We start from the raw sequence: 144179 nt of genomic DNA on the forward strand, positions 1-144179 counted from the left end.
TCCCTAGCTGTGAGATCAGGGGCAAATCAAGCTCTCTCTAAATCTTAGTTTCTTCATTTGTAAAATAGCAATAATGACTCTACCCCTTACAGGGTTATTGTGAGAATCAAATGAGATAATGAATGTAAAATATGTTTAACAAGTTTTGAACGGATCTGCAGATCCCTATCTCTGCAACATAACTGACTTCTCACCTTTTCAGAGTAAAAATCTTTTCAGAGTGCTTTCCTTTGAGATTTTTTAAAAAGAGAAGCCCATTTCCTTTTACAAAGGGCATGAACTGAAATCTATAAACTAAAAAGAAAAGGGGAAAAAAATTCTAGTAATAATAAATCAGAATGAATGAGATAGAGAATGGATCAAGATAGAGGGAGTATGGCAGTCTTCTAGGAACTGAAATCCCAGATGCTGGGTGGGATCCAATGGTGGAGGGAGTTATGAAATCTGACCTACTAGGCCAGCCAGGTTTTCAACAAATTTTATAAAGCCACATTAAAAATCTGATTTTATTATTTTTATGCTTAATTTTTATAGAGGTGCTAATATCTTACCTTGGAAAAGAGTTACCTTCTCAAAAACAACTGACTCTTTAAAAAGATTTTTATTGATTTTTTGTTGTTGTTTTTACGCTTATATTTCCCCTCTATTTCACTCTCCCACCCTCATTTCCCTTACAGAGATGTCTTACAATAATTGACCTTTAAAAGAAGCATCCTTCCTGTTGTATTGAGTTCCTGGAGGACATCCTTTGGCACTTCACATAGCCCTGCAAAATTTTCGAGTAAAGGGAGGCTTCACTAGATTAGATTCATTTGCAAACCACTACTGTGTTGCACGCATGAAATAAGAGGAACAATATACGAAGAATCAATGTAATCCAACAGCCAATTCGACACAAAACAGACAGGCAAAATTGAGCTGCAGCCTTGTCTAGCCCTCTTGCATTCATTACCCAGGCATAGGTAAGGAAGCTCTTCCTGCCTCCATCTCACATGCTGGGAGAAATGAAAACCGTCCATCATGATCCCTTTTTAAGAAGAATCCGTTGTCAATTGGCCGGAGGAAAAAATTGGCTTAAGAAGAATCCGTTGTCAAGCAGCCAGAGGTGAAAGAAACTGAATCATCTCGTATACTGCTGAATCCATCATCCCCCCCCCTCCTGATTTCCGTGACTCTTCCATTATGATCCAATGTGTAAGCTGATGCAAACGCCAAGACACCGAATCAAGCCCTCATTCTAGCACTAGCACATATGCAAACTGGGGGAACACCCTGGAATTAACCCGTCGCCCCTGCCACTGTCCTCTTTGGCAAATCCTGTTTTTTGCACCCTGACTCGCTAGTCCGATGCCCACAGGACTAGCAAGGACAAGCCCATGAAGGTAGGGGAAGGGAACAAAAGCCAATCAATTCTAGTCCCCGCAGGTGCATACAGGGATGTGTGGATTGTCTTTATCCACAATGGAAATGGGTTTTTTTTAATTGAGGAAAATGCATTTCATTCCTCACAAGGCGCCCCGTCCTTGCCTTGGGCTTTTTCTTTTCTTTGTTTCTTTTGACACCAACCACAAAACAAACAAACAAGAAGACATAATAAAACAAACCGGATCCACACTCTCTCACCTGAGGCTGCACCTGGACCAAGGCCGGGGAGAGGTTGCAGGGATTGCGGAAACCGCTCACCTTTCTCCCCAGAGTTTAAAGATCGCTCTGGTGGTGTCCGGGCTAAGCATAGGGTGAGGGTGGGGCGAATATCCTAACGAGGTTTGCGGGGCTAGGATCCCTCCTCCCCACAGACGATCACATGGTGTGAAAGTGGGTGGTCCTGCGTGGGCGGGGAATTGGCCGCGTCCTGGGGCTTTCTTCCCACCTCTAAGCTGTTGTGTCCCTGACCAAGTGCGAGTATAAAACTCTCCTGGGAAGGTAGGAAGACATCTGGGCTGGTGTGCCGGTCTCTCTGCTTGTCTTCCTGCAGGCCTGGGATCTTTCGCTCTGTGGGTCAGAGACAAAGCGGCTCATGGAGACGGTGGCGAAGACCAAGAGCTGCCTGGCTGCAGGGCTGTTACGGAACCAAGTGGCTATCGTCACCGGCGGCGGCACAGGCATTGGCAAGGCTATAGCTGCCGAGCTGCTGCACTTAGGTGTGTCAGTGTGCCAGGCCTCGGCAGCACAACTGGGGACACTGAGAGGAAGGGGCAGAGTTAGGACCGAGGACGCTGGGAGATGCTGGGGGCAGTTTGGGGGACCGTGGGGATAAAGCGAGGACACCGAGGGCGAAGGAGGCAATGCAGAAGATGTCGAGGACAGACGGGTAAAGGGAGGGCACTGAGGCGAAAGGGTAGAGGCCGAAGGGTAGGAGTTGGTGGGACCCTGGGAGGTGAGGGTCGAGAGAACATGGAGAAGGGTCTGGGGACGATGTGGGAGAAGAACTGAGGGACATTAGGAGGAGAGGGAAAGGGGCTGGTGAGGTCACTGTGGAAGAAGGTTTGGGGAAGACGTGGAGAGGGCGATGGCTAATGGGACACGAACTGAGGGGACGGGTGGGAGGAGTGGGATAGGGTTTGCTTAAGAGGGACTCTGGAGTCAGAAATTGGGCGAGGAACAGGTTGGAGGGTCACCGGGGAGGAGGATCAAGTCCTGGAGGGTTCCTGGGGAGAATGGCAGTGGTTGGCAGGGGTCAGGTAGTTTTCTCTACTGAGAGGAATGGAACCTCTTTGAGGGGCATACTGGCAGGTGGTCCATTGATTGTGGGTCAAAGGTTGGAGGCCAAACTGAAAGCAGAGATTGTATTGGCATGCTAAGGAAAAACTGCTGATGCAGCATCAACTTCCAAGATGATAAGATTTACTTTTTTTAAAATTTATTTAACATATTTAGTTTTCAGCATTGATTTTCACAAGAGTTTGGATTACAAATTTTCTCCCCATTTCTACCCTCCCCCCCACTCCAAGATGGCATATATTCTGGTTGCCCTGTTCCCCAGTCAGCGCTCCCCTCTGTCACTCCCCTCCCATCCCCTTTCCCCTTCCTTTCTTGTAGGGCAAGATAAATTTTTACGCCCCATTGCCTGTGTATCTTATTTTCTTGTTGCATGCAAAAACATTTTTGTTTGTTTTGGGAAGGGAAGAGCGGAGAGAATTTGGAACTCAAAGTTTTAAAAAAGATTTACTTTTTATAACAATTCAAGCCTATACTCATGCCAATTGGCATCATTCCACCCACAATTTAGGATAAAGCAGTAACAACTTTCACAGAAGGAAGGTCAGTAGAGAAAGAGTCATTCAAGCTAGGAAAGGAGAGGCTTCTGGGGGAGTATTTGCCAAATAGCTGGCTAGTTTGTTATTGGAATGAGAAGACATTACCTGTGGAAGGGCAGGAGAAATAAAAGGAGGTGACCAAATTCTCTTAACAACTGTGAAAGTGGTCCTTTTAGACAAAACTGCAGGGATGAGGTAACCTTTTAGACCAGACTTCAGCTGTCTCTTGTCTGAGAACTAGGACAACAGTTACTCCAACAGTGAATCAGACCATCAGAGTTTACTGTGTTCTAGCATAGTTTGTTATATTATGTTTCTTCTTTAATAGCAGTGGGGAACTTTCCATTATTTGGTCACCAGATGGTGGGGGGTGAGGGAGGTTTTTATATTATTTGTTCAGCAAAATGTTGCAAAATGATTGTGGTTCCTATCTGGGGCCAGAGTCAGGCTTGTCTTGGAGTCTGCTGTGACTTGGGTTTGAAGGATGCTTTGCTCTTAATTGCTATATTGTAACTGTAGGCAAGGCCCTTAACTTCACCTTCAGATTTTTCCTCTGGAACACAGAAAAGTCTTTGAGCTTCTACCTGTCTTAGTTGTTGTGAAGATCAAGGGACAGACTATTTCAAAAAATGCTTTGCAAACTTTAAGCACTATATCTTTATTTTCTTGTCACTTTAGAAGTCACAGAAGGGACTGAGAGGAAAATGGGAAGAGGGTCAGGACATAGGTGAGGCATATAGGACTGAGAAAACAGCATTCTAAGTGTAGCAAAATGGATGGCATGAGGGTGTTACACGTTCTTGGTACTATATCAGCCTCAGTATGCCTGACATTATATTCATTCTCTTATTTTTATTTTTCATCCCCAGATCTAGAGAAATCAGGGCAGTTAACTGGTATACTGGATAGAGCTCTGGGCCTTGAGTGAAGAAGACCTGAATTCAAATTTGACCTTAGACACTTAATAGCTGTGTAGCCCTGGGCAGGTCATTTAACCCTGTTTGCCTTGGTTTCCTCATCTGTAAAATGAGCTGGAGATGAAAATGGTAAACCACTCCAGTATCTCTGCCAAGAAAACCTCAAATGGGGACAGTAAGAGTCCAACACAACTAAACAACAATAACGAATTTGGATATTTTCTTTCTAATTAATTAGCTTAAGGTTGAGAGTCTCATAGAACTGGTGCTGGAAGGCACCTTAGAGAGCATTTTGTAAAAAGCCTTTCGTTTAACAAATGAAGAAACAAAGGCTTCATTAAACCTGGTTACCTGACCTTCGATCTTGATCAAGAAAACTGAGTAAGTTTACTTCAATGAGGAAAAATGTGAACACTTAGAAAAAGAGACCTCAAAGCATACTAGCCATGTGACCATGGATAGGTCAGTTACCCTAGCTGGATCTCAGTTTACATCTGTAAAATGGGGATAATGGTATCTATAATAGCTACTTTAATGTTATGAGCTTCGAGTGCAAAAACAGGTAAAGTGTAACCTTTTGGACAATTATATAAATGTCAGTTATTATCGTCTAATTTTTCCATTCAGTCATCTGAGTGGGGTATATACAAAGATAAACAAGCTGTCTAACCACTCCAATACTCTACTGGTTCATTTCCCTTCTCCCAGTCCCTTACTATGAGTGTGCTATAAGGTTCTGCCCTGGGCTTCTCTTCTACATCTACATTCTTTCCCTTGTGATCTGATCCACAGCCCTGGCCTGTGCTCAATTGTCACTTCTTTGTGGATGACTCCAAATTATATATGCTACTTTCTCCCCTGAGTCCCTGGTCCACATTTCTCCCCACCTACTGAGCATTTTTGCAGATAGGTCCCACTAGGCCCTCTAACTCAACACATCCAAATCTGAATTCATCCTCCTCAATTTCTCCATACCTGCCCTCTTCCCCCTTCCAGTGTCCCTAGGTCTGTTGGTCACACCAACATCCACTTGGTTATTCAGGTTTGAAGCCTGAGGCACTAATTCTTTCTTCCCTATCCTTTTGTCCTAACATCTGTTTAGTTGTGAAGCCCTACCTATTGCCCCTGTGAAATATTTCTCATGCCCATCCACTCTACTCTGCTAACTATCCTGTCACCCTTATTCAAGGCTTTATGACTTCTTCCCAGACTCTTGACAACTCCCTGCCTCCATTCTTTCCTCTGGTCACTTGATCCTTTTAAACAACTGCCAAAATAATCTTTCTTGTCCTTAGATCTGACCATGTCACTCCTTCGCTCAAAAACTTTAGTGCCTCCTCATTGCATTTATGATAAAATAAAATTATTTTAGCCCAGCATTCAAGGCCATCTGTATCCTATTCCCAAATGACCTCTGCAGTCCTATTTATCTCTGGTGCCCCTTAGGTATCTATGTGCCAAGCCAAGCTAGTCACCTGTTCCTTAGTCTTTTCCTGGTCTCTTCTGCCTTTTCTAATTCATGCATATCATTCCCAAGACAAGACATACATTTTCTATGTAGCCCCATCTGCTCAAATCCCTCTCTTCAAGGCTCAGTCTAGGCACCACCTCCTCCATAAGGCCTTCTTTTCAGCAGTCCAGCTGAAAGGGATCCCACCCTCAAGTTTCTTAAAACCTGTTGTCTGGATTTATTCTTAGTACTTGTCACAGACAACATTGATAGATAGATAGATAGATCTTATTCTGTCTTGTTAGTGTGTAAACTCCTTCAAATCAGAGATTGTAATTGTCCTTTTGTGTAACTACCCAGTGCCTGTGATTTCTCTGACCTCTGATTTCTTCAGTTCTGTAAATTCTGTTGTAGAAGTTCCTTCTACCCATGAAGACTTACAATTCCTCTGTAACTTAGAGCTGCAGAGAGTTGGCAATGACAGAGAAAGGTTAAGTGAAGTCCATGGTCACAAAGCCAGCAGGTGTCAGAGAAGGGACCTCAGTTCTAATATTCCTGATTGTAAAAGTTGGCCCTTTATCCACTGCAGCACACTGCTTCTTTTGCCTTGCAAGTAGCAACTGCAGATAAATGTTTGTTGAATAAAAAGAGAAGAGAGCATTCTTGGGCTAAAAACTACAGTGTGAGAGCAAGGGCTATTTTCTTATTTTACATCAACCAATCAATAAACATTTATTAAGCACTTACTATATGACAGACACTGTCAAAAAAACTACCCTGGATGTATCCACAAGGAATTCTTTTATGGCAGAGATCCTTATCCTGAAGCCAACAGATCCCAAAGACCCTTGGATAGATTTCAGGGGTCCATGAACTTGTATTTTAAATATTTTGAGAAATGAATATTAATAATGTAATCCTATGTGTTTATTTTGTGTGTTTAAAAATGGTATTCTGAGAAGGGGTCCCTAATCTTCACCAGCCTGCCAAAGAAGGATCTATGAGAAAAAGATTAAGAACTCCTGTGTTATAGCAAAGGTATATAAACATATCATCAAGCTGTATTGTGAATATAGCAATATGGTATGAAACATATTACATAGGTAAGTTTGTATTACCTGAAGAAATCTGGACTTCATGGCCAGGGATACCACAGCTTTAATAAATGAGCACAAAAGTTATTTACATCTTATATTCTGTATTGTGCAGGGACACATTAGATTTTTGGGAGGTCAATATCACTGCTGTTTTAGAGATAGCCAGGCCCTTCCTGTCTTTCTGAATTCATGCAAGCAGTCCTTCAGAGGAATACCAATAGCACATTGGGTAGATTCTTTGTGAAAAGCTTATGGAAAGACAAATAAGAATTGTATGGAATGAGAATGCAAACTTTATGTGGGCTTTGATCTGTTAATGGGGTACCCAAACTCATTAGGTTATGGATTCACTGAAATATGTGTGATTACTGCTAAAGTTGGCAACAAGTAATAAGATTTTTTAAAAATTCAATTTGTTTTTTATATTCAATTTTATTCCCTAATAAGATAGATTTATTTGTTTGGTTTTCTTGCCAGAATGTAATGTAGTTATTGCCTCCCGTCGATTTGATGTATTAAAGTCTACAGCAGAAGAGTTGAATGCTGCCCGCCTTCCCTCCAACCCAGCTATTGTTACTCCCATCCAGTGCAATATTCGAAAAGAAGAAGAGGTAAAGTTCATAACTCTAATTTTTGTTTCTCTAAAAGTTATGAAAATTATGTGGAGAGTATAGTATGGTCCTAAGTACTTCTTTGATATATTTTTCTCATCCTAATGTCCTATTGATTAGTAAAAATGCTTGGGAAATTGTTTACTTCTCTTCGCCAATTTTTTCTGGTTAATATCAGATTAACTACAATTACTTTTTTCTTTTAATCCTTGTTGATAATTTTTCTAAACATAGTTTCCTTCCTTTTTAAGTATACTGTATTCAAAAGACGTAAATCTAGCAAACTATGTAGGCTATCACTAGCACCAATCTTAAGTTTATTAAACAAAATCAGCATCCTCCTTTCTGTGAGTGTACCAAAAAGGCAGAAGATTTTGCTGTGATTATTGAGTGGCAAGACAGAGGGGAAGGAGGAGTGAAGTAGAGAGGATACATGTGAAAAGCAGATTGTCTGAGGTGGAGTCAGCCACTTAGCTATGAGTGGTGAAAGACCATAAGAAGAAGAGAACTAACTCACTCACATTCTCTCTCTCTCTCTCTCTCTCTCTCTCTCTCTCTCTCTCTCTCTCTCTCTCTCTCTCTCTCTCTCTCTCCCTCTCCCTCTCTTCCTCCCTCCCTCCCCTCCTCCCTCCATCCCTCCCTGCCTCCCTCCCTTTCCCTCCTCTCTGTGTATATGTATATAAATATGTGCATATTCACATACATAAAATGTGTGTACATATGTAAAATGTATGCACACATATGTAAAAATGCATGTGTACACGCATAGTAATATGCATGTGTACATATATGTAAATGCATATGCATATCTGTAAAATGTGTGTATATGTGTGCAAAAATATAAAATGTATACTTATGTAAAATATATGTGTACATATATAAAATGTATCAATATATGTATAATGTGTGTACACATATATGAAATGTGTGTATGCATGTATATAAAATGTGTGTGTTCATGTATATAAAATGTGTGGATACATATATATAAAATGTGTGTATGCATATTTAAAATGCATGTATATACATACATATGCATACATATAAATACATACATATACATCTATAAAATATGTGTGTATAGACATATATACAAAATGTGTGTATATACATATATACACATATGCCTATGCATACACATAAATATATATATACACATATACACACACACTTCTAAGGGGAAAGAAAGAAGACATCTGGCAATAGATAATCATCAGACTATTAATTTATATTTCTATGCCATTCTGGAGGCAGCTAGTGTAGTGGATGTGGAATTAGGAAGCTCTGAGTTCAAATGTGCCCTCAGACAATTAGCAGTGTGAATTTGGGCAAGTCACATAACCTCAGTTTCTTCAACTATAAGATGGGGATAATTATAGCATAAATATAGGGTTGTTGAGAGGATCCAATGAGATGATATTTGTAAAGGCAATTTGCCCAGTTGCTAACACAGAGTAGGCACTATCTCTGACACATGGTAGGTGCTATATAAATGTTTACTACCTCCCTTCTAAAGTTTGGAAAGGATAGCCCTCACAATAGCCCTGGAATAATGTAGGGAGTACAGGTATTATTATTTCTGTTTTACAAATGGGGAAACTCTTGAGACAAGTGAAATAACTTCCCCAAGGCCACATATCTAAATGATAGAGCTACATTTGAACAATGCTTTCTTACTCACTTAACCTCCTTTGGCTGTAATCCACCAGAGAAGGAAATGGCAAACCACTACAGTATCTTTGCCAAGGCAATCCTGTGGACCATGGAGTCATGAAGAGTGGAACATGACTAAATGACCTGACAACAACAACAACTTCTTACTCCACATCCAATACTCTTTTGCACATTGCCTCTAGGGCAAGTATCGTTAGCTGCAGTATGAAGATCATGAAACTGGAGATCAGCACTTTGCCCACTGGTTGCAGTCATTGCCATGAATAAACATTGGCTGAGGCTGTGATGTGTGGTGGGTGAGAATGGGGATTCAGGCCCAGCATTATGATCTCTGGATGTTTAGAACTGGTTAGTAAGAGGCAGAACAATTGATCTTCATAAATACATTTTTTTTTTACAGATTTGTGAACTGCTGCCTTTTAGTTCCTTCTGATGTGTGTCTCCTGAGTTAGGGCCTGTTGTGGAGGGATTGCAGCCATGCTACTCTTCATCATTAGGTTAGCAGTAACAGTTTGGGTTCTTTAGCCAACTTATTTTCTTGTGCTTGTTTTAGGTTAACAATTTGGTTAAATCCACATGCTGTGGTTGAAACCAACCTGACTAGCACGTTCTACCTTTGCAAAGCAGGTAGGGATGGAACATACTCAGAGACACTAAGCCTTTCTTCATTTTTAGATCATAACTTCCCCTACCCCTGAGAAGTATTACTTGCACTGAGGTGCCCAATTTTTTTTTAATTTAATTTAAATTTATTTATTTAACATATTTGGTTTTCAGCATTGATTTTCACAACAGTTTGAATTACAAATTTTCTCCCCATTTCTACCCTCCCCCCCCCACTCCAAGATGGCTTACATTCTGGTTGCCCTGTTCCCCAGTCAGCCCTCCCCTCTATCACCCCCCTCCCCTCTCATCCCCTTTTCCCTTCCTTTCTTGTAGGGCAAGATAAATTTCTACACCCCATTGCCTGTGTATCTTATTTTTTAGTTGCATGCAAAAACTTTTTTTGTTTTTGAACATCTGATTTTAAAACTTTGAGTTCCAAATTCTCTCCCCTCTTCCCTTCCCACCCACCCTCCCTAAGAAGTCGAGCAATTCAACCTAGGCCACACATGTATCATTATGTATAACCCTTCCACAATACTCATGTTGTAAAAGGCTAACTACATTTTGCTCCTTCCCAACCCATCCCGCTTTATTGAATTTTCTCCCTTGACCCTGTCCCCTTTCCAAAGTGTTTGTTTTGATTACCTCCACCCCCATCTGCCCTCCCCTCCATCATCCCCCTGCCTTTTATTTTTTTTTTATCTTCCTCCCTCTTCTTTCCTGTGGGGTAAGATACCCAACTGAGTATGTATGGTATTCCCCCTCAGGCCAAATCTGATGAGAGCAGGGTTCACTCATTCCCCCCTCACCTGCCCTCTCCCCTCCTCCCACAGAACTGCTTCCTCTTGCCACCTTTATGCGAGATAATCCACCCCATTCTATCTCTTCCTATCTCCCTCTCTCAGTATGTTGCTCTCTCATCCCTTAATTTCATTTTATTTCTTTTAGATATCTTCCCTTCATCTTCAACTCACCCTGTGTCTGCTCTCTCTTTTACATATATATATATATATATATATACACACACATAAACACATATATATATATACATATACACATACATACACATACATACATATACACATAGATATATACATACATACACATTCACTTATAGGTATACATAAACATATATATATATATATGCATATTCCCTTCAACTACCCTAGCATTATGATCTCTGGACGTTTAGAACTGGTTAGTGAGAGGCAGAACAATTGATCTTCATAAATACATTTTTTTACAGATTTGTGAACTGCTGCCTTTTAGTTCCTTCTGATGTGTGTCACCTGAGTTAGGGCCTGTTGTGGAGGGATTCCAGTCATGCTACTCTTCATCATTAGGTTAGCAGTAACAGTTTGTGTTCTTTAGCCAACTTATTTTCTTGTGCTTGTTTTAGGTTAACAATTTGGTTAAATCCACATTAGATATCCATGGTAAGATCAATTTCTTGGTGAACAATGGAGGAGGTCAGTTCTTATCTCCTGCTGAACTCATCACTGCAAAGGGATGGAATGCTGTGGTTGAAACCAACCTGACTGGCACGTTCTACCTTTGCAAAGCAGGTAGGGATGGAAAATACTCAGAGACACTAGGCCTTTCTTCATTTTTAGATCATAACTCCCTCTACCCCTAAGAAGTATTACTTGCACGGAGGTGCCCAATTCTTAAAGGACCTTCGACTTTACAAGTGTGAATGTTCCCTGTACTGATGTACGTTGCAACCTCTCTACAATTTAGCACGTTATCTTCATAAGTATCTAAAAGTAGTTGAAATCTGGCCTCAGACACTTACTAGCTGCATGACCCTGGGCAAGTCACTTAACGTGTTTGCTTCAGTTTCCTCATCTATAAAATGAGCTGGAGGAGGAATTGGAAAAAAAAACAACATGCCAGTATCTTTGTCAAGAAAACCCCAAATGGGGTCATAAACAGTTGGACACAATTGAAACTAAACAACAACAACAATATTATAATAGACCAATAGTCCCACATAGTAATAGTTATATTATTAATTGGTCTATTAGAGTATTATTCTATTAAGTGTAATAATATTATGTTAGCTACATTATGTATAGTTATTCAGGCATTTCAATGGTGCCCTAATGCCCTGACCTCTCAAGGGTCCACACCTCCAATTTGGAAAACACTCATAGTTCTATACTATTATGGCACTGAAAACTGTTCTGTCTCTTTAGTGATTAAATACTTTGCATGTTGGGGTAATGGTCTGAACTGTGACCTCTCAGACATCAGAGTAAAGGGGTGCTGATGTAGAAAAGAGGTTTATACCAAAGGAAAGATTTAAAAGACTAAACTGATATGCCATTATTTAATCTGGAGAAGACAAATTGGAGGATTAACTGATCATCAGTCTTTATGCCCAGCAACAGTTTGCTAAGAAACATGGGGAATAGCTCAAAGTCACATGGATAGCAAGTGGCAGAACAGAGATTTTTACCTAAATGCTCTGATTTCAGGGTCACCCCTTATTACCCTGTGTTGTATGAAAATGATTTAATTTTATTGTCTTTGGAATAGTATTCAACTCCTGGATGAAGGAACATGGAGGGTCTATTGTGAACATCATTGTCACGTTAAGTCAAGGATTTCCTGGAGCAATGTAAGAATTTTTACATCCTTCTTTTTGTCTTGGAACTCTGCTTCAATTCTTTTAAATGGAGTTTTGATGCCTTTTGTGATTTCAAACTGCCTTCTTGTTCGTTTGGGGCTTTAGAAAGATACTTTTAAAGCATTCCCATGCACGTGGCACCATGCTAGGACCATCTTGGATTTGTGATTGCTTTTGTGGTCAGGTGTTAGGTGATGCAACCAAAGGATATGCTGAGCATCAACACACTTACTCTTCATAATCAGGACAGCTGCATGCTTATGGATGTCATAGATGTTTCTGATGATTTCATTTGTACCCTTTCTGTGTGTCACACCATTGACACAGTGTATATATCCTCCATCATCACCCTGCTTTTCCTCATTATGCTTTAACTATCTACACAGGACTCTAGGATAAAACCAGCTTTTTAGACTTTTTCAGATTTTAGAACTTTTTTGACACTTTTGGTATTACCTGCTGGTTGAATTATCTGTGAAACACTTGGGTAATATTTGGAGAATATGTCATTCTTTCATCTTGAGATGTTTTTCTGCCTCTTTCTTTCCACATTTCAGATGGGAGTTGAAAATCCTGTTTCTGGAGGGGAAGAGGGAATTTTTTCTAAAAATCTATCTCCTGATTGTTCATTCACTCTTTAAGGAACACCTATTCATCTTTATATTTATGATATAATATATGTGCAATCATGTAAAACATTTACATATTGGTAATTTTGTGCAAAAAGATTTAAAAAAGAAAGGAACAAGGAAAAGAAGGAAGGAAGAAAGATAGCATGGTTCAGTCTATATTCAGACATCAGTTCTTTCTTTGGAGGGAGAAAGCATTTTTTATCTTGAATCCTTTAGGATTATCTTGGATCATTGTATTGCTGAGAATAGCTAAATAATTCCTAGATCTTTATTGTACAATGTTACTGTTGCCATGTACAATGTTCTCCTGTTTTTGCTCACTTTACTTTGCATCAGTTCATGTAAGTCTTTCCAGGTTTCCCAATACCTTTTAAAAGAAGGGTTGCACTACTTATTTCCATAAGTTTGGTTTGAGACATACAAAATTTTCTTTTAACATCATTTGGTTTCCCTGAATAAATTCCTTGAATTTGCTTGAAGTACTAAGCTGTTTTGGCAGAGCCAAGATGGCTGCTGGAAAGCAGGGACTTGCTTAAGCTCTCCCCCAGTCCCTCCAAACACCTATAAAAAATGGTCTGAAGAAGTTCTAGAGCTGCAAAACACATGAAATAGCAAAGGGAAGCAGGGCTCCAGCCTAGGAGAGCCTGGATGGTCTCTGGGAAGGGTTTATCACACAGAGCTGGGAGCGGAGCAGAGCACAGCCCGGCATGGGCCATGCCAGGGCCGATCAGACTGCGAGGCAGAACAGGCTGTAGAACTCTGAATCAGTGATCTGTGGCAGTCACCAAGCTTCTCAATCCACAAAGGCCAAAGACAACAGAGAAGGTTAGTGGGAAAAGCTGTTGGGACGGAGTGAAAGGAGTTCATGGTTGGCCACACCCTGGGGGCTGCAGAGGCTGCTTCCACAGCTACAGCTGCAGTTGCTTAGGTTCCCAGGTCCACCTGGTAGGAGGAATTAAGCAGAGAATTAGAACAGTAGTGCAAAGCCTGCTTTGTCCTGCCTGGATCTAGGCTGCAATCCAGGGTTGGCAGTTCTTGGGGGAGGAGGAGCACTGGTGTGGCAGAGCTTGCTGTGTAGAAGTAGCTCTGAGAATAGCAGTGCAGCCCCTCAAGCTTGGGACAAAGTACTGTCTACTCTACAAGCAGTTGTACCCCAACAAAAAGCTCAAGGGTTAAGTAGTTGGCTGGGAACATGAACAGGCAGCAAAAATGGTCTCAGATTCAGACTCAGACTTTGGAATCTTTTTTTGGTGACAAAGAAGACCAAAATATACCACCAGAAGAAGTCAACAAAGTCAAAGAGCCCACATCAAAAGCCTCCAAGAAAAATATGAATTGGTCTTAGGTCATGGAAGAGCTCAAAATGGATTTGGAAAAGCAAGTAAGAGAAGGAGAGGAAAAAGTGGGAAGAGAAATGAGAGTGATGTGAGAAAACCATTAAAAATAAGTCACTGACTTGCTAAAGGAGACCCCCCCCCAAAAACTGAAGAAAATAACACCTTAAAAAATAGACTAACTCAAATGGCAAAGGAGCTCCAAAAAGCCAATGAGGAGAAGAATGCCTTGAAAGGCAGAATTAGCCAAATGGAAAAGGAGGTCCAAAAGTCCACTGAAGAAAATACTACTTTAGAAATTATGTTGCAGCAAGTGGAAGCTAGTGACTTTATGAGAAATCAAGATATTATAAAACAGAACCAAAGGAATGAAAACATGGAAGATGACGTGAAATATCTCATTGGGAAATCCACTGACCTGGAAAATAGTTCCAGGTGACATAATTTAAAAATTATTGAACTACTGAAAGCCATAATCAAAAAAAGAGCCTAGATGTCATCTTTCAAGAAATTATCAAGGAGAACTGCCCTGATATTCTAGAGCCAGAGCATAAAATAGAAATTGAAAGAATCCACTGATCACCTCCTGAAAAATATCCAAAAAAGAAAAGTCCTAGGAATATTGTCACCAAATTCCAGAGCTCCCAGATCAAGGAGAAAATACTGCAAGCAGCCAGAAAGAAATTTGAGTATTGTGGAAACACAATCAGAATAACACAAGACCAACAGCTTCTACATTAAGGGATCGAAGAGCTTGGAATGTGATATTCTGAAAGCCAATAGAGCTAGGATTAAATAGAGCTAGCTCAGCAAAACTGAGTATCATACTCCAAGGCAAAATATGGATTTTCAATAAAATAGAGAACTTTCAAGCCTTCTCGATGAAATGACCAGAGCTGAATAGAAAATTTGACTTTCAAACACAAGAATCAAGAGAAGCATGAAAAGGTAAACAAGAAAGAGAAATCATAAGGGACTTACTAAAGTTGAACTGTTTTGTTTACATTCCTACATGGAAAGATGATGTGTGTTATTCATGAGACCTCAGTATACATACATATATATATACACACACACACACACATAGACAGAGGGCACAGGGTGAATGGAATATGAAGGGATGATATCTAAAAAAATAAAATCAAATTAAGTGATGAGAGAGGAATATATTGAGGGAGGGAGAAAGGGGGAGATAGAAAGGGGAAAATTATCTCATATAACAAAGGCAAGAAAAAGCAGTTCTGTTGGAAGGGAAGAGGGGGCAGGTGAGGGGGAATGAGTGAATCTTGCTCTCATTGGATTTGACCTGAGGAGAGAATAACATACACACTCAGTTGGGTATCTTACCCCACAGGAAAGGAGGAAGGCCATAAAAAAGGGGTGGACGATAGGACAGAGGGCTGATAGGGGTTGGAGGTAATCAAAAGCAAACATTTTTGAAAAGGGATGAGGTCAAGGGAGAAAATTGAATAAAGGGGGACAGGATAGGAGGGAGCAAAATAGAGTCTTTCACAACATGAGTTTTGTGGATGGGTTTCACATAATGAAACATGTGTGGCCTATGTTGAATTGCTTGCCCTCTTAGGGAGAGTGGATGGGGAGGGAAGAGGGGAGAGAATTTGGAACTCAAAGTTTTAAAAGCAGATGTTCAAAAAAAAGTACTTTTTGCATGCAACTGGGAAATAGAATATACAGGTAATGGGGCATAGAAATCCATCTTGCCCTACAAGAAAGTAAGGGAAAAGGGGACGTGGGGGAGTGGGGTGACAGAAGGGAGGGCTGATTGAGGATTGGGGCAATCAGAATATATCTCATCTTGGGAGAAATGGGGAGCAAATTTGTAATTCAAAATCTTGTGGAAATCAATGCTGAAAACTATGGAATAAGAATCAATTGTATCAGTCCTGTAGGTAACCAGTTAAGTGTATACAATTTGTCTTCTTGTTGTTACATTTTCCTTGTTAGTCATAGGTACATTCTAGGTTAATATTAACTACAAAATAGGGCAATAGGCAAGTTAGAGATTCTATTAACAAATAGTTAAGTATTCTTTTAGTCAAAGTATTCTTTTATATAAAGAATATCAAATCACAAAACAAAACAAAAAGAAATACTAAGCTGTTTTCTGTCATCTTCCAAAAGACAGTCAGGTGGTATGGGCCCAAATATTTCTAAACAGGAGTGTCTGTTTAGAACTGTTCTTCTGTGACTTAATGTACCAGTTAGTTTTCATGTAACTAAGAATGATTAGTGGAAGTTAAATGAAGCCTTTAATTTTTTTTCTTTGATAGGCACAGTGGAGCAGCAAGAGCTGGGGTTGAAAATATGAGCAAAACTTTGGCAATGGAATGGGCCCCCTATGGAATAAGAATCAATTGTATCAGTCCTGTAGGTAACCAGTTAAGTGTATACAGTTTGTCTTCTTGTTGTTACATTTTCCTTGTTAGTCATAGGTACATTCTAGGTTAATATTAACTACAAAATAGGGCAATAGGCAAGTTAGAGATTCTATTAACAAATAGTTAAGTATTCTTTTAGTCAAAGTATTCTTTTAAGTGCAACAAAATTCGTAAAGAATTTTTCTAGTGCGTTAATATGTTTGTTCTTGTGCTTTAACTCTTTGAGAAAGGCTGGAGTCAGTGAACTTCAAGTCAAAGTGGTAAGAAGGGAGGAAGAGTAATAAATCTACAGACATAAAGCACTTTCACAATGTGAAATGTCTTTGGACAATAGATCTTTTTATTGGGAGCACATATTCTAAAAGGTACTGAGAAATAAAATCTTTCTTTGTTGACTCTTACTCTTGGTAGCAGAGCCTCTGACTGGCAGTTAGTTCAGAGACCCAGGTGTTCTGTATGTCCATGCAAGTGGGTAATCCACTTAGAGAGATAATTGTACCTCTATGACATCACTGAGAAGCAAAATAGTAGCTCTGTGAATCTATATCTAATCTCTTCTTCTGCTATTTAAATCTATATGGTGATAGTTCTAGTTGGAATTCAACCATTCTTTCACTTATTTTTTTTAACTTTTCCTTTTGTGCCCAAACCTAGGGAATAATTTATTCCCCAACTGCCTTTGGCAACTATGAAAAGGTTGGACTGACTCGGATGAACCAGTACTATCAATATTGCCTAGCTAAGAGATTTGGTGTTCCTGAGGAGGTAATATCTCTCTCCCTGTCCCTATCACTTTCCTTTCTCCCTCTCTCTCCCTCTTTCCCTTCCTTTCTCCCTCTCCCTTTCCATCTTCTTCCTCATGTCTCTCATCCTCTTTCCTCTCCTTTTCTCATCTTCCTTCACTCCCTCTACCTGTATCTTCTCTCTTTTCATACAGCCATAGAATGTTAGAGCTTCAAAGAACATTGGCGAAGGGAGGAGGGACAGAGAGAACATTTGAGGGAACATTGTCCTTTTCAGGTTTTAAAAGAACTTTAAATAGTTAATGGATTCACTAAAGTTTTTGGTTGATAAGCTCTTCTGGGATGCAAAATGCTCAGTTGATAGAAAGCAGTTGCTGGAAGAATAGACAGAGGAGAGGTTCTTGGTCTTTAGTGCCTTCAGATGTAGTTAGAGAAAAATTATAAATACCATATGCATTTCACAACTCCTTCATTTTGGGAGAAATGTATGTCTGCTCTTTCTCAGTCAATATAGTCTTTCAGATTAGTAAGCTCTAAGGCAGAATCCAAGTGGCTTAATTATGAATACCAGCTATCATCCAGCTTCCCTGAGTTAATTATGTTGAGATAATTGATTCAGCAATTTGGAGGATGTATATTTAAATGAATAGAAGGAAGACGTTTCATATATACCAGGGGGGACAGTACCTAAGGTGAATTTAAAAACAATAATTTTTTTATTCTGAAATATGAACAAAAATGATGCCAGCTATATGTTGAGAAAACATGAGCCCTATGTACTCAGATCTGAAGTTATAGGATAATTATATGGGTGGGAGTGTGTGCATACACATACTCACATATGTATGACAAATGAAAGTTCATTTTGTTGATTTCTTCAAGTCTGTTGAATCCATACAGGTATCTGATTTGATTCACTCAGCTCCCAATCTGTACTACTTCATATTTCACTATTAATTCTTTTAATAAATGCAAAAAAATCATCTTTTACCTTTTGCAATTTTTACCCACTTGTCCAGTAATTTCCACAATTGTTCAGAGAAAATCAACAAAGTAATGCTTAGTGAGGATACGTAAAGCACATATGCAGTCAGAATTTTGCTTTATGTTATGGTATTCAGGAGTTCCTAAAGTAGGAACCACATACGAATGTCTGCTTACTAGAAGCTGTACCATATTTCTGTTCAATAAAAGGGAAACAAAAAGGAAAACTTCCCAACAATGAAGATTTTGTAAAAAAATAAAATTGGTCCAGAAAATTGTTAGGTAAAACAGTTCATATGATCACTCGCCCCCTGATATCACAGAAGGGATTCAGTTTTAGGTACACATTGTATCTAAGAAGCTGTCTAACATTGTGATTCTGTGACATATATGGATATGTATATGCCTAAATACATAGATATGGATAGAAAAGTATTAATATCTACACACTTGCGCACATGAATGTAACATAGGCAAATTTTATTTTTTAGATCTCTTCCGTTGCATGCTTCTTGTTATCTCCTGGAGCTTCATATATTACAGGACACACGGTTGTTGTGGATGGTGGTAGTACTTTGTATTCCCGAAGGCTGGACATACCAGGTGAGTCATAAAGAAAAATCACTGAGCAAAAAGTTGGGAACTTGCAATATAAGATTTTGAATTTTCTTAAATGATTCCTTGAGTGGTAAGATGGCTCTCTCTCCCTTTTAAAGGGTACTGCAGGAAGGGAAACTTGTAAATCTATGATAATTAATTTGGAAAAGAAATTACCTTTTTATGTAAACTCTGCAGAATTTCACAATATAGAAAAGCATCTCTATCTCTCTGTCTCCCTGTTTCTCTGTCTCTCTCTGTCTCTCTTGCATGCACGCATGTGTATGTGCATGCATATGTTTCTGGGTCAGTCAGTAAACTCTCTTTTCATATAGCCATAGAATGTTAGAGCTTCAAAGAACATTGGGGGAGGGAGGAGGGACAGAGAGAATATTTGAGGGAACATTGTCCCTTTCAAGTTTTAAAAGAACTTTAAATAGTTAATGGATTCACTATAGTTTTTGGTTGATAAGCTCTTCTGGGATGCAAAATGCTCAGTTGATAGAAATCAGTTGCTGGAAGAATAGACAGAGGAGAGGTACTTGGTCTTGTAACCAGAATGGACTTTGTTTTCTTTGAATGACTCAGCTTACCTCATTGAGCTTCCCTGGACACTGGGGCTTGCTCTTCCGGGGCAGGAAGCCCAGCGACCATGCCAGGAATCAGAGAACTTCCTGTGTGATGAGTCATGGGACTGGCTGAGGGGAGGTGTGTTACCTGGTCTACGTTAGGGGGAGGGGACAAGTGAAGAACCAATCGGCCCTGGTCGTTCAGGCGGCGCTTGATGATGTCAAAAACTCTATAAGAGGGGAGAGGACAGCTTGAAGATCCTCTCTTCCTCTTCCGGTTGGAGCCAGAGATGCCTACAGCCAAAGCTGAGCTGCTGGTAGCAGAGCTGACTGGAGTGCTGAGCAAGGACTGGAGGCCAGTGGGTATCTTCTTACGGTAGAGGGAAAGCATGTATACGATTTTGCCTTATACTATCTCACTTCTCTGTGGCCTCCTGGTTACCCTTGTGAGGTGGACTTATTGGGCCTGGAAGCTTTTGATCAAAATATCAAAATGGGGATGCTGGTTTGTGGGCTTGTTACTGTGGAGTGTAAATACATGCTTTAGTTCTCCTGCCTTCTGCCTAGAGAATTCCTTATATCCTGCGGTTCCGGACCTTTTAGGCACATATGAGATTCTTTTTGAAATCATAAATTCTGCCTTTCTAATATAGGCCTTTAGTGCCTTCATATGTAGTTAGAGAAAAACTATAAATACCATATGCATTTCACAACTCCTTCATTTTGGGAGAAATGTATTTCGGCTCTTTCTCAGTCAATATAGTCTTTCAGATTAGTAAGCTCTAAGGTAGAATCCAAGTGATTTAATTAGGTATACCAGCTATCATCCAGCTTGTCTGAGGTAATTATGTTGAGATAATTGATTCAGCAATTTGCAGGATGCATGCTTAAATGAATAGAAGGAAGACATTTCATACATACCAGGGGGATATATAATGTAATAAATGTTTGTTGACTGACTAACTGGGTAGACATATAGCCCCCCAAATAACTATATGCAGCCAAATGTTTGACTAGTTGGAATGATGCTCAAAGTCGGTACTAAGTAAAAATAAAGGATAAGGTTGAAAAGGCATTGCCTGCAATGTTAAATAATGTTGTGCTACTAAAAGAACCTGTTGATGCTGATAATTGGAATCTGTGTAAAAGAAAAGACATTGACACTGATTATCAATATGTTTCACAAAATGTTAACAAAAATGCTAAGCCAATGTAAAACAAATCACAGCTAGGAAGTCGAAACAGCTCAGAACCTTGTTAACAACCCTTGAAACCTTTGCCAAATAGAGAGATATAGCATCCAAGGGTAATACAATTTTAGGACAGAAATTACTTTGCAAAATGTTACAGGGGAGGGTGATGGAAAATTATGAGTGGGATTACCTGAAAAAATGGTATAGAGAAATAGAGGGGAAAACAAGACTCAAAAAAACTTTATGTGGGTCAGGGTTGGGGGCGGCCACAGCGGACAGTGAAGGGCAGCGGCTGCGGTGGGTCCTACGGTGGGGATTTCAATTATGGCAGGTCCAGAATCTGACAGTCAGTATCAGTTCACTGGTTTTAAGAAATACTTCAATTCATACACCCTTAATGGCAGAAAGAATTATGTACTGGCCACTTATGGAGGAATCGCTCTGCTCATACTTTACTTCAAGGCAAGGTCTAAAAAAACTCCAGCTGTGAAAGAAACATAAATGGAGCCCAGTATATGTGTGTGTGTGTGTGTGTGTGTGTGTATACTTTGTCCATCAAGTTCCCTGGCTAAAGGACCTGCTGTCAACTTAGCATGTAATCTATAGCTCTTGAAATAAAACATGAACTCAGAAAAAAAAACTTTATGTGAGAACTAAGTCAAACCATCTTGAGAGAATTCAAAGATAGGAGGACAACAAACCAGCAAACATGGAACAACTGTAAAAATAATTTGTATTTCTATAACAAATTACTTTCATCTTGAACTCTCTTCTCTTCATCTGATAACCCCTTGACATCATCTGTCTGCAGATGACCCCCAAATATATATTCGATCCCAGTGTCTCCCTGACACTTCAATCCCACATCATCAGCTGCTTATTGGATATTTCAAACTGTATGTCCTTAAAACATCTCAAAATTCAACTTGTCTTAAACTGAACTCATTCTCTTTCCCCCACAAACCCTCCTCTTTTCTTAATTTCTTGTTTCTGTTGAAGCTACCACCATCCTTCCAATCTCCTAGGTTCTTAACCTTGGTGTTATCAACTTCTCACTTTTCTTCACGCTAAATGTTAACTCAGTTTTCAAATCTAGCCATTTCTACCTTCACAAGACCTTTCCCATTTGACCCCTTCTCCCTACTCATACTGTTCAGTCCCTCATGACTTCTAGCTTAGGTCATTGTAGCAACCTCCTTTTCAGTCTTTACTTCAAGTCTCTCATCACTCTATTCCAACTATATATATTCTTGCCAAAGTAACTTTTCCTTAAGCACAGATCTGACTGTATGACTCTACCAGTCAAATCCAGTTTTATACCCTGTTGCTTCTAGAATAAAATATAAACAAACCCTTCTATTTATCTTTTAAAGGCTTTCACAACTTGGCCTCAACCTATCTTTCCAGTCTTATTGGACATTATTCTTCTCCCAACATTCTAACCCAGCAATTCCATTTGTATGCGCACGCGCGCACACACACACTCACACTCACACATACAAACAGACACTCAAATTTGAATATAATAGGAGGAAACAAGTGGACTGGCTTGAATTTAGGAAATTATCTATAGATTTCAGTGATCCTACAAATTTTTTTAACACTAATATTCTGATAATTATATGGCTACAAATCTTAGACTACCTTAGTCTCTTAAGAATCAAAATTTTGAGGGATTGAGAGGGTGGTGGAAAGATGTAGTTGGCCTTAAGTAGGCTGTCTGTCTCTCTGTCTGTGTATCTATCTATCTATCTATCTGTCAGTCTACTTAGCTATCTACCTACATCCCCTCAAATACACATACATACATGTATACATATACATACATACATAAAACCAATTGTGACTGTAATATACAAGATTATATAAAATATGCTATTCAACAAGTATATAATTAGAAATTTATGTGGTAAAGGCAGAAAGACTACCCCACTGTGACGCTGTAAGCATGGGAACATAAAAGAATTAGAGCAGGGTTTTTTTTAACTTTTTTTTGGTGTCATGACCCTTCATCAGTCTGGTGAGGCCAACCTTCTCAGAATCATGTTTTTAAATACATAAAATAAGATACATGGAATTACCAAGGAAAACACTTTTATAGAAATACAATTATAAAAAGAATTTTTTTTAGTTTCTGGTCCCTACGTTAAGAGCTCTTAAGCAAAAGAAAGTCCTGATATGTAGTGACTAGATCCTTTTTGAAGGATTTATGGTTTGGACAAGAATCCTGCTGGATAAAGTGTGGGTTAGGAAGGAAGGAAACGGGCATTTATTAAATACCTACTGTGTGCCAGGCACTGGGTAAGGGCTTTAGAAATATCTCATTTGAACCTTACAACCCTGGGAGGTAGGTGCTGTTATCTACATTTTTAAGAATGAGGAAACTGAGGCTGAGAGAAGTTAAATGACTTGCCCAGGGTCACACAGCTAGGAAGTATCTGAGGCTAAATTTGAACTCAGGTATTCCTGACACTAGGCTGAATGCTCTATCCACTGTGTCACTTAGGAAGTAGTACCCATGTTGTCAAGCTTCTGGATCTGTTGAAGCATGGAAGCATATTGGTCTTCGTATATAAGCTACTTCCCTAAAATGAGATCTTTTTAAAAAAATACTGTCACAAACAAAAATAAAATCCCCAAACACCAATTATATAAAGCGCATATTCTATTTTTTACAGGCCAGATTTTAATTAAACAGTATGACCTCTCTTCAGACCAATACCATGTAATATCTTAATGATATGTGTTAATTTAATCTTAATTAATGGATGTGCTCAATGTTCTGATGATGGTTGGGTTTCCCCCAGGAGTTGTAGAGGATTTGTTGGAGAGACACTTCCAGGCATGGGTTAGGTTTAGGAATATGTTTATTTCCTAAAAAGAAAAAAGTTCACACATTTGCCAATAATAACTTAAGAGTTATTTCACTCATTTAATCTTAACAGACCATGACAACTGGCCTGATGGACTATGGGACCTTTCCACAGTCAACAGATTGAAAGCTTCCTTTAAGGAGAAATCCCACCTTTAAACTGAGGAAAGTAAGAAAACGAAGTCTTTTCCACTTTTAATGAAGAATGGATTTTAACATTTTCTGAGAATTTATACTTTTTATGGAAAATTGCTTGCTGCATTAAAAAAATTACAAATCATATTTTTGCACAAAGAATGATTCCAATGATTTTAAAAACATGCCTTGACCTATATGTCTTTTTAATGTTTTCAGAATGTTGATGCAGATTAGAAAAATGTAAACCTCAAGTAATCACCTCTCGTGCCTTGATTCTTACCCCTTAAAATGAGGAATATAGGGAAATATAAACAACGTACTTGTTTGTGGTACATTACCCCTTTGAGCAATTGAGTGAAGCAAAAAATAAACTAAGAATGATTAACGGTAGTATTCTCTTTTCCTTCTTAGATTTATTTTATATCCCCAAATGAAAGAGCAAGTCTGTTGGGATTGTTGATTTTTCAAGCACTTTTACATAAGTCAGTCGTTTTGGCGTAGCAGTGTCTGCTTTCTTTTTATCAATAAACATATTATTTTAAAAATAGTATCTGTTTTTGTTTTGCTTCTAAAACCAACCCAAGTATAAGCCCCCTCTATCACACACATACTCACACATATGAAAATAGCCACTTTTGAGATGTGCATGAGGGAAGGTAAGGGTAACTAGGAATGCAGAATATTCAGAGGAGAGCCAGGTTTCTGTGACTGCAGAGAGATGGAAGACTATGAGAGGATCATAAATCAAATGAAAGGCCATTTTTGTGTTTTTTTAATTTAAAAATTTTATTAATTTCTTTGTAATTTTTACATTTTAGTCATTTTCCTCTATCCCTTTCCCCTAGTACCCAGAGCTTTCTCTTACAATAACAATGAAAAAAAGTTAAGCCAAATACAGCAACTCTACTGCCCACATCTGTCCCATTTGTCCTCTATTGTTATCTGACCTGGATTTATTGTTGGACATTATATTTATTATGAATTTAGTTGCTTTTTGCATTTCTTTTCTTTATATTATTTTAATAATTGTGTATTTTTTCTCTGGGTTTTGGTTATTTCACTCTCCATAAGTTCATACAAATTGAAGGGCCATTTGTTGGGGAGGACAAGGCCATACTTGTTCTGTGTGACTAGGACTTTAGGAAAGATTCTAAATGTTTGCTAACTCTTCCTTTAAGAATACATTTTCAGAGTTTGCAAGGAGTCAAATTGAAACTCTCTGACTTATAATTAATATTCTACTTCCCCCCCTTTTTTGAAAATTAAGACAATATTTCTTTTTCTCCAGGCCCATAACATTGCTCCCATTTTCCACAGTCTTCTCTCTTTTTTGTGGTGAATTTTTTTAATCCTGAACTTAACACCAAACAAAATGGAAATTACATGTTTGTAGTAGAATAGGAAGAATATACATGAAACTACAGATCTCTATTACATACACCTTGCTTTTCTCTTAAGGTACAATATCTAATAAATTCCACCTGTAGCTTTCAAAGCTGTCCTGATTGTGCTTCTAGATGACTCAGTGACCATTCCTTCCTTCCTTTCTTTCTTCCCTCCCTTCTTCCTTCCTTCCTCTATCTCTGGCTTCCTTTTTTCTCTCCCTTCTTTCCTTTCCTTCTTTCTCTCTTTCTTGCTTCCTTCCTTTCTTCTTTCCTTCCTGCGTTCTTTTCTCTCTCTCTCTCTCACTCTCTCTCTCTCTTTCTCCCACCCCATCCCCACTGGAGGAAAAAAACTGAGGCATCATTTCCTATATCTCAGGACTACAACTTGATTATATAAATAGCTAGTAAAAACAAAATTAAACAAAATTAAAATGAGTAAGCAAAGGAGAAAGTAAATCTACCATAGACAGGTACTATGGGGATAGAGAAGACCTGGTTTCATTTTCAGAAGAAGATAGCAGAGCTAAAAAAAGCCAATCCTTTTTCAATGAGAAATGTCAAATGGTCACAAGCCCAAAAAGAGTTCTAGGAAGAACTTAAAAAGGACTTTAAAATCAAATAAGAGAGATTAGGGGAAAAGTTGAATAAAATAAGAACAAATCCAAGAAAATTAGGAAAAGAAAGTGAACCAACTGGACATAGAGAATCAAAAACTTAAGGAAGAAAATAATTGCTTGAAAACTATAATTGGGCACGGGAAAGTTAATAGCATTAAAAGACACCAAGAAATAATGAAACAAAATGAGAAAAAATGAAAAAATAGAATAGAATATGAAACATCTCATCAGAAAAACAACTGATCTGGAGAACAGATTGGGGAGAAACAATATAAGAATAGTTGCACTACCTGAAAGTTACAATTTAAAAAAGAATCTTGGTACACTATTACAAGAAATTATCAAGGAAATTGCCCTGAAGTTCTAGAATGAGAAGGCAAAGCAGAAACAGAAAAAAATTCACCAATCACCACCTAAAAGAGATCCCAGGAGGAAAACTTCAGGAAAATCATAGTCAAGTTTCAAAGCTCCCAGGTTAAGAAGAAAATATTGCAAACAACAAGAAAAGAAACCTTAAATATCATGGAGCTACAATAAGGATTACATAAGACCTAGCAGACACTACATTGGAGGACCATAGGTCTTGAGATACTATATTTTGTAGAGCAAAAAAGCTGGGGTTACAACCAAGGGTCACTTACCCAGCATAGTTAAGTCTAATCCTGAATTTTTTTTGAAAAATGGACATTTAATGAACTGAAGGACTTTCAGGCATTTGTGACAAAAACAGCAGAACTTAAGGGAAAATTCGACATATTCAGAAAAAAACAAGGTAAACATTAAAGACCAATTATAAGGAACTTAAAGTCAAATTATTTACTTCTTACATGTGAAAATGTTAGTACTCTGGTGACTGTCATCACTATTTGGGTAGTTTGAAGAAAAGGCTTGAACTGAGCTGCATATGATGAGGTAATTCTAGAATAATAAAACTGTGGAGAAAGATAAAAAGTAGTAATTGTCTCATACAAAATGAGGCATGAAAGGAAGAATTGATATAGGAGAAGCAAGTGGAGGGAGAGTGGGTAGTGCTGGAACCTTATTCTCATTAGAAATGGGTTAAAGGGGAACAACATACATATTTAGAAAGGTATAAAAATCCTCTAAATTTAGAAGGAAATAAGATGGTGAGGGGAGAGGATAAGGGAGAGACTCTTAAGAGAGGTGGGTAGGTTATGGAATAGGATGACAAGGTAGCAGGTAGAAGTAAATTAGAGGAGTGAAGAGGAATAGGCAATAGGGTGAAGATAGTGAGAAAAAATAAGGAGGGAAATACACAAGTAATTATAGTTTAGTATGTGAATGGAATAAATTTACCCATAAAACAGAAATGATAGCAGATTAAAAATCTGAATTCAACAATATTTTGCTTTCAGGGAACAATAAAATTTATATATATATAAAGATTTTTAAAAGGGCTGGAGTAAAATTTATTATGTAAAAGAGTGGGAGTAGTAATCATATTTTCAGACAAAGTTAAAGATAAAATAGACTTAAGTAAAAGAGAAAAATAGGGACTACACTATGTGTCACCAATATTATTCAATGTTATTTTAGACCATTTAGGATAACTAGACAGTATAAAATGCCTGAGAGTATACCTGTCAAAACAGACACAGAACCTACATAAACATAAACACAAAACACCTTTTTTATACAAATAAAGTCATATTTAAATAATTGGAGTAATATTTATTGTTAATGGGAAGACAAGCCAATATAATAATATAATGACAATTTTACCTAATCTATTTATTCAATGACATCCCAATTCAATTTTTAAAAAAATTACTGAATGAGAAAAAATAACAAAATTCATTTGGAAGAACAAAAGTTCAGGAATTTCAAAATAAAAAGTAGGGAAAAAGATATAGAGAAAGGAGATTCAGCAGTATCAGACCTTAAACTATATTATAAGGCAAGAGCATTGTTGACATGTAAAATGGATAATTTAGATCATTTTAAATAAAAATAGTCTTATGTAAATAAAACCAATGTAGCCAAGAATAGAAGAAATGCAGAAGATTGGGAAAAAACTTTCATAACAGACAATCTCTCAGATAGGATGTGATTGTGTTGGAATTCTGCTGTGGTGCAGGAAATGATGAGCTGGTTCATTTAGAAAAACATGAAAACACTTGGACCTTTGAAGGATGATGCTACCCACCTCCAGAGAAAGAGATGACAACTGGAAATATGCAGAGTATAGTCTTATATATGTGTGTATGAGTATATGTGTGTATGTTCATAGATATCTAAGTATATGTCCATATATATGTATATACATGTGTGTGTATATGTGTATGTGTATGCATACATACATGCATGTATGTATGCATGTGTGTGTGTATATATATATGAATGAATGAAAACTGTATCCTTCTTTAGGGTGTGGGGAGTGTGGAGGGAGAAAAAATAGAGTAAAAGGTGCACATCAGAGAACAAAAGAAAACCTAGAAGGAAGCAAAGAAAAGCTGAATAGGTCTGAAAATAATGTGTAATACATATTATATAGGTTTTCTTGCAATGGAAATTTATTGTTTCATGTTGAATCCTTTCATATTCTGCTCTGTACATGGAAATATTCCCTTTTTATTTTTCTTTGGTTTGGTACTTAAGTTTGAAATGAACAAAAAAAATTTACAAAAAAAAAGTTAAATTAATTTCTGTCAGACTGCTTTCTAGTTTTCTAATTTTTTTTAATAGTGAATCCTTACTCCAGTAGTTAAGGACTTTGGGTTTATTGAAAATTCTGTTAATATATTTGTTTGCATCTGAATTTTGTGTACACAATCTATTCCACTGATTAACTTTTCAACATTTTTTACCAGTATCAAATTGTTTTGATGATTACTGCTTTGTACTATTATTTGAGATCTGATACTACTAGGTTCCCTTTTCTACCACTTTTTTTCATTATTTCCCTTGAGAATATTGACCTTTTGTTTTCTCACATGAATTTTAGTGATGTGGGTTTTTTTTCTTTGTTTTTTTTTGTAGATCTCTAAGGTAAGTAAATTAGTTTAGACAATGTTGTGATTTTTACATTGGCACAACCCAACTATGAGCAATTAATTCCTCTTAACTTATTTAGGCCTATCCTTATTTCTGAGAAGAAATCTTATGTAATTTTATTCATATAGGTTTTGTGTGTAGATTAGTAGGTAAACTGTTTCCTTTTATATACTTGATATTTATCTTGAATGTAATTTCTCTTTCTATCCCTTCTTGCTGGGTTTTTTTTTTGGACAATATATAGGAAGGCAGGATTACTTTGGTATCCTTTTATTTACTTAAGTTGTTAATTGCTTCAACTAACTTTTGTTGACTTTTTAGGGTTCTCTTAATAGATTATCATCTGAAAAACGCTATAACTGTTTTTTTCATCTACACTTATTCTCTCAATTTCTTTTTCTTGTCTTACTGTTATAGCTAGCATTTCTAATATCATGTAAAATCATGATGTGAAATAATAGACATCTTTATTTTACCCCTGTTTTATTGGAAAGACCTCTAGTTAATGTCAGTTACATGTAATGCTAACTCTTGCTTTTAAATAGGTTTTGTTAGCTATATTAAAGAAAGGTCAACTTATTCTTATGATATTTAGTATTTCTTTTTTTTTTCATTTGACTATTTCATTAACTTCTTTTTTTTTATTTATTTAGATTTCAGCATTGACTTTCACAAGAGTTTGAATTACAAATTTTCTCCCCATTTCTACCCTCCCCCCCACTCCAAGATGGCATATATTCTGGTTGCTCCCTTCTGTCACCCCACTCCCCTCCCATTCCCTTTTCCCTTCCTTTCTTGTAGGGCAAGATAAATTTCTATGCCCCATTGCCTGTGTATCTTATTTTCTAGTTGCATGCAAAAAAATTTTTTTGCTTTTGAACATCTGTTTTTAAAACTTTGAGTTCCAAATTCTCTCCCCTCTTCCCTTCACACCCACCCTCCCTAAGAAGTCAAGCAATTCAGCATAGGCCACATGTGTATCATTATGTACAACCCTTCCACAATACTCATGTTGTGATAGACTAACTATATTTTGCTCCTTCCTAACCTATCACCCTTTGTTGAATTTTCTCTCTTGGCTCTGTCCCCTTTCGAAAGTGTTTGTTTTTGATTACCTCCACTCCCATCTGCCCTCCCTTCTATCATCCCCCCTTTTTTATCTTCTTCCTCCTTTATTCCTGTGGGGTAAGATACCCAAATGAGTATGTATGGTATTCCCTCCTCAGGTCAAATTTGACGAGAGCAATATTCACTCATTCCCCCTCACCTGCCTTCCCTTTTCTTCCTACAGAACTGCTTTTTCTTGCCACTTTTATGCGAGATAATTTACGCCATTCTATCTCTTTCCTATCTGCCTCTCTCAATATATTCCTCTCTCATCCCTTAATTTGATTTTATTTCTTTTAGATATCTTCCCTTTATCTTCAACTCACCCTATGCCTGCTCTCTCTCTCTCTCTCTCTGTATATATATATATATATATATATACACATACATATATACATACATACACACTCACATATACATATATATACATAAAGATATATACATACATATGCATATTCCCTTCAGCTACCCTAATACTGAGGTCTCATGAATCATACACATCATCTTTCCATGTAGGAATGTAAACAAAACAGTTCAACTTTAGTAAGTCCCTTGCAATTTCTTTTTCTTGTTCTTTTTCTTGATTACCTTTTCATGCTTCTCTTGATTCTTGTGTTTGAAAGTCAAATTTTCTATTTAGCTCTGGTCTTTTCACTGAGAAAGCTTGAAAGTCCTCTATTTTATTAAAAATCCATATTTTGCCTTGGAGCATGATACTCATTTTTGCTGGGTAGGTGATTCTTGGTTTTAATCCTAGCTCCGTTGACCTCCGGAATATTGTATTCCAAGCCCTTCAATCTCTTAATGTAGAAGCTGCTAGACCTCGGATTATTCTGATTATGTTTCCACAATACTCAAATTGTTTCTTTCTGGCTCCTTGCAGTACTTTCTCCTTGATCTGGGAGATCTGGAATTTGGTGACAATATTCCTAGGATATTTCTTTTTGGGATCTATTTGAGGAGGTGATTGGTGGATTTTTTCAATTTCTATTTGGCCCTGTGGCTCTAGAATATCAGGGCAGTTCTCCTTGATAATTTCTTGAAAGATGATATCTAGGCTCTTTTTTAGATCATGGCTTTCAGGTAGTCCAATAATTTTAAAATTATCTCTCCTGGATCTATTTTCCAGGTCAGTGATTTTTCCAGTGAGATATTTCACATTGTCTTCCATTTTTTCATTCCTTTGGTTCTGTTTTATAATGTCTTGATTTCTCATCAAGTCACTAGCTTGCACTTGCTCCAGTCTAATTTTTAAGGTAGTATTTTTTTCAGGGGTCTTTTGGACCTCCTTTTCCATTTGGCTAATTCTGCCTTTCAAGGCATTCTTCTCTTCATTGGCTTTTTGGAGCTCTTTTGCCATTTGAGTTAGTCTATTTTTTAAGATGTTGTTTTCTTCAGTATATTTTTCAGTATTTTTTTGGGTCTCCTTTAGCAAGTCATTGACTTGTTTTTCATGGTTTTCTCGCATTCTTCTAATTTCTCTTCCCCATTTTTCCTCTCCTTCTCTAACTTGCTTTTCCAAATCCTTTTTGAGCTCTTCCATGTCCTGAGACCAGTTCGTGTTTTTCTTGGAGGCTTTTGTTGTAGGCTCTTTGACTTTGTTGACTTCTTCTGGCTGTATGTTTTGGTTTTCTTTGTCACCAAAGAAAGATTCCAGTGTCTGAGACTGAATCTGGGTGAGTTTTCACAGTCTGGCCATATTCCCAGCCAACTAACTTGACCCTTGAGTTTTTCAGCGGGTTATGACTGCTTGTAGAGTTAAGAGAACTATGTTCCAAGACTATGTTCCAGCACTCCTCCTTCCCCAAGAATCCCCAACCCGAACTAGACTTAGATCTTCAGCAGGCTCTTCACTCCTGCTCTGATCTGCCACTTAATTCCTCCTACCAGATGAGCCTGGGGCCAGAAGCAACTGCAGCTGTAGTTCTGTAGCTGCCCCATCTCCTCTGCCCCCAGATCGGTGGCCAAACCAGGAACTCCTTCTTACACTCTGTCCCCAGCAGCTTTTCCCACTAACCTTCTCTGTTGTCTTTGGTGTTTGTGGGTTGAGAAGTCTGGTAACTGCTTGCAGCTCACTGATTTAGGGCTCTAGGGCCTGCTCCACCAGGCTCCTGGTCTGGTTGGTCCTCGCTGCCTAGGGTGGGCTCTGCTCCGCTCCCAGCTCGGTGCGGGATAGACCTCACCCAGAGACCATCCAGGCTGTTCTGGGCTAGAGCCCTGCTTCCCTCTGCTATTTTCTGGGTTCTGCAGTTCTAGAATTGGTTCAGAGCCATTTTTATAGGTTTTTGGAGGGGCTCGGTGGGGAGCTCATGCTAGTCCCTGCTTTCCAGCTGACATCTAGGCTCTGCCCCTTTAGTACTTCTTTTTTACCAGAAATTGGTATTTTGTGGATCAGTCATTTCATTTGTGTCTGACTTTTCATGACCCCATTTGGGATTTTCTTAGCAAAGATACTGGATTAGTTTGCTGTTTCCTTCTTCAACATATTTTACAGATGAGGAAACTGAGGCAAACAGGGTTAAGTGACTTGCCCAGATTCAAACAGCTAGTGTCTGAGGCCAGATTTGAATTCAGGAAGATTAGTCTTCCTGATTCCAGGTCCAGCATTCTATCCACTAAACCACCTAGCTGCCCCAGAAATTGGTATTATATTTTATCAAAAGTTTTTTCTCCATCTATTGATATAATCACATGATTTTCATTATTCTTGTTATCTGTATAGTCTATTATGGTTTTAGTCTTCCTAATATGAAACCAATCCTCTCTAATCTTGGCATAAATTCAACCTGGTAATACTGTATAATCTTTTTCTTGCATCTTTGTAGCCTTGTTTCTATTTTTGCATTTTGTTCTTTAGGGGTATTTATAGTTTATTTTCTCCATTTCCCTGGCTTAGGCATGAAGATCATTATTTGTGACATGGTAGTTATTTCATATTTCATATTCATGTTTCATATTTTCCTATTTTTACATAGAGTTTATGTAATATTAGAATTAATTGTTCTTTAATGTTTGATAGAATGGATTTTTCTGGTCTGGTCATTTGTTATCATACACTGGTCATCAGTCTGGTCCTATGGGCTGCCCTCCTCCTTTAGCATTTAATTTTTGGTTTGTTAATTTTCTTTTTCTGAGAATAGGTTATTTAAATAATCTATTTCTTGTTCTGTTGATCTAGGTATTTTATATTTTTATAGATATTCATCCATTTAATTTAAATGATCAGGTTTTTTGACATGTAATTGAGTGAAATGGTTTTCTAGTAATTTTCTTTATGTCACTTTTGGAATTTTTTTATGGTTTCTTCCTTTTCCTTTTTAAGACTAGCAATTTGGTTTTCCTCTCTATTTTTAAAATAACATTAGCCAATGGTTTATTTTATTGTTTTGTTTTTCTAAAATATACTAATTTCATTTACCAATTCAATGTCTTTATTTTTAAAAAACCTTTCAATTTAGTTAATCTATTTTTTTTTTGGTTTTTCCAAATTTCTCTTTTGGTATTTAATTGGGATTTAAAAAATTTGTGGGTTTTCTAGCTTTTAAAAAACTATACTTAATTCATTAGCTCTTTTTATCTTTTGTTATTAATGAGGATATTTAGGGATATGTATTTCCCCTCAAGACTATTTTATCTATTTCACAAACATTTTTCTATTTTGTTTCATTTTTGTAATTTCTAATTTTATAATTTTTGTAATTTTCTTTTATGATATTATCTATTGTTTCTATAATTTATTCTTTGATCTACCAATTCTTTGGGATTCAGTTATTTAATCTCCAATAATTCTGAATTCTTTTTACAAAGGCTCTCTATTGAATATAATTTTCATTGTATTTTGGTTGGCAAAGGAAATAATTAATATTCTGCTTTTCTGCTTCTGTTTGTGAAGTTTTATGCCCTAGTATATGATCAGTTTTATGAAGGTTTTATGCACAGCCGACAAACATAGATATGTGTATATATACGCATGTGTATTTGCATATATGTGCACACATATACATATGAACTACAAAGTAGCTGACATATACACATACACCTATATCCTGTATAAATCTGACACCTTTCCGTATGTCTATGTGTTGTTGTTCAACCTTTGCTGTCAAATATCAATAACATTATGAGGTGATGCCTTGATTTGCATGTGAATTGGATTTAAGTGATGCAGAGCTACAGAAAGGTATCAGTCTCACTCTCATTTCCAGAGTCATTGAAGTCCAGTGGCAAGACAAAAGTCAAGATGGTTGGCGATGGATGGAATGCAGTGGATGAGTTTGGTCTTTCTAAATTAAGGTCTTTCCCAGGTCTCAGTTTGTCTGAGCCTACACTCACTCAATGCCTAATAAGGCATAGGTAAGAAGGATAGGTGAGAATTGAGACAAAAGATGGCCTAATTTACTAAAACAAAATATCAGTCTGGGAGGAAAAGACCTCAAAGTTTCTGGCCAGAAGTTCTAAGTTGAAGGAAATGTAATGTTCCAGGGTTCCAGGGTTCTTTCTATTACATGCATTACACCCAGTTTCTCCCCTCCCCCCCCACCCTGCCTTTTTTTTTTCATTTACCACTTACTGCTTTGCTTGATTTTGACTTAATCATCTTCATCATGCCCCAACCCAACCTGCCCAGGGTAAACTCATCATCATGGAAGTGGTTTCAGTTTTGCTACCCCTAGCTCATCAGGACCCTCAATTGCTTCTGCCTCTCTGATTGGAGGGCTAGAGGATAGCCTTGCCATATAAAAGACTCAAAATGCCAATCATCTCTTCATTTTCCATCCACTGCTCTGCTTGGTTTTGACTTCACCATCATTTTTGTCATGTCCCTGTACCAGGTATCCTCTGGCACTCTCTTCCCTCCTCTTTTTCAGGTTCTTTTTCTATACTAACTTCTTCCATTAGATTGAAAGCTCCTTGAGGGTAAGGAATGTTGTTTTTTATTCATAGTGCTTAGCACAGTGCCTGGTGCATGGGACGCCTTTAATAAATTTTTATTGTATTGTAATGTGTGTGTGTCTGTGTATACTACTGTTTTACCATTCAATAATCACCTGAAATATATTATATATAACTTTAAAAAATTATTGTATTCAGGTCATTAATTTCTTTCTTGTTCATATTTTGGTTAGATTTATCTCAATCTGAGAGTTACACTGAGATCTCCAACTATTATAATCTTATTATATATTTCTTTCTGTAAGTTAACTTTTCATTTACTTATTTAGATACCATGATATTCAGTGCATATATATACATATATGTGATATTAATTCACTGTACATGGTGCTTTTAAGCATAATGTTTATCTATTTTTATTTTTTACTCAAATCTACTTTTTGTCATTGCCATTTTTGAGATCATAGTTGCTATGTTTGCTGCCTTAAGTTGATCTGAAGCATAATAGATTTTGCTCCAATCCTTTATTTTATTTCTCTGTGAACATTTCTGTTTTAAGTATAATTCTGCTATCCTCTTCTATTTTATGGCTAAGTTCATCACATTCACACTTAAGGTTGTTAATTGTGTATTTCCCTCCATCTTATCCTCCTCTTAGAATTTTTCCTTTCTTTGTCTCCCCCCCAACCCCTCTTTGAAAAGAAGGTGGTGACCAAGAAGAGGTATGTTCAGCACTAGTGATCTGTATTTGATGCAGTTGACTTCTATCCCACTGCGCTTAGTTTCTTCTCCTCACCCAGTATCTGGGTTCCATCCTCCCTCTTAATACTCACCTCCTTTTTTTAATCTTGTCCCCACCTGATTTCTTGTTGAATTTAAGACATTTCTTCACCAAACTCTCTCTCCCTCCCTCCCCTTCTTCTCCCTCTTTGTAACTCCCCTCCTTTGTTTTAGAGATGAAAGTGGGGTTCATGTATAGTCTGCTTCCCCGACCACTTCCTCCATATCTATATAGTCTTCTCCCATATTTCAGTTATGTGAGATACTAAGTTCTGCCTCCTTCCTCTCTCGCTCTTCTTTAGTGTTTCCATTTTTTCCTCCTTCCATCATATTCTGATAAAGCTTTGACATGAATTTTTATTTGCAAGTGTAATCTTTCATCAGATGGTTTAAATATATCATATCTTGCATCCAAGAATGCAAATATAATTCTTGCAGACCATTATTTGAGTTCCCTTAGAAGCATTTCCTATGGTTTCCAAGATCCTGCAGTGAGAAATAAGGCAGACAAAATTTCAGGGACTTCAGTGATAGAATTCCATTCTTTTCCCATGAAACCTTCCCACTAATCATACCAAGTTTAATCACTACTCCCATGTTTCAGAGGGAGAATGTGGCATAGTTGGCAGAGTGCTAAATATAGTCAGGAAGACCTATATTCAGATCCTGCCTCAGACATTTACTAGCTGTGTGATTCTAAAAAATAATCACCTAATCTCTCAGCTTTAATTCTGTTAACCATTCAATGGGGACTATCCTAGCACCTTCATCATACTTGTGAGGATCAAATGGCATAATGTACTCAAATCTTTGCAAACCTAAAAATCCTATATAAATATGAGACTTTTCCTTACAACCCTGTCACTACTACTGTTCCTCCAATTACTTTGTATGTATTATTTCTACATGTATGAGTTGTTCTCACAAGATAGAAGTTCCTGAAGAGAATGACTTTAATGTGTCTATCTCAAGCATCCAACATAGCTCATAGCATATTGTGTGCATGTAATAAATAATCATTGAATGACTACAGTGTGCTTCATTCCTACCTCCAGGTTTTTGTTCATGTTGATACCTCTGCTTGGAAAGTTCTCTCTCCTCCCCTTTATTTATCTACATTAGCCCAAGTCTCATTTATTCCAGGCACTCTTTCCCAATGTGGAACATTTTATACCATTTTGTATCATTTTTCGCATTTCAATGAGACCCAGAGCCTGAATTAATGACCCACTTGAAGAGCCAGGACCTGGACTTCTTTGTTCTCTAAAGTTTGCTCAGAGAATATCTTTTCTCTGTCAACAAGGCCAGATCCGGCTGACATAAGAACATCTTTTCCCCTGTTAACCATTAAGGGATGAGGCCCTAATCCCAAGATACTACCTCACTTAATATTCTATGGGTATATACTTTAACTGACCTTTGCCAACACTCCTGTCTTTACAAACCTATTCCATTAAGGGTCTTGTGGTTAAACATACATGGGGATCATAAAATTGAGTAACATGCTGAATTGTTATTGTTCTAAAAACATAAAAATCTGTTCATTCCTCTGTACAAGTCAGTCGGACTCTCTCTGGCTCAATCCATGATCACGTCTGTCTGCTATGCTTAAAGGAAATGAATACATAAGTAATATGAATTTTTCTATCACCTAGCTCTGTTTGCCTCCTTTAACCAACCTTCAGGTTTAACAGCAACAACTCTAACACACACTGATTTCTTTCCTGATTGATGGGCTCCATTTTCCTCCTCTGTAAAATAAAGGAGTTGGGACTAGATGGCCTTTGAAGTCCCTTCCCACCCTAGATCAATGATCTTATGAACTCTGGCACATGATATAGAGGAAAGATGAGTGGGTTGAAGGTAGCAAGATTTGGTATCAAATCCCAGCTCTTCTTCTTATTACCTATTAAGCAGTGACATGAGTGGGATGAAGGAATATAACATTTTTGTTTAGTCACAGCAGACTCTTGGTGACCCATTTGAGGTTTTCTTGGCCAAGATACTGGGGTAGTTTCCCATTTTCTTCTCCAGCTCATTTGACAGATGGAAAACTGAGCCAAACAGGGTTAAGTGACTTCCCAGGGTCACACAGCTAGTAAGTGTCTGAGGTCAGATTTGAACTCATGAGGATGAATGTTCCTGATTTCCGCCCAATGTTCTTAGTATACGTAATATATCGCCCATGATATAACACTATCACATATTCAAGAATATTTAGGCATAGCCTGGAGTGGAGGTCAGGATATATATGTAAACTGGGGGAAGACCCTGGAATTAACCCGTCGCCCCTGCCGCCGCCGCCCTCCTTGGCAAATCCTGTGTTTTTGCACCCTGACTCGCTAGTCCTCTGCCTACAGGACCAGCAAGGACAATCCCATGAAGGTAGGGGAAGGGAACAAAAGCCAATCAATTCTAGTCCCCGCAGGTGCATACAGGGATGTGTGGATTGTCTTTATCCACAATGGAAATGGGTTTTTTTTAATTGAGGAAAACGCATTTCATTCCCCACAAGCTCACCGTCCTTGCCTTGGGCTTTTTCTTTTCTTTGTTTCTTTTGACACCAACTACAAAACAAACAAACAAGAAGACATAATAAAACAAACCGGATCCACACTCTCTCACCTGAGGCTGCACCTGGACCAAGGCCGGGGAGAGGTTGCAGGGATTGCGGAAACCGCTCACCTTTCTCCCCAGAGTTTAAAGTTCTGTTCTGTCCCTGACTAAGTGCGACTAAAAAAACTCTCCTGGGAAGGCAGGAAGACTGCTGGGCTGGTGTGCCGGTCTCTCTGCTTGTCTTCCTGCAGGCGTGGGATCTTTCGCTCTGTGGGTCAGAGACAAAGCGGGTCATGGGGACGGTGGCGAAGATCAAGAGCTGCCTGGCTGCAGGGCTGTTACGGAACCAAGTGGCTATCGTCACCGGCGGCGGCACAGGCATTGGCAAGGCTATAGCTGCCGAGCTGCTGCACTTAGGTGTGTCGGTGTGCCCGGCCCGGCCCTGGGAGCAGAACTGGCGACACTGAGAGGGAGGGGCAGAGTTGGGACCGAGGACCCTGGGAGATGCTGGGGGCAGTTTGGGGGACCGTGGGGATAAAGCGAGGACACTGAGGGGGAAGGAGGCAATGCAGAAGATGTCGAGGACAGACGGATAAAGGGAGGGCACTGAGGCGAAAGGGTAGAGGCCGAAGGGTAGGAGTTGGTGGGACCCTGGGAGGTGAGGGTCGAGAGAACATGGAGAAGGGTCTGGGGACGATGTGGGAGAGGAACTGAGCGGACATTAGGAGGAGAGGGAAAGGGGCTGGTGGGGTCAAGGTGAAAGACGGTCTGTGGAAGACGTGCGGGGGGCGGGGGGGGTGGGGCTGCTATGACTAGGCCTGGGGAGCCAATGAGGGGAGAGGGATAGGGTTTGCATAAGAGGGGCAGGAACCCTGGAATCCGGAAGTGAGGAGAGGGACAAGTTGGAGGGAAGCTGGAGCTCAAGTCCTGGAGGGTCACTGAGTAAAAGGGAACTGGTTGGCAGGAGGAGTGGGACCTCTGGGAGAGGCATACAGGCAGGGGTTTCATTGATTGTGGGTCAAAGGTTGGAGGCCAAACCGAAAGCAGGAAATTGTATTGGCATGCTGAGGAAAAACTGCTGATGGCAGCATCAACTTCCAAGATCATAAGATTACTTTATATAACGTTTCAAGGCTGTGGTCCAGAGCCAATCGTCAGCATTCCGCCCACAATTTAGAACAAATTAGTAACTTTCACAGTAGAAAGAGCAGTAAAAAAAAGTGAGAGTCATTCAAGGAAGGAAAGGGAAAGCTTCTGGGGGAGTATTTGCCAAGTAGCTGGCTAGTTTGCTATTGGAAGAGAAGACATTTGCTGTGGAAGGGCAGGCAAGATAAAAAGAGGTGACCAAATACTTTAACAACTGTGAAAATGGTCCCCTTAGACAGAACTGCAGGGATGAGGTAACATTTTAGACCAGACTTCAGCTGTCTCTTATCTGAGGACTGGGATACTAGTTACCAAAACAGTAGATCAGACCATTAGAATTTACTGTGTTCTTGCATAGTTCATTATGTTGTGTTTCTTATTTAATAATTGCTGTGTCTTTTATTATGCTATTAGGCTTTATCATTCTATTAAGCTTTCTATTAATAGGTCACCAGATGGTGAGGGTGGGGGAGGTCCTTATATTATTCATTCCTCAAAATGTTGCAAAATGGTTGTGGTTCCTTTCTGGGGCCAGAGTCAGACTTGACTTGGAGTCATTGTGACCTGGGTTTGAATGATGCTTTACACTTGCTACATTATAACTGTGGGCAATCCCCTTAACTTCACTTCAGATTTCACCTCTGGAACAAGCAGAAAATTCTTTTAGTTTCTACCTGTCAGTTTTTGTGAAGGTCAAGGAACAAAATATACACAAAAAAATGCTTTGCAAATTTCAAGTACTCTATATTTGCCTATCACTTTTGAAGGGACAGAAGGGGTTTAGAGGAAAATGGAGAGAGAGTGAGGGTGAGGACATTGGTGAGGCATATAGGAATGAGAGAACAGCATTCTAAGTGTAGCAAAATGGATGGCATGAGGGTGTTACACGTTCTTGGTACTATATCAGCCTCAGTATGCCTGACATTATATTCATTCCCTTATTTTTATTTTTCATCCCCAGATCTAGAGAAATCAGGGCAGTTAACTGGGATACTGGATAGAGCTCTGGGCCTTGAGTCAAGAAGACCTGAATTCAAATTTGACCTTAGACAATTAATAGCTGTGTAGCCTTGGGCAGGTCATTTAACCCTGTTTTCCTCGGTTTCCGCATCTATAAAATGAGCTGGAGAAGAAAATGTTAAACCATTCCAGTATCTCTGCCAAGAAAATCTCAAATGGGGACAGTAAGAGTCCAACACAACTAAACAACAATAACGAATTTGGATATTTTCTTTCTAATTAATTAGCTTGAGGTTCAGAGTCTCATAGAAGTGGAGCTGGAAGGCACCTTAGAGAGCATCTAGTAAAACCCTTTTATTTAACAAATGAAGAAACAAAGGATTCAGTAAAACCTGGTTACCTGACCTTAGGTCTTGATCATGAAAGATGAGTAAGTTTACTTCAATGAAGAAAAATGTGAACACTTAGAAAAGGAGACCTCACAGCATACTAGCCATGTGACCATGGATAGGTCAGTTACCCTAGCTGGACCTCAGTTTACATCTGTAAAATGGGGATAACGGTATCTATAATAGCTACTTTAATGTTATGAGCTTCAAGTGAGATAACAGGTAAAGTGTAACCTTTTGGACAGTTATATAAATGTCAGTTATTATCTTCTAATTTTTCCATTCAGTCAGTCATCTGAGTGACACTACAGTGTAAGAAGAACTGGGGTATATACAAAGATAAACAAGCTGTCTAACCACTCCAATACTCTACTGGTTCATTTCTCTTTTCCCAGTCCCTTACTATGAGTGTCCTATAAGGTTCTGCCCTGAGCTTCTCTTCTACATCTACATTCTTTCCCTTGTGATCTGATCCACAGCCCTGGCCTGTGCTCAATTGTCACTTCTTTCTGGATGACTCCAAATTATATATGCTACTTTCTCCCCTGAGTCCCTGGTCCACATTTCTCCCCACCTACTGAGCATTTTTGCAGATAGGTCCCACTAGGCCCTCTAACTCAACACATCCAAATCTGAATTCATCCTCCTCAACTTCTCCATACCTGCCCCCTTCCCCTTTCCAGTGTCCCTAGGTCTGTTGGTCACACCAACATCCACTTGGTTATTCAGGGTGGAAGCCTGAGGTACTAATTCTTTCTTCCCTCTCCTTTTGTCCTAACATCTGTTTAGTTGTGAAGCCCTACCTATTGCCCCTGTGAAATATTTCTCATGCCCATCCACTCTACTCTGCTAACTATCCTGCCACCCTTATTCAAGGCTTTATGACTTCTTCCCAGACTCTTGACAACTCCCTGCGTCCATTCTTTCCTCTGGTCACTTGATCCTTTTAAACAACTGCCAAAATAATCTTTCTTGTCCTTAGATCTGACCATGTCACTCCTTCGCTCAAAAACTTTAGTGCCTCCTCATTGCATTTATGATAAAATAAAATTATTTTAGCCCAGCATTCAAGGCCATCTGTATCCTATTCCCAAATGACCTCTGCAGTACTATTTATCTCTGGTGCCCCTTAGGTATCTATGTGCCAAGCCAAGCTCGTCACCTGTTCCTTAGTCTTTTCCTGGCCTCTTCTGCCTTTTCTAATTCATGCAGATCATTCCCAAGACAAGACATATATTTTCTACATAGCTCCATCTGCTGAAATCCCTCTCTTCAAGGCTCAGTCTAGGTGCCACCTCCTCCATGAGGCCTTCTTTTCAGCAGTCCAGCTGAAAGGGATCCCACCCTCAAGTTTCTTATAACCTGTTGTCTGTATTTTTTCTTTGTACTTCTTGTTAGCGTGTGAACTTCTTCTAATCAGAGATTGTAGTTGTTCTTCTGTGTAACTACCAAGTGCCTGTGATTTCTCTGACCTGTGATTTCTTCAGTTCTGTAAATTCTGTTGTAGAAGTTCCTTCTACCCATGAAGACTTACAATTCCTCTGTAACTTAGAGCTGCAGAGAGTTGGCTATGACAGAGAAAGGTTAAGTGAAGTCCATGGTCACAAAGCCAGCAGGTGTCAGAGAAGGGACCTCAGTTCTAATATTCCTGATTGTGAAAGCTGCCCTTTAACCACTATATCATACTGCTTCTTTTGCCTTGCACGTAGCAACTGCAGATAAAATGTTTGTTGAATAAAAAGAGAAGAGAGCAGTCTTGGACTAAAATCTACAGTGTGAGAGCAAGGCTATTTTCTTATTTTAAATCAACCAATCAATAAACATTTATTAAGCACTTACTATATAACAGACACTGTCACAAAACTAACCTGGATGCATCCACAAGGAATTCCTTTATGGCAGGGATCCTTATCCTGAGGCCAACAGATCCCAAAGAACCCTTGGATAGATTTCAGGGGTCCATGAATTTGTATTTTAAATATTTTGAGAAATGAATATTAATAATGTAATCCTGTGTGTTTATTTTGTGTGTTTAAAAATGGTCTTCTGAGAAGGGGTCCCTAATCTTCACCAGCCTGCCAAAGAAGGATCTATGAGGAAAAGTTTAAGAACTCCTATGTTATAGCAAAGGTATACAAACATATCATCAAGCTGTATTGTGGATATAGCATTATGGTATGAAACACATGACATAGGTAAGTTTGTATTACCTGAAGAAATCTGGACTTCATGGCCAGGCATATCACAGCTTTAACAACTGAGCACAAAAGGTTATTTACATCTTATATTCTGTATTGGACAGGGACACATTAGATTTTTGGGAGGTCAATATCATTGCTGTTTTAGAGATAGCCAGGCCTTTCCTGTCTTTCTGAATTCATGCAGGCCATCCCTCAGAGGAAGGCCAATAGCACATTGGGTAGATTCTTTGTGAAAGGCTTATGGAAAGACAAATAAGAATTGCATGGTATGAGAATGCAAACTTTATGTGGGCTTTGATCTGTTAATGGAGTACCCAAACTTGTTAGGTTATGGATTCACTGAAATATGTTTGATTACTGCTAAAGTTGGCAACAACTAATAAGATTTTTTAAAAATTTCTATTTGTTTTTTATATTCAATTTTATTCCCTAATAAGATAGATTTATTTGTTTGGTTTTCTTGCCAGAATGTAATGTAGTTATTGCCTCCCGTCGATTTGATGTATTAAAGTCTACAGCAGAAGAGTTGAATGCTGCCCGCCTTCCCTCCAACCCAGCCATTGTTACTCCCATCCAGTGCAATATTCGAAAAGAAGAAGAGGTGAAGTTCATATCTCTAATTTTTGTTTCTCTAGAAGTTATGAAAATTATGTGGAGAGATATAGTATGGGCTTACGTACTTCTTTGGTATATTTTTCTCATCCTAATGTCCTATTGAGTAGTAAAAATGCTTGGGAAATTGTTTATTTCTCTTCAATTTTTTCTGGTTAATATCAGATTCAGCACAATTACTTTTTTTCTTTGAATCCTTGTTGATAATTTTTCTAAACATACAGTTTCTTGCCTTTTTAAGTATAGTGTATTCAAAAGAAGTAAATCTTGCAAACTATATAGGCTATCACTAGCACCAATCTTAAGTTTATTAAACATAATCAGCATCCTCCTTTCTGTGAGTGTACCAAAAAGGCAGAAGATTGTGCTGTGATTATTGAGTGGCAAGACAGAGGGGAAGGAGGAGTGAAGTAGAGGGGATATATGTGAAAAGCAGATTGTCTGAGGTGGAGTCAGTCACTTAGTTATGAGTGGTGAAAGACCGTAAGAAGAAGAGAACAAGAGAACTCACTCTCTCTGTCTCTCTCTCTCTCTCTTTCTCTCCCCCCACTTCCCTCTCTTTGTCTCTGTACATCTATAAATATATGTATATACACATATATAAAATGTGTGTGTACATATGTAAAATGTATGAACACATATGTGAAATTCCTTGTACAAACGCAATATGTATGTGAGCATGTATGTAAATGTGTGCATATGTGTGAAATGTGCAAGCACGTATCTGTGTGCACACATAAAATGTGTGTGCATATTCAAAGTGTGTGTACATATGTAAAATGTATGAATATACATATGTAAAATGTGTGAATACACATGTGTAAATGTGTGAATACACATATGTAATTGTGTGTATACACATATATAAAAAGTGTGTGTACACATATATAAAATGTGTGTATGTACATATATAATGTGTATATATGTATATATAAAATGTGTATATATACATATATACATAGGCATACAAAGAAATATATACACATACATCTATAAAATATGTGTGTATAGACATATATACAAAATGTGTGTATATACATATATACACATATGCATACACATAAATATATATATATATATATATACACATATATATACACACACACTTCTAAGGGGAAAGAAAGAAGACATCTGGCAATAGATAATCATCAGACTATTAATTTATATTTCTATGCCATTCTGGAGGCAGCTAGTGTAGTGGATGTGGAATTAGGAAGCTCTGAGTTCAAATGTGCCCTCAGACAATTAGCAGTGTGAATTTGGGCAAGTCACATAACCTCAGTTTCTTCAACTATAAGATGGGGATAATTATAGCATAAATATAGGGTTGTTGAGAGGATCCAATGAGATGATATTTGTAAAGGCAATTTGCCCAGTTGCTAACACAGAGTAGGCACTATTTCTGACACATGGTAGGTGCTATATAAATGTTTCCTACCTCCCTTCTAAAGTTTGGAAAGGATAGCCCTCACAATAGCCCTGGAATAATGTAGGGAGTACAGGTATTCTTATTTCTGTTTTACAAATGGGGAAACTCTTGAGACAAGTGAAATAACTTCCCCAAGGCCACATATCTAAATGATAGAGCTACATTTGAACAATGCTTTCTTACTCACTTAACCTCCATTGGCTGCAATCCACCAGAGAAGGAAATGGCAAACCACTACAGTATCTTTGCCAAGGCAATCCTGTGGACCATGGAGTCATGAAGAGTGGAACATGACTAAATGACCTGACAACAACAACAACTTCTTACTCCACATCCAATACTCTTTTGCACATTGCCTCTAGGGCAAGTATCGTTAGCTGCAGTATGAAGATCATGAAACTGGAGATCAGCACTTTGCCCACTGGTTGCAGTCATTGCCATGAATAAACATTGGCTGAGGCTGTGATGTGTGGTGGGTGAGAATGGGGATTCAGGCCCAGCATTATGATCTCTGGATGTTTAGAACTGGTTAGTAAGAGGCAGAACAATTGATCTTCATAAATACATTTTTTTTACAGATTTGTGAACTGCTGCCTTTTAGTTCCTTCTGATGTGTGTCACCTGAGTTCGGGCCTGTTGTGGAGGGATTGCAGCCATGCTAATCATCATTATTAGGTTAGCAGCAACAGTTTGTGTTCTTTAGCCAACTTATTTTCTTGTGCTTGTTTTAGGTTAACAATTTGGTTAAATCCACATTAGATATCCATGGTAAGATCAATTTCTTGGTGAACAATGGAGGAGGTCAATTCTCCTCTCCTGCTGAGCTCATCACTGCAAAGGGATGGAATGCTGTGGTTGAAACCAACCTGACTGGCACGTTCTACCTTTGCAAAGCAGGTAGGAATGGAACGTACTCAGAGACACTAGGCCTTTCTTCATTTTTAGATCATAACTCCCTCTACCCCTAAGAAGTATTACTTGCGCTGAGGTGCCCAGTTTTTAAAGGACCTTCGACTTTACAGTGTGAATGCTCCCTGTACTGATGTACGTTGCAGCCTCTCTACAAATTAGTAGGTTATCTTCATAAGTATCTAAAAGTTCAAATCTGGCCTCAGGCACTTACTAGCTGCATGACTCTGGGCAAGTCACTTAATCTGTTTGCTTCAGTTTCCTCCTCTATAAAATGAGCTGGAGGAGGAATTGGAAAAAACAACATGCCAGTATCTTTGTCAAGAAAACCCCAAATCGGGTCATAAAGAGTTGGACGCAATTGAAACTAAACAACCACCACAGTATTATAATAGACCAATAGTCCCACATACTAATAGTTATATTATTAATTGGTCTATTAGAGTATTATTCTAGTAAGTGTAATAATATTATGTTAGCTACATTATGTATAGTTATTCAGGCATTTCAATTGTGCCCTAATGATTAAATACTTTGCATGTTGGGGTAATGGTCTGAACTGTGACCTCTCAGTCATCAGAGTAAAGGGGTGCTGATGTAGAAAAGAGGCTTTTATCTAAGGAAAGATTTAAAAGACTAAACTGATATGGCATTATTTAATCTGGAGAAGACAAATTGGAGGACTAACTAAGCATCAGTCTTTATGCCCAACAACAGTTTGCTAAGAAACATGGGGAATAGCTCAAAGTCACATGGATAGCAAGTGGCAGAACAGAGATTTTTACCTAAATGCTCTGATTTCAGGGTCACCCCTTATTACCCTGTGTTGTATGAAAATGATTTAATTTTATTGTCTTTGGAATAGTATTCAACTCCTGGATGAAGGAACACGGAGGGTCTATTGTGAACATCATTGTCACATTAAGTCAAGGATTTCCTGGAGCAACGTAAGAATTTTTACATCCTTCTTTTTGTCTTGGAACTCTGCTTCAATTCTTTTAAACGGAGTTTTGATGCCTTTTGTGATTTCAAACTGCCTTCTTGTTCGTTTGGGGCTTTAGAAAGATACTTTTAAAGCATTCCCATGCACCTGTCGCCATGGTAGGTGCATGTTGGATTTGGGATTGCTCCTGTGGTCAGGTGTTAGATGATACAACCAAAGGATATGCTGAGCATCAGCACACTTACTCTTCATAATCAGGACAGCTGCATGATAATGGATGTCTTAGATGTTTCTGATGATTTCATATGTACCCTTTCTGTGTGTCACCCCATTGACACAGTGTATGTATCCACCCTGCTTTTCCTCATTATGCTTTACTTTAACTATCTACACAGGACTCTAGGATAAAACCAGCTTTTTAGACTTTTTCAGATTTTAGACCTTTTTTGGTGCTTTTTGTATTACCTGCTGGTTGAATTATCTCTGAAACCATTAGATACTATTTGGAGCGTGTGTCGTTCTTTCATCTTGAGATATTTTTCTGCCTCTTTCCTTCCACATTTCAGATGGGAGTTGAAAATCCTGTTTTTGGAGGGGAAGAGGGAATTTTTTTCTAAAACCTATCTCCTAATTGTTCATTCCCTCTTAAGGAACACCTATTCATCTTTACATTTATGATATAATATATGTGCAATCATGTAAAGCATTTACATATTGGTAATTTTGTGCAAAAAGATTAAAAGAAGAAAGGAACAAGGAAAAGAAGGAAGGAAGAAAGATAGCATGGTTCAGTCTATATTCAGACATCAGTTCTTTCTTTGTAGGGAGAAAGCATTTTTATATTGAGTCCTTTAGGGTTGTCTTGGATCATTGTATTGCTGAGAATAGCTAAATAATTCATAGAACTTTATTGTACAATGCTGCTGTTGCCATGTACAATGTTCTCCTGGTTTTGCTCACTTCACTTTGCATCAGTTCATGTAAGTCTTTCCAGGTTTCCCAATACCTTTTAAAAGAAGGGTTGCGCTACTTATTTCCATAAGTTTGGTTGGACACATACAAAATTTTCTTTTAACATCATTTGGTTTCCAGAATAACTTCCTGGAACTTACTTGAAATACTAAGCTGTTTTGGCAGAGCCAAGATGGCTGCTGGAAAGCAGGGACTTGCTTCACCTCTCCCCCAGGTCCCTCCAAACACCTACAAAAAATGGTCTGAAGAAATTCTAGAGCTGAAGAACCCACGAAATAGCAAAGGGAAGCAGGGCTCCAGCAAGGACAGCCTGAATGGTCTCTGGGAAGGGTTTATCACATGGATCTGGGAGCAGAGCAGAGCACAGCCCAATGTGGGCCATGCCAGGACCAACCAGACTGGGAGCGAGGCAGAACTGGCCAAGCTTCTCAACCTGCAAAAGTCAAAGACAACAGAGAAGGTTAGTGGGAAAAGCTGTTGGGACAGAGTGAAAGGAGTTCACGGTCGGCAACACCCTGGGAGCTACAGAGGTGGTGCAGATCTGAGGCTGCTTCCACAGCTACAGCTGCAGTTGCTTAGGTTCCCAGGAACACTGGGTAGGAGGAATTAAGCAGAGAATTAGAGCAAGAGTGCAAAGCCTGCTTTGTCCTGCCTGGATCTAGGCTGCAATGCAGGGTTGGCAGTTCTTGGGGGAGGAGGAGCACTGGTGTGGCAGAGCTTGCTGTGTAGAAGTAGCTCTGAGAATAGCAGTGCAGCCCCTCAAGCTTGGGACAAAGTACTGTCTACTCTACAAGCAGTTGTACCCCAACAAAAAGCTCAAGGGTTAAGTAGTTGGCTGGGAACATGAACAGGCAGCAAAAATGGTCTCAGATTCAGACTCAGACTTTGGAATCTTTTTTTGGTGACAAAGAAGACCAAAATATACCACGAGAAGAAGTCAACAAAGTCAAAGAGCCCACATCAAAAGCCTCCAAGAAAAATATGAATTGGTCTCAGGCCATGGAAGAGCTCAAAAAGGATTTGGAAAAGCAAGTAAGAGAAGGAGAGGAAAAGTTGGGAAGAGAAAAGAGAGTGATGCGAGAAAACCATGAAAAACAAGTCACTGACTTGCTAAAGGAGACCTCCCAAAAAACTGAGGAAAATAACACCTTAAAAAATAGACTAACTCAAATGGCAAAAGAGCTCCAAAAAGCCAGTGAGGAGAAAAATGCCTTCTAAGGCAGAATTAGTCAAATGGAAAAGGAGGTCAAAAAGACCACTGAAGAAAATACTACTTTAGAAATTATGTTGCAGCAAGTGGAAGCTAGTGACTTAATGAGAAATCAAGATATTATGAAACAGAACCAGAGGAATGAAAACATGGAAGACAATGTGAAATATCTCATTGGAAAAACCACTGAGCTGGAAAATAGTTCCAGGAGACATAATTTAAAAATTATTGAACTACTTGAAAGCTATGGTCAAAAAAAAAAGAGCCTAGATATCATCTTTCAAGAAATTATCAAGAACTGCCCTGATATTCTAGAGCCAGAGGGTAAAATAGAAATTGAAAGAATCCATGGATTGTCTCCTCAGAAAGATCCCAAAAAGAAAAGTCCTAGGAATATTGTTGCCAAATTCCAGAGCTCCCAGTTGAAGGAGAAAATACTGCAAGCAGCCAGAAAGAAATTTAAGTATTGTGGAAACACAATCAGAATAACACAAGACATAGCAGCTTCTACATTAAGGGATCGAAGGGCTTGGAATATGATATTCTGAAGGCCAATGGAGCTAGGATTAAACCAAGAATCAATATGTATGTGTGTGTGTGTGTGTGTATATATATATATATATATACATACACATACATATACAAGCACACACACACACACACACACACACACACACACATAGAAAGAGGGCACGGGGTGAATTGAATGTGAAGGGATGATATCTAAAAAAATAAAATCAAATTAGGTGATGAGAGAGGAATATATTGAGGGAGAGAGAAAGGGGGAGATAGAAAGGGGAAAATTATCTCATATAACAGTGGCAAGAAAAAGCAATTCTGTTGGAAGGGAAGAGGGGGCAGGTGATGGGGAATGAGTGAATCTTGCTCTGATTGGATTTGACCGGAGGAGAGAATAACATACACACTCTGTTGGGTATCTTACCCCACAGGAAAGGAGGAAGTCCATAAAAAAGGGGTGGATGATAGAAGGGAGGACTGTAATCAAAAGCAAACATTTTTGAAAAGGGATGAGGTCAAGGGAGAAAATTGAATAAAGGGGTACGGGATAGGAGGGAGCAAAATATAGTTAGTCTTTCACAACATGAGTTTTGTGGATGGGTTTCACATAATGAAATGTGTGGCCTATGTTGAATTGCTTGCCTTCTTAGGGAGGATGGATGGGGAGGGAAGAGGGGAGAGAATTTGGAACTCAAAGTTTTAAAAGCAGATGTTGAAAAAAAAAGTAGTTTTTGCATGCAACTGGGAAATAGGATATACAGGTAATGGGGCATAGAAATCTATCTTGCCCTACAAGAAAGTAAGGCAAAAGGGGATGGGAGGGAGTGGGGTGACAGAAGGGAGGGCTGATTATGGAATGCGGCAATCAGAATATATGCTATCTTGGGAGAAATGGAGAGCAAATTTGTAATTCAAAATCTTGTGGAAATCAATGCTGAAAACTAAAAATATTAAATAAAGAATATCAAATCACAAAACAAAACAAAAAGAAATACTAAGCTGTTTTCTGTCATCTTCCAAAAGACAGTCAGGTGGTATGGGCCCAAATATTTCTGAACAGGAGTGTCTGTTTAGAACTGTTCTTCTGTGACTTAATGTACCAGTTAGTTTTCATGTAACTAAGAATGATTAGTGGAAGTTAAATGAAGCCTTTAATTTTTTTTCTTTGATAGGCACAGTGGAGCAGCAAGAGCTGGAGTTGAAAATATGAGCAAAACTCTGGCAATGGAATGGGCCCCCTATGGAATAAGAATCAATTGTATCAGTCCTGTAGGTAACCAGTTAAGTGTATACAATTTGTCTTCTTGTTGTTACAATTTCCCTAGTCATAGATACATTCTAGGTTAATATCAACTACAAAATAGGGCAATAGGCATGTCAGAGATTCTATTTGTTGTCAAAGTATTCTTTTAAGTGCAACAAAATTCATAAAGAATTTTTCTAGTGCATTAATATGTTGTTTTTTTCTTTAACTCCTTGAGAGAGGCTGGAGTCAGTGAACTTCAAGTCAAAGTGGTAAGAAGGGAGGAAGAGTAATAAATCTACAGACATAAAGCACTTTTACAACGTGAAATGTCTTTGGACAGTAGATCTTTTTACTGGGAGCACATATTCTAAAAGGTATTGAGAAATAAAATCTTTCCTTGTTGACTCTTACTCTTGGTAGCAGAGCCTCTGACTGGCAGTTAGTTCAGAGACCCGAGGTGTTCTGTATGTCCATGCAAGTGAGTAATCCACTTAGAGAGATAATTGTACCTCTATGACATTACCGGGAAGCACGATAGTAGCTCTGTGAATCTTATATCTAATCTCTTCTCCTGCTGTTTGAATCTATATGCTGATAGTTCTGGTTGGAATTCCACCATTCTTTCACTTATTTTTTTTTAACTTTTCCTTTTGTCCCCAAACCTAGGGAATAATTTATTCCCCAACTGCCTTTGGCAACTATGAAAAGGTTGGACTGACTCGGATGAACCAGTACTATCAACATTGCCTAGCTAAGAGATTTGGTGTTCCTGAGGAGGTAATATCTCTCTCCCTCTCCCACTCCCTCTCCCTGTCACTTTCCTTTCTCTCTCTCTCTCTCTCTCTCTCTCTCTCTCTCTCTCTCTCTCTCTCTCTCTCTCTCTCTCTCTCTCTCTCTTCTCTCTTCTCTCTTCTCTCTTCTCTCTTTCTCCCTCTCCTCCCTTCTCCCCCTCTCTCCCTTCCTTTCTCCTTCTTCTTCCTCATGTCTGTCTCTCATCCTCTTTCCTCCCCTTCTCTCTTCTTCCTTCTCTCTCTCTATCTGTATCTTCTCTCTCTTTTCATATAGTTACAGCTTCAAATAACGTTGGGGGAGGGAGGAGGGATAGAGAGAATATTTGAGGGAACATTGTCCCATTCAGTTTTAAAAAGAACTTTAAATAGTTAATGGATCCACTAAAGATTTTGGTTGATAAGCTCTTCTGGGATGCAAAATGCTCAGTTGATAGAAATCAATTGCTGGAAGAATAGACAGAGGAGAGGTTGTTAGTCTTTAGTTCCTTCAGAAAAACTATAAATACCATATGCATTTCACAACTCCTTCATTTGGGGAGAAATGTATGTCTGCTCTTTCTCAGTCAATATAGTCTTTCAGATTAGTAAGCTCTAAGGCAGAATCCAAGTGGTTTAATTATGTATACCAGCTGTCATCCAGCTTCCCTGAGTTAATTATGTTGAGATAATTGATTCAGCAATTTGGAGGATGTATGTTTAAATGAATAGAAGGAAGACATTTCATATATACCAGGGGGGACATTACCTAAGGTGAATTTAAAAACAATAAATTTTTTTATTCTGAAATAGGAACAAAAATAATGCCAGCTATATGTTGAGAAAACATGAGCCCTATGTACTCAGATCTGAAATTATAGGATAATTATATGGATGTGTGTGTGCATACACATACTCACATACGTATGACAAATGAAAGTTCATTTTGTTGATTTCTTCAAGTCTATTGAATCCATACAGGTATCTGATTTGATTCACTCAGCTCCCAATCTGTACTACTTCATATTTCACTATTAAGTCTTTTAATAAAGGGTAAAAAAATCATCTTTTACCTTTTTCAATTTTTACCCACCTGTCCAGTAATTTCCACAATTGTTCAGAGAAAATCAACAAAGTAATGCTTAGTGAGGATACGTAAAGCACATATGCAGTCAGAATTTTGCTTTAAGGTATGATATTCAGGAGTATATAAAGTAGGAACCACATATGAACATCCGCTTACTAGAAGCTGTATCATGTTACTGTTCAACAAAAGGGAAACAAAAAGGAAAACTTCCCAACAATGAAGGTTTTCTAAAAAATAAAATTAGTCCAGAAAATTGTTAGGTAAAACAGTTCATATGATCACTCGCCCCCTGATATCACAGAAGGGATTCAGTTTTAGGTACACATTGTACTAAATGTTATCTAGGAAGCTGTCTAACATGGTGGTTCTGTGACATATATGGATATGTATATGCCTAAATACATAGATATGGATAGAAAAGTATTAATATCTCCCCACTTGCACACATGAATGTAACATAGGCATATTTTATTTCTTAGATCTCTTCTGTTGCATGCTTCTTGTTATCTCCTGGAGCTTCATATATTACAGGACACACGGTTGTTGTGGATGGTGGTAGTACTTTGTATTCCAGAAGGTTGGACATACCAGGTGAGTTGTAAAGAAAAATGACTGAACAAAAAGTTGGGAACTTGCAATATAAGATTTTGAATTTTCTTAAATGATTCCTTGAGTGGTAAGATGGCTCTCTCTGCCTTTTTAAAGGGCACCACAGGAAGGGAAACTTGTAAATCTATGATAATTAATTTGAAAAAGAAATTACCTTTTTATGCAAACTCTGCAGAATTTCACGATATAGAAAAGCATCTCTATCTCTCTGTTTCTCTGTCTCTGTCTCTCTTGCGTGCACACGCATGCATACATGCACACACGTGTTTCGGGGTCAGTCAGTAAACATGTAATAAATGTTTGTTGACTGACTAACTGGGTAGAAATATAGCTCCCCAAATAATTCTATATGCAGCCAAATGTTTGACTAGTTGGAATAATGCTCAAAGTCAGCACTAAGTGAAAATAAAGGATGAGGTTGAGAAGACATTGCCTGCAATGTTAATGAAATCTTGAGCTACTAAAAGAAGCTGTTGATGCTGATAATTGGGATCTGTGTAAAAGAAAAGACATTGACACTGATTATCAACATGTTTCACAAAATGTTAACAAAAATGCTAAGCCAATGTAAAATCATAGCAAGGAAGTCAAAAGAGCTCAGAACCTTGTTAACAAGCCTTGAAATCTTTGCCAAATAGAGAGATATAGCATCCAAGGGTAATACAATTTTAGGATAGAAATTATTTTCCAAAATGTTACAGAGGAGGGTGGTAGAAAATTATGAGTGGGATTACCTCACAAAATGGTACAGAGAAATAGAGGGGAAAATAAGACTGAAAAAAACTTTATGTGAGAACTAAGTCAGACCATCTTGAGAGAATTCAAAGATAGGAAGACAACAAACTAGCAAAAAATGGAACAACTGTAAAAATAATTTGTATTTCTATAACAAATTATTTTCATCTTGACCTCTCTTCTCTTCATCTTATAACCCCTCGACATCGTCTCTCTGCAGATGACTCCCAAATATATATTCAATCCCAGTGTCTCCCTGACACTTCAATCCCACATCATCAGTTGCTTATGGGATATTTCAAACTGGATGTCCTTCAAACATCTCAAATTCAACTTGTCTTAAACTGAATTAATTCTCTTTCCCCCACAAACCCTCCTCTTTTCTTAATTTCTTATTTCTGTTGAAGCTACCACCATCCTTCCAATCTCCTAGGTTCTTAACCTTGGTGTTATCATCAACTTCTCACTTTTCTTCACGCTAAATGTTAACTCAGTTTTCAAATCTAGCCATTTTTACCTTCACAAGATCTTTCCCATTTGACTCCTTCTCCCTACTCATACTGTTCAGTCCCTCATGACTTCCGGCTTAGGTCATTGTAGCAACCCCCTTTTCAGTCTTTGCTTCAAGTCTCCCATCACTCTATTCCAACCATATGTATTGCTACCAAAGTAACTTTTACTTAAGCACAGATCTGACTATATGACTCTACCAGTCAAATCCAGTTTTGTACCCTGTTGCTTCTAGAATAAAATATAAACAAACCCTTCTATTTATCTTTTAAAGTCTTTCACAACTTGGCCTCAACCTGTCTTTCCAGTCTTATTGGACATTATTCCTCTCCCAACATTCTAGCCCAGCAATTCCATTTGTATGCACGCACACACACACACTTACACACTCACACACTGACACAAATACCTTCAAATTTGAATATGATCGAATTGGAGGAAACAAGTGGACTGGCTTGAATTTAGGAAATTATGTATAGATCACAGTGACCTTATAAATTTTTAACACTAATATTCGGATAATTATATGGCTACAAATCTTAGACTACCTTAGTTTCTTAAGAATCAAAATTGTGAGGGATTGAGAGAGTGGTAGAAAGTTGTAGTTGGCCGTAAATAGGCAGTCTTTCTGTCTGTCTATCTATCTATCTATCTATCTTTCTGTCTATCTGTCTACTTACCTATCTACCTACATCCCCCCAAATACACATACATACATGTATTCATATACTTACATATATAAATGCAATTGTGACTGGAATATACAAGATTATATAAAAGATGCTATTCAACAAGCATATAATTAGAAATTTATGTGGCAAAGGCAGAAAGACTGCCCCACTGTGACACTGTAAGCATGGGAACATAAAAGAATTAGAGCAGGGTTTTTTAAACTTTTTTTTGGTGTCATGACCCTTCATCAGTCTGGTGAGGCCAACCTTCTCAGAATCATGTTTTTAAATACATAAAATAAGATACATGGGATTACCAAGGAAATCACTTTTATAGAAATACTATTACAAAAAGAATTTTTTTAGTTCCTGTTCCCTACGTTAAGAACACTTAAGCAAAAGAAAGTCCTCATATATATTGACTAGATCCTTTCTGAAGGATTTATGGGATGGTTTTGACAAGAATCCTGCTGGATAAAATGTGGGTGGATTGTAATCCAGAAGTTAGGAAGGAAGGAAGGAAGGAAGGAAGGAAACAGGCATTTATTAAATACCTACTGTGTGCCAGGCACTGGGCTAAGGGCTTTACAAATACCTCATTTGAACCTTACAACCCTGGGAGGTAGGTGCTGTTATTTATCTACATTTTTAAGAATGAGGAAACTGAGGCTGAGAGAAGTTAAGTGACTTTCCCAGGGTCACACAGCTAGGAAGTATCTGAGGCTAAATTTGAACTCTGGTCTTCTTGACACTAGGCTGAATGCTCTATCCACTGTGTCACTTAGGAAGTAGTACCCATGTTGTCAAGCTTCTGGATCTGTTGAAGCATGGAAGCATATTGGTCTTCGTATACAAGCCACTTCCCTAAAATGAGATCTTTTTTAAAAAAATACTGTCACAAACAAAAATAAAATCCCCAAACACCAATTATATGAAGTGCATATTCTATTTTTTTACAAGCCAGATTTTAATTAAACAGTATGACCTCTTTTCAGACCAGTACCATGTAATATCTTAATGATATGTGTTAATTTAATCTTAATTAATGGATGTGCTCAATGTTCTGATGATGGTTGGGTTTCCCCCAGGAGTTGTAGAGGATTTGTTGGAGAGACACTTCTAGGCATGGGTTGGGTTTAGGAATATGTTTATTTCCTAAAAAGAAAAAAGTTCACACATTTGACAATAATAACGAGTTATTTCACTCATTTAATCTTAACAGACCATGACAACTGGCCTGATGGACTATGGGACCTTTCCACAGTCAACAGATTGAAAGCTTCCTTTAAGGAGAAATCCCACCTTTGAACTGAGGAAAGTGAGAAAACGAAGTCTTTTCTACTTTCAATGAAGAATGAATTTTAACATTTTCTGAGAATTTATACTTTTATGGAAAAATTGCTTGCTGCATTAAAAAATTATAAATCATATCTTGGCACAAAGAATGATTCCAATGACTTTAAAAACATGCCTTGACCTATATGTCTTTTTAATGTTTTCAGAATGTTGATGCAGATTAGAAAAATGTAAACCTCAAGTAATCACCTCTTCTGTTTTGATTCTTACCTCTTAAAATGAGGAATATAGGGAAAGATAAACAACGTACTTGTTTGTGGTGCATTACCCCTTTGAGCAGTTGAGTGAAGCAAAAAATAAACTAAGAATGATTAACGGTAGTATTCTCTTTTCCTTCTTTGATTTATTTTATAGCCCCAAATGAAACAGCAAGTCTGTTGGGATTGTTGATTTTACAAGCACTTTTACATAAATTAGTCATTTTGGGGTAGCAGTGTCTGCCTTCTTTTTATCAAGAAACTTATATTATTTTAAAAAATAATATCTGTTTTTGTTTTGCTTCTAAAACTAACGCAAGTGGAAGCCCCCTCTACCACACACATACTCACACATATGAAAATAGTCATTTTAATAGTAACTTTTGAGATGTGCATGAGGGAAGGTAAGGGCAACTAGGAATGCAAAATATTCAGAGGAGAGCCAGGTTTCTGTGACTGCAGAGAGATGGAAGAATATGAGAGGATCATAACTCAAATGAAAGGCCATTTTTGTGTTTTTTTTAATTTAAAAATTTTATTAATTTCTTTGTAATTTTTACATTTTAGTCATTTCCCTCTATCCCTTTCCCCTAGTACCCAGAGCTTTCTCTTACAATAACAATGAAAAAAGTTAAGCCAAATACAGCAACTCTACTGCCCACATCTGTCCCATTTGTCCTCTATTGTTATCTGACCTGGATTTATTGTTGGACATTATATTTATTATGAATTTAGTTGCTTTTTGCATTTCTTTTCTTTATATTATTTTAATAATTGTGTATTTTTTTCTCTGGGTCTTGGTTATTTCACTCTCCATAAGTTCATACAAACTGAAGGGCCATTTGTTGGGGGAGGACAAGGCCATACTTGTTCTGTGTGACTAGGACTTTAGAAAAAGATTCTAAATGTTTGCTACCTCTTCCTTTAAGAATACATATATACAATACAATATATACGATATATACAATATATATTTATGTGTATATGTATGTATGTGTATGTATATGTATATATATGTATATATGTGTTTTTATGTGTATATATATATATATATATATGTAAAAGAGAGAGAGCAGACACAGGGTGAGTTGAAGATGAAGGGAAGATATCTAAAAGAAATAAAATGAAATTAAGGGATGAGAGAGTAACATACTGAGAGAGGGAGATAGGGAGAGATAGAATGGGGTGGATTATCTCGCATAAAGGTGGCAAGAGGAAGCAGTTCTATGGGAGGAGGGGAGAGGGCAGGGGAGGGGGCAATGAGAGAACCTTGCTCTCATCAGATTTGGCCTGAGGGGGAATACCATACATACTCAGTTGGGTATCTTACCCCACAGGAAAGAAGAGGGAGGAAGATAAAAAAAAATAAAAGGCAGGGGGATGATGCAGGGGAGGGCAGATGGGGGTGGAGGTAATCAAAACAAACACTTTGGAAAGGGGACAGGGTCAAGGGAGAAAATTCAATAAAGCGGGATGGATTGGGAAGGAGCAAAATGTAGTTAGCCTTTCACAACATGAGTATTGTGGAAGGGTTATACATAATAATACATGTGTGGCCTAGGTTGAATTGCTCGACTTCTTAGGTAGGGTCGGTGGGAAGGGAAGAGGGAAGAGAATTTGGAACTCAAAGTTTTAAAATCAGATGTTCAAAAACAAAAAAAGTTTTTGTATGCAACTAAAAAATAAGATACACAGGCAATGGGGCGTAGAAATTTATCTTGCCCTACAAGAAAGGAAGGGAAAAGGGGATGAGAGGGGAGGGGGGTGATAGAGGGGAGGGCTGACTGGGGAACAGGGCAACCAGAATATAAGCCATCTTGGAGTGGGGGGGAGGGTAGAAATGGGGAGAAAATTTGTAATTCAAAATGTTGTGAAAATCAATGCTGAAAACCAAATATGTTAAATAAATAAATTGCATTAAAAATAAATAAATAAATAAATAAAAATATCCTGTCAAAAAAAAAAAAAAGAGAATACATTCTCAGAGTTTGCAAGGAGTTAAATTTAAATTCTCTGACTTATAATTAATATTCTACTCCCCCCCCCTTTTTGAAAGTTGAGACAATATTTCTTTTTCTCCAGGCCCATAACATTGCTCCCATTTTCCACAGTCTTCTCTCTTTTTGTGGTGAATTTTTTAATCCTGAACTTAACACCAAACAAAATGGAAATTACATGTTTGTAGTCAAATGTAGTAGAATACAATATGAACATCTCATTAGAAAAACAACTGATCTGGAGAACAGATTGGGGAGAGACAATATAAGAATAGTTGTACTACCTGAAAGTTAAAATTAAAAAAAGAATCTTGGTACACTATTGCAAGAAATTATCAAGGAAATTGCCCTGAAGTTCTAGAATGAGAAGGCAAAGCAGAAAGAGAAAAAAAAAATTCACCAATCACCACGTAAAAGAGATCCCAGGAGGAAAACTTCCAGGAAAATCATAGTCAAGTTTCAAAGATCCCAGGTTAAGAAGAAAATATTGCAAACAACAAGAAAAGAAACCTTAAACATCATGGAGCTACAATAAGGATTGCATAAGACCTAGCAAATACCACATTGGAAGACCATAGGTCTTGAGATACTATATTTTGTAGAGCAAAAAAGCTGGGGTTACAACCAAGGGTCACTTACCCAACATAATTAAGTGTAATCCTGAATTTTTTTAAAAATGGACATTTAATGAACTGAAGGACTTTCAGGCATTTGTGACAAAAACAGCAGAACTTAAGGGAAAATTTGACATTCAGAAGAAACAAGGTAAACATTAAAGACCAATTATAAGGAACTTAAAGTCAAATTATTTACTTCTTACATGTGAAAATGTTAGTACTCTGGTGATTGTCATCACTATTTGGGTAGTTTGAAGAAAAGGCTTGAACTGAGTTACGTATGATGAGGTAATTCCAGAATAATAAAACTGTGGGGAAAGATAAAAAGTAGTAATTGTCTCATACAAAATGAGGCATGAAAGGAAGAATTGATATAGGAGAAGCAAGTGGAGGGAGAGTGGGTAGTGCTGGAACCTTATTCTCATTAGAAATGGGTTAAAGGGGAACAACATACATATTTAGAAAGGTATAAAAATCCTCTAAATTTAGAAGGAAATAAGATGGTGAGGGGAGAGGATAAGGGAGAGACTCTTAAGAGAGGTGGGTAGGTTATGGAATAGGATGACAAGGTAGCAGGTAGAAGTAAATTAGAGGAGTGAAGAGGAATAGGCAATAGGGTGAAGATAGTGAGAAAAAATAAGGAGGGAAATACACAAGTAATTATAGTTTAGTATGTGAATGGAATAAATTTATCCATAAAACAGAAATGATAGCAGATTAAAAATCTCAATTCAACAATATTTTGCTTTCAGGGAACAGTAAAAATTATATATATATATATATACACATTATATATATATATACATATATATATACACATTATATATATACACATATATATAAAGATTTTTAAAAGGGCTGGAGTAAAATTTATTATGTAAAAGAGTGGGAGTAGTAATCATAATCTCAGACAAAGTTAAGGATAAAATAGACTTAAGTAAAAGAGAAAAATAGGGACTACACTATGTGTCACCAATATTATTCAATGTTATTTTAGACCATTTAAGATAACTAGACAGTACAAAATACCTGAGAGTATACCTGTCAAAACAGACACAGAACCTACATAAACATAAACACAAAACACCTTTTTATACAAATAAAGTCATATTTAAATAATTGGAGTAATATTTATTGTTAATGGGAAGACAAGCCAATATAATAATATAATGACAATTTTACCTAATCTATTTATTCAATGACATCCCAATTCAATTTTTAAAAAAATTACTGAATGAGAAAAAATAACAAAATTCATTTGGAAGAACAAAAGTTCAGGAATTTCAAAATAAAAAGTAGGGAAAAAGATATAGAGAAAGGAGATTCAGCAGTATCAGACCTTAAACTATATTATAAGGCAAGAGCATTGTTGACATGTAAAATGGATAATTTAGATCATTTTAAATAAAAATAGTCTTATGTAAATAAAACCAATGTAGCCAAGAATAGAAGAAATGCAGAAGATTGGGAAAAAACTTTCATAACAGACAATCTCTCAGATAGGATGTGATTGTGTTGGAATTCTGCTGTGGTGCAGGAAATGATGAGCTGGTTCATTTAGAAAAACATGAAAACACTTGGACCTTTGAAGGATGATGCTACCCACCTCCAGAGAAAGAGATGACAACTGGAAATATGCAGAGTATAGTCTTATATATGTGTGTATGTTCATAGATATCTAAGTATATGTCCATATATATACACATGTGTGTATATGTGTATGTGTATGCATACATACATGCATGTATGTATGCATGTGTGTGTAGATATATATATGTATATATATATGTATGAATGAATGAAAATTGTGTGGGGAGTGTGGAGGGAGAAAAAATAGAGTAAAAGGTGCACATCAGAGAACAAAAGAAAACCTAGAAGGAAGCAAAGAAAAGCTGAATAGGTCTGAAAATAATGTGTAATACATATTATATAGGTTTTCTTGCAATGGAAATTTATTGTTTCATGTTGAATCCTTTCATATTCTGCTCTGTACATGGAAATATTCCCTTTTTATTTTTCTTTGGTTTGGTACTTAAGTTTGAAATGAACAAAAAAATTTACAAAAAAAAGTTAAATTAATTTCTGTCAGACTGCTTTCTAGTTTTCTAATTTTTTTTGATAGTGAATCCTTACTCCAGTAGTTAAGGACTTTGGGTTTATTGAAAATTCTGTTAATATATTTGTTTGCATCTGAATTTTGTGTACACAATCTATTCCACTGATTAACTTTTCAACATTTTTTACCAGTATCAAATTGTTTTGATGATTACTGCTTTGTACTATTATTTGAGTTCTGATACTACTAGGTTCCCTTTTCTACCACTTTTTTTCATTATTTCCCTTGAGAATATTGACCTTTTGTTTTCTCACATGAATTTTAGTGATGTGGGGTTTTTTTCTTTGTTTTTTTTTTGTAGATCTCTAAGGTAAGTAAATTAGTTTAGACAATGTTGTGATTTTTACATTGGCACAACCCAACTATGAGCAATTAATTCCTCTTAACTTATTTAGGCCTATCCTTATTTCTGAGAAGAAATCTTATGTAATTTTATTCATATTAGGTTTTGTGTGTAGATTAGTAGGTAAACTGTTTCCTTTTATATACTTGATATTTATCTTGAATGTAATTTCTCTTTCTATCCCTTCTTGCTGGGTTTTTTTTTTGGACAATATATAGGAAGGCAGGATTACTTTGGTATCCTTTTATTTACTTAAGTTGTTAGTTGCTTCAACTAACTTTTGTTGACTTTTTAAGGTTCTCTTTATAGATTATTATCTGCAAAAAGCTATAACTGGTTTTTTTCATCTACACTTATTCTCTCAATTTCTTGTCTTACTGTTATAGCTAGCATTTCTAACATCATGTAAAATCATGACGTGAAATAATAGACATCTTTACTTTACCCCTGTTTTATTGGAAAGACCTCTAGTTAATGTCAGTTACATGTAATGCTAACTCTTGCTTTAAATAGGTTTTGTTAGCTACATTAAAGGTCAACTTATTCTTATGATTTTTAGTATTTCTTTTTTACCAGAAATTGGTATTTTGTGGATCAGTCATTTCATTTGTGTCTGACTTTTCATGACCCCATTTGGGATTTTCTTAGCAAAGATACTGGATTAGTTTGCTGTTTCCTTCTTCAACATATTTTACAGATGAGGAAACTGAGGCAAACAGGGTTAAGTGACTTGCCCAGATTCAAACAGCTAGTGTCTGAGGCCAGATTTGAACTCAGGAAGATTAGTCTTCCTGATTCCAGGCCCAGCATTCTATCCACTAAACCACCTAGTTGCCCCAGAAATTGGTATTATATTTTATCAAAAGTTTTTTCTCCATCTATTGATATAATCACATGATTTTCATTATTCTTGTTATCAGTATAGTCTATTATGGTTTTAGTCTTCCTAATATGAAACCAATCCTCTCTAATCTTGGCATAAATTCAACCTGGTAATACTGTATAATCTTTTTCTTATTTGTTGTAGCCTCGTTTCTATTTTTTGCATTTTGTTCTTTAGGAATATTTATAGTTTATTTTCTCCATTTCCCTGGCTTAGGCATGAAGATCATTATTTGTGACATGGTAGTTATTTCACATTTCATATTCATGTTTCATATTTTCCTATTTTTACATAGAGTTTGTGTAATATTAGAATTAATTTTTCTTTAATGTTTCATAGAATGAACTTTTCTGGTCTGGTCACTTGTTATAATACACTGATCATCAGTCTGGTCCTATGGGCTGCCCTCCTCCTTTAGCATTTAATTTTTGGTTTGTTAATTTTCTTTTTCTGAGAATAGGTTATTTAAATAATCTATTTCTTGTTCTGTTGATCTAAGTATTTTATATTTTTATAGATATTCATCCATTTAATTTAAATGATCAGGTTTTTTGGCATGTAATTGAGTGAAATGGTTTTCTAGTAATTTTCTTTATGTCATTTTTGGAATTTTTTTATGGTTTCTTCCTTTTCCTTTTTAAGACTAGCAATCTGGTTTTCCTCTCTATTTTGAAAATCACATTAGCCAATGGTTTATTTTATTGTTTTATTTTTCTAAAATCTACTAATTTTGTTTATCAATTCAATGTCTTTATTTTTAAAAAAACCTTTCAATTTAATCTATTTTTTTTGGTTTTTCCAAATTTCTCTTTTGGTATTTAATTGGGGTTTAAAAAATTTGTTGGTTTTCTAGCTTTTTAAAAACTATACTTAATTCATTAGCTCTTTTTTTCTCTTGTTATTAATGAGGATATTTAGGGATATGTATTTCCCCTCAAGACTGTTTTATCTATTTCCCAAACATTTTTCTATTTTGTTTCATTGTTGTAATTTCTAATTTTATAATTTTTGTAATTTTCTTTTATGATATTATCTATTGTTTCTATAATTTATTCTTTGATCTACCAATTCTTTGGGATTCAGTTATTTAATCTCCAGTAATTCTGAATTCTTTTTACAAAGGAAATAATTAATATTCTGCTTTTCTGCTTCTGTTTGTAAAGTTTTATGCCCTAGTATATGATCAGTTTTATGAAAGTATTATGCTCAGCCAACAAACATAGATATGTGTAGATATACACATGTGTATTTGCATATATGTGCACACACATACATATGAACTACAAACTAGCTGACACATACACATACACCTATATCCTGTATAAATCTGAGACCTTTCCATATTTATGTGTGTTGCTCAACCTTCATTGTCAAAGATCAATAACATTATGAGGTGATGCCTTGATTTGCATGTGAATTGGATTTAAGTGATGCAGAGCTGCCGAAAGTTATCAGTCTCATTCTCTTTTCCAGAGTTGTAAGGGGTTGGTGCCGAACCTGGGGCTGTCAGGACCCTAGCACTTAGCCTGTTTCCTGGGTAAAACCAGACAGGCTTAGTAGGAGCTGGAATGGCAGGCGCCCAGAGGGAGGGTCTCTGCCTTTAACAGCCCCCTGTAGTCATCCTGCACATGCAGGCAGAGTCCGTCCACAAGGGACTCACAAGCCCAGAAGGAGGAACCCAGCTGGCCACTACCTAATGCTCTTGAACCAGTACCTAACACAACAATGCTTTGATACTTTACTTACTGGAATATCTTTGATACTTTACAAGGGCATCCTGCCCCGTGCCTCATATAGCTCATACAGCTCTGATACCAGCTTGCAACATGCCCGAGGCTTTCCATGCCTCCGTAGATATTGTAGGATAGCATCCCCCTTTGTTCCCATACTCCTACAGAAACTATCTTGCGACAGCCCTAATTTTTCCCTTACGCTTGTAGGAACCATAGTTTGCAACAATCCAGATTCTTCCCATCCGATATCGATACCCATATCTAATCTAAGTGCAACAATACACTCATGTAGCAACATTTCTGTTTCTTCCCAAGCTGTCATCCCCTTACCCCTTGAATACCAGCTTCTGCTTATGTAGTGCAAACATGTATAAAAGTGGATAATGTCTCCCAATAAATTGGGGTTGTATCAACTCTTGACTCCCACCTCATCATTGCTTCCTGAGATTGGGGTCCATGCTGGTCAGGGACCCCCAACACTGAGTCATTGAAGTCCAGTGGCAAGACAAAAGTCAAGATGATTGGCGATTGCTGGAATGCAGTGGATGAGTTTGGTCTTTCTAAATTAAGGTCTTTCCCAGGGCTCAGTTTGTCTGAGCCTACACTCACTCAATGCCTGAGAAGGTATAGGTAAGAAGGCTAGGTAAGAATTGAGACAAAAGAAGGCCTAATTTACTAAAACGAAATATCAGTCTGGGAGGGAAAGACCTTCAAAGTTTCTGGCCAGAAGTTCTAAGTTCAAGGAAATGTCATGTTCCAGGGTTCCAGGGTTCCTTCTATTACATGCATTATACCCAGTTTCTGCCCCCCCCCCTTTTTTCATTTACCACTTACTGCTTTGCTTGATTTTGACTTAATCATCTTCATCATGCCCCAGCCCAACCTGCCCAGGGTAAACTCATCATCATGGAAACGGTTTCAGCTTTGCTACCCCTAGCTCATCAGGACCCTCAATTGCTTCTGCCTCTCTGATTGGAGGGCTAGAGGATAGCCTTGCCATATAAAAGACTCAAAATGCCAATCATCTCTTCATTTTCCATCCACTGCTCTGCTTGGTTTTGACTTCACCGTCATTTTTGTCATGTCCCTGTACCAGGTATCCTCTGGCACTCTCTTCCCTCCTCTTTTTCAGGTTCTTTTTCTATACTAACTTCTTCCATTAGATTGAAAGCTCTTTGAGGGTAAGGAATGTCATTTTTTATTCACAGTGCTTAGCACAGTGCCTGGTACATGGGAGGACTTTAATAAATGTTTATTGTATTGTAATGTGTGTGTGTATATACTACTGTTTTACCATTCAATAATCGCCTGAAATCTATTATGTATAACTTTAAAAAAATTATTGTATTCAGGTCATTAATTTCTTTCTTGTTCATATTTTGGTTAGATTTATCTCAGTCTGAGAGTTACACTGAGATCTCCAACTATTATAATCTTATTATATATTTCTGTAAGTTGATTAACTTTTCATTTAATTATTTGGATCCTATGGTATTCAGTGCATATATACACATATATATGTGATATTAATTCACTGTACATGGTGCTTTTAAGCATAATGTTTACCTATTTTTATTTTTTACTCAAATCTACTTTTTGTCATTGCCATTTTTGAGATCATAGTTGCTATGTTTGCTGCCTTAAGTTGATCTGAAGCATAATAGATTTTGCTCCAATCCTTTATTTTATTTCTCTGTGAACATTTCTGTTTTAAGTATATTTCTACTATCCTCTTCTCTTTATGGCTAAGTTCATCACATTCACACTTAAGGTTGTTAATTGTGTATTTCCCTCCATCTTATCCTCCTCTTAGAATTTTTCCTTTCTTTGTCTCCCCCCAACCCTTCTTTAAAAAGAAGGTGGTGACCAAGAAGAGGTATGTTCAGCACTAGTGATCTGTGTTTGATGCAGTTGACTTCTATCCCACTGCGCTTAGTTTCTTCTCCTCACCCAGTAATTGGGTTCCATCCTCCCTCTTAATACTCACCTCCTTTTTTTAATCTTGTCCCCACCTGATTTCTTGTTGAATTTAAGACATTTCTTCACCAAACTCTCCCTCCCTCCCTCCCCTTCTTCTCCCTCTTTGTAACTCCCCTCCTTTGTTTTAGAGATGAAAGTGGGGTTCATGTATAGTCTGCTTCCCCGACCACTTCCTCCATATCTATATAGTCTTCTCCCATATTTCAGTTATGTGAGATACTAAGTTCTGCCTCCTTCCTCTCTCGCTCTTCTTTAGTGTTTCCATTTTTTCCTCCTTCCATCATATTCTGATAAAGCTTTGACATGAATTTTTATTTGCAAGTGTAATCTTTCATCAGATGGTTTAAATATATCATATCTTGCATCCAAGAATGCAAATATAATTCTTGCAGACCATTATTTGAGTTCCCTTAGAAGCATTTCCTATGGTTTCCAAGATCCTGCAGTGAGAAATAAGGCAGACAAAATTTCAGGGACTTCAGTGATAGAATTCCATTCTTTTCCCATGAAACCTTCCCACTAATCATACCAAGTTTAATCACTACTCCCATGTTTCAGAGGGAGAATGTGGCATAGTTGGCAGAGTGCTAAATATAGTCAGGAAGACCTATATTCAAATCCTGCCTCAGACATTTACTAGCTGTGTGATTCTAAAAAATAATCACCTAATCTCTCAGCTTTAATTCTGTTAACCATTCAATGGGGACTATCCTAGCACCTTCATCATACTTGTGAGGATCAAATGGCATAATGTACTCAAATCTTTGCAAACATAAAAATCCTATATAAATATGACACTTTTCCTTACAACCCTGTCACTACTACTGTTCCTCCAATTACTTTGTATGTATTATATCTACATGTATGAGTTGTTCTCACAAAATAGAAGTTCCTGAAGAGAATGACTTTAATGTGTCTATCTCAAGCATCCAACATAGCTCATAGCATATTGTGCGCATGTAATAAATAATCATTGAATGACTACAGTGTGCTTCATTCCTACCTCCAGGTTTTTGTTCATGTTGATACCTCTGCTTGGAAAGTTCTCTCTCCTCCCCTTTATTTATCTACATTAGCCCAAGTCTCATTTATTCCAGGCACTCTTTCCCAATGTGGAACATTTTATACCATTTTGTATCATTTTTCGCATTTCAATGAGACCCAGAGCCTGAATTAATGACCCACTTGAAGAGCCAGGACCTGGACTTCTTTGTTCTCTAAAGTTTGCTCAGAGAATATCTTTTCTCTGTCAACAAGGCCAGATCCGGCTGACATAAGAACATCTTTTCCCCTGTTAACCATTAAGGGATGAGGCCCTAATCCCAAGATACTACCTCACTTAATATTCTATGGGTATATACTTTAACTGACCTTTGCCAACACTCCTGTCTTTACAAACCTATTCCATTAAGGGTCTTGTGGTTAAACATACATGGGGATCATAAAATTGAGTAACATGCTGAATTGTTATTGTTCTAAAAACATAAAAATCTGTTCATTCCTCTGTACAAGTCAGTCGGACTCTCTCTGGCTCAATCCATGATCACGTCTGTCTGCTATGCTTAAAGGAAATGAATACATAAGTAATATGAATTTTTCTATCACCTAGCTCTGTTTGCCTCCTTTAACCAACCTTCAGGTTTAACAGCAACAACTCTAACACACACTGATTTCTTTCCTGATTGATGGGCTCCATTTTCCTCCTCTGTAAAATAAAGGAGTTGGGACTAGATGGCCTTTGAAGTCCCTTCCCACCCTAGATCAATGATCTTATGAACTCTGGCACATGATATAGAGGAAAGATGAGTGGGTTGAAGGTAGCAAGATTTGGTATCAAATCCCAGCTCTTCTTCTTATTACCTATTAAGCAGTGACATGAGTGGGATGAAGGAATATAACATTTTTGTTTAGTCACAGCAGACTCTTGGTGACCCATTTGAGGTTTTCTTGGCCAAGATACTGGGGTAGTTTCCCATTTTCTTCTCCAGCTCATTTGACAGATGGAAAACTGAGCCAAACAGGGTTAAGTGACTTCCCAGGGTCACACAGCTAGTAAGTGTCTGAGGTCAGATTTGAACTCATGAGGATGAATGTTCCTGATTTCCGCCCAATGTTCTTAGTATACGTAATATATCGCCCATGATATAACACTATCACATATTCAAGAATATTTAGGCATAGCCTGGAGTGGAGGTCAGGATATATATGTAAACTGGGGGAAGACCCTGGAATTAACCCGTCGCCCCTGCCGCCGCCGCCCTCCTTGGCAAATCCTGTGTTTTTGCACCCTGACTCGCTAGTCCTCTGCCTACAGGACCAGCAAGGACAATCCCATGAAGGTAGGGGAAGGGAACAAAAGCCAATCAATTCTAGTCCCCGCAGGTGCATACAGGGATGTGTGGATTGTCTTTATCCACAATGGAAATGGGTTTTTTTTAATTGAGGAAAACGCATTTCATTCCCCACAAGCTCACCGTCCTTGCCTTGGGCTTTTTCTTTTCTTTGTTTCTTTTGACACCAACTACAAAACAAACAAACAAGAAGACATAATAAAACAAACCGGATCCACACTCTCTCACCTGAGGCTGCACCTGGACCAAGGCCGGGGAGAGGTTGCAGGGATTGCGGAAACCGCTCACCTTTCTCCCCAGAGTTTAAAGATCGCTCTGGTGGTGTCCGGGCTAAGCATAGGGTGAGGGTGGGGCGAATATCCTAAAGAGGTTTGCGGGGCTAGGATCCCTCCTCCCCACAGACGATCACATGGTGTGAAAGTGGGTGGTCCTGCGTGGGCGGAGAATTGGCCGCGTCCTGGGGCTTTCTTCCCACCTCTAAGCTGTTTTGTCCCTGACTAAGTGCGACTAAAAAACTCTCCTGGGAAGGCAGGAAGACTGCTGGGCTGGTGTGCCGGTCTCTCTGCTTGTCTTCCTGCAGGCGTGGGATCTTTCGCTCTGTGGGTCAGAGACAAAGCGGGTCATGGGGACGGTGGCGAAGATCAAGAGCTGCCTGGCTGCAGGGCTGTTACGGAACCAAGTGGCTATCGTCACCGGCGGCGGCACAGGCATTGGCAAGGCTATAGCTGCCGAGCTGCTGCACTTAGGTGTGTCGGTGTGCCCGGCCCGGCCCTGGGAGCAGAACTGGCGACACTGAGAGGGAGGGGCAGAGTTGGGACCGAGGACCCTGGGAGATGCTGGGGGCAGTTTGGGGGACCGTGGGGATAAAGCGAGGACACTGAGGGGGAAGGAGGCAATGCAGAAGATGTCGAGGACAGACGGATAAAGGGAGGGCACTGAGGCGAAAGGGTAGAGGCCGAAGGGTAGGAGTTGGTGGGACCCTGGGAGGTGAGGGTCGAGAGAACATGGAGAAGGGTCTGGGGACGATGTGGGAGAGGAACTGAGCGGACATTAGGAGGAGAGGGAAAGGGGCTGGTGGGGTCAAGGTGAAAGACGGTCTGTGGAAGACGTGCGGGGGGCGGGGGGGGTGGGGCTGCTATGACTAGGCCTGGGGAGCCAATGAGGGGAGAGGGATAGGGTTTGCATAAGAGGGGCAGGAACCCTGGAATCCGGAAGTGAGGAGAGGGACAAGTTGGAGGGAAGCTGGAGCTCAAGTCCTGGAGGGTCACTGAGTAAAAGGGAACTGGTTGGCAGGAGGAGTGGGACCTCTGGGAGAGGCATACAGGCAGGGGTTTCATTGATTGTGGGTCAAAGGTTGGAGGCCAAACCGAAAGCAGGAAATTGTATTGGCATGCTGAGGAAAAACTGCTGATGGCAGCATCAACTTCCAAGATCATAAGATTACTTTATATAACGTTTCAAGGCTGTGGTCCAGAGCCAATCGTCAGCATTCCGCCCACAATTTAGAACAAATTAGTAACTTTCACAGTAGAAAGAGCAGTAAAAAAAAGTGAGAGTCATTCAAGGAAGGAAAGGGAAAGCTTCTGGGGGAGTATTTGCCAAGTAGCTGGCTAGTTTGCTATTGGAAGAGAAGACATTTGCTGTGGAAGGGCAGGCAAGATAAAAAGAGGTGACCAAATACTTTAACAACTGTGAAAATGGTCCCCTTAGACAGAACTGCAGGGATGAGGTAACATTTTAGACCAGACTTCAGCTGTCTCTTATCTGAGGACTGGGATACTAGTTACCAAAACAGTAGATCAGACCATTAGAATTTACTGTGTTCTTGCATAGTTCATTATGTTGTGTTTCTTCTTTAATAACTATTGTGTCTTTTATCATTCTATTCGGCCTTATTATTCTATTAAACTTTCTATTATTAGTTCACCTGATGGTTGGGTGTGGGGGAGGTCCTTATATTCATTCATCAGAATGTTGCAAAATGATTGTGGTTCCTATCTGGAGCCAGAGTCAGACTTCACTCGGAGTCATTGAGACCTGGGTTTGAATGATGCTTTACCCTTAATTGCTATATTATAACTGTGGGTAATCCCCTTAACTTCATCTTCAGTTTTCATCTCTGGAACAAGCAGAAAATTCTTTTAGTTTCTACCTGTCACAGTTGTTGTGAAGTTCAAGGAGCAAAATATACACAAAAAATGCTTTGCAAATTTCAAGTACTCTATATTTTCTTATCACTTTTAAAGAGACAGAAGTGGTTTAGAGGAAAATGGGGAGAGGGTGAGTGTCAGGACATAGGTGACTCATATAGGACTGAGAGAACAGCATTGTGAGTGTAGCAAGGTAGATGGCATGAGGGTGTCACGCTTTCTTCGTACTTTATCAGCCTCAGTATGCCTGACATTATATTCATTCTCTTATTTTTATTTTTCATCCCCAGATCTAGAGAAATCAGGGCAGTTAACTGGGATACTGGATAGAGCTCTGGGCCTTGAGTCAAGAAGACCTGAATTCAAATTTGACCTTAGACACTTAATAGCTGTGTAGCCCTGGGCAGGTCATTTAACCCTGTTTGCCTTGGTTTTCTCATCTGTAAAGTGAGCTGAAGAAGAAAATGGTAAACCACTCCAGTATCTCTGCCAAGAAAACCCCAAATGGGGACACTAAGAGTCCAACACAACTAAACAACAATAACGAATTTGGATATTTTCTTTCTAATTAATTAGCTTGAGGTTCAGAGTCTCATAGAAGTGGAGCTGGAAGGCACCTTAGAGAGCATCTAGTAAAACCCTTTTATTTAACAAATGAAGAAACAAAGGATTCAGTAAAACCTGGTTACCTGACCTTAGGTCTTGATCATGAAAGATGAGTAAGTTTACTTCAATGAAGAAAAATGTGAACACTTAGAAAAGGAGACCTCACAGCATACTAGCCATGTGACCATGGATAGGTCAGTTACCCTAGCTGGACCTCAGTTTACATCTGTAAAATGGGGATAACGGTATCTATAATAGCTACTTTAATGTTATGAGCTTCAAGTGAGATAACAGGTAAAGTGTAACCTTTTGGACAGTTATATAAATGTCAGTTATTATCTTCTAATTTTTCCATTCAGTCAGTCATCTGAGTGACACTGCACTGTGAGAAGAACTGAGGTATATACAAAGATAAACAAGCTGTCTAACCACTCCAATACTCTACTGGTTCATTTCCCTTCTCCCAGTCCCTCACTATGGGTGTCCTATAAGGTTCTGCCCTGGGCTTCTCTTCTACCTCTATATTCTCTCCCTTGTGATTTGATCCACAGCCCTGGCCTGTGCTCAATTGTCACTTCTTTGTGGATGACTCCAAATTATATATGCTACTTTCTCCCCTGAGTCCCTGGTCCACATTTCTCCTCACCTACTGAGCATTTTTGCAGATAGGTCCCACTAGGCCCTCTAACTCAACACATCCAAATCTGAATTCATCCTCCTCAACTTCTCCACACCTGCCCCCTTCCCCCTTCCAGTGTCCCTAGGTCTGTTGGTCACACCAACATCCACTTGGTTATTCAGGTTTGAAGCCTGAGGCATTAATTCTTTCTTCCCTCTCCTTTTGTCCTAACATCTATTTAGTTGTGAAGCCCTACCTATTGCCTCTGTGAAATATTTCTCATGCCTATCCCCTCTACTCTGCTAACTATCCTGCCACCCTTATTCAAGGCTTTATGACTTCTTCCCAGACTCTTAACTACTCTCTGCCTCCATTCTTTCTTCTGGTCACTTGATCCCTTTAAACAACTGCCAAAATAATCATTCTTGTCCTTAGATCTGACCATGTCACTCCTCTGCTCAAAAACTTTAGTGGCTCCTCGTTGCATTTTTGATAAAATAAAATTATTTTAGCCCAGCATTCAAGGCCATCTGTATTCTATTCCCAAATGACCTCTGCAGTCCTATTTATCTCTGGTGCCCATTAGGTATCTATATGCCAAGCCAAGCTAGTCAGCTGTTCCTCAGTCTTTTCGTGGCCTCTTCTGTCTTTTCTCATTCATGCAGATCATCCCCAAGACAAGACATACATTTTCTATGTAGCCCCATCTGCTGAAATCCCTCTCTTCAAGACTCAATCTAGGTGCCACCTCCTCCATGAGGCCTTCTTTTCAGCAGTCCAGCTGAAAGGGATCCCACCTTCAAATTTTTTACAACCCACTGTCTGGATTTTTTCTTTGTACTTGTCACAGAGAACATTGATAGATAGATAGATAGATAGATAGATAGATAGATAGATAGATGGAGTGGAATGTTTTATACCATTTTTATATCCTTTTTGTAATTTCAATAAGACTCAGAGTCGGAACTGATTAACCAGAAGAAAAGCCTGATCTTAACAGTCTCTGTTCTCTGAGTAAATTCAGAATGCCTCTGTCTTATGTCAACAAGCCCAGATGGGGCTGATGTAAGAGCATTAATTCCTTCTTCTGCCCATGTCCATTAAGGATGAGACCTTTAGCCCCAAGGAACTATCTTGGGTTATGTGACTTTTTCTTATCTTAATATTTTATAGACATATACTATGTTATGGAATGTTAATGGCAAATTAAACACAGAGATCTTGGGTTGTAATTCCAGTTGACACTTTGTCAACTATCCTGACTATTGTCCATTCCATTAAGGAAAATCCTCTTCTTGTATTGTGGTTAGACATACATGGGGATCATAAAAGTGAGGTAACACAGGCTTGCTGAGTCTGCTAAAAATAACATATATAAGTTTTCTCATTTCTTTGTTCAGACAGCCAGAGCTTATGCTCTGACTCCTTGTACGTACAAGTAAGCTAGCTTAGCTATGCTTTAAGGGAAAATAACAAACAACATGGATTTTTCTATCACCTAGCTTGTTTGCCTCCTTCGACCAAACTTTCATGTTTAACAGTTAATAGATAGATAGATCTTATTCTTCTTGTTAGCATGTAAGGTCCTTGAAATCAGAGATTGTAATTAACTACCCAGTGCCTTGTACATTGTTTCTCTGACCTCTGATTTCTTCAGTTTTGTAAATTCTGATGTAGACGTTCCTTCTAGTCACGAAGACTTACAATTCCTCTGTAACTTAGAGGTGCAGAGAGTTGGCTATGGCAGAGAGAGGTTAAGTGATGTCCATGGTCACACTGCCAGCAGGTGTCAGAGAAGGGACCTCAGTTCTAATATTCCTGATGGTAAAAGTTGGCCCTTTGTCCACTATATCATACTGCTTCTTTTGCCTAGCAAGTAGCAACTGCAGATAAAATGTTTGTTGAATAAAAAGAGAAGAGAGCATTCTTGAACTAAAAACTACGGTGTGAGAGCAAGGGCTATTTTCTTATTTTACATCAACCAATCAATAAATATTTATTAAGCACTTACTATATGACAGACACTGTCACAGAACTAACCTGGATGCATCCACAAGGAATTCCTTTATGGCAGGAGTCCTTATCCTGAGGCCAACAGATCCCAAAGGACCCTTGGATAGATTTAAGGGGTCCATGAACTTGTATTTTAAATATTTTGAGAAATGAATATTAATAATGTAATCCTATGTGTTTATTTTGTGTGTTTAAAAATGATCTTGTGAGAAGGGGTCCCTAGTCTTCACCAGCCTGCCAAAGAAGGATCTATGAGAAAAAGTTTAAGAACTCCTGTGTTATAGCAAAGGTATACAAGCATATCATCAAGCTGTACTGTGGATATAGCATTATGGTATGAAACACATGACATAGGTAAGTTTGTATTACCTGAAAAAAATATGGATTCATGGCCAGGCATATCACAGCTTTAATACCTGAGCACAAAAGGTTATTTACATCTTATATTCTGTATTGTGCAGGGACACATTAGATTTTTGGGAGGTCAATATCACTGCTGTTTTAGAAATATCTGGGCCCTTCCTGTCTTTCTGAATTCATGCAGGCCATCCCTCAGAGGAAGACCAATAGCTCATTGGGTAGATTCTTTGTGAAAGGCTTATGGAAAGACAAATAAGAATTGTATGGAATGAGAATGCAAACTTTATGTGGGCTTTGATCTGTTAATGGGGTACCCAAACTCATTAGGTTATGGATTCACTGAAATATGTGTGATTACTGCTAAAGTTGGCAACAAGTAATAAGATTTTTTAAAAATTCAATTTGTTTTTTATATTCAATTTTATTCCCTAATAAGATAGATTTATTTGTTTGGTTTTCTTGCCAGAATGTAATGTAGTTATTGCCTCCCGTCGATTTGATGTATTAAAGTCTACAGCAGAAGAGTTGAATGCTGCCCGCCTTCCCTCCAACCCAGCTATTGTTGCTCCCATCCAGTGCAATATTCGAAAAGAAGAAGAGGTGAAGTTCATAACTCTAATTTTTGTTTCTCTAAAAGTTATGAAAATTATGTGGAGAGTATAGTATGGTCCTAAGTACTTCTTTGATATATTTTTCTCATCCTAATGTCCTATTGATTAGTAAAAATGCTTGGGAAATTGTTTACTTCTCTTCGCCAATTTTTTCTGGTTAATATCAGATTAACTACAATTACTTTTTTCTTTTAATCCTTGTTGATAATTTTTCTAAACATAGTTTCTTTCCTTTTTAAGTATACTGTATTCAAAAGACGTAAATCTAGCAAACTATGTAGGCTATCACTAGCACCAATCTTAAGTTTATTAAACAAAATCAGCATCCTCCTTTCTGTGAGTGTACCAAAAAGGCAGAAGATTTTGCTGTGATTATTGAGTGGCAAGACAGAGGGGAAGGAGGAGTGAAGTAGAGAGGATACATGTGAAAAGCAGATTGTCTGAGGTGGAGTCAGCCACTTAGCTATGAGTGGTGAAAGACCATAAGAAGAAGAGAACTAACTCACTCACATTCTCACTCTCTCTCTCTCTCTCTCTCTCTCTCTCTCTCTCTCTCTCTCTCTCTCTCCCTCCCCCTCTCCCTCTCTCTCCCTTCCTCCCTCCCTCCCCTCCTCCCTCCATCCCTCCATCCCTCCCTACCTCCCTCCCTTTCCCTCCTCTCTGTGTATATGTATATAAATATGTGCATATTCACATACGTAAAATGTGTGTACATATGTAAAATGTATGCACACATATGTAAAAATGCATGTGTACATGCATAGTAATATGCATGTGTACATATATGTAAATGCATATGCGTATCTGTAAAATGTGTGTATATGTGTGTAAAAATATAAAATGTATACTTATGTAAAATATATGTGTACATATATAAAATGTATCAATATATGTATAATGTGTGTACACATATATGAAATGTGTGTATACATGTATATAAAATGTGTGTGTTCATGTATATAAAATGTATGGATACATATATATAAAATGTGTGTATGCATATTAAAATGCATGTATATACATATGCATACATATAAATACATACATATACATCTATAAAATATGTGTGTATAGACATATATACAAAATGTGTGTATATACATATATACACATATGCCTATGCATACACATAAATATATATATACACATATACACACACACTTCTAAGGGGAAAGAAAGAAGACATCTGGCAATAGATAATCATCAGACTATTAATTTATATTTCTATGCCATTCTGGAGGCAGCTAGTGTAGTGGATGTGGAATTAGGAAGCTCTGAGTTCAAATGTGCCCTCAGACAATTAGCAGTGTGAATTTGGGCAAGTCACATAACCTCAGTTTCTTCAACTATAAGATGGGGATAATTATAGCATAAATATAGGGTTGTTGAGAGGATCCAATGAGATGATATTTGTAAAGGCAATTTGCCCAGTTGCTAACACAGAGTAGGCACTATCTCTGACACATGGTAGGTGCTATATAAATGTTTACTACCTCCCTTCTAAAGTTTGGAAAGGATAGCCCTCACAATAGCCCTGGAATAATGTAGGGAGTACAGGTATTATTATTTCTGTTTTACAAATGGGGAAACTCTTGAGACAAGTGAAATAACTTCCCCAAGGCCACATATCTAAATGATAGAGCTACATTTGAACAATGCTTTCTTACTCACTTAACCTCCTTTGGCTGTAATCCACCAGAGAAGGAAATGGCAAACCACTACAGTATCTTTGCCAAGGCAATCCTGTGGACCATGGAGTCATGAAGAGTGGAACATGACTAAATGACCTGACAACAACAACAACTTCTTACTCCACATCCAATACTCTTTTGCACATTGCCTCTAGGGCAAGTATCGTTAGCTGCAGTATGAAGATCATGAAACTGGAGATCAGCACTTTGCCCACTGGTTGCAGTCATTGCCATGAATAAACATTGGCTGAGGCTGTGATGTGTGGTGGGTGAGAATGGGGATTCAGGCCCAGCATTATGATCTCTGGATGTTTAGAACTGGTTAGTAAGAGGCAGAACAATTGATCTTCATAAATACATTTTTTTTTTACAGATTTGTGAACTGCTGCCTTTTAGTTCCTTCTGATGTGTGTCTCCTGAGTTAGGGCCTGTTGTGGAGGGATTGCAGCCATGCTACTCTTCATCATTAGGTTAGCAGTAACAGTTTGGGTTCTTTAGCCAACTTATTTTCTTGTGCTTGTTTTAGGTTAACAATTTGGTTAAATCCACATGCTGTGGTTGAAACCAACCTGACTAGCACGTTCTACCTTTGCAAAGCAGGTAGGGATGGAACATACTCAGAGACACTAAGCCTTTCTTCATTTTTAGATCATAACTTCCCCTACCCCTGAGAAGTATTACTTGCACTGAGGTGCCCAATTTTTTTTTAATTTAATTTAAATTTATTTATTTAACATATTTGGTTTTCAGCATTGATTTTCACAACAGTTTGAATTACAAATTTTCTCCCCATTTCTACCCTCCCCCCCCCACTCCAAGATGGCTTACATTCTGGTTGCCCTGTTCCCCAGTCAGCCCTCCCCTCTATCACCCCCCTCCCCTCTCATCCCCTTTTCCCTTCCTTTCTTGTAGGGCAAGATAAATTTCTACACCCCATTGCCTGTGTATCTTATTTTTTAGTTGCATGCAAAAACTTTTTTTGTTTTTGAACATCTGATTTTAAAACTTTGAGTTCCAAATTCTCTCCCCTCTTCCCTTCCCACCCACCCTCCCTAAGAAGTCGAGCAATTCAACCTAGGCCACACATGTATCATTATGTATAACCCTTCCACAATACTCATGTTGTAAAAGGCTAACTACATTTTGCTCCTTCCCAACCCATCCCGCTTTATTGAATTTTCTCCCTTGACCCTGTCCCCTTTCCAAAGTGTTTGTTTTGATTACCTCCACCCCCATCTGCCCTCCCCTCCATCATCCCCCTGCCTTTTATTTTTTTTTTATCTTCCTCCCTCTTCTTTCCTGTGGGGTAAGATACCCAACTGAGTATGTATGGTATTCCCCCTCAGGCCAAATCTGATGAGAGCAGGGTTCACTCATTCCCCCCTCACCTGCCCTCTCCCCTCCTCCCACAGAACTGCTTCCTCTTGCCACCTTTATGCGAGATAATCCACCCCATTCTATCTCTTCCTATCTCCCTCTCTCAGTATGTTGCTCTCTCATCCCTTAATTTCATTTTATTTCTTTTAGATATCTTCCCTTCATCTTCAACTCACCCTGTGTCTGCTCTCTCTTTTACATATATATATATATATATATATATACACACACATAAACACATATATATATATACATATACACATACATACACATACATACATATACACATAGATATATACATACATACACATTCACTTATAGGTATACATAAACATATATATATATATATGCATATTCCCTTCAACTACCCTAGCATTATGATCTCTGGATGTTTAGAACTGGTTAGTAAGAGGCAGAACAATTGATCTTCATAAATACATTTTTTTTTACAGATTTGTGAACTGCTGCCTTTTAGTTCCTTCTGATGTGTGTCACCTGAGTTAGGGCCTGTTGTGGAGGGATTCCAGTCATGCTAATCTTCATCATTAGGTTAGCAGTAACAGTTTGTGTTCTTTAGCCAACTTATTTTCTTGTGCTTGTTTCAGGTTAACAATTTGGTTAAATCCACATTAGATATCCATGGTAAGATCAATTTCTTGGTGAACAATGGAGGAGGTCAGTTCTTATCTCCTGCTGAACTCATCACTGCAAAGGGATGGAATGCTGTGGTTGAAACCAACCTGACTGGCACTTTCTACCTTTGCAAAGCAGGTAGGGATGGAAAATACTCAGAGACACTAGGCCTTTCTTCATTTTTAGATCATAACTCCCTCTACCCCTAAGAAGTATTACTTGCACGGAGGTGCCCAATTCTTAAAGGACCTTCGACTTTACAAGTGTGAATGTTCCCTGCACTGATGTACATTGCAACCTCTCTACAATTTAGTACGTTATCTTCATAAGTATCTAAAAGTAGTTGAAATCTGGCCTCAGACACTTACTAGCTGCATGACCCTGGGCAAGTCACTTAACATGTTTGCTTCAGTTTCCTCACCTATAAAGTAAGCTGGAGAAGGAATTGGAAGAAAAACAACATGCCAGTATCTTTGTCAAGAAAACCCCAAATGGGGTCATAAACAGTTGGACACAATTGAAACTAAACAACAACAATAGTCCCATATAGTAATAGTTATATTGTTAATTGGTCTATTAGATTATTATTCTAATAAGTTTAATAATATTATGATAGCTATATTATGTATAGTTATTCAGGCATTTCAATGGTGCCCTAATGCCCTGACCTCTCAAGGGTCCACACCTCCAATTTGGAAAACACTCATAGTTCTATACTATTATATCACTGAAAACTGTTCTGTCTCTTTAGTGATTAAATACTTTACATGTTGGGGTGATGATCTGAACTGTGACTTCTCAGACATCAGAATAAAGGAGTGCTAATGTAGAAAAGAGGCTTTTATCTAAGGAAAGATTTAAAAGAGTAAACTGATGTGACATTATTTAATCCGGAGAAGACAAATTGGAGGACTAACTAAGTATCAGTCTTTATGCCCAACAACAGTTTGCTAAGAAACATGGGGAATAGCTGAAAGTCACATGGATAGCAAGTGGCGGAACAGAGATTTTTACCTAAATGCTCTGATTTCAGGGTCACCCCTTATTACCTTGTGTTGTATGAAAATGATTTAATTTTATTGTCTTTGGAATAGTATTCAACTCCTGGATGAAGGAACACGGAGGGTCTATTGTGAACATCATTGTCATATTAAGTCAAGGATTTCCTGGAGGAACGTAAGAATTTTTACATCCTTCTTTTTGTCTTGGAACTCTGCTTCAATTCTTTTAAATGGAGTTTTGATGCCTTTTGTGATTTCAGACTGCCTTCTTGTTTGTTTGGGGCTTTAAAAAGATACTTTTACGGTATTCCTATGTGCCTGGCAGCATGGTAGGTGCATGTTGGATTTGGGATTGCTCCTGTCGTCAGGTGTTAGATGATACAACCAAAGGATATGCTGAGCATCAGCACACTTACTCTTCATAATCAGGACAGCTGCATGCTAATGGATGTCATAGATGTTTCTGATGATTTCATTTGTACCCTTTCTGTGTGTCACAGCATTGACACAGTGTATATATCCTCCATCATCACCCTGCTTTTCCTCATTATGCTTTACTTTAACTATCTACCCAGGACTCTAGGATAAAGCCAGCTTTTTAGACTTTTGCAGATTTTAGAACTTTTTTGGTGCTTTTTGTATTACCTGCTGGTTGAATTATCTCTGAAACCATTAGATACTGTTTGAAGTGTGTGTGTCATTCTTTCATCTTGAGATGTTTTTCTGCCTCTTTCTTTCCACATTTCAGATGGGAGTTGAAAATCCTTTTTTTAGGGAGGGGGAAGAGGGAATCTTTTCTAAAAACTGTCCCTTAATTGTTCATTCCCTCTTTAAGGAACACCTTTTCATCTTTATATTTATGATATAATATATGTGCAATCATGTAAAACATTTCCATATTGGTAATTTTGTGCAAGAAGATTAAAAGATGAAAGGAAGAAAGGAAGGAAGAAGGAAGGAAGAAAGGAAGGAAGGAAGGAAGGAAGGAATAAAGAAAGGAAGATAGAATGCTTCAGTCTATATTCAGACATCAGTTCTTTCTTTGGAGGGAGAAAGCATTTTTTATCTTGAATCCTTTAGTCTTGGATCATTGTATTGCTGAGAATAGCTAAATAATTCATAGAATTTTATTGTACAATGTGGCTGTGGCCATGTACAATGTTCTCCTGGTTTTGCTCACTTCACTTTGTATCAGTTCACGTAAGTCTTTCCAGGTTTCTCAATACCTTTAAAATAATGGTTGCCCTACTTATTTCCATAAGTTCGGGTGGATACATAGAAAATTTTCTTTTAACATCATTTGGTTTCCAGAATAACTTCCTGGAACTTGCTTGAAATACTACACTGTTTTGGCAGAGCCAAGTGGGCGGCTGGAAAGTAGAGATTTGCTTAACCTCCCCATCAGGTCCGTCCAAACACCTATAAAAATGGCTCTGAGCAAATTCTAGAGCTGTAGCACCCACAAAATAGCAAAGGGAAGCAGGGCTCCAGCCCAGGACAACCTGGATGGTCTCTGGGAAGGTTCTATCATATGGAGCTGGGAGTGGAGCAGAGCACAGCACAGCGTGGGCCACACCAGGACATACCAGACCGGGAGCCAGGCACAACAGGCTGTAGCACCCTGATTCAGTGATCTGTGGAAGTCATCAGACTTCTCAACCCACAAACACCAAAGACAACACAGAAGGTTAATGGGAAAAGCTGTTGGGACAGAGTGAAAGAAGTTCACGGTGGGCCACACCCTGGGGGCTGCAGAGGCGGTGCAGCTCTGAGGCTGCTTCCACAGCTACAGCTGAAATTGCTTCTGGCCCCAGGCCCACCTGGTGGGAGGAATTAAGCAGAAGATTAGCGAAGGATTGCAAAGCCTCCTTTACCCTGCCTGGATATGGGCCGCAATCCTGGTTGCAGGTTCTTGGGGGAGAAGGAGCACTGGTGTGGCAGAGCTTGCTGTGTAGAAGTAGCTCTGAAAACAGCAGCACAGCCCCTCAAGCTTGGGGCAAAGTACTCTCTACTCTACAAGCAGTCATACCCCAACAAAAAGCTCAAGCGTCAAGTAGTTGGCTGGAAACATGAACAGACAGCGAAAACAGACTCAGATTCAGACTCAGACTTCAGAATCTTTTTTTAGTGACAAAGAAGACCGAAACATACAGCCAGAAGAAGTCAACAAAGTCAAAGAGCCTACATCAAAAGCCTCCAAGAAAAATATGATCTGGTCTCAGGCCATGGAAGAGCTCAAAAAGGATTTGGAAAAGCAAGTAAGAGAAGTAGAGGAAAAACTGGGAAGAGAAATGAGAAGGATGAGAGAAAATCATGAAAAACAAGTCAATGATTTGCTAAAAGAGACCCCCTAAAAAACTGAAGAAAATAACACATTAAAAATAGACTTACTCAAATGGCAAAAGAGCTCCAAAAGTCAATGAGGAGAAGAATGCCTTGAAAGGCAGAATTAGCCAAATGGAAAAGGAGGTCCAAAAGACCACTGAAGAAAATACTACTTTAGAAATCATGTTGGAGCAAGTGGAAGTTAGTGACTTTATGAGAAATCAAGATATTATAAAACAGAACCAAAGGAATGAAAAAATGGAAGACAATGTGAAATATCTCATTCGAAAAACCATTGACCTGGAAAATAGCTCCAGGAGAGATAATTTAAAAATCTTTGGACTACCTGAAAGCCATGATCAAAAAAGAGCCTAGACATCATCTTTCAAGAAATTATCAAGGAGAAATGCCCTGATATTCTAGAGCCAGACGGCAAAATAGAAATTGAAAGAATCCACCAATCACCTCCTGAAAAAGATACCAAAAAGAAAACTCCTAGGAATATTGTTGCCAAATTCCAAAACTCCCAGATCAAGGAGAAAATACTGCAAGCAGCCAGGAAGGAACAATCTGAATATTGTGGAAACACAATCAGAATAACACAAGACCTAGCAGCTTCTAAATTAAGGGATCAAGGGGCTTAGAATATGATATTCTGGAGATCAATGGAACTAGGATTAAAACCAAGAATCACCTACCCAGCAAAACTGAGTATCATGCTCTAAGGCAAAATAAGGATTTTCAATAAAATAGAGAACTTTCAAGCTTTCCCAGTGAAAAGACCAGAGCTGAATAGAAAATTTGACTTTCAAACACAAGAATCAAGAGAAGCATGAAAAGATAAACAAGATAGAGAAATCATAAGGGACTTACTAAAGTTGAACTGTTTTATTTACATTCCTACATGGAAAATGATGTGTATGATTCATGAGACCTCAGTTTTAGGGTAGCTGAAGGGAATATACATATATGTGTGTATATCTATATCTATCTATATATAAATATATATCGAGAGAGATAGAGACAGAGACAGAGGGCACAGGGTGAATTGAATATGAACGGATGATATCTAAAAAAATAAAATCAAATTAAGGGATGAGAGAGGAATATATTGAGAGAGGGAGAAAGGGAGAGATAGAATGGTGTAAATTATCTCACATAAAAGTGGTAAGAAAAAGCAGTTCTGTTGGAAGGGAAGAGGGGGAAGGTGAGGGGGAATGAGTAAATCTTGCTCTCACTGGATTTGACCTGAGGAGGGAGTAACATACACACAGTTGGTTATCTTACCTAACAGGAAAGGAGGAAGGAGATAAAAAAGGGATGGATGATAGAAGGGAGGGCAGATGGCGGAGGAGGTAATCAAAAGCAAACATTTTTGAAAAGGGACCAGGTCAAGGGAGAAAATTGAATAAAGGGAGACAGGATAGGAGAGAGCAAAATATGGTTAGTCTTTCACAACATGAGTTTTGTGGAAGGCTTTTACATAATGAAACATGTGTGCCCTATGTTGAATTGCTTGCCTTCTTAGGGAGGGTGGGTGTAGAGGGAAGAGGGGAGAGAATTTGGAACTCAAAGTTTGGAAAGCAGATGTTCAAAAAAAAAGTTGTGTTTGCATGCAACTGGGAAATAAGATATACAGGCAATGGAGCATAGAAATCTGTCTTGCCTTATAAGAAAGTAAGGGAAAAGGGGTTGGGGGGGAGTGGGGTGACAGAAGGGAGGACTGACTGGGGAATGGGGCAATCAGAATATATGCCATCTTGGATTGGGGGGAGGGTAGAAATGAGGAGGAAATTTGTAATTCAAAATCTTGTGGAAATCAATGCTGAAAACTAAAAATATTAAATAAAGAATATCAAATTACAAAACAAAACAAAAAAGAAAAAGAAGTACCAAGCTGTTTTGTGACAGCTTCTAAGACAGGTGATACGGGCCCAAATATTTCTAAACAGGAGTGTCTTTTCTGAACTCTTCTTCTGTGACTTAATGCACCAGTCAGTTTTCATGTAACTATGAATGATGAGTGGAAGTTAAATGAAGCCTTTAATTTTTTTTCTTTGATAGGCACAGTGGAGCAGCAAGAGCTGGGGTTGAAAATATGAGCAAAACTTTGGCAATGGAATGGGCCCCCTATGGAATAAGAATCAATTGTATCAGTCCTGTAGGTAACCAGTTAAGTGTATACAGTTTGTCTTCTTATTGTTACAATTTCCCTAGTCATAGGTACATTCTAGGTTAATATTAACTACAAAATAGGGCAATAGGCAAGTTAGAGATTCTGTTTGTTGTCGAAGTATTCTTTTATGTGAAACAAAATTCATAAAGAATTTTTCTAGTGCATTAATATGTTCGTTTCTTGTGCTTTAACTCCTTGAGAGAGGCTGGAGTCAGTGAACTTCAACTCAAAGTGGTAAGAAGGGAGGAAGAGTAATAAATCTACAGACAGAAAGCACTTTCACAATGTGAAATGTCTTTGGACAGTAGATCTTTTTATTGGGAGCACGTATTCTAAAAGGTACTGAGAAATAAAATCTTTCCTTGTTGACTCTTACTCTTGGTAGCAGAGCCTCTGACTGGCAGTTAGTTCAGAGACCCAGGTGTTCTGTATGTCCATGCAAGTGGGTAATCCACTTAGAGAGATAATTGTACCTCTATGACATCACTGAGAAGCAAAATAGTAGCTCTGTGAATCTTTATATCTAATCTCTTCTTCTGCTATTTAAATCTATATGCTGATAGTTCTAGTTGGAATTCAACCATTCTTTCACTTATTTTTTTAACTTTTCCTTTTGTCCCCAAACCTAGGGAATAATTTATTCCCCAACTGCCTTTGGCAGCTATGAAAAGGCTACACAGACTCAGATAAACCAGTACTATCAACATTGCCTAGCTAAGAGATTTGGTGTTCCTGAGGAGGTAATATCTCTCTCTCTCTCTCTCTCTCTCTCTCTCTCTCTCTCTCTCTCTCTCTCTCTCTCTCTCTCTCTCTCTCTCTCTCTCTCCCTCTCCCTCTTTCTCCCTCTCCCCTTCTCCCCCTCTCTCCCTCTTTCCCTTCCTTTCTCCCTCTTCTTCCTCATGTCTATCTCTCATCCTCTTTCCTCCCCTTCTCTCATCTTCCTTCACTCTCTCTACCTGTATCTTCTCTCTTTTCATATAGCCATAGAATGTTAGAGCTTCAAAGAACATTGGGGGAGGGAGGAGGGACAGAGAGAATATTTGAGGGACCATTGTCCTTTTCAGGTTTTAAAAGAACTTTAAATAGTTAATGGATTCACTAATGTTTTTGGTCGATAAGCTCTTCTGGGATGCAAAATGCTCAGTTGATAGAAAGCAGTTGCTGGAAGAATAGACAGAGGAGAGGTACTTGGCTTTTAGTGCCTTCAGATATAGTTAGAGAAAAACTATAAATACCATATGCATTTCACAACTCCTTCATTTTGGGAGAAATGTATGTCTGCTCTTTCTCAGTCAATATAGTCTTTCAGATTAGTAAGCTCTAGGGCAGAATCCAAATGGTTTAATTATGTATACCAGCTATCTTCCAGCTTCCCTGAGTTAATTATGTTGAGATAATTGATTCAGCAATTTGGAGGATGTATGTTTAAATGAATAGAAGAAAGACCTTACATATATACCGGGGGGGGGGGGACAGTACCTAAGGTGAGTTTAAAAACAGTAAAATTTTTTATCCTGAAATATGAACAAAAATAATGCCAGCTATATGTTGAGAAAACACGAGCCCTATGTACTCAGATCTGAAATTATAGGGTAATTTTATGGGTATGTCTGTGTGCATACACATACACACATACATATGACAAATGAATGTTCATTTTGTTGATTTCTTCAAGTCTATTGAATCCATACAGGTATCTGATTTGATTCACTCAGCTCCCAATCTGTACTACTTCATATTTCACTATTAATTCTTTTAATAAAGGCTAAAAAATCATCTTTTACCTTTTGCAATTTTTACCCACCTGGCCAGTAATTTCCACAATTGTTCAGAGAAAATCAACAAAGTAATGCTTAGTGAGGATACGTAAAGCACATATGCAGTCAGAATTTTGCTTTAAGGTATGATATTCAGGAGTATATAAAGTAGGAACCACATATGAACATCCGCTTACTAGAAGCTGTATCATGTTACTGTTCAACAAAAGGGAAACAAAAAGGAAAACTTCCCAACAATGAAGGTTTTCTAAAAAATAAAATTAGTCCAGAAAATTGTTAGGTAAAACAGTTCATATGATCACTCGCCCCCTGATATCACAGAAGGGATTCAGTTTTAGGTACACATTGTACTAAATGTTATCTAGGAAGCTGTCTAACATGGTGGTTCTGTGACATATATGGATATGTATATGCCTAAATACATAGATATGGATAGAAAAGTATTAATATCTCCCCACTTGCACACATGAATGTAACATAGGCAAATTTTATTTCTTAGATCTCTTCCGTTGCATGCTTCTTGTTATCTCCTGGAGCTTCATATATTACAGGACACACGGTTGTTGTGGATGGTGGTAGTACTGTGTATTCCAGAAGGTTGGACATACCAGGTGAGTCGTGAAGAAAAATGACTGAACAAAAAGTTGGGAACTTGCAATATAAGATTTTGAATTTTCTTAAATGATTCCTTGAGTGGTAAGATGGCTCTCTCTCCCTTTTAAAGGGCACCACAGGAAGGGAAACTTGTAAATCTGTGATAATTAATTTGAAAAAGAAATTACCTTTTTATGTAAACTCTGCAGAATTTCACAATATAGAAAAGCATCTCTAACTCTCTGTTTCTCTGTCTTTCTGTCTCTGTCTCTGTCTCTCTCTCTCTCTCTCTCTCTCTCTCTCTCTCTCTCTCTCTTGCAGGTGCACATATATGTGCACACACGTGTTTCTGGGTCAGTCAGTAAACATGTAATAAATGTTTGTTGACTGACGAACTGGGTAGAAATATAGCTCCCCAAATAATTCTATATGCAGCCAAATGTTTGACTAGTTGGAATAATGCTCAAAGTCAGCACTAAGTGAAAATAAAGGATGAGGTTGAGAAGACATTGCCTGCAATGTTAATGAAATCTTGAGCTACTAAAAGAAGCTGTTGATGCTGATAACTGGGATATGTGTAAAAGAAAAGACATTGACACTGATTATCAACATGTTTCACAAAATGTTAACAAAAATGCTAAGCCAATGTAAAACAAATCACAGCTAGGAAGTCGAAACAGCTCAGAACCTTGTTAACAAGCCTTGAAATCTTTGCCAAATAGAGAGATATAGCATCCAAGGATAATACAATTTTAGGATAGAAATTGCTTTGCAAAATGTTACAGAGGATGGTGGTGGAAAATTATGAGTGGGACTCCCTCACAAAATGGTACAAAGAAATAGAGGGGAAAACAAGACTCAAAAAAACTTTATGTGAGAACTAAGTCAGACCATCTTGAGAGAATTCAAAGATAGGAGGACAACAAACCAACAAAAATGGAACAACTGTAAAAATAATTTGTATTTCTATAACAAATTATTTTCATCTTGAACTCTCTTCTCTTCATCTGATAACCCCTTGACATTATCTCTCTGCAGATGACCCCCAAATATATATTCAATCCCAGTGTCTCCCTGACACTTCAATCCCACATCATCAGTTGCTTATTGGATATTTCAATTCCTTAAAACATCTCAGATTCAACTTGTCTTAAACTGAACTCATTCTCTTTCCCCCACAAACCCTCCTCTTTTCTTAATTTCTTATTTCTGTTGAAGCTACCACCATCCTTCCAATCTCCTAGGTTCTTAACCTTGGTGTTATCATCAACTTCTCACTTTTCTTCACGCTAAATGTTAACTCAGTTTTCAAATCTAGCCATTTCTACCTTCACAAGATCTTTCCCATTTGACCCCTTCTCCCTACTCATACTGTTCAGTCCCTCATGACTTCTGGCTTAGGTCATTGTAGCAACTACCTTTTCAGTCTTTGCTTCAAGTCTCTCATCACTCTATTCCAACCATATATATTCTTGCCAAAGTAACTTTTCCTTAAGCACAGATCTGACTGTATGACTCTACCAGTCAAATCCAGTTTTATACCCCGTTACTTCTAGAATAAAATATAAACAAATCCTTCTATTTATCTTTTAAAGGCTTTCACAACTTGGCCTCAACCTATCTTTCCAGTCTTATTGGACATTATTCTTCTCCCAACATTCTAACCCAGCAATTCCATTTGTATGCGCACGCGCACACACACACTCACACTCACACTCACACATACAAACAGACACTCAAATTTGAATATAATAGGAGGAAACAAGTGGACTGGCTTGAATTTAGGAAATTATCTATAGATTTCAGTGATCCTACAAATTTTTTTAACACTAATATTCTGATAATTATATGGCTACAAATCTTAGACTACCTTAGTCTCTTAAGAATCAAAATTTTGAGGGATTGAGAGGGTGGTGGAAAGTTGTAGTTGGCTTTAAATAGTCTGTCTGTCTGTCTGTCTGTGTATCTATCTATCTATCTTTCTACTTACCTTATCTACCTACATCCCCCCAAATACACATACATACATGTATACATATACATACATACATAAAAGCAATTGTGACTGTAATATAGAAGATTATATAAAATATGCTATTCAATAAGTATATAATTAGAAATTTATGTGGTGAAGACAGAGAGACTGCCTTACTGTGACACTGTAAGCATGGGAAGATAAAGAATTAGAGCAGGGTTTTTTAACTGTTTTTGGTGTTGTGACCCTTCATCAATCTGGTGAAGCCAACCTTCTCAGAATCGTGTTTTTAAATACGTAAAACAAGGTACATGGGATTACCAAGGAAATCACTTTTATAGAAATACAATTATAAAAAGAATTTTTTTTAGTTTCTGGTCCCTATGTTAAGAGCCCTTAAGCAAGAGAAAGTCCTGAGATGTGTTCACTAGATCTTTTCTGAAGGATTTATGGGATGGTTTTGACAAGAATCCTGCTGGATAAAGTGTGGGCGGATTATAATCCAGAAATTAGGAAGGAAAGAAGGAAATGGGTATTTTTTAAATACCTACTGTGCCAGGCACTGGGCTAAGTGCTTTACAAATATTCATTTGAACCTTACAACCCTGGGAGGTAGGTGCTATTATTTATCTACATTTTTTAAAATGAGGAAACTGAGGCTGAGAGAAGTTAAGTGACTTGCCCAGCGTCACACCTAGGAAGTATCTGAGGCTAAATATGAACTCAGGTCTTCTTCACACTAGGCTCAGTGCTCTATCCACTGTGTCACTTCAGAAGTAGTACCCATATTGTCAAGCTTCTGGATCTGTTGAAGCATGGAAGCATATTGGTCTTTGTATACAAGCCACTTCCCTAAAATTTTTTTAAAATGCTGTCACAAACAAAAATAAAATCCCCAAACACAAATTATATATAGTGCATATTCTTTTTTTTTACAAGCCAGATTTTAATTAAACAGTATGACCTCTCTTCAGACCAATGCCATGTAATATCTTAATAATATGTGTTAATTTAATCATAATTAATGGATGTGTTCAATGTTCTGATGATGGTTGGGTTTCCCCCAGGAGTTGTAGAGGATTTGTTGGAGAGACACTTCTAGGCATGGGATGGGTTTAGGAATATGTTTATATCCTAAGAAGAAAAAAGTTCACACATTTGCCAATAATAACTTGAATTATTTCACTCATTTAATCTTAACAGACCATGACAACTGGCCTGATGGACTATGGGATCTTTCCACAGTCAAGAGATTGAAAGCTCTCTTAAAGGAGAAATCCCAACTTTAAACTGAGGAAAGTAAAAAAATGAAGTCTTTTCTACTTTCAATGAAGAATGAATTTTAACATTTTCTGAGAATTTATACTTTTTATGGAAAATTGCCTGCTGCATGAAAAAAATTATAAATCATATCTTGGCACAAGGAATGATTCCAATGATTTAAAAAACATGCCTATATGTCTTTTTAATGTTTTCAGAATGTCGATGCAGATTAGAAAAATATAAACCTCAAGTAATCACCTCTTCTGTTTTGATTCTTACCTCTTAAAATGCGGAATATAGGGAAAGATAAACAATGTACTTGTTTGTGGTGCATTACCCCTTTGAGCAGTTGAGTGAAGCAAAAAATAAACTAAGAATGATTAATGGTAGTGTTCTCTTTTCCTTCTTAGATTTATTTTATAGGCCCAAATGAGAGAAAAAGTCTGTTGGGATCATGGACTTTACAAGCACTTTTACATAAATTAGTCATTTGGGGTAGCAGTGTCTGCTTTCTTTTTATCAATAAACTTATGTTATTTTGAAAAATAATATCTGGTTTTGTTTTGCTTCTAAAACTAATGCAAGTGGAAGCCCCCTCTATGACACAGACATTCACACATATGAATATAGTCATTTTTATAATAATTTTTGAAATGTGCATGAGGGAAGGTAAGGGTAACTAGGAATGCAGAATCTTTAGAGGAGAGCCAGGTTTCTGTGACTGCAGAGAGACGGAAGAATATGAGAGGATCATAACTCAAATGAAAGGCCATTTTTTGTGTCTTTTAATTGAAAAATTTTATTAATTTCTTTGTAATTTTTACATTTTAGTCATTTCCCTCTGTCTTTTTCCCCTAGCACCCAGAGTCCTCTTTTATAACAATGAAAAAAGTTAAGCCAAATACAGCAACTGTATCTGCCCAACCCCAACCCCTCTTTAAAAAGAAAGTGGTGAGAAAGAAGAGGTATGTACAGCCCTAGTGATCTGTATTTGATGCAATTGACTTCTACCCACTGCCCTTAGTTTCTTCTCATCTCCCAGTATCTGGGTTCCATCCTCCCTCTTAATACTTGCCTCCTTTTTAAAATCTTGTCCCCACCTGATTTCTTGTTGAATTTAAGACATTTCTTCACCAAACTCTCTCTCCTTCCCTCCCCTTCTTCTCCCTCTTTGTAACTCCCCTCCTTTGTTTTAGAGATGAAAATGGGGTTCATGTATAGTCTGCTTCCCTCTCCACTTCCTCCGTATCTCCCATATTTCAGTTATGTGAGATAATAAGTTTTGCCTCCTTCCTCTCTTCTCTTCTTTAGTGTTTCCATTTTTCTTCCTTCCATCATATTCTGATAAAGCTTTGACATGAGTTTTTTATTTGCAAGTGTAATCTTTCATCATATGGTTTAACTGTATCATATCTTGCATGCAAGAATGCAAATATAATTCTTGCAGACCATTATTTGAGTTCCCTTAGAAGCATTTCCTATGGTTTACAAGATCCTACAGTGAGAAATAAGGAAGAAAAATTTCAGTGACTTCAGTGATAGAATTTCATTCTATTCCCATGAAACCTTCCCACTAATCACATCAGTTTAATCACTACTCCCATGTTTCAGAGGGAGAATGTGGCATAGTTGACAGAGTGCTAAATATAGTCAGGAAGACCTATATTCAAATCCTGTCTCAGACATTTACTAGCTGTGTGATTCTGAAAAAAAAATCACCTAATCTCTCAGCTTTAATTTTGTTAACCATTCAATGGGGACTATCCTAGCACCTTCATCATACTTGTGAGGATCTAATGGGATAAGGTATGTAAATCTTTGCAAACCTAAAAAACCTATATAAATATGAGACTTTTCTAGTCTCATGTTACTAGTACTGTTCCTCCAATTACTTTGTATATATTATTTCTATGTGTATGAGTTGTTCTCACAAAATAAAAGTTCTTGAAGAGAATGACTTTAATGTGTCTATTTATTTCAAGCATCTAACATAGTTCATAGCATATAGTGGGCATGTAATAAATAATCATTGAATGACTACACTGTGCTTCATTCCTACCTCCATACCTACCTGGAGTGGAGGTCAGGATCTGTGCGGTCATTACTGAATTGTTTAAGATCTGTCTTCAGATCCTAAGGTAGTACCAGTAGCTGAAACAGATCTCAGAGGTCATCTGGTCTAAGCCTATCCTTTGACAGATGAGGCCCAGAGAAGGAAAGTCACTTGTCCAAGGTCCCAGAAATAGTAAGTAACCCAGGTCCTCCATTTTCAAATCCAACGTTTTTGACACTATGTCAGAATTTATTACCCATCCACTACATGCAAAACATTATGCTAAGCATTGGGGAAGATTCAAAACTTTGGGAGGTTATAGTCTAGAAGGGAAACATGATACATACATACATAATCAGAGTTCAAGATAATATATGATAAATGAATTAGAAGTGTTAAGAAAGTGCAATATGAGTTCTGTGGGGGAGGATCTGAGAAGGCTTCATAGAAGTATCATTTGACATGGGCTTTAAAGACAAGTAGTAATTTGACAGTACATAGGTAGGAAAACAAAGATTATGAATAAGAACAGTGAGTATCTAGTTTGGCTGGAGCATAGAAGATGAAGAGCAGAAGGCTAGGAAAGTAGGGTGGTATTACAGGTAGAGGACCTTAAATTGCAGGATAAGGAGTTTAAGCTTTATTCAATAGGGCACTATTGGAAAGTTTGGGGCAGAGGCTTGTTCTCACCAAATCTTTAGCACTTTTTGCAAGGCTTAAACAAACAAACAGAAAAACTAACCCAAGGGCTATGTATGTTTCTAACTATGAAAGATATGAAAGAAAAAACATCGGTGACATGTTAATTTTAAATAAGGTTAGCTTCTCCTGCTGAATATGCCCTTACAGAGGGTTTTCTTTTGTTTTTGCATGTACACAACTTGTTCAATTATATACGTGATATATTCCATTTTGACATCACTAAAAAACTGTTTTTCTAGCACAAGTTCTTAAAGCAAGATCCAACAGGAAAAAGGATTCTTTGTGTATGGTGAGGTCTTCAAGATGTTCCTCTTTGCAAATACCAAAAATCTGATTGCATCAAGTCACAAGACTTGATAAGGCATTCTCAATGAAGCAATAACTATTAATTAAACATCTACTATGTGCCAGTCAGTGTTAGGCACTTGGAATACAAAAATAAATATGAGGTTGTCCCTGCTTTCAAGGAATTTACAATCTAACCAGTGGACATGGCATGCTCACACACACACACACATGTATGTATATATGTGTATGTTTAGATAGATAAAAAATATATAAAAAGATATGTCATACATAGATACATTTTAAAAAGATACAAGATTTTAACAGGAAAGAGACTAGTAATTGGAAAGGATTCCATCAAGAAACAAAAAAAGTTCATGTAAAAGATATTACTTGAGCTTAGCCTTGAAGGAAAGTAGGGATCTCAATGAAATCCATTATAATTTTTTAAAAAATGCAAACTAATAATTCTAATAAGAAAAATCAAATGGATGAAAAATATCTCTTTTCCATATTGCAATAGTCATTTGGATAATGATTATATTGAGGCAGTACATATATCTGGGACAGGCATTTCAGAGTGACAATGAATTGACACCAGGATTTTGGATGGGAAGAGAGTGTAAAACTCTATCTTTTAAAAATATCAGTTTCCTTCAAATGATGCTAAATGATTGTAAATCTTGGATCACTACCACCTCAGAGGATTCATGTTACTGATGATGTAAATGGTTATGGAGAGACCTATGGTAGATGTGTATAGGCTGTAGCACAATGTCCAACAACAATACAGTTTTAAGAAGTGACATAAAAGATATCATCTAAGAGATGTGTGATTGAAAAGGAAAGTGGGCTGGTCAAATATCAAGAGTGAGAGATTAATAATATGACAGCTCAGTCACGATTCTGGTGTCCAAGAAGTGTACCAAGACTGAAAAGGGAACCTTCTGTCAGGTTGAGGGTGACACACTGTGGAGGCTAGGCTCTATTGGAAAACATGGACAAGAATCATACAAAATGAAAAGACATAAATGGGCTATGACCTATTCTAATGGAGGGAATAACAATAATGAAAGGGATTACAGATCCTTTAGAGCATTGATGGATCCTTAAATTAAACAACTAGATGCATATTGATAATCATTTCTTACTTATTTTTGTCCCACAAAGTCACAGAATTGAATATGTCCTTGTACTCAGACACTACAAGCTTTATTCTTTCACTGGCATCACTGTCAACAAGGAAATCCATGGCCTAAGAGAGAAAAAATCTGAAGAATTCAGTTTGTAGAGAATAATAATCACAGAATGATAAAACTTCCTAGTGTACTTCTAAAACCATTAAATATATCCCCCCAAATGGGATTTTAAATGTTCATCTTCGGGAGAAGAAAAATCCAGGTACTGTGGACTACAGGGATCAGCTCCAGGGTTTTGGGAGGCTGCTCTCATTCAGAAGGATGAATTAGCATCAAGGTTGCAAGCTTGAATGACTGGGAAGAGTGTGATACCTTAGACAAGAATAGGGAAGTTGGAAGAGGGGAAGATTTGGGGTTAAGACAACGAGTTGTATTTTGACCATGTTGAGTTGAGATGCCTACAGAATACCCAATTTGAGGCACTTAATATTGTGGGACTGTTGTTATTCAGTCCTTCAGTTATATCTAAATCTTTATGACCCCACGGACCATACTATCCATGAGGTTTTCCTAGTAAAGATACTGGAGTGATTTGTCATTTCCTTCTCCAGGGGATTAAAGAGAAACAGAAGTTAAGTGAGTTGCCCAGGATCACACAGCTAGTAAGTGTCTGAGACTGGATTTGAACTCAGGTCTTCCTGACTCCAGGCCCAGCACTCTATCCACTGAGTCACCTCCTTGCCTCCTATTGTAGAAGTAAAGCTCAAAAATATTTTTTAAAAAAAATGGGCTGCATATGTAGATCTAGAGAACATCCATCTAGAGATGATAATATAAAGTAATAGAGAAGAGGGTCTAGGACAGAGCCCTGAGGGATTCTCACATTTAGGGAATATGACCTATCTGAAGATCTAGCAAACAAGCCTGAAAAATTAGATAGGAGGGGAACCAGGAGAGAACAGTGTTACAGTAATGTAGAAAGGAGAGCGTGTCCAGGAAGAGGTGGTGATTAACAGTGTCAAAGTTGCAGAGAGGTCAAGTAAGACAAGGATTGAAAAAAGGCAATTAATTTGGCAAGGGATCAATTGATAATCATAGAACATTTTCAGCTGAATGTTAAGGTCAGAAGCTAGATTACAGAGGATTTAGAACTGAATGAGAGGAAACAGAGGGGGAAACTAGGTGGGGAAGCAGAAAGAGAGTCAGGTCTGGAGTCAGGAAGACTCATCTTCCTGAGTTCAAATCTGGCCTCAGACACTGTGTGACTCTGGGCAAGTCACTTAGTCCTGTTTGCCTCAGTTTCCTCATCTGTAAAATGAGCTGCAGAAGGAAATGGCAAATTCCAGTACCTTTGCCAAGAAACCCTGAATGGGGTCACCAAGAGTTGTACATGACTCAACAACAAGTATAACAAGAGGATAGAAAGTACAGGCAATTAGTGTAAATGGATTTCTCAAAGAGTCTAGCTATGAAGTACGGGGTCGGGGGAGTGATATAGGAGGATAATAAGTGGGGATGGCTGTATCCACAATAGCAATATCATCACTTTAAAATGTTTCATAGCTATAGGTATATGTCTATACTTATAACAGTAACAAAATCTGAGGGAAAAAAAGCATTAAAAAGCCCCAGAAGGTGACTTAGAACCTAATAGGATTTATTGTTATTACTTTTTAAAAATGTAATATATGCATATTTTTCCATAAAGTCTCTTTTAATGGTGTCTATGTTTTGAATGCTCGTTCTTGCTGATAGTTCCTAAGTTTAGTTTTTTAAAAATATATATTTAATGGGTCCAGACTATGCTCTCCCTAGTCAGCATCCAAGTCCTACCTCATTCACAATTTCTTCAAGTTTCTCTGCATAGTTGTGGTAATACACATTCATGTAGGGGAGGTAGGTGCTGAGGGCCATGCAACCACAGGGTTTTAAGACCCTTTCAACCTCCATCAAAAAAGGTCCTATGTTGAACCAGTGGATGGCTGCAAAAGAAGTGATAAGGTCTACGGAGCCATCTTCCAAGGGGAGTTTTTCAGCAGGGCCAACACTAGACCAAGAAATAGGAAAGGAAATTGATGTGGAGATTAACAAATTATATTCCTTAAGGGAGAAATTCAATTTTAATAAATGTTTGTTGAATACTTAGTATGTACAGGATGCCCAGGGAGGTCCACTGTGGATATAAAGGCAAAAATCAAATAGTTCATGTACTCAAGGAGCTCACCTTTGACTGAGGGAATATGCCATTTACACAGATAAACATAAATGTAAAGTAATTTGAGGAGGGAAAAAGCATTAACAACTGCAAGATCATGGAAGTCATAGGAGTATCAGCTGAGATGAGCTTTGAAGGAAGGTAGGTTTTTTAAAGGTTAGGAGAGAAAGCAGGTAAGTAGTTCAGTGAATAGAGTAGATAGAGCACTAAGCCTGGAGTCAGGAAGATCTGAGTTCAAATCCTGCCTCAGATATTTACTAGTTGTATAACTCTGGGCACGTCGCTTAATCTGTCCACAGGGTCACAAAGAATCGCACATGACTGAATGTCTGAACACCAACAACAAACTATTCTAAGAGGCAAAGGAAAGGAAGGAGGGCATTCTAAGCATGGGAGCCACTGCAAATGCTATTTTCATAGCACTAAATTTACTAGGTTTTGGGAAGTGTTCTTCATGTTTCACAGTGTGCCCGTAACACCCCAGAGCCCTGAAATTGCCTATCATTGTGGGGCATTTACTTTTTGGAGGTCTATTCAAATCCTGCTCTTTTTTGAAGGCCCATCTCATGAAGTGTTGTCTGACCACCCTACACCTTAGTGATCTCTCCCTCTGGGCGATTACCTGGGCAGCTTGTTTAGCACTTAATCAGGTACTTGATCATTGGGACATCTCTTGGACTGCTGTCTTGTATTGTTATTGCACTCTCAGGTCTTCTACCTCTTTGGTGCTCCTTCTCTATCACCTTGGCTCTATGTCTCTCCCTCTATTCATTCACCCGATGTGGGTATCATCCAAGACACAGTCATCAGAACACTTTTCCTCCTCTCTCTATTTTTTTCTTTGTCATCACATCTATTTCCATGGCTTCAATGTTCATTTCTATGAGGATGATTCTCAAATTTGTAGCTCCACTTCAATCTCTTCCCTGAGATAGCATTCTGTTATTCCCTGAGATACACTTCGATATTTCCAAGTGCCTGCTGAGCATCTCCAGTTGCAAACACATTGAAGTCAACATGTCTAAAGCTGAATTCATCAGTTTCCCTTTCAAATCTGCCCTTTCTCCAAAATACCTCATTTTTTAAAAAAGTGTGCTACCCTTCAAAAACCCATCCCCCTCAAACACTTGGAAATCTAAATTATATTTGACTTCTTTCTTTCCTTTTCTTCCCTAAGTTTTAGGGCCCCCATTAATTTTATCTTTATAATGTTTCTTTCATCCATTCCCTCTTTTGTTATTCATATGGTAACCAGGATAGTTCAGGCCCTCATTACCTCTCACCTAGTCTTCTAACTGATCTCCTGGCTATTACTCTCCCCCATTGTAATCCATAGTAGTCCATCTTTAAATAGATTTTCATGATTTATAAAACATTGTCCTTATAACAATCCCGTGAGAAATGTAATATATTTGTTACCCTATTTTACAAATGAGGAAACTGAGTCTGAAAGAGGTTGACTTACCTGCAATCATAGGGCTAGTGGGAGGCAAAGCCAGAACTCAAACCTAAGCCTTCTGATTGCCAGTACAATGTGGTCTCCATTATACCATCCTGCTTTCCAGAATATGCACAGTTGGCAGATTAATATTCCTAAAGAATGACTTAGATCATGTTATTCCTTTGTTCTGTAACTTTCAATGGTTTCCCATTGCCTACAGAATTAAGTCCAAATTTCTAACTTGGCATTCAAAGTCCTGCATGATCTAGATCCAAATTGCCTTTCTGGTCTTTTTCCCCCCAGTCCTCACCTAAATATACCTTTAACTGCCGTGAAACCATAGTACTCAATGGCTTCCTTATATACTTGAAATTGTCAACTTCTTTGCCCTTAATTATTAGTTTTCTCTCCTGCAATGCTTGCAATTCCCTCTTCTCATGGGATAGGATCAAGGCTCCCCCATTTCTCTGCACCAGGGATTAATTTTTCCTAAAAGGCAACCAAACTGTCCCTGGGGAATCTGATTGGCCCCTATGTCTCTTATGGCAGCTTGCTGTTCACTTAAGGGCATAAAATGTTCCATCCATATGGAGTTGTGGCCTCTCTGACTTGGTGGACATCTAAAGACAGTACTACTCACTGCATAGCACCTTACTGACCACCAGATGGATTTCTGTATAGAAAAGAAGGTATAGCTTCATCTGTAGAAGCTAATCTCCTTATTGCCTATCCTTGCAGTATGTGGGCAAACGAAATCTCACTTTGATAATTGTTCAACAAATGTCTTATTTCATCCCAAATATAACCTGATCTAACAGGGTACTGTCATCAGACACCCCCACCTCTGCCTGTCAAAATCCTTCTCATACATCTAGGTCCAGTTTCAAATGCCTCTCCTCCAAGGATCTTTGTTGATTCCATAGATGGGATCTGTCCCTTTGATGTGTTCTAGCCCTTGATGATCTTTTATTTTATTTATTAGTTATGTGACTTGTTTTATAAATTACTTGAGGGATTATATCTTGTATCATCTTTCTGTCTTATGCAACATCTGGCATAGTGTCTTGAACAAAGTAATGCTCAAATAGTTGTCCAGTAAGTAAATGACCAAATAAGTCATTCTTGATCCACATCTTCTTTGGTCTCTGAAATAATATCAGTCCTTCTCACCAACCCAGTACACTGCTGTGTTTGTGTTTTGTCCTATTTATTTAGCATCAGAAGTAAAAGGAACCTTAGAGAAATTCTTAGTCCTTTATACCTAAGTATCAACCCCAGTGTCCTACCTGGCAGATGAGATGAGCCCTATAATTAATAAGTATAGGTAGTTCTATTTCCTTCCATTACTCGATTAATTCTTTTAATTTCATTAAATTGAGCAATTTTGTATTCAAAATCCATAAAATCAATTATGAAAAGCAGATTACTTGGAAAATAAAACCATCCAAATATAGTTTAAACAACTAGTTTCTCCTTCACTTGGGGCTACATGGGCTATTGGGTTGCTCTCCCAAGTTATTATCAAGATAGAGGTTTTTTAAAAGGTATATTTATCTTAATAAAGAATTCTTACTAAAAGGGGGATGTATGAGCTTTTAAAAAGATGAAACACTTGGACAATTGTTATGAATATGATGCTAAAAGAAGTGGCGATAATACAGTGATAAATCTTAAGAGTTAGAAAGAACTGGGTTCACAAGTCAAGCTTCTGACACACAGTAGCTCTGTCACTCTGGGAAAACCATAGGAAACTTCTCTCTAAGATTAGGTTTCACTTGCATTGGTAGAGGGAATATTATCACTGAAAATTCTACACACCAATGAAATCCCAAGTCTATCGTCTCTTCTCTCCATACTTCCTAAAATTTTTCATTTTGAACTCTGCCAAACACAAAGCAGGAAGGATTCTTTTTTGAAAATTTTATGAGGATTCTCTGATGTCTACTGAGGATCCCAGGACTGCCCCTACTGAAGTCATATTATGATGGTAAATATTAGCATAGAGATGACCCTGTATTCATAAAACCATGCCAATGGAGCTCAAGCTCTGGCAGGCTCTACCAAACTCAAAAGTCTTCTAACACATGTCTAATGGCAGACTGTGTATCTGTTTAAAGTAGGGGTTCTTAATTGTTCTTGTGTCATGGACCCTTTTGGAATTTTGGTAAAACATATGGACTCCTATTAGAATAAAACTTTTCAATGCCTAAAACAAACTATGTAGGATTATGATGGAAATCAAAGTTTAGCGAAAATAAAGATATAGTTTTATTTTTCTCCCCGATCCATATTCACTGACCCCATGAAACCTATTCATGAACTTATTGGTGAAGAACTCCTGGCCTAAAAGATGAGCCTTGCTAAGTTCATCATTGGATTGGTGGTAAGGTGATTAAATTTTGGCCACAGCAGTTCATGAAGACTAGCTCTTAAGGCATGTGCCTAGTGGAGGGAGCATCCACACTGACCAAATTAAGGCTAAAGTATTCTCAATCCCTAATAAATTCAAATTTGATATTTTTGTTACCTACTAGCTTGGAATTTGGAGCACACCTGAGAGAGGATCCATGTCTCAGTGGATGTACATGTAAGAAATGTTCAGGGCATTAGGTGACTGCTTTGCCTGGTTGATCTGGGCCTCGCTGATGTCTATGCCCACTACCTTGTCAAAATAGGGAGCCAATACTTTCGTGCCTTGCCCAGATCCACAGCCAACATCCACAGCAAGCTTGTAGGGCTTTGTTGTCTAAGGAAAGATAGAGAAGGTTAGAACCAGTGAATCCCTGATGTTCAGCTCAATTGATTACATGGAGGAGTAATTTGAATGTGGGAAGTGCGACCTTTCTCAAGTGCTGATGTGCTTTTATCAAATAAAGCTTTTGCTATATAAGGCCAGCAACAGCATTCAAATCTATTTTTCTGTTTGTAAGACCAGCTTTATTTAGTCCTGAGCAAGCCATCTTCTCCTTGGTTTCTCTTCCCCAACAAGAATCCTTCCTCATCGGGTTAGGAATGTTTGAGATTCCTTTATTGAGAAAGACGTCATATTTTATTCCACAACTAGAGCTATGAATTATAGTGAAAATACGCTAGGGAAAGGTAACACAGAATAATTGTATGGCAAAACTCATGTGGGAAGGGACCCCTCCATGATTATCTAGCCCACTCACAACCAAAAGGAATCACTATAACATACCCAAGAAGTGGTCCTCCAGCTTTTGCTTAAAGAACTCCAAAGAGGGAGACCCTAATGCCTCTAGAGGCAGCCCCATCCACTTTTGGGCAACTCTAGTTGTTACAAAATTTTTCATGAAACCAATTGACCTTTTCATAGCTTCCATGCATTACTCTGCTCTGTGGGACAAAATGGAACAAATCTATTCCCTATTCTATATGACATCCCTTCAAATGCTCAAAGACAACTGTCATGTCCTGTCCTCTTCTTCCCGGTCTTCTCCAAGCTAAACAGTCTCATATGTCATGAACTCAAGGTCCTTCACCATCCAGGTTGCCCTCTTCTGGACACTCCCTAGCTTATCAATGTCTTCTTAAAGTTATGATTCTCAGAATTGAACGTGATACTCCCAATGAGGTATGATGAGAATAGAATACAATAGGAACTTCATTGTTATTTAGTTTTTCAGTTGTATTGGACTCTTCCTGACCCCTTTTGGGGTTTTCTTGACAAAGATACTGGAGTGATTTCCCATTTCTTTCTCCAGCTTATTTTACAGATGAGGAAATTGAGGCAAACAAGGTTAATGGACTTTGCCTAGGGTCACACAGCTAGTAAGTGTCTGAGGTCAGATTTGAACTAAGGTCTTCCTGACTCCAGGCTCTAACCACTGTGCCATCTAGCTGCCCCAGTAGGAACAATAGGAAGTATCATCTCCTTATTCCTGGATGTTATTTCCCTTCTTCACGCAGCCCAAGATCACATTAGCTTTGTTGGCTGTCACCTCTCATAATTGACTCATTGAACTGGTAGTCTGCTAAGATTTCAAAATCCTGTCCAGACAAGGTGCTATCTAGTTATGTCTCTTATACATTATACTTGTGAAGCTGATTTATTTTGGTACCCAAATACAGAATTTGCATTCATCTCTACTAAATTTTATCTTTTAAATTAAGCCTACTGCTTTAACTTGTCGAATTATTCATTTAAATTATCTGGAGCTATAAATGGCAGATTTCACATCCTGTTCTGAGAGCAGTTGAAGGGCACTGAGCACAGGAACTATTTGAATTGGAGACGTAGAACACAGAAATGGAACCAAATGCAATTTGCTTGCTCCATACCTGGGATAATGAAAGAGGGCTGGCATTGGAATCAAGAAGGCAAAGATCCGTATCCCACCTCAGACACTTGCTAGTTGTGTGACCCTGGGATGTCATCAATTGTGTGTATTCTCTCCTTGGGTGTAGGGGCGAATTATCCAAACTTTCTCAGCCTATTACAATCCTTTTCTATGTCTTATAGTTTACTGAGAAAATAATTTTAAAATTTTGGGATTCTCTCCCTACATTCCTACACGTGAAAAAAATCTAAACAAAAAATATTTTACTTCATTTACCTTTTTTTCCAAGTAGGAGAAGATTATCTTTTGTAGATCTTCAGGTGGACCAAATCTGTATTTCTGATAAAGATGTGCATGATCTTTCCCTTCAAATGGCCTTGTAGACAACACATCTTCCATTTTTGAACATTAACACTTGGACAATGAAAGAGGAAAAATAATCATTAAATGGATATGTAATGCTAAAGTAGAATGGTTGAACAAATCAGAAGATTAGAATTCAATGTGATCTTGACAAATTGCCTTAATAAGTCTTATGTCAGAAATAGTTCACCTCTGAATAGAGAGAACAAAATAGTATATTTCAAGATAGAAAAGACAGATAAAATCAATCAATCCACAAATATTTATTAGGCACATATTTAATAAACTGCAACCACTGTGCTAGGTGAGGAATTACATATAGAGTTAAAAAAAAAACTAAAAAGCTCTTGCAATCACAGTGGACCATAGTACAAGTCAAATGTAACTCACTGACTCAGTATTTTCACTTGAAATGTAGTATTTCTTCCAATCAATCAATAAAGATTTGGTAAGCAACTACTAACTGCCAGACGCTGTGCTAGGTATTGGGGATACAGAATAAAAAAATCAAATGGCCTGGCCCTAAAGTAGCTTACTATCAGTCAATCAACATTTATTTAGCCCCTTCTGTGCTAAGGGCTCCATTTACAAATACAAAAAGGAAAGAATTCCTGCCCTCAAGGAGTTTATAATCTAATGGGGAAAGATAACAGACAAAAGGATGCTGAAAAAGGATCCAGCCCAAGGAAAGTCTGAGAAGTAACAAAGTCTATGGCCAGAATGAATTTAGGGAGGAAAAGTCCTAAAGTAGCCTAGCCTACATTTAATCAATCAATAAATAAACATTTATTAAGTGCCTACTATGTGCCAGGCATGATGCTAAGCTCACAGTGGAGACAATGAATACATATATAAGCATGTGCTAACTCTACAAAATAAATCTAAGGTAATTTTTGGAAAGGAGATACTACCAGCTAGGGAGGACAGTGAAGAACAACTTTACCCAGCCTGTAGATAGATGGCACAGGGGATAACATGCCTAGCCTGCAATCAGAAAGACTTGAGTTAAAATCTGGATTCAGAAACTAATTGTGTGACCTGGGCAAGTCACATAACTCTCAGTTTGTCTCAGTTTCTTCATCTGTAAAAGGAGCTGGAAACGTCAATGTAAAACCACTCCAATGTCGTTGTCCAGAAAACCCCAAATGGGGTCACAACTGGACAACGACAAAGCCTGTAGAAGGCGATACTTCAGCTTAACTTTTAAGGAAATTAGGAATTTCCCTGGGTACTAATTGGCGAGTGAAGTATGGGTCTTTCCTGAAATAGTGGTCCTGGAAAAACAGTTACAGATCAGGAGATAGGATCTTCAGGGTGGAAGTTTTACCAGAGTAAAACCATTCGAGATGGTTGACAAAGTAGTTGACTGTAGGTAATTTCTGGAAATTTCTGGAAATGGGGGAAATATTTTATTTTATTTTATTATTTTTAATTTTTTCCTAATTTTTAAAAAATATTTTATTATTTATTTAATATTTTTAGTTTTCAGCATTGATTTCCACAAGATTTTGAATTACAAATTTCCTCCTCATTTCTACCCTCCCCCCAATCCAAGATGGCATATATTCTGATTGCCCCATTCCCCAGTCAGTCCTCCCTTCTGTCACCCCACTCCCCCCCATCCCCTTTTCCCTTACTTTCTTATAAGGCAAGTCAGATTTCTATGCCCCATTGCCTGTATATCTTATTTCCCAGTTGCATGCAAACACAACTTTTTTTTTTGAACATCTGCTTTCCAAACTTTGAGTTCCAAATTCTCTCCCCTCTTCCCTTCCCACCCACCCTCCCTAAGAAGGCAAGCAATTCAACATAGGGCACACATGTATCATTATGTAAAAGCCTTCCACAAAACTCATGTTGTGAAAGACTAACTATATTTTGCTACCTCCTAAACTGTCCCCCTTTTATTCAATTTTCTCCCTTGACCCTGTCCCTTTTCAAAAGTGTTTGTTTTTGAATACCTCCTCCTCCATCTGCCCTCCCTTCTATCATCCCCCCTTTTTTATCCCCTTCCTCCTACTTTCCTGTGGGATAAGATACCCAATTGAGAGTGTATGTTATTCTCTCCTCAAGTCAAATCCAATGAGAGCAAGATTTACTCATTCCCCCTCAGCTGCCCCCTCTTCCCTTCCAACAGAACTGCTTTTTCTTGCCACTTTTATGTGAGATAATTTACCCCATTCTATCTCTCCCTTTCTCCCTCTCTCAATATATTCCTCTCTCATCCCTTAATTTGATTTTTTTTTTTAGATATCATCCCTTCATATTCAACTCACCCTATGCCCTCTGTCTCTCTATATAGGTATATTCCCTTCAGCTCCCCTAATACTGAGGTCTCATGAATTACACACATGATCTTTCCATGTAGGAATGTAAACAAAGCAGTTCAACTTTAGTAAGTCCCTTAGGATTTTTCTTTCTTGTTTACCTTTTCATGCTTCTCTTGATTCTTGTGTTTGAAAGTCATATTTTCTAGTCAGCTCTGATCTTTTCACTGAGAAAGCTTGAAAGCCCTCTATTTTATTGAAAATCCATATTTTGCCTTGGAGCATGATACTCAGTTTTGCTGGATAGGTGATTCTTTATTTTAATTCTAGCTCCATTGACCTCTGGAATATCATATTCCAAGCCCTTTGATCCTTTAATTCAGAAGCTGCTAGATCTTGTGTTATCCTGTTTCAACAATACTCAAAGTGTTTCTTTCTGGTTGTTTGCAATATTTTCTCCTTGATCTGGTAGCTCTGGAATTTGGTGACAATATTCCTAGGAGTTTTCTTTTTGGGATCTTTTTTCAGGATGTGATTGGTGGATTCTTTCAATTTCTATTTTGCCCTCTGGCTCTAGAATATCAGGGCATTTCTCCTTGATAATTTCTTGAGAGATGATATCTAGGCTCTTTTTTTGATCATGGCTTTCAGGTAGTCCAATAATTTTTAAATTATCTCTCCTGGAGCTATTTTCTAGGTCAGTGGTTTTTCCAATGACATATTTCACATTGTCTTCCATTTTTTCATTCCTTTGTTTCTGTTTTATAATATCTTGATTTCTCCTAAAGTCACTAGCTTCCACTTGCTCCAATCTAATTTTTAAGGTAGTATTTTCTTCAGTGGTCTTTTGGACCTCCTTTTCCATTTGGCTAATTCTGCCTTTCAAGGCATTCTTCTCCTCATTGGCTTTTTGGAGCTCTTTTGCCATTTGAGTTAGTCTATTTTTTAAGGTGTTATTTTCTTCAGTTTTTTGGGGGGAGGGGTCTTCTTTAACAAGTCATTGACTTGTTTTTCATGGTTTTTTCACATCACTCTCATTTCTCTTCCCAATTTTTCTTCTACTTCTCTTACTTGCTTTTCCAAATCCTTTTTGAGCTCTTCCATGGCCTGAGACCAGATCATATTTTTCTTGGAGGCTTTTGATGTAGGCTCTTTGACTTTGTTGACTTCTTCTGGCTGTATGTTTTGGTCTTCTTTGTCACCAAAAAAAGATTCTGAAGTTTGTGTCTGAATCTGAGTCTGTTTTCACTGCCTTGACATGTTCCCAGCCAACTACTTGACAGTTGAGCTTTTTGTTGGGGTATGACTGCTTGTAGAGTAGAGTACTTTGTCTCAAACTTGAGGGGCTGCACTGCTGTTTTCAGAGCTACTTTTACACAGCAAGCTCTGCCACACTAGCGCTCCTTCTCTCCCAAGAACCTCCAGCCCAGATCCAGGCAGGGGAAAGCAGGCTTTGTATTCCCGCTCTAATCTGTCACTTAATTCCTCCCACCAGGTGGGCCTGGGGCAGAAGCAACTGCAGCTGTAGCTCTAGAAGCAGCCTCAGAGCTATACCATCTCCACTACCCCCAGGGCAGTGGCCAACGGCAAACTCCTTTCACTCTGTCCCAGAAGTTTTCCCAACTAAGCTGCTCTGTTGTCTTTGGCATTTGTGGGTTGAGAAGTCTGGTAACTGCCACAGCTCAATGATTCAGGGCCCTACTACCTGTTCTGCCTGGCTCCCAGTCTGGTTGGTCCTGGCAGGCCCATGCTGGGCTCTTCTCTGCTCCACTCCCAGCTCCGTGTGATAGACCTTTCCCAGCAACCATCCAGGCTGTCCTGGGCTAGAGCCCTGCTTCCTTCTGCTATTTTGTGGGTTCTAAAGCTCTAGAATTTGTTCAGAGCCAGTTTTATAGGTGTTTGTAGGGACCTGGGGGAGAGCTTAAGCAAGTCCCTGCTTTCCAGCTGCCATCTTGGCTCCACCCCTGAGATATTTTATTGATACTGTTCTATGCCACTTCAGTGCCTTTGGTTTGAGCTAACTGTTGATGCAGCTTAGGGGTCCATGGATCCCAAAATACTGAGGTTTAGGGTAGAGTTTTATGGAAAGAATTTATGGATTCAAGCAGTCTTCCATTTAAATGGCAAAAAATTTATTTTAATGCTAATATGGTGGGCAGAGCTCCTTAGGGAACTCACAACCTAACAGTGCATTGTGTGCCATCTATGTTAATTAGGTGGTGAACATACAGTTTCTGTACCTTGGGCACAGGCATCATTCACTAATGGCTTGGCCTGGGGGTGGGTGGGTGGCTTCTAAGGGGTGTGTTATTGGTCTGTTATGTCTGTAACTAGATAGCTTTGGGAGTTGGTGTGTATAGCTTGACCTCTGGATTGTATGTAGTAACTGTGGGAATCAGTACATGATAGTTCTGCTGGTACAAACTAGACTGGTTCATACAAGGAAAATTCTACAGAGGTCAACTTGTTCTTTTAAGAGGTACATAGTTTGCCTCACTGGGGCCCATTCATGAGTTATTGCCAGAGAGTCTTTGGGCTAGGGAGAGATATACATGAGCACCCTGTCATGCCCCACCTCAAACAAATGGGATCCAAAATCTTCCAGGATAAGGCATGAAGGTTTCAGCTTCCGAAACTATTTCCTGCTGAGTTTAGATGTAGAGCAATTCCTGCCTCACAGGGTCCCATTCAAAGGGATGGATCCTTAGCCAGTGTTCAACCAATGGCAAGTCCAGTAAATGGTTAGTTTTTGACTTGGACAAAGGTTGATACACAGATTGAGTGATCATCTTGAAGTGGGTGGCCCAGAGTCTAGGAGACAAATCTGGCAAGGAGGTTAAGCAAATATGGGCCAAAAAAGAGTGGGAGGAAAATGACCAGAGGTGGGGTAAATATGAGCTGGTATCCTTCTGACAGGGCCATCTGAAATTCTATTGAGCTATTAATTTTCAAATCAAGCTACATAATTTTCCTTTCTCCTTAAAATACAGTCAAACTTCATCACACCCTCTCAACATACTTAAACCATCTGAAGCTGGTACAAAGGTACCCAGAGCAACTACCCAGGGAAAAAGTGGCTTGAATGTCCCCCATTTACCTGCAAACCTTCTATCTCCAAACCTATAAATTTACCAGAAATCTTATCTGCCTTCCATATTTTTTATTAAGGCTTTATCTTTCCAAATCTTTTGAACCCATTACTCAGAGTGCTCTACTTTTCTTTACATTTCAACCATAACACAAGTTGCTCATAAATTATTACTCTTCACTAACAAAAGTGCACTGCCTTAAATAAAACAAAAGAAGTTCCTGACTTTAAACTCACAACTTAATAATTCACATCCTTGTTTCACGAGCTTTTTCATGCTTCTCTAATTTTATTTACTCTGGAAGAAAGAGATACTTTCGAAATTGAATGATATCTGTATCTACATCTGTGTCTCTCTCTCTCTAGATATCTCTCTATCTATCTACCTATGATAAGTTCAAACACTAGATTAACTGTTGCTTAGGCTATAGAATAACTATAAATTCAGATCAAAACAGCAAGATCTCACATGCTAACATTGTGCTCATATCTTTTACTGACCACTTGCTCTGATTATAGAAATTTGCTGATGAAAGGAAAAAGCAGGGACATGATTATACCAAATATAACAGGATAAAACATCCTGAGCTGTGTTTGAATTCAGATAAGAGTTTTCCAACCAATCATGCAATACCAATTCCACCTCATAGGCAGCCTCAGGAATAGCCAGGTGGAGAACATTCCATTTCAAAGAAACACAACTGGGAAACTGCCAGGAGGATCCCAACTTATATTGATGCTAAGATTGTCCTCTTGGTTTTTCCCAGATGCAGACCTCCACCTATAATAAGATTACATTCCTTCTGAGTAACTTTTGTGGCCTTTCTCTCAGATGGTAAATCATTGACTATTGATGGATTATTATGATCCACCAGACAACTATATAGTCCCAAGAGCCTTGGCCTCAAGCAGCAAGTTTTACTAATCACAGCTTAGGGCCAGATACAATTATTTTTACTCTTATGAAGTTGAAATAAGCAATATAAATTTATCAGGACTCAATACATAAGAGATTTCATTTAACATCTTTCCCTCTCAAATTTAAATTTGTCCTGGTGTAAAAGCCAATGCTTAGAGATCCTTTCTATCTATTGTACATAAACTTGCAAATTCTCATCAAGCCATTGTTTAGGAACTCCATAACCCAGACAAGCTCTTTTCTCAAGGTTGATGACCTTGCCCACACAGATGGTTTCCACGGACCTAGCAAGTTTACCAAATAAGGGGAATTGACAAGGACCCCAGAGAAACGGCTGCCCAATCCCATATTTTCCCTCTGGGCTGGCGTAAACCACAAACTTTCTGGAACTAATACAAAAGTTTACAAAGTTGAAACAACATTATATATTTGAAACTTGAGACAAACCTTTACCAATCAGGTGACTTCAATCTTATTGAATGCATTTCTAAATTACTTTTTGCAGAAAAAATAAATTCTCACTTATCTTAGACATCAAATTAGGAGAGACATATTTCACTTAAAATAAGACTGGAATGAATTCAATTACCTTTTGATTGTGTCCTAGTACACAAAAACTTTTCCCTTTAGATGAAGCAGGAAATGGTTAAGTGCTAGTCAGCCTGCTACAATTTGATCTGAGGGGAAAATGTTCCCCCTTTCTTTTTTTTTTTGTCTATCCCTCCACATTCAAAACTTGGCTAGGGTTGGAATGCAGAGAGAGAGAATTTTTTTTACCAGCCACTTTCCAAAAGTTTTTCAAACCTTCTGTTCACACTGTTTGTGCAAATAAATTATGCCTTTCTTTCTACCCAAAGTCCTCTCATTCCTACATGCTTAAACTTTCTTGCCTTTCCTTCTGTCTACTTACCCCTCTAGCAGACTTTGATTAAAGGCCTTTCAAAACTACATCTATCAGGGCAGCCAGGTGGTGCAGAGAATAGAGCACAGGCCCTTAAGTCAGGCGGACCTGAGTTCAAATCTGACCTCAGATACTTGACACATTTACTAGCTCTGTGACCTTGGGCAAATCACTTAACCCCAATTGCCCTGCCAAAAAACCCCCAAAAACCCAGACTACATCTGTCTTATTTCTTTCTATTTCTGATCAGATACTTCTCTTACCTTCTTCTACTTGCTTTTATTAATCATATAACCTAAAAAATAAAGTATTTTTCTCCTCTTTCTCTTTCTCATTCACCTGCTCCTCTGAGGCTGCTGCAATCAGGGAGGGACGGAGAAGGGGAGAGAAAGAGAAAGATGCATTTCAAGAAGAGTCCAGCTATAACTCTTAGAGGCTTCTCTTGCTGCCTGGCTGCATTTTAGACCTTACAGGGTGTCAGATTACACACAGACACTCGAATAACACAGAGAAAAAAACACAGAACAAATACAGAAAGGGTGATACAGATAATGACAGGGAGAGTCCAAAAGCTCAGAGAGGCTTGTCAGAAATCCCCTACACAAATCAGACATTTTTCCTTGGTCCTCTAGATCATGGCTGTCCAAAATGTGGCCTATGGGCCGCATGTGGCCCATAGTGCGATTTATGTGGCCCATCTACAAGCAGAGGAATTTAATAAATGCTTTAGTAAAGGAAGCTGAGCTATGGCAGAGTTCTCACTAAAGTGGCAAATCAAAATATATTGTCTATTATTTCAATAAAAACCTAAGGTTGGACAGCCCTGCTCTAGATCATACTGAGGCCAGGCAAGATGTTCCTTTCTAAAGTCTTGGAGACCAAGCCTTTTCCAGTGTTGTAAAAGGGCAGGTTCCTGGGTATAGGGGAGAATTTGCCCATCTTTTTGCCTATATGCCTTAAAGAGAAAGGAAAACCAATAAGCACCTGTAATCATGCCTCTACTGGTGTCCCAGAGAGGGAAACAACCACACATGTTCCCAAAACAGGGCATCCCTTGTATGAGTGAATTCTGCCAAGGGCCTGTTGCAGGCCTGACCCAGATCCTGTGGCAGGCTCAACCCAGAGTCTTGACAAACCTTCCTAGGTGTCTGTGGGATGACTCAAATATGGGACAAGGGGAAGGAGGAAGGCTTACCTTAAATGGGAGAAGACTTGAGACCTCGGACTTGCCCCATGTTGGGTGCCATTAAATCATGCAGGTTAGAGGTGCAGGGACTCCAAAATACCAAGGTTCAGGGTGGAGCTGTCTGGAAATAATTTGAAGACTCAAGCAGTCTTCCAGTTAAATGGCAAAGTTTATTGTAAAGCTAATATGGTGGGCAGAGCTCCTTAGGGAACTCACAATCTAACAGGAGTGATGCCAAAGCTTATGTAGGAAAAATTTAGTGCATTCTGTGCCAACTGTGCTAATTAGGTGGTGAACATACAATTTCTGTACTTTTGGCACAGGCATCATTCACTACAGGCATGGCCTGGGGTGGGGGTGGGAGTGGGGACTTCTAAGGGATGTGTCTGTTACATCTGTAATGAAATCATTTTGGGAGTTGACATCCATAGCTTGAGGTCTGGATTGTATACAGTCACTGTGGGAATCACTACATCATACTTTTGCTGGTACAATCTAGTCCTGTTCACACAAGGGAAATTTTATAGAAGCCACCTTATTCTTTTAGCGGGGAGAGATAGTTCACCTTACTGGGGCCCACTCATGAGTTATTGCTAGAAATAGAGTTTTTGAGATGGGGAGAGATATGGTCCTAGATAGGGCTGGGGTCCCAGCACAAGCACTGCATCATTGTATCTTCTGTCTGACTAAAGTCAAAGTAAACACAGAGGTAGGGGCTCATGAACTATAGTTTTAGAATGTTTCCTATAGTTTAGGAGGTTCCTGTTACATGCTGAGGAAAATTAATATTGTGCTGTATCATTTAATGATCATTGTTACTCTGTAATTTATCCTGTTCCCCATTTTGTCAAGCTCTGTTTCTCAGTCTAGCTCAGAGGTTCCCAAACTTACTTGACCTACTGCCCCCTTTAAAAAAATTTCTTAGTGCTCCCCCTTGAAATCTGCTTCCTTAAACCCTTTAATGTTTTTTAAATTTGCATCATATAAAAATAAAGTTTATTTTAAAAAATGATGCATTGTAAATTTGTGGACTTTTTCCCCTGCATTGAAATTTTGATGACACAATATTGTATCATGTAACCATATGGTACTGTATTGTAAACAAGTTATTACACACACACATTCCTACTGAAGCATTCTGGACTCCCCAACAATGTGAGACATGCTTGCCTGCCAACACTTGCTTGTTAAGACCTGTCAGCAAACTTGACCACTGATTGGTTATATTAAAACTGTTTGTACATGTTTCATCTGTTGTGTAACAGAGTTAAAGTCATAGTGATTGCATTGAATTCCAAATAAGCACACAACTGCGCATTTTGTGTATTTATTTGGAAAATAATGTAATCACTATGACTTTAACTCTGTTACACAACAGATGAAACATATGAATAGTTGTTCAAAATTTTCTTCTCTTCTCTTCTTTCCTTATGCTTCCACCCTTATTTTTATTTAATGATCCCCAACTTCACCGGAGGATACTACTTTCCTCCTGGATCATTACAGTACCCCCCTCCAGCTCCCAGAGGATGGTATCACCCATTTTGGGAACCCATGAATTCCAGCTCAAAAGGCAGTCTCTCCCAGTGGGAACTAAAAGTATGGTTGAATAATGTGAGCATTCCTAGCCCTCAGGGAATTTGCTAGCTAACCAGATGGGACCTTTGCTTTGGTTACAGGTAAAAAAAAAATAAGCTTGGGCTGGGCCAAGATTACTGGAGGCAGATGAGGCCCATAAAGCAATTGTTCAGACATTTTTTTTCCACTCATGCCAAATACTTGGTGACCCCATTTGGGGTTTTCTCAGCAAAGATACTGGAGTTTAAAAACACTAGAGAGTATAGGAATAAATGGAGATTTCCTTAAAATGATAAGTAGAATTTATTTAAAAACCATCAGTAAGGATTATATGTAATGGAGATAAGCTAGAAGCATTTCTAATAAGACCATAGGTAAAACAAGGATGTTCATCATCACCACTGTTATTTGATATTATACTAGGAATGTTACCTTTATCAATAAGAGAAGAAAAAAATTGAAGGAATTAGAATAGACAAAGAAGAAACAAATCTATCACTCTTTGAAAATGATATGATGGTATACTTGGAGAATCTTAGAGAATCAACTAAAAACTGCTTGAAATAATTAACAACTTTAGTAAAGTTGTAGGACACAAAATAAACCCACAAAAATCAATGGCATTTTTATATATTTCTAACAAAGCCCAGCAGCAAGAGATAGAGAAATTTCATTTAAAGTAACTCTAGACATTATTAAACATTTGGGAGTCTACCTGCCAAGACAAACCCAGGAAGTATATGAACAAAATTATAAAATATTCCTCACACAAATGAAGTCAGATCTAAATAATTGGAAAAATGTCAGTTGTTCATGGGTAGGCAGAGCTAATATAATAAAAATGACAATTCTACCTAAATTAATTTACTTATTCAGTGCCATACAAACCAACCTACCAAAAAATATTTTATAGAGCTAGAAAAAAATAACATCTGGAAGAACAAAAGGTCCAGAATATCAAGGGAATTAATGAAAAGAAATACAAGGGAAGGTGGCCCAGCCGTACCAGATCTAAAACTATATTATAAAGTAGTAATCATCAAAGCTACTTGGAATTGGCTAAGAAATAGAGTGGTAGATCAGTGGAATAGGTTAGGTACACAAGACACAGCAGTCAATGACCATAGTAATGTACTGTTTGATAGGCTCAAAGACTCCAGCTTCCAGGATAAGACCTCACTATTTGACAAAAACTGCCGGGAAAACTAGAAAATAGTATGGCAGAAACTAGGCATAGATCAATATCTTACACCATATGGTCAAAATGTGTACATTATTTAGCCATAAAGGGTGGTACTATAAGCAAGCTAGGAGAGCAAGGAATGATTTACTTCTCTATGGAGAACAGAAGAATTTATGACCAAACAAGTGATAGAAAACATTATTAAATGCAAAATGGATAATTTTGATTACATTAAATTAAAAAGGTTTTGTACAAACAAAACCAATGCAACCAAGATTAGAAGGGAAGCAAAAAGCTGGGAAACAATTTTTATAGCCAATGTCTCTGATAAAGGCATCATTTCTAAAATACATAGAGTCAAATTTAGTCAAATTGCTCAACTATATAGAGTCAAATTTGTAAGAATACACATCATTTTCCAATTGATAAATGGTCAAAGGATATGAACAGGCAGTTTTCAGATGAAGAAATGAAAGCTATCTATAATCATATGAAAAAAATGCTCTAAACCACTATTGATTAGAGAAATGCTAATTAAAACAATTCTGAGGTACCATATCACACATCAGATTGGCTAACGTGACAAAACAGGAAAATGATAAATGTTGGAGACATGGGAAAATTGGAACACTAATGCATTGTTGGTAGAGTTGTCAACTGATCAAACCATTCTGGAGAGGAATTTGGAACTATGCCCAAAGGGCTATTGAACTGTGCATACCCTTTGATCCAGCCGTATCACTGCTAGGTCTGTATCCCAAAGAGATCATAAAAAGGGGGAAAGAATCCACATGTACAAAAATATTTATAGAAGCTCTTTCATGGTGGCAAAGAACTGAAAATTAAGGGGATACCCATCAACAGGGGAATGGCTGAATAAGTTGTGGTATATGCATGTAATGGAATACTATTGTTTCATAAGAATTGATGAGCTGGCAGATTTCAGAAAAACCTGGAAAGACTTACATGAACTGATGCTGAGTGAAGTGAGCAGAACCAGAAGAACTTTGTAAATAGTAACAACACTGTGCTATGATCAACTTTGATAGACTTAGCTCTTCTCAGCAATTCAATGATCTAAGACAATTCCAAAAGTCTCATGATGGAAAATACTATCTACATCCACAGAAAGGGCTATGGAGTGTGAACGCTGAATGAAGCATACTGTTTTCTTTTTTGTTTTGTTTTTTCTTTCTCGTGGTTTTCCCCTTTTGTTCTGATTCTTCTTTCATAACATGACTAATGTGGAAACATGTTTAATATTTGTACATGTATAGCCTATTTCAGATTCCATGCTGTCTTGGGGAGGGAGGGGAAAAATTAGAACTCAAAATCTCATAAAAGTGAATGTTGAAAACTAAAAATTGATTAATTAATTATAAAAAGATACTGCAGTGTTTTACCATTTCCTTCTCTAAGGTCATTTTACAGATGAGAAAACTAAGGCAAACAGCATCAAATGACATTACACAGGCAATAAGTATCTGAGGCCAGATTTGAACTCAGGAAGAGTTTTCCTGACTCCAGGCCCAAAGCTCTATGTATTTTGGTGCCACCTAGCTTCCCTCAGTAATATGTATACTATTTAATTGAGATTGTTATGAGGAAAAGTGTTTTGTGGACCTTAAAGCACTAATCAAGCGTGAGTAGTCCATCTCCAGTCATCCTGATCTATATCTTGCTACTGGACCCAGATGGCTCTGGAGGAAAGAATGAGGCTGTTGACTTTGCACAGAACTTAAATCCAATTCACTTTCATGGCATCACCTTCCTGATGTCATGGTCCTCTTTGAGAATGAAGGACAAGCAACAACCTGTGAGTAGTAGTAGGTGCCCCACTGGGGACCCAGCTGGCCAGTTCTAGTTGGGCAATGCAGCTTCCTTCTGTTAAGATATGAGAAGATACTTTGTTTTCCAGAGCTAAGGCACAGCAAACAAGCTGTGCCCTTTGTTTAGCAAAACAACAATCCTTTGTGCTCACCTTCTGGATGATCTTAGCCACAGCAAAACCCCAGAATTGTTTCTGGTCATTAGGGCTTGCTATGAATCAAACTTGTCACATTGTTGCCATTACCCTTCATTGTCAGGGCTATAGCTCACTCTGTAGTCAGTCATAGGTACAGGCATTGAGATCTCCCTACATTGCCTTGGAAACCCCCACCCTCCCCTCCTCCCCAGGCAGGGCCCCAGCACATGTGTCTAATTTTCCTCCTTGCTTGCAAGCTGTTTCCCTCACTTTGAACTTAAGCTTGTTTGATTCCTGACTCTCTGTCTCTAACCTGCTTTGTTCGGCTCCAGCCACCCACAGATTAGAGGCCAGGTCTGTCTCTTTAACCCTTCCCAGACCTTCCCAACCCGCATCTTCCCTTCCCTCCCCTCCCTCCTCTCCTCTCTTCCCCTCTCCCCTTCTTTCCTTTCCCTCCTCTCCACATAGGGTATTATACTCTTACCTAGGTCCTCTGCCCAAAGGAATGTAAATTTTGATGGCTAAAATCTTGCAAGATATCTTGGGGTTTATGGGCTATATTTCTTTCCTAAGGACCACACCTTAAATACAAATCACTAGTTTTCATTGATTGGCCAACAATAGGTCCCAGCCCAAGCTTCACTTGGTCATTGACTCAGAGTGAGTGTAAATGGCAACTGTTTCTGTGGGTCTTCCCCTCCCAGATTGATTTACTTTTTTTAAAACTAAGTTAAAGAGGCCATTTTTTTGCCTCATTTCTTACCTAGCCTTAATCACTGAATGGGTATTGCTTCAATCAAACTGAGAGCTGGGAAAGACCTTAGCCAAGGTCTCCCTCTGCATCCAGGGCCATATCTAGTTGTATCTTGCCACTGGACCCAGATGGCTCTGGAGGAGAGAGTGAAGCTATTGACTTTGCATAGCCCTCTGTCACTTAAATCCAATTTACTTGCAAGTCATGGCATCACCTTCCTGATGTCATGGTCCTCTTTGAGAACAAAGGACAAACAGCAATCATTGTAAGTGATGTTGGCTCAAAAGCTATATTTATCTTTACGGTGATTTAAAGTCAGATTACACAGGGTTTAAGGAGAGGGTGAGACTAGAAGAATTGGAGGCAAAGAATGTAGACAACTTTTTCTGAAAATGTGAATCGCAAATTTAAATAAAAATATGCTAGCTGTAAATTACACATTTCATTAAATGATTTGCTAGAATTAGAAGGTAATCCTAGGAAATGGTTTAAATGAAAGCTTTCAATTAAACATACCGAAGGGTTTCTTAACCAGAAAAAAAATTAAAAACTAGAAAGCATTTATGAGGGAAAGTATACAGCTTTATTTCTGAGAAGCTTCCAGAAGATATATTATCTGCCTATACTACTATGCCTGACTTTACCCTGCCAAGGGTTTATTGGGAAGCCAAGTGCCTACAAGTGTATGAGAGGTGAGGCAGGAATCCGTCAACACTGTCAAAATAGCTTGAGATCAATCAAATTCTTGAGGAGCAAGAGAGAGGCTTTTAAAAAAAACTAGACTAGCTGTCAGTCTGATGATTTACCTGGTCCATCTATATATGCCTGTATCTAGATATCTATTTGTTTAAATGTAAATGGGTAGTTAGGTGACACGATGGATGCAGACTCTGGAGTCAGGAAGATTCATCTATGTAAATTCAAATCTGGCCTCAGACACTATCTGTCTGACCCTGTGTAACCAGAATGGCCTTTGTTTTCTTTGAGTGACTCAGCTTACCTCATTGAGCCTCTGGACGCTGTGGCTTGCTCTTCCGGGGCAGGAAGTCCAGCGACCATGCCAGGAATCAGAACTTCCTGTGTGATGAGTCATGGGGCTGGCTGAGGGGAGGTGTTAGCTCCAGAGCCACGCCCTATTGGGTGTTAACCTAGGGGGAAGGGCCAGCTCAAGAACCAATTGGCTCTGGTCATTCAGGTGGCGCTTGATGATGTCAAAAACTCTATAAGAGGGGAGAGAACAGCTTGAAGAGCCCTCTTTCCTTTTCCGGTTGGTGTGGGAGCAAGCGGGGAGCGTGACTCTGGGCCGAGCCCAGATGTTGGTAACTATGAATTGTATTGGGTCTGTCTGTTGATATTTGTAATTTGTTTGTATTTTGATTTTGAGGTTCGGGATGCTGGTTTGTTTTCCCCTGAACTAAATGAATGTTTTGAACCTCAGGGTGCTGGTTTTTTCCCCTGAAGTAAGTCAATGAATCTGTATTTGGTCTGTCTCTTGATGCTTGTCTGTATGCTCCCCTGAACTAACTGAACGCTAACTGAATGCTGGGGTTTTCCCCTGAACTAAATGAATGTTGTCTGTATGCTAACTGAATGCTGGATTAAAGTAAGCTGGTCAACCCCTTCACCGTGCTTTCCTTGTTTAAGCAGATGAAAAGAACCTGTGCTTTCCCTGGGTCCCGGCAGCCTGCTGGGTCTCAGCAGCCTCCTGGGTGCTGGCTGTGGGTGCATCTTACGCCCCCACAGGAGCTGCTAGCTGGGTTATTAAAACACCCTGGGCAAGTCACTTACCCCTGTTTGCCTCAGTTTCCTCATCTGTAAAATGAGCTGGAGAAGGAAAAGGCAAACCACTTCAGTATCTTTGCCAATAAAACCCCAAATGAGGTCAGACACACCTGAAAAATGACCAACAGCAACTATATCTATCTAGATTTGTAGCTATCTATTGATAGAATTCTCTCTATAAATAGATCTACATCCATCTATCTATCTATCTATCTATCTATCTACCTGTCTTCTCTCTTTTTATATTCTTTCTCTCTCTCTATCTCCCTGTTTGTCTTCTCTCTTTTTATATTATCTATCTATCCCTTGGACAGACCCTGCAGAAGGACATTATACTAAGTCTAGAATTGAATAGCAAGCAGAGAGAAGACTGAATGACTCTTGGGAATTTTTACAGCATTTCCAACAACCTTAGGTTGTTCTCTGACACAAAAATCTGCCATATTAATACAAACAGCTTTCCACTAATGCTATCTAACCATGTCTCATAGAACTTGACAACTCCCAAAGAATGAAATCTGTAGGTGACTCAGAGGACAGTACAGATGGCATGGCAGGTGTAAATAGGTTGCAGCATATAGTTATGTGTGTGTGTGTGTGTGTGTGTGTGTGTGTGTGTGTGTGTGTTTTAAGAACTAAGGCAAAAGATATTTAGGCAAGGTATGATCAATACTAGAGGTGGGCTGGTCGTTAACATGACCAAATATAATACTGTGGCATTGGTAACCTTGGTGTGTTCAAAGACCCAAAGGAAGGCCTCTAACACATTGGGCAGATCCCTTAGGACCAGGACTGGAATCCTATTAGATGAGAAAGTACAGAAGGGTTATAATCCATATGGAAGGAGTATGTGCTGTAATGAAAGTGTGGATCCATTAAATGCTGAAGTTAAAGGGCTGTTAGATTGCTATGCAGCCAGTATTACAAAGGTAAAGGGCTTAGGATAAACCAACCTGAGTCCAGGTCAATACTGAGATAAACAAGATAGGACCAAAGGTCAAAACTCAGGGAGCAGGGCACCAGAGCAGCCCACAAAAAAGCTGTTTTTTCCCCAGAGTGGAAATAACCAGGAAAGAGGGAAGGAGGTGAACCAGCACAGAAAATGGTGAGAGAGCTAGAAAACCCTCATTAGCTTTAGTGGGAAACAAGACGGCGAAGGAGGAATCATATGGGGAAGAAAGAACACCATGGTAGAAAACTGAAGTGAAGCATTGAACTTTGAGTGTGACAGAAGCAAATTTAGATTTTATGTGAGGAAAAATCTTCTAACAATTTCAGCTGTTAAAAAATGAAAATAAATAAACATTTAAATAATAAGCATTTTCTATTTGCTAGGCACTGTGCTAAGCACTTTACAAATATTATCTCATTTGACCTTCACAACAATTGTGGGAGGTAGGTGCTATTATTATCACTCTTTTACAGTTAGGGAAACTGAGGTAGATAGAGGTTTAACTAATTTGCTCAGGGTCACACAGTTAGTATCTAAGGCCAGATTTGAACTCAGGTCTTCCTGACTCTAGGTCCAGTGTTCTAGCCACTGAGCTATCAAGTTGCCCAGCAAAAGGCTGAATGACCATTTGCTGATGATGTTGCTGAGGGAATTCTTTTGTAGGTAAGGACTAGATGACCATTGAGGTGAGTTCCAACTATGAAATTTTGTGATTCTGTGAGTCATAAGACTTGGGTTCAAATCACAGATCTACTATTTTGCTCTTAAAACCATTGGCCCAGGTAGACTGTGGGAGACTTCTAATTTCTCTGGTTTGTCACTCTGAATAGTTATTATTAGAGGGGGACAATCCAAGATTTACCTCCAGAGCATTTTAATCCTATACTGTGAACCATGCTGGGATCAATGAAACTTGAAAAATGTTGGCAGAGTCAGCATTTCTAGCATTTGCTTATAAGCTCACTAAGAAGATGACACTGTCTTTATTCAAGGCATATTGATGTTGGCAAGAGTCATAGTTGCCTGCCAACCTGTGCATTCACATGTATCAGGGTAGATGAAATCTGAAGAAAATGACCATATTAGAGAGACCTACTACCTGATCATAGCCTGAGCTCAGAAGAACATGTTTGAGTTTGTCAGAAACTCTTGCTGGGGGTGGAGATCTAGGATGTGTCTACTTTGATATTCCTAGAAATTTAGAGGGCACTGACAGCCCCTGTAGGCCTCCAGCAGCATAGAAATGATTGAACTTAGCATTCGGTCAGTAAAAAATAATTAGAATTAAATATGAAGATACCAGATGGTTTGCTTCTTCCCAGTGGTTGCACCTCACCTCACCCTAGCCCCACCCTGTCCCCTTCCACTCTGTAAATCCTCCCTCCCCTGACTCTTGCAGTGACCTCCTCAGTTGTTGTTCATCCTTTGCTTTTGAAGAGGACCAATGACATCACTGAGCGATGTCTGGACTTATGCGTGAATTGGATTTAAGTGAGGCAGAGTTGCATAAAGTCTTCAGCCTCACTCTCTTCCAGCAGTGACCTCCCAGTGTGGTCTTTCCACCACCCCCCACGCTCCCCCCACTCCACTTCTCCTCCTACCATTTAACTGAATCTGTCTTCTAAAGCTGATTTCAGGGCACATTTTATGATGCTTATCCTGGGTGCAAAATTGCTTAGGGCTCTGGTTTTCCCCTAGTGATATGTCAGTTTCAGTATTTGCATCCTTATCCCTAACCAGAGGAAATTTTACCAAATCATTTTATCGAGGCTTTCAAAGTTCAAAATATAACAGTTTATTTATAAATAAAGGGAGCCAACAGCTCATGTCAGATCCCATAGAAAACAGTGATAAGCAATCCTCTCACCAGATGCCTCTAAGGCAGTGTCAGTCTCTCACAGCACTACCATGGATGGCACTCTGGTAGGGGCATCTTGGTTTTCTTCCTCTACATCAGTGCTTTTCTTCATAGCGATTTCATTGTCTTTGCAGTAATTTTTTTTCTCCTTGCAACTCATGCCTGAAGCCATATTCAGTGGCAATCGCTCCCTGTTATGATCATCTTTGGTCTCTAGCAGATGGGGGGGCATGTGATCTTTTTAGAAACCTCTTGCTGATCCTTCTCTGTAGTCTTTCCTGTAGTTCCTCGATTTCCAGGAGGTGGTGCCAGATCTCTCTCTAACTTGTCACAGTGTGTTTGCCGCTCAAAAATGTTTCTCCATCCCTGAATACCTGTTTTTGAAGCCCTCTCTTCTGTGTGGTGGTGATCTCCCTCAGGTCTCATATATAGGAAACCTGCCGAGGGCATGTGAAACCCTTTCTCTTTGCTCCCTACATGTAAACCTCTCTACGATGCCATGTTGCTTTAAGGTGACATTGCAATTTGCATCCTCTCTTCTCTAGGGTCTGGGTTGATTGTTTCCTACCTGTATCAGTACTTCTTACTGGGTCTAGAGGTTCAAAGGGAGGACCCCAACCTTTTCTTAGTTCCTCATATTTCTCCCAGGGAAGCTGCTATGAATTATTCAAACGGTTTTTTTGCCTGAGGGCAAAAAAAGATTGTAGCATCAAATAGTTTTCTCCCTAGTTAGAATAGTCAAATCCTGGCAAATTATACCAGATACATGTGCAAATTTCATGTAGATTACATGGAGTCACATATTATATAATACAAAGTGTCTACATATAATGCCTTCACATACAATAAATAAACACTATGCGGTCCCTGAGTAAGTCACTTAACCACTCAGAGCCCTCAGATAATTCTAAGATAACAGTTGCTGCTTGAGAGAGTTTTCCTTATACCTATGGATTCAGAGATCCAGCAACCACCTCCCTTTGTTTTTCCTTCCCTCCTTTGTCCCCCAACCCTTTAAAAAAACCTTCTATGAAACCTCTTGTTTGTGTGCTCTCCTCCTAAGAATGAAGTCTGCTGCCCCGAATTAGTTCTATATGAATGGCATCCTTACTCATTTCTCCTGGGTCATCGTACATCAGCCTGGTCACTCACTGGCCAGGTACCTGTTTCTTTTAGTTTGCTTCTACCTCCAAATGCACAGTTGCTCTGTCCTCTGTGGGGGGAAAGCTTTCTTTGGATCCACTAACCTGTAGCCCAAGTTTCCATGAACAACTGATAGAAACTGGGGATACCTCTTGTCATAAGGAGATATAAGCCACAGATAGCCTCTGGTACTATGGCTAGAATCTACGGTGAAGTAGCAGGCAGAATGGGGCTTGTCCTTCCTCTTCTCAGGCAGGGATTTCCTATGGGTCAAGGCAGCATTAGCAGCCTTCCACCTTCTCCAACAACCCTGGAAGTGTCCTACATGCTCTACATTCTTTCACAATTGTGTGCTCATGTTTGGCTTTCTCTTCATCAGGACTTTGCCCAGATATTGTTCATATGAGTCCTTCCCTGAGGCTAGAAGTCTGGTAGAGGGCATCAATTCCTTGCTTCTCCTGAGTTCCAATTCTCCTATTTGCTGAAGAGTCTAAGGGGGTCCCCTATGGACAATCTGTGGTTGTAATACGTCATCTTTGTAGGATCATGGTCATTATCTAGGGCCATTTTGTTGATAAGGAGACTATTTAGCCTCCATACTATAATGTTCTTCCACTAGTCTAGTCTTTTGTATTTTCCAGAGGCACCAAGGTTTTGTTATAGGACTTTTATCCCTAGCTGGAGTTTCTGGCAACAAACTCAAACATTAGACATCTTCGGCACTCAGGCCATGGTAGGTAGTAGGCCTCTTCAGCTGATCTTTTGGTCAGATTACATATTAGTTTTAGGTCTCCAGATTTCCTCCATTCCCTTATCAAATGGGATAATATCTGTTTAGCACAGTGCCTAGCACATAGTAGGAGTCAAATAAATACTTTTTTCTTGCCCTTTCCTTCTCTTTTGATACTCCAAAGCCCAGGTCAATGAACAACCATCAATGTGTTCTGAATACATCCTGTCATCTTTCTTATGATAATCAGGTACCAGAAATGCCACATACCAGCTCCACAAGTGCTTCTGCTCAGGGATTATTGTTCCCAGCATGGATCACAGGATGCAATTAAAATGCTCTGGCTAAAGAACTCCTTGGAGATTGTATGACATAGTTTTAGATTACTTAATTTCTGCCAGGTCAAGCTATGTCCTTGAGAAATTTGCTTTCAGAAGCCAAACATTGGTAATATTTTATCCTGGCAGGAAAATCATACTAAATAATACTTCTCTGTGACACTTTGGCCACTGTGGAAACCCTTTGATTCTTGTTCAGATAGGCTCTCCATTTCTAAGTCACCTTGGGATGCTGCTCATGTTCTTCTGATCTAAAAATAATAATAATGATAGGTAGACAGATAGATAGCAGATAGATAGAAACATAGATAGATAGATAGTGTTTATATAGCACTTTGCTTTACAAATTTTCATTTTATCCTCACAACAATCCTGGGAGGTAGGTGCTATTATGACTCCCATTTTAAAGATGAGGAAACTGAGTCAGACAGCAGTTAAGTGACATGTTCAGGGTCACAGAGCTAGTAAGTCTGTGGCTGGATTTGAACTCAATTCTTCCTGGCTCAAATACTTTATCCATAGCCCTTGCACAGTGTAATGGCCAGCAAAGTGGGACTTTCTGTTGTCTTTTGTTTTGGAGTGCTTCTCAGCACTAAGGCAATCAAGTGCCTTTAGTTGAGTCTTGCTTTTGTTTGTAGGAAGGCCCACATCCTTTTGCTAATTAGGTCATGAGAGGTGTGAAAGCCTCTTGAGGTGTGAAATGCTCTGACCTTGAAGAACTCTGAGGTTAGCATTTTGTTTGAGGCTCAGTCCTTGGAAGAGTGTTGATGTGGAGACTCTGGGTAGCCATTGAGGAGTTCCCGGCTTTGATAACCCAGATGTTGGTGCTTTTCTTTCTGGTAACTATGTATGTATAGCTTTGGTCAGACAGCTAGAAGCCTGTCTGTTGATTTGTGTTTTTTGCTCTGTTTACATTTTCTCTGTTAGCACTTTCTGTTTGTATTTGCTCTGAAGTTCAGGGTGCTGGCTTTTCCTCCTGAACTAAGTAAAAGATATATGTGTGTTTGATTAAAGTGACATTGTAAACGCCTTAAAGTTGCTTTCCTTCAAAAAGCAGATCAAAGGGCCTATGCTAGCAGCCCTCCTGTGTGCTGGTGTTATTAGCCTTACACAGCCGTAGTAGCAGCAAGTATCATTGTTGTTACACATAGCCAATCAAAAAATTTGCTGATATTTATATTGTCCTCATACATACCTCAAGTTGGCAGTACTTTTCTTTCAACCCATTTGATGCAAGTCTCATGCTTCTTCTATACATTAGCTTCCACTGGATACCTATAGAAACTTTCCCCCACCAGATCCTGATTCTTATGGCCCAGTTATGCAAAATCATCTTGGAGGACTTCCATAGGCAAAGACTAATACAATTTGGATAGCACTAATTATTTTCCTCCACCCTTCATGGGATCTCTCACAGTTCAAAATGAATCTGTTAGTGGTTCCCAACTTCTGCCACTCCAATAACCATAGTTTGATTTTGGGTGACCCTGGCCTAATTGTCTGTCCTCATCTCCCTTATTTTTGGTTGGCCCACATTATACTCTTAACCTGTGGATGCCCAGAGCTGAACATAGCAGGCTAGAAACAGGAGAATCAAGAATCACACAGAAGTTTTATTTCAAAGTGAGAGATATGGCTTGCAAGCAAAGACACATGTTCTGAGGCCCTGCCCCTAGCGGTGGAGAACCATTTTAGCCAAATTTCAATACTTATACCAATGGTCATGCAGTGAGCTTAGCCCTGACAATGAGGGGTAACAGTAACAATATGACAAGTTTGATCATAGCAGGGCTTCAAGCTCAGAGACCACCTGATACTGGTGTGAAACAATTCTGGGATTTTTCTGTGGCTGAGATTATCCAGGGGACAAACACAAAGGATTGCTGTTATGCCAAGCTCATGGCACAGCTTGCTTGCTGGGCCTTAGCTCTGAAAAATGAGGTATCTCCTAATATCTTGAAATTTTTTTCCTTTTGGACAAAGGGAGGGGGATGCATGTATAAGGAAAGATGCCATGAAAGGCCAGTTGGACCAGGATGAGATGTTGACCAGCGGGTTAGTTCCTTGAGGGGACCTATCAGGGAAGTGTGTCCCACGTACCATTGCTAGCCATTGTTTGCTTGCAAGCAGAAAAGAGAAAGGGTGGGACAAGAATGTAGAGGGAGAAACTGCCAACACATACTTGAAACAGGGAGTTGGTGGCTGGGCACATAACAAAAGGGGAGAGGACAGTATACTTAGCCCTCGTCCAGAATCTTGGGACAGCCGTCTCATCTGGATGTAAGCTGCTTCTGGGTCCATCCTAAATGAACCTTGAGGTCCGTGGAGGGTTCTACCATCCATTCAGGAGCAGGGACATCAGATTATGCAGGAATCCACATTCACAAGTTTGGCAGCTGTAAAAGTAGTTAGAAGGATCTGGTAGGGGCTCTTAGCTTGAGATGAACAATTGTGAGAAAACTATTTGCATCAATCTTTAGATCTGAGTTTCTGGCTGGCATAACATAGGTCCTTGGTTAAGGATCTCTAAACAACACATAGAAATCCAGTTTCCCAGCCATGCAGGACTAGGTTCAAATAATGCCATAAGGTTATTTTTCATAAATTCATAATCATAATTACATTAAATCAGGTCATATTAATGTCACATTACAGATCAAACTACTTAGAGAGCTCACAATGAACTAGTTTTGAGAAGGTGGATTTGCATGTCACCAAGGTAACCAAGAAAACTTAAACGTAAACATCTGGAAACAAAAGACTAAAGCCATACAATAGTTATCACCAATTTTAATTAACATCAAGTCTCCCTGTATCCTCCCTTTCTCAATGTCCATTTGACTGGCACATTTTGAGTCCCAGATGTCTCTTGTAGTTATCTTGTCCCTAGATATCTTTTCCTGGACAATAAGCTTTATTCTTAGGACAACTGAAAATGAGCTCTTCTGCCTTTTAAAATTATCAGATATTTTAAAAATGGGAAAATAATTTTACTTTCTTTATTATCATCAACACAATTTATGTGTAACCTCCTTTATCCTTAATTAATAAGTCCTCAATCCGATTTTGAGAACTTATTGCCAAAACATGCTCGAAGCCTGAATTTCCATGATAAATAAATTTGGGAGCCAATCATATACATATGTATGTAGTTCTTAGAGAAAACAGTCTAAACCTGTTGCTTTTCTTAAAATTTACTATTCCATTTATTTGCAAAACTTTTTACATTACATCTTTGTTTTATTCTTCCCTAGTCATTTCCCCTTAGGAGGATATCATCCCTATATTATAATTTGACCACAAATTACACAGGTTGTAAGTTGTTGTATCAGTAATCAAGGTGGGACTTTTTACTATTTTCTCTTTTGGAGCACTTATTTAATCAAGTGTCCTTGAGGAGTCCTGCCTTTGTTGCTTTGATGAAATCAAGAGTCTTTGAGGACCTCCTTACATCAAGGGAAAGCCTAGGTTATGTGGGTTTGAGTCACATGTTTGTGATGTCAGAAGGTTTTAGGACATGTGGGTTTGAGTTGCATGTTGTGATGACCTTTGACCCTGAACAGGGTGTATAAACTCAGAGGTTGGTGTTTTTCCTTTGGGGGCTCTCACTCACTGGAAGAGTGGAGTATGAATCTGGACAAGGCGTTGTAACTGCGCCCTCCCCCCAGCTTTGCTAACCCAGACCCATTGGCTCTTCTCTGGAAACTGAACTGTCATTTGGTCTGTTTACATTGTCTCTGTCTGTAATTTATTTGTATTTGCTCTGAAGTTCGGTGTGCTAGCTTTTCCCCCTGAACTAATTTAATGATATATGTCTGTGTGATTAAAGTGAGATTCTTAACCCCTTAAAGTTACTTTCCTTAGTAAAGCAGATCAAAGAACCTGTGCTGGCAGCTCTTGTTGCTGGTCTTGTTGGGTCTTACATCTCAACAGCTGCTGCTAGCCGAAATGTTGTTAAAGATGTTTATATTTGCATCCTATTATAATAACTCAGACATGTTCCAGTAGCAATCTATTATTTAATAGATTTAGTATTGTATTTATAAAACTTCTTAATTATAGAAATTTGGTATAAGAGGAAAATGAGGGACACAGTCATAACAATGTCATATATTGTAATGGGGAGAAAACTCCCTTACCTCTGTTTAATTTCAGGAATGAGTCATATTTGACAGTCAATCATGTAGTCACAGTGTATCAAAAGCAAGGTTCAAGATTAAGCAGATGGGGAATTTCCTTTTCAGAAAGGAAATAGCACAGTGGGAAAATAGAGTCAGGAGGATCCCACCTAGGCTGTGTCAGGGTTGTCCCCAAAACTTTTCCCTGTCATAGACATCCATGTTTAGCAGTTTCCAGACAGTGGTACATGCCATTTTCTACTATTGGCTTCATGACAATTCAAACAATTGTCCCTGTAGTCAAATCACAAAACAATAATAAATTACAGTGCCAAAATTTTTTCCTTTTAATAGCAGAATTTCACTAAGGCTTGAATATCTTTCCTGATGTTTCCCCAACAGTTAACATTCCATTTATTCTTTACTTATAAGTAAAAACCACCTATATTCTGGGGCTTCAGACATACACAAAGTAACTGATAGTTGATGCACCATCAATATGTTAAAGCTACATCTTTAAACCACCCTATACACTTTCATAATAGCCAGGAATTTCAAATGAAAATTCACTATTATAGTAAACTTGTTGTTATCTTTTTATAACAAAATATACCTCATTAAGTATTTAACAGTTTCAAATACCTATTTTCTTATCACATTCTTTTAAAAGCTCAGTTCATATGTAACAGCATCCAGATTAAAAAGTTGCTTTGTCTAACAGCATTTCTGTTGCTATTGTCTCTCAAATTTCACAACATAAGAAAATTTAAAAATACAATAATGACAAACAATATCATGTATTTAAAACCTGAAACAAAAATTCAGATGACATCAGTTGCATTTCCAAATTACTACATCTAAAATCACTGATATTAACCTTGGCATTTTAAAAACCATTTTAGAGTTATCAGGTATGGAATAATTATATTCAATTAAAGGAACAATAATAATGTAGTGCTAAACATATGCCAGTCACTATGTTAAGCATTTTACAATCATTATATTATTTTGATCTTCACAACAACCCTGGGAGGTGAGTACCATTTACTATTTTTCTCTTTACAGATCAGGAAACTGGGGCAAACAGCAATAAAATAACTTTCTTAAGATTACACAGCTACTAAATTTCTGCAACTGGAATGTATTTCAAGTTTCCCTACATTTTTGCAGCATTTTTTAACACCTGTATTTGGGAATCTGATCTGGGATGAGAGGGGTTAACAGGGAGAGTGTCTCTGAACTGGGGGAGTCACAGGGGATCTCTGGTTTAAATAATTGTTCAAGGAAGGGTTAACAAGAGGTCGCTATAAAGTACAAACTGTTAACCTATTTTTCTTTCTTTTTTCACTCTGGGATTACTTCCAAACTAACTGCCTTCCTTTATTGCCCTAGAACAATGAAAGTATTTATCTTGCCATTAATTTTTAAAACTTTTAGAATTTAATTCTAATTTTTCCTTAAAACAAATTCTACAGAGTGGTACCCCAAAACTTACTAAGATGTTTCTGAAGGGAGTGAGTTCCTGGAATTACCTCAAGGTCCCAAGAGTTTCCCCCTGACATCTAAACATGATTAATCTTCAAACTCCTTATTCCATAAAGATTTTTTTTAGTAGTTCCGCAACCTTTGATTATTTGACTTTATTTCTGTAATTCCAACATAGCCAAAGCTGAAATAACAGGGGAAAAAATGTCTTACATGTTTTTTCTCTTTTCTTATAACCTAATGTCCCATGGAAAGCCTAAAGTGGGAGTTAGTTCTGCTTACTGGGGCAATTGCTTCAACTATGAAAGTTCATTAATCTTTCCCAGTGTTCTAAACTCTGGCTATAACCCTTAGAAATTTTTCTGGCTGGCTGCTTTTAAATCTTTCAAGATAACAGAATGTAGCTCACAACACAAACACGACAGACATTTTACATTTTACAAAGACACAGACACAAACAAAATGACAAGGCGGATATAAAAAAACACAGATAGTTTTAACAAAGTGCACAATTACAGTTCCAATTTTAACCAGTTGGCCTGAGGCACACAGTTACCGATGCATGCATGAAGTTGCAATTTTTACAGAGGCATGCAGTTAAAAATATCAGAGGCACACAGAGAGGCCAATTAACAGAGGTGTGCAGTTAAGAAAGGATATCTTTATCAGAGTGATCCAAGGATGAACTCTGTCACCAGATTTTTTCCTACAAAGAATGGCAAGCTCCACCAAGGCGGGACAAGGGACAGAGGAGTCACTAGATGGGGGGGGGGGGGGTGCGGGGGGGGGAGGTGTCAGACTCCGGAGATTGAGAAATAACTTTCCAGTGGTGTCTAGTCCATTCCCATTGGTACCAGAGAGTCCAATGGCCCAGTTCCATGTCCAATCCCACTGCTACCAACAATTAATTTCAAGCAGACTAAACTGGCCTCTTACCCATAGATGGTTAGAGCCAAACAGAGTAGTCCAGAGAAAGAAAATTCAGGAATCAAACAGAAGTTTAATTTCAAAGTGAGGGAAACAGCTTGTAAGCAAGGGCCAGGGCCCCACCCCTAGTGGCGGGGAGGGGGGAGTCTGCTTTAGTGTGGCCAAATCTCAATACTTATATCAATAGCCAAACAGTGAGCTGTAGACTTGACAATGGGGGGTAACAGCAACAGTACGGCAAGTTTGATTCATAGTAAGGCTTCATGACTAGACCATGGTGACTATCCAAGGTGCTTATCCAAGCTCAGAGACCACCTGATTCTGGTGTGAAACAATTTTGGGATTTTGCTGTGGCTGAGATCATCTAGAGGGTGAGTGCAAAGGATTGTTGTTATGCCAAGCTCAGGGCACAGCTTGCTTGCTGGACCGTAGCTCTGGAAAACAAGGTATCTCATAATAACTTGACAACCCTCATCTTGCTTCTGGGCTTATTATCAGTCATCTTTGTTCAGTTTGGGTATTGAGGATTCACTCAGGGCTACAGAATTTTTAATTCAGTTAATGGAATAATCTTTGGAAAGCATCTTAGGTTCTCTGCTGCATTTTCTTGAGACAGGTGCTCTGTTCACTTTAAGTCATGGATTACCTTTGCCTCTTCCATGGTAATCACCATGATCTCTACTGCCTGGGGTCTATAGCAAAAGTCTCAAATGTGTAGATGCTAGTCACTTGGCAAAACTTCCAAATGCCACCTGAAGCAGATTAAAATGTAATTGGGAAATATTTAGCAAAATAAATAAAAACATAATAAAACATAGATAACATTACATTTTAAAACTAAATTAATATGTGGCTCACAGAGATCCTTATATACACATTAGTGGCTACTGTTTCTATATGTATGGGACACCACTGGTCTACAAGATGGGGTATTTACATCCATATTGTTTCTCTTTGGCTGACCTCATAGTACGTGATGACCTCATAAATAGCTAAGACACCTACCTTCCTTTAGTTTGGGCACCAAACTTGGCACTTTTGGCAAAATTTGGCAACTGTCAGAATAAAGGTTAAAGTTTAGCCTTTGAGCTCTTAATGCTTAGTTGGAGAATTTTTCAGAGATGGTCTACTTCAAGGTCAAGAATTGTAATTTTTGAATAGCATAGTAGTTTCCACTGTTACTGAGTTCTCAACTGGAAAAATGACTTTTGATAGTCATTGCCTTCCTTGTACAAGACTGTCCCCAAATTATCCAGCCTTACATCGGGGTACAGCAAGATAACCTGAAATGGCAGATGTCAAGAAAATGCGCATGTAAGGAAGTTAATTAGGTCTTTGAAGGCTTGATCACACTTTCTATCCAAGCAGTTTCCACAGTTTCCAAAGATTAATAAGGGCAAGCTATTCCTTTTGAATGAGATACTGTTTCTGAACTTCCTTTGTGTTCCTCTGCTTATGATTTCTCCCAACGATTAATCCATGTGTGAAATTATTAAGCGACTGTTCAATGATGTCATCATTTTCCTCAAATCTCTCATGATAACTACCAAATTCCAGAAATATCTTTAGTTCATGATAATTATTTTGCTGTGGTCAAGCTATGACTGCTTCTGTCTTCTCAGGGACAGTAGTCCCTGCTGAGATTGCATATGACTCATGTACTATCCAAGTGCTCTGTAAACCTGACGTTTGTGAATCAAAAGTTTTAGATCAGCAAGTTGCCAGCTGAGCTAATTCCTTTAGGAGTTACTTTTTCCAACTTATAGTGAGAGCATCCAGATAAATCACTATGTCTAAGGGACTATCTATCTCTATCTATCTATCTATTTATCTGTCTCTATCTATATGTATATATGTGTATGTATATATATATATATGTATATATATATACACATATATTGTATTATATATATATATATTTTTTGAAGGATTTGGAAATTTGTTGATATAGGTTCTCATTCTATCAGTGTAACTTCATAGCCCCTCTATGTCTTAAGAGATGGTCTTCACATGTTGTAATGGCTTGGAAAGTTCATTGCCCTATGTTCAACATAGTGATGAGTTTTGTTTTTCCCCAAATCTGACTAGGCTAATCCTGGGATATCATACAGTCCACCACTGGGCTTACACTTAAAGCCTTTAAAACTGTGTAGGACTGAGAGTGAAGGTTGACCTTGTGGTGGGGAGGGCCCTTCCTAGGTCTGGGAACCAAGTCACCAAGGAGAGGTCTCTCAGGCACATCAAAACTTTGGAGTGAATGGCCCTTCCCTGGAATGGTAAGCAGTATACCCAAGCAGAGGTTATGTGTTTTATTTGACCCCTGAGACATGGCAGCACAGAGCTGTGAAGATGGTGGCTGGAAAGCAGGGACTTGTGTGAGCTCCCCACCACGTCCCTCCAAAAACCTATAAAAAATGGCTCTGAACAAATTCTAGAACTGCAGAACCCACAAAATAGCAGAGGGAAGCAGGGATCCAGCCCAGGACAGCCTGGATGGTCGCTGGATGAGGTCTATTGTGCATGGAGTGGAGGGGAGCAGAGCTCAGCGTGGGAGGCAGCAGGACAACCAGACCAGGAGCCAGGCAGGACAGGCCCTAGCACCCTGAATGAGTGAGCTGTGGCAGTTACCAGACTTCTCAACCCACAAACACCAAAGACAACAGAGAAGGTTAGTGGGAAAAGCTGCGGGGGACAGAGTTCGTGGTTCAGCCACCGCCTCAGGGACAGCAGGGGAGGTGCAGCTACAGAACTACAGCTGCAGTTACTTCCGGCCCCAGGCCCATGTGGTGGGAGAAATTAAGTGGTGGATCACAGCAGGAGTGCAGAGCCTGCTGAAGATTTATATCAGGTCCGGGTTGGTGGTTCTTGAGGAAGGAGGAGTACTGGTGTGGCAGAGCTGGCTGAATAGAAATAGCTCTGTAATCAACGGCACATCCCCTCAAGCTTGGAACAAAGTACTCTTTGCTCTACAAGCAGTCATACCCTGACGAAAAACTGAAGGGTCAAGTAAGTTGGCTGGGAACATGGCCAGGCAGCGAAAACACACCCAGATTCAGTCTCAGACTTTGGAATCCTTCTTTGGTGACAAAGAAGACCAAAACATATGGCCTGAAGAAGTCAACAAAGTCCAAGAGCCTACACCAAAAGCCTCCAAGAAAAACATGAACTGGTCTCAGGCCATGGAAGAGCTCAAAAAGGAGTTCAAAAAGCAAGTTAGAGAAGTAGAGGAAAAATTGGGATGAGAAATGAGAATGATGCAAGAAAACCATGAAAAACAAGTCAACGACTTGCTAAAGGAGACCCAAAAAAATATTGAAAAATATACTAAAGAAAACAACACTTTAAAAAAATAGACTAACTCAAATGGCAAAAGAGATCCAAAAAGCCAATGAGGAGAAGAATGCCTTGAAAGGCAGAATCAGCCAAATGGAAAAGGAAAAGTGGAAAAGTGGAAAAGACCACTGAAGAAAATACTACCTTAAAAATTAGATTGGAGCAAGTGGAAGCTAGTGACTTTATTAGAAATCAAGATATTATAACACAGAACCAAAGGAATGAAAAAATGGAAGACAATGTGAAATATCTCATTGGAAAAACCACTGACCTAGAAAATAGATCCAGGAGAGATAATTTAAAAATTATTGGACTACCTGAAAGCCATGATCAAAAAAAGAGCCTAGATATCATCTTTCAAGAAATTATCAAGGAGAATTGCCCTGATATTCTAGAGCCAGAGGGTAAAATAGAAATTGAAAGAATCCACAGATCACCTCCTCAAAAAGATCCCCAAAAGAAAACTCCTAGGAACATTGTTGCCAAATTCCAGAGCTCCCAGGTCAAGGAGAAAATACTGCAAGCAGCCAGAAAGAAACCATTTGAATATTGTGGAAAAACAATCAGGATAACACAGGATCTGGCAGCTTCCATGTTAAGGGACTGAAGGGCTTGGAATATGATATTCCGGAGGTCAATGGAACTAGGATTAAAACCAAGAATCACCTACCCAGCAAAACTGAGTATCATGCTCCAAAGCAAAATATGGATTTTCAATAAAATAGAGGACTTTCAAGCTTTCTCAGTGAAAAGACCAGAGCTGAATAGAAAATTTGACTTTCAAACATAAGAATCAAGAGAAGCATGAAAAGGTAAACAAGAAAGAGAAATTATAAGGGACTTACTAAAGTTGAACTGTTTTGTTTACATTCCTACATAGAAAGATGATGTGTATGATTCATGAGACCTCACTATCATAATGGGAGCTGAAAGGAATATGTATATATATATATATATGTGTGTGTGTGTGTGTGTGTGTGTGTGTGTGTGTGTGTACATATATATACGTGTGTGTGTCTATGTATATATATATGTATATACACAAAGGGCACAGGGTGAGTTGAATATGAAGGGATGATACCTAAAAAAATAAAATCAATTTAAGGGATAAGAGAGGAATATATTGAGAGAAGGAGAAAGGGAGAGATAGAATGGGGTAAATTATATCGCATAAAAGTGGCAACAAAAAGCAGTTCTGTAGGAAGAAAAAGAAGGCGGGTGAGGGGGAATGAGTGAATCTTGCTCTCATCAGATTTGACCTGAGGAGGGAATACCATACACACTCAATTGGGTATCTTACCCCACAGGAAAGAAGGAGGAAGAAGATAAAAATGGGGGGATGATAGAAGGGGGGACAGATGGGGGAGGAGGTAATCAAAAACAAACATTTTTGAAAAGGGACAGGGTCAAGGGAGAAATTCAATAAAGGGGGATAGGTTAGGAAGGAGTAAAACATAGTTAATCTTTCACAACATGAGTATTGGGGAAGGGTTTTACATAATGATACGCATGTGGCCTATGTTGAATTGCTTGCCTTCTTAGGGAGGGTGGGTGGGGAGGGAAGAGGGGAGAGAATTTGGAACTCAAAGTTTTAAAAACAGACGTTCAAAAACAACAACAACAACAAAAAAATTTTTTCATGCAACTAGGAAATAAGATACACAGGCAATGGGGCATAGAAATTTATGTTGCCCTACAAGAGAAGAAGGGAAAGGGAGATGGGAGGGGAGTGGGGTGACAGATGGGAGGGCTGACTGGGGAACAGGGCAACCAGAATATATGCCATCTTGGAGTGGGGGGAGGGTAGAAATGGGGAAAAAATTTGTAATTCAAACTTTTGTGAAAATCAGTGCTGAAAACTAAATATATTAAATAAATTTTAAAAAATTAAAAAAAATATTAAAAAATAACTGTGTAGGACTTGCTAAGAGCTTGAACTATGCTGTTATTTATCCTTCATTCTTGAAGAGGACCATGACATCAGGAAGATGATGCCATGACTTGCAGGGCTCCTCCAGAGCCATCTGGGTCCAGTGGCAAGATATGGATCAGGATGACTGGAGATGGCCCCCTTAAACTATGCTAGCAAAGCCTTCAAGAATCAAAGCCTCAGTGTCCTGGAGAGGCATCAGAGCAAGACTTTAGTGGAGGAACTAAATTCCAATACCCACTGGTTTCTCCATGTTCTGCTGTAGAGTGGGGATGAAATTCCATGGGATCATGCCCTCAAATTGGTAGAATACTACTAAATAAATAAAAGCCTTCTTTTCTCTCTCTTTCCATGTCATGTCTTTTGTTCTGGTCAGACTTTCCAGCAGAAAATTCACTCCATCCTGAACTTGTAGCATGTTGTATCCATCCACTTTAGTTGTCTTACTCAGAATCCAGTAGTCCCCATAGATCCTAATCTTGTAAATTTTCTTGATTAATATTATGGTACTCAATAATAATGCTATTGACTCACAGCTTTTTCAAGTGATTCTTTAGAATATCTGCATTTTAGATACAGAGATTTTCCTGGGCTTCTCTCTGGAGTGAAAATAGAATCTTCAGCTGAAGACTACTTTACCTCTTCTCCCATTTATTATATTGTTTTATGTTCTTCACACTGACCATAATCTAACAATGTACAAAAAGGTTTTCCAGTGTTAAAAACAAGAAGTCCTGTTTGATATGTTTTACACAGAAGGAAAAAAAACCCATGTTAGATGCAAGCTAATACAACTTGCAGAACTGTTTTTTGTTTGTTTGTTTTTTTTGTTTGTTTGTTTGTTGTTAAAGATACTCAAGGCTGCTATTTCTTCTGAATAAGCTACTTCCTTCCAAGAAAATATCAAATAAATAATGGACAGTGGGCATCCCTGCTTTACCCAGGATCCTACTGAGAAAGATTCTAATGTTCCTATGCTATAAATAATGCTAGATAAATACTTTGGACCTTGTTAGGGAAAGGTCCTTTTCTTTTTTTTGGTCTTTTATTATTTAATATTTTTAGTTTTCAACATTGATTGCCACAAGATTTTGAGTTGCAAATTGTCTCCCCATTTCTATCCCCCCCATCCCAAGATGGCATATATTCTGATTGCCCCTTTCCTCAGTCTGCCCTCCCTTCTGTCATCCTACTCACCCCCCCCCTCCATCTCCTTTCCCCTTACTTTCTTGTAGGGCAAGATAGATTTCTCTACCCCATTGCCTGTATATCTTATTTCCCAGTTGCATGTAAAAAACAACTTTTTTGAGCATTTGTTTTTAGAACTTTGAGTTCCAAATTCTCTCCCTTCTCTCCCCACCCACCCTCTTTGAGAAGGCAAGCAATTCAACATGGGCCACACATGTATCATTATGCGAAACACTTCCATAACTGTCATGTTGTGAAAGATTAACTATATTTCCCTCCATCCTATCCTGTCCCTCTTTATTCAATTTTCTCCCTTGACCCTGTCCCTTTCAAAAGTGTTTGCTTTTGATTACCTCCTCCCCCTATCTGCCACCCCTTCTATCATCTCCTCTTTCTTATCCCCTTCCCCCCTACTTTCCTGTAGGGTAAGATACCCAACTGAGTGTGTATGTATGTTATTCCCTCCTTAAGTCAAATCTGATGAGAACAAGATTTACTCATTCCCTTTCACCTGCCTCCTCTTCCCTTCCATTATAATAGCTTTTTCTTGCCCCTTTTATGTGAGATAATTTAGCCCGTTCTATCTCTCCCTTTCTCCTTCTCCCAATATATTCCTCTCTCACCCCTTAATTTTATTTTTTTAGATACCATCCCTTCATATTCAACTCACCCTGTGCCCTCTGTCTATATATATGTATATTCCCTTCAACTACCCTAATACTGAGAAAGGTTTCATGAGTTACAAATATCATCTTTCTGTGTAGGAATGTAAATGAAACAGTTCAACTTTAGTAAGTCCCTTATGATTTCTCTTTCCTGTTTACCTTTTCATCCTTCTCTTGATTCTTGTATTTGAAAGTCAAATTTTCTATTTAGCTCTGGTCTTTTCATCAAGAAGGCTTGAAAGTCCTCTATTTTACTGAAAATCCATATTTTGCCTTGGAGCATGATACTCAGTTTTGCTGGGTAGGTGATTCTTGGTTTTAATCCTAGCTCCTTTGACATCCAGATAATCATATGCCAAGCCCTTCAATCCCTTAATGTAGAAGCTGCTAGATCTTGTGTTATCCTGATTGTGTTTCCACAATACTCAAATTGTTTCTTTCTGGCTGCTTGCAATATTTTCTCCTTGACCTGGAAACTCTGGAATTTGGTGACCATATTCCTAGGAGTTTTCTTTTGGGGATCTTTTTGAGGAGGTGATCTGTGGATTCTTTCAATTTCTATTTTACCCTCTGGCTCTAGAATATCAGGGCAATTCTCCTTGATAATTTCTTGAAAGATGATATCTAGGCTCTTTTTTTGATCATGGCTTTCAGGTAGTCCAATAAATTTTAAATTATCTCTCCTGGATCTATTCTCCAGGTCAGTGGTTTTTACAATGAGAGCTTTCACATCGCCTTCCATTTTTTCATTCTTTTGGTTCTGTTTTATAATATCTTGATTTCTTATAAAGTCATTAGCTTCCACTTGCTCCATTCTAATTTTTAAGGTAGTATTTTCTTCAGTGGTCTTTTGGACCTCCTTTTCCATTTGGCTAATTCTGCCTTTTAAGGCATTCTTCTCCTCATTGGCTTTCTGGAGCTCTTTTGCCATTTGAGTTAGTGTTATTTTTTAGGTGTTATTTTCTTCAGTATTTTTTGTGTGTCTCTGTTAGCAAGTCATTGACTTGTTTTTCATGATTTTCTTGTATCACTCTTATTTCTCTTCCTAATTTTTCCTCTGTTCTCTTATTTGATTTTCCAAATCCTTTTTGAGCTCTTCCATGGCCTGAGACCAATTCATAGTTTTCTTGGAGACTTTTGATGTAGGCTCTTTGACTTTGTTGAATTTTTCTGTCTGTATGTTTTCATCTTCTTTGTCAACAAAAAAGATTCTACAGTCTGAGTCTGAGTCATTTAACGCTGCTTGCTCATGTGCCCAGCCAACTACTTGACCATTGAGCTTTTTGTCAGGGTATGACTGAGTTCAGAGTGGAGACTGCTTTGTCCCAAGCTTCAGGGGCCTTGCACTGCTGTTTTCAGAGCTACTTTTATTCTGAGGTGGTATGATACTCCTCTTCTGGCCTTTGCTCTGGCCTGAGAGTGCAAACATTCCTTTTTGCTGTGTAGCTACCAGGAGGACTCCCTGTCCACAGTCACCACAAGCTCTGCCACACCAGAGATCCTCCTCCCCCAAGAACCACCAACCAGGACCACAACCCAGATCCAAGCAGGGCAAAGCAAGAGAACCCTGCCTCTGCACCAGCAAAGCACTCCCTGTACTCCTGCTCTGATCTGCTTCTTGATTCCTCCCACCATGTGGGCCAGGGACTCTGGAAGCAGCTGATGCTGGAGCTCTGGAAGCAGCTGCAGGAACTTCCTGCTGCTGCTGTGGCTGCTGCACCACCCTTGCCACCACCAGGGCTGGGGCAGGACTGCACACTTCTCTCACTCCAATTCAGCAGTTTCCCACTGACCTGCTCTGTGGTCATTGGTGTTTGTGGGTTGAGAAGTCTGCTAACTGCTACAATTCAGTGATTCATGGCCCTGAGGGCTTCTGGCCTGATCTCCTCTGCCCTGGTCTTTCCTGGCACAGCCTATGCTGGGCTGTGCTTGGCTCCCAGTATAGCATGATAGACCCCTCCCAGCAACCCTCCAGGCTGTCCTGGGCTGGAGACCTGCTTCCCTCTGTTATTTTGTCAGTTCTATAGCTCTGGACTTTGTTCAGAGCCATTTTTACAGGCATTTGGAGGGATTTGGGGGAGAGCTTAAGAGAATCCCCAAATGGTCCTTTTCTTAACATGCTAGAATGAATTTTTTTTTCAAACACATTTGTGGTCTTTTTTGATATAATTGTGAGATTTTAATATTTTTGTTGTTAAATTAATTAATGAATGATTCTAATATTTTCTCCACATTGAACATGCTTTGAATGTGTTGATACAAACACATTAGTCACAATGAATCTTTTAATATTTATTGCTGCTATAGCTTCTTCAATATTATTTTATGAAATAATTTTGCATCCATATTCAGTAATTATATTTCTCCATCTCTCTTTCTGGAATTTATTCTTTCTTGGTTTGCGTAGCAAGACCATATTTGTTTCATAGAAGGAGATTTGTTTTTGTTTTTGGTGCCATCTTTCTCTATTTTTGAAATTAGGTTATGAAGCATATTTATTCTTTTAGATTTTTTAAATAATTAATTCTCAAAGTAGCATTTTTTAAAATTCAAGAATAGCTTATAAACAAGTTAGAGACATTAAAAACAAAGAATTAAACTATTTATAGATAGTCACAGAGAAGAAGAAATGGGGAAGAAAGGAATATAGGAGGACTATAAGAAATAGGAACATCAGACTCTCTCATCCGTAACTGCTCCAGAAGGGATTAATCCTGAATTCTGAGCCTTTGTCCAGAGAACATAATGAAGCACATATGAAGTCAGGGGATTTATGTGAATTTCCAAAGGATACAGTTTTAGAGACACATCAAAAGATAGTCACAGTTATAATATCCAAACAAAGTTCAGGGATGAGATTCTCTTTTTATCAGTAGCATTGCTTTCTTTTTAAAAATGGAATTGAAGTATAGTTTTAATAAGTTACATCTGACATTCCAGCTCTTATTTAAGATTCTTGTAGGTAAAAAACATCTTTGTGCTAAAGAGTTCTTTCATCATTGATTTTGTAAAGGCACACAGATTTCAAAAATATTCACCAAATACCTATACTTCAGGAGGTATTTTTTGTGATAAAATGCTTTTGCTTCATCTTTATTACTATTGCTAAGTAAAAGAATAATCTTTTTCTTTTAGCTCAAATGTCCTTGAAAGTACTTTGTCACAAAATATGCATCACATTTCTCAGCAACGTACAAGTGCTATTTCCTGTGCCTCTATATCACAATACTTTTTTTTAAAAGCCTCCCTTTTAATGGACTATTTTTATAAATTTGGTTATTTTTGGAACATGAAAAAGGACTTCCATTCTTATATTTCTCAAAGCAAATGATTGTCTCTGAGATATGTAATGTGTTCAAATGGTTATACACACCGCATTTTAAACCAGTGTTTGTAGACACGTATTTCTTTCTGGCATTAATGAAACTATAAAGTTCAATACTATATAATTTTTATTAAAAATCTGTCAGTTGTATTTATTTTTTCTCTTGATATTGTACTGTCATTAATAAGTTCATAAAACATCAAATTTCAGCAACTTATTGTACATTTACAATTAAATGAGCATCTTTAACTATATATGCCCTCATCTACTTAGAATATGAAATGAAAAAAATGTTCCTCAATTAATTGAGCACAAAGCTCTCTAGATATATTACTGAGTCCCCTTTCAACTGTATTATCTATAAGGGGAACCCCATCACAAGTAATCCTTTTAATGTCGCAAACATGGTTTTTGAAAAGGTTTGTATTCGCTCATCTGAAACATTTACTTTTCTCTAGAGAAATTATTTTGTCTTTCCAACATATTCTGCATATGGATCTCTAAAAATTTTAATTTATTAGGTTTCATGTGATCTGTAATTAAAGTATTTATATAAAGTAAACACAGCCATTTTCCATGACAATAGTAGTACATTTGTGTATACCAATAATAACTATAATGAATTATACTTTCTGGAATTGAGCTTTTTATTTTACTTTTTATTTCTGTATTTCAATTTCTTAAATTGTTTTTGTGAACCTTGCCTTCACTAGTTTTAACTACTCCAATGGATTTTTCTCCAAATCTCTTATATATTTATCAAAAGAGAATATTGTCTTACTGTGGGGTCCCAATTGGTGAAAGCCATAGTACACAGTAAGAAATGAAGGCCATAAACTCTGTGAAAGGCAGAAGTCCAGACATGGTAGCCCATTAAAAAAATCATAATTCAGATGCTGAATCATAATTTAGATGGTGTGACCAGTACATGACCAGTACTCAACCTTGAAGGCTTGGGCATTTACCCAAAATCCTCGGTAAACACCTGAATGTCTAGGAACCAGGTTCAATACTAAATATAAACTAAAATATCAGCCAAAAAATTAACTAAACAGAAAAACCCCAAAATATCCACCAATCTGCAGTGAGCACCCTATGGCTCCTCCTCCTTTTGTCTGATTTCTTTAATTACTGCAAGGATTTTTGGGGGTCTTTGTGAGGATCCACTGAATCATCTGGCAGCTTCCCCAAATTGCCTCTGTTTTTAAGTAATCATAATGATTGATTAAACTTTTGTAATCAGTTTGGAACTCCCTGGCCTCTTTCTTTGGTATTAAACTCACCCAATGGTTATGATGGGGTACAGGCTCTGGAAACCCCCTTGAACTCTCCTTGAATTTCCCCACTTGATCTGATGTTCTGAGGGTATAATCCTCTCTACTGGCCTTTCTTTATCACTGAACCCCACTCTTGGTTACCCTTAACCTAGCCTAGCCCGTCAAGATCCTCTAGATTGTCTCCAGCTATTTCCTACCCTTTGTCCTATCTAAGACCCCATTCTCTTTGTTCAGGCTTTGGACTTCCAGTCATACTAGCCTACTGGCCACGCCCATCAAGATCCTTCCTAGACCCCTCCTGCAGACACCCCAGACTACTTGGCCTAGAACCCTCCCACACACTTTCTGTATATAAGATCCATCTTGTTTCCATGAGAGTGCTCAGATTCAATCTGGCCTGCTTGCATTAGCAATACAAATGTTCAGATTCCTTAAGAGCCTGACCAATATGGTGGATCTTTAATAAGTCTTGTTTTCCTCTGGCTGAAAGAAGGCTTGGGCTGAATTCATTTGGGCAGGAAACACATGTCCCTATTTTGGGGTCCCAGCACCCTTAAACCTCAACAGTTATGAGGGAGGTACAAGGTACCCCAGCCAGGGGAATTCTAGACCCCACACTTACTTTAAATAATTAGGGAATATAAACTTAAGGACAATTAATTTTAATTTCATTTTTAACATTTCATATGTTCTTTTATTCCAATGCTTTATTGTAAAATGGAGGTGATCCTGGGTTCAAAGACTATGCCAGCCAAATAGTTCTTCCATGCTGGAAGGACTTCAGAGTATAGCCTACTAACTTCATTCTGTGTCAGTTCATATAAATCTTCCTAGGTTTCTCTGAAACCATCCCTTTTGTTATTTCTTTTGGTGAGCAGAACTGGAAGAACAGTTTATATAATAGTAACACTGTAAAGACAAATAACTGTAAAAGACTTTGGTCAAGAGGGACTCCTGAAGAATGCTACTTCTCTCCTAGAAGAGAGGCTGCTGAATGAGACATACATTTTTGGACATAAACAATGTGGGAATGTTTTTTTTTTTCAAAAGAGCATATTTAATACAACTTATTTCATATTTATAACAATTATGCTATTTTTTCCCTCAATTTGGGTGGGTGGTGGTGGGGTGGAAGTGTGAGAAACATGCTCACTCTGAACAAAAAACAATAACATTGTGAAGCCAGGAAAGTTCTCATTTTTATTTTAGCCAATTATTCTGTGTTCCTAGTGAATGGGTACCTCTCCTATGAAGAGTACAGCTTGTTCAGACAAATGCCAACCTTTTCTTCTGTTCCCAATTCGAATTTCCCCCCTTGCTCTCCATTGGCTAGGTGCAACCTCCTGAACTGCCCACATCATGCCCCCCCTCAAACAGCTAGTTAAACTTGTGTACAAACTTCTAACCTTTTACCTGACTGAAAGTCTGATTCTGCTAGGTCGCAGCTCTGATTAGAACCAGTCACCTCTGAATTGCTATCACTCAAATCTGGGAGGAGTACTTTTAATCCTGTGAAAACAGAATTCCTCCTATTGTTTCCCACTGGAGAAAGAGATAGGGATTGGGTAGTATCCCCCACACCAAAAAAAAAAAAAAAAAAAAAACAAAAGAAGAAGAAAGAAAAGAAAGTGATTAAAACATGTTTTTGAAATGCACAATAAAGAAGGAAACCTAGAAGGAATCACAGAGAAATAGCAAAACTTTAAAAGTTCCACGCTGAGTTTTTTATATACTTAAAAAGAAAAACAAGCAATATATAAAGAGATCTGCAATCTCACTGCAGTGTTTTCTGTTCTATTGTGTATGTAGAAATGCTTATTTTAGTTGACTTTTAAGTTCAAAGTTTTTTAAAATGGGAAAAAATAGGTATATGTGAACTCAGATTTGACCACTTGTATTAAATAATTGCTATGCTATATTCACTGTCAGTTGGAATAAATTCTTCATGTTAGTCTTATTCTTCTTGACTTTAATTTTGAAAAGTTTGTTTTGATTGATAAAAGTAGGTGCACTGATGTAGGAACTGTAATAATTAACTACTGCTTAACCTCCCCTCCCCCTATGTAGTGGTGCCTTGTGGTTTGGAAAATGATTGGTGTAGAGAGTTAATGGGAAGAAATTGATCAATTTAGTGAGGTTAAAGGGATGTGACTTTAGGGATTGGTATAGACATTCCCACTGGCAGCTCCTTGAAAGGACTGAGAACACTTCCTTAAATCTCCGTGATTGGGGATGAATTGATTGTTCAGTCTTGTGTGCCTCTTTGTGACCGCATTTTGGAGCTTTCTTGGCAAAGATATGGGAGTGATTTGTCATTTCCTTCTCCAGCTCATTGTACAGATAAGGAAACTGAAGCAAACAGGGTTAAGTGATTTGTCCAGGGTCATATAGTCTGAGGTTGGTTTTGAACTCAGATCTTACTTACTCCAGCCCCAGCCCTCTAGCCACTGCACCACCTAGCTGCCTCATGAATTGCTTAGGTCAGGCTCTTGTGGATCAGAGCTACCTCTTTGTGCTCAGTCTATAAAAAAGGGAGATCACTCCCAGATCTGTTCATTTTGGAGAGATCTTGAGAGAGCTAAACACAGACTGGAGCACCATAGCAAAGCTAGGAGCAGAGCTGGTAGTCAATAAATACGTCAGTATACATTTATTAAGAACCTTCTTCTTCAACCCAAACTTCTCAAGAGAGGAACTCCAGAACAGCGCAGACCCATTGGAGAGAAGAGCTGACCCTAGGAGCAGCAAAAAACTAAACTGTGTTATGGAGGAGCCAGAACATTACACTTTTCTCTCTGCTCCTACTGTGAGTTACTCAGATGATGCTGGTCTATTGGAAGGGCTTCTCCAACAATCTCAGGTGAATTTTTCTTACAATAAGAGTATGAATCTTTTTGATAACATTATTACACTAATGAGCTCCTTCTCACTGGCTATACTACTTTGGATCTTCTCTGACTTTGTCACCATGCTCCCATGTCAGATACTTCCCAGTTTCCCTTTTCGTCTTCCTTTTGTGTGATGTTTTTCTCCATTAGATTATAAGCAACTTGAGGGCAGAGACCAACTTTT

The 144179-nt window shown here is 38.4% G+C and overlaps 5 protein-coding genes across 5 annotated transcripts; 4 read left to right on the forward strand and 1 right to left on the reverse strand.

Moving 5' to 3' along the window:
* The first annotated feature begins 1809 nt into the window (after positions 1–1809).
* Positions 1810–24095, forward strand: LOC118846295 (peroxisomal trans-2-enoyl-CoA reductase-like). The gene is made up of 8 exons (XM_036754663.1): positions 1810–2141; positions 7199–7332; positions 11012–11177; positions 12154–12235; positions 16502–16598; positions 17264–17374; positions 18828–18939; positions 23641–24095. Exons 1-8 carry the CDS (start codon positions 2018–2020, stop codon positions 23724–23726), a joined length of 912 nt encoding a protein of 303 aa, XP_036610558.1. The 5' UTR covers positions 1810–2017; the 3' UTR covers positions 23727–24095.
* Positions 20989–21335, forward strand: LOC118846296 (ATP synthase membrane subunit DAPIT, mitochondrial-like). The gene has a single exon (XM_036754664.1). It carries the CDS (start codon positions 21020–21022, stop codon positions 21194–21196), a length of 177 nt encoding a protein of 58 aa, XP_036610559.1. The 5' UTR covers positions 20989–21019; the 3' UTR covers positions 21197–21335.
* A 14126-nt stretch (positions 24096–38221) lies between the features above and the next one.
* On the forward strand, positions 38222–56649 carry LOC118846293 (peroxisomal trans-2-enoyl-CoA reductase-like). The gene is made up of 8 exons (XM_036754660.1): positions 38222–38475; positions 43222–43355; positions 45527–45692; positions 46570–46651; positions 50521–50617; positions 51261–51371; positions 52928–53039; positions 56196–56649. The coding sequence occupies exons 1-8, from the start codon at positions 38352–38354 to the stop codon at positions 56279–56281; spliced, it is 912 nt and encodes a 303-aa protein (XP_036610555.1). The 5' UTR covers positions 38222–38351; the 3' UTR covers positions 56282–56649.
* Positions 56650–68960: 12311 nt separating this feature from the next.
* Positions 68961–90267, forward strand: LOC118846294 (peroxisomal trans-2-enoyl-CoA reductase-like). The gene is made up of 8 exons (XM_036754662.1): positions 68961–69292; positions 74761–74894; positions 78579–78744; positions 79701–79782; positions 83997–84093; positions 84738–84848; positions 86386–86497; positions 89659–90267. The coding sequence occupies exons 1-8, from the start codon at positions 69169–69171 to the stop codon at positions 89742–89744; spliced, it is 912 nt and encodes a 303-aa protein (XP_036610557.1). The 5' UTR covers positions 68961–69168; the 3' UTR covers positions 89745–90267.
* Positions 90268–93905: 3638 nt separating this feature from the next.
* On the reverse strand, positions 93906–102250 carry LOC118847125 (putative methyltransferase DDB_G0268948). The gene is made up of 4 exons (XM_036755720.1): positions 102128–102250; positions 100139–100299; positions 95731–95944; positions 93906–94013 (listed from the first exon to the last, which is right to left on the reverse strand). The coding sequence occupies exons 1-4, from the start codon at positions 102248–102250 to the stop codon at positions 93906–93908; spliced, it is 606 nt and encodes a 201-aa protein (XP_036611615.1).
* Between the last annotated feature and the right edge of the window lie 41929 nt (positions 102251–144179).

This window comes from Trichosurus vulpecula, chromosome 4, assembly GCF_011100635.1.
Source record: "Trichosurus vulpecula isolate mTriVul1 chromosome 4, mTriVul1.pri, whole genome shotgun sequence".
Taxonomy (NCBI): domain Eukaryota; kingdom Metazoa; phylum Chordata; class Mammalia; order Diprotodontia; family Phalangeridae; genus Trichosurus; species Trichosurus vulpecula.

Excerpts from the sequence above, each read along its gene's own strand:
- LOC118846295 (XM_036754663.1), top strand. The coding sequence starts at position 2,018 with ATGGAGACGGTGGCGAAGACCAAGAGCTGCCTGGCTGCAGGGCTGTTA. Across the intron at positions 2,142-7,198 it reads TGCCGAGCTGCTGCACTTAG|AATGTAATGTAGTTATTGCC; the intron begins GTGTGTCAGTGT and ends TTTTCTTGCCAG. Across the intron at positions 12,236-16,501 it reads CAAGGATTTCCTGGAGCAAT|GCACAGTGGAGCAGCAAGAG; the intron begins GTAAGAATTTTT and ends TTTCTTTGATAG.
- LOC118846296 (XM_036754664.1), top strand. The coding sequence starts at position 21,020 with ATGGCAGGTCCAGAATCTGACAGTCAGTATCAGTTCACTGGTTTTAAG.
- LOC118846293 (XM_036754660.1), top strand. The coding sequence starts at position 38,352 with ATGGGGACGGTGGCGAAGATCAAGAGCTGCCTGGCTGCAGGGCTGTTA. Across the intron at positions 38,476-43,221 it reads TGCCGAGCTGCTGCACTTAG|AATGTAATGTAGTTATTGCC; the intron begins GTGTGTCGGTGT and ends TTTTCTTGCCAG. Across the intron at positions 50,618-51,260 it reads GAATCAATTGTATCAGTCCT|GGAATAATTTATTCCCCAAC; the intron begins GTAGGTAACCAG and ends CCCCAAACCTAG.
- LOC118846294 (XM_036754662.1), top strand. The coding sequence starts at position 69,169 with ATGGGGACGGTGGCGAAGATCAAGAGCTGCCTGGCTGCAGGGCTGTTA. Across the intron at positions 84,094-84,737 it reads GAATCAATTGTATCAGTCCT|GGAATAATTTATTCCCCAAC; the intron begins GTAGGTAACCAG and ends CCCCAAACCTAG. Across the intron at positions 86,498-89,658 it reads CAGAAGGTTGGACATACCAG|ACCATGACAACTGGCCTGAT; the intron begins GTGAGTCGTGAA and ends TAATCTTAACAG.
- LOC118847125 (XM_036755720.1), bottom strand. The coding sequence starts at position 102,250 with ATGGAAGATGTGTTGTCTACAAGGCCATTTGAAGGGAAAGATCATGCA. Across the intron at positions 100,300-102,127 it reads TCTCCTACTTGGAAAAAAAG|ACAACAAAGCCCTACAAGCT; the intron begins GTAAATGAAGTA and ends ATCTTTCCTTAG. Across the intron at positions 95,945-100,138 it reads GCCCTGAACATTTCTTACAT|TGTTGGCCCTGCTGAAAAAC; the intron begins GTACATCCACTG and ends TTCTTGGTCTAG.